The sequence below is a fragment of the Anastrepha ludens genome, chromosome 3 (assembly GCF_028408465.1).
Source record: "Anastrepha ludens isolate Willacy chromosome 3, idAnaLude1.1, whole genome shotgun sequence".
Lineage (NCBI taxonomy): Eukaryota > Metazoa > Arthropoda > Insecta > Diptera > Tephritidae > Anastrepha > Anastrepha ludens.
The window spans coordinates 97,047,345-97,169,240 of record NC_071499.1 but is presented as its reverse complement, the minus strand read 5'-3'; the positions used below and the strand labels follow the sequence as shown (position 1 = coordinate 97,169,240).

The 121,896-nt window shown below is 36.9% G+C and overlaps 2 protein-coding genes across 7 annotated transcripts; one reads left to right on the top strand and one right to left on the bottom strand.

Moving 5' to 3' along the window:
• Positions 1–1,378: 1,378 nt before the first annotated feature.
• On the bottom strand, positions 1,379–119,590 carry LOC128858523 (cAMP-specific 3',5'-cyclic phosphodiesterase). Of its 6 annotated transcripts, none has more exons than XM_054094885.1 (12): positions 118,078–119,585; positions 76,216–76,392; positions 54,409–54,447; positions 21,047–21,151; positions 18,384–18,567; positions 17,470–17,563; positions 8,900–9,216; positions 8,546–8,810; positions 7,600–7,714; positions 3,931–4,093; positions 3,191–3,559; positions 1,379–2,927 (listed from the first exon to the last, which is right to left on the bottom strand). In XM_054094885.1, the coding sequence occupies exons 1-12, from the start codon at positions 119,325–119,327 to the stop codon at positions 2,775–2,777; spliced, it is 3,231 nt and encodes a 1,076-aa protein (XP_053950860.1). In that variant the 5' UTR covers positions 119,328–119,585; the 3' UTR covers positions 1,379–2,774. The 6 variants fall into 6 exon arrangements, 5 of the variants coding, with proteins under 5 accessions (XP_053950860.1, XP_053950861.1, XP_053950862.1 ...); XM_054094886.1 differs by having other exon boundaries at positions 18,384–18,561; XR_008454022.1 differs by having other exon boundaries at positions 2,837–2,927; positions 3,129–3,559; positions 118,078–119,590.
• On the top strand, positions 110,027–111,900 carry LOC128858524 (katanin p60 ATPase-containing subunit A-like 2). Its single transcript, XM_054094890.1, has 2 exons — positions 110,027–111,543; positions 111,663–111,900. Exon 1 carries the CDS (start codon positions 110,125–110,127, stop codon positions 111,541–111,543), a length of 1,419 nt encoding a protein of 472 aa, XP_053950865.1. The 5' UTR covers positions 110,027–110,124; the 3' UTR covers positions 111,663–111,900.
• Positions 119,591–121,896: the final 2,306 nt, after the last annotated feature.

Sequence of the window (121,896 nt, the reverse complement as noted above, 5' to 3'; positions counted from 1 at the left end):
GGCAGAAATACACTCGGAGGTTTGCCATTGCCTGCCGAGGGGCGACCGCTATTAGAAAAATGTTTTTATTAATTTTGCTTTCACCGAGATTCGAACCAACTACCTCTCAGTGAATTCCGAATGGTAATCACGCACCAACCCATTCGGCTACGGCGGCCGCAGTTGTACACATTTGAAAGATTTTGTAATGGAGTAAATTGAACAAAACCAAATGGAATCATCTTCGGAAGGTTAGTAAAATACGAGAAATCTTTAGTACATATCAATACCTCGACACAAAATTTTTAGCTGCAGCAATACGTAGATAAATTTTTTGCAATTTTTTTTATAAAATTTGAGTTTTCAAACTGTATAGTAATACAACGCCGTCATATGCTGCTTTGAAACCTATTAAAGGTTACTCAAAAAAGTAATGGTTACTGAATAAAACAAGATTCAGCTGCTACCACTTGCTACCTTGCAACCCCGAAAACATATAAATTTACATGCATCTTGATTATGTTCTAGAATATACGCTATTTCACGTGAGGGGGTGGCCAATAGGGGTGGAAGGGGGTGGATTTTCAAAATTTTAAGATCAAATTCGTAATCAGCGACCCTGAAAACATAAATTAATATGCATCTTGATTATGTTCTAGAATATACGCTATTTCACGTGAGGGGGTGGCCAATAGGGGTGGAAGGGGGTGGATTTTCAAAATTTTAAGATCAAATTCGTAATCAGCGACCCTGAAAACATAAATTAACATGCATCTTGATTATGTTCTAGAATATACGCTATTTCACGTGAGGGGGTGGCCAATAGGGGTGGAAGGGGGTGGATTTTCAAAATTTTAAGATCAAATTCGTAATCAGCGACCCCGACAACCCCCGAGTAAGAAATTTTGGATCAATTACTTAATTTTTTGAGTTTTGGCCAGCTTTTCGGGAATCGGCCGCACTGTGCGATGCTACATTCCCGCCGATTGAGAAGCCCCGCTGCGACCTTCCTGGAAGAATTGAGTGTACATCCGCCATTTTAAATGATTAAAATAAAAAATAAAAAAAATTATTATCTTAATGTATAAATAAACTGTATACCAATTTTGAAAAAAATATATTGCCTTCTTCATTTTAAATATCTGGTATCTGTCCCCTTACTATAACTATAAGTTTCTATACATACCTATTTTAGTTCCAAAATTTTTAGAAAGTTAAAAAATTCCATTTCCCCATAAAATCGCAGCTTGTTCTGAATTCTAAATTCTTTTGCTACTTCCGGTTAATCCTGAAAGCTTGAGATTTTATTATCTTTGCCCCTATAGTCATTACATATGTTTTGTTTGATTGCTATTTTTTAAAGAGTATAGAGTATTTTTTATGGATTTTTTTCAGTATTTTATATTTCTTGATTTTTCTTCAATTTTTTAATTCACACTTTCTATTTTCAATGTTTCAATAATTAGTATTAGTTGTACAAAAATAAATATATTTTACATTACATCAACTTAGTAGTAGCATTTCAATGTACACAAAAATTCATAAATTAAATAAACAAAACAAGTTCTAAAATGCACATTGCAAGCTAAAAATTGTTGTTCAAATTTATTTCATAAAACTATCCTTGAATTTTTCCTACTATTTCGGATGTAATCCTTCGCAGCAATGCATTCATTCAAATTTTTTGAGCAGCATAATTAAAATTTATTTAAAACTTGTTCTTTGTTTAAATTTATCGCTTAGTAGGTAATGTTATTTTGGCTTGCGTCAACTCATTTTAAAATAGTCAGCAGTTTTTTGTAGTCAAGTAAGTTTTTGAAACTTCAGCCATTTTTCAATATTTGTGTAAATAAATAATGCTATGCGTTTAATGGTTATTATTTTTTATGAATTGTTTTGCGCGTATTTCATGGACTTGGAATTCGCTATTGGCTATTGACGCTTTCAGCCGCCACTGCATAACTATTTTCCATTTCTAGCATGAAAAAATTAGAAGATTTCAATTACAACCTTGCGTTTCGTCTTATTTTTTTAATATTCTTGCTTTTGTTTAATTCATTTTAATGGCTTTCGATTTTTACGAAAAAGTTGCTGCCATTTTGTCTAGTTTGCTGTTCTGAAATGGTTCTAATTGTAAATGAATGAAATAAAGTTGATGTAGCAGATTTTCAATTTAAAAAATTACTGCCTCTGCTTTTATTTGTTTTAGTTTTGTATGTATGCGTGCACGCGTGCGTGTGTTAGTTTCATTTTTTGTTTAACATTTGTGCTGAGTTTCTTTGGATATATATGTATATGTGTGTGTGTGTGAACGTGTGTTTAGTTATCTTCTCACTTTGTGTTTAATTTTTTCTAACCGCTATTGGCAATTTTGAGTTTTAAAGTAACATTATCAATTTCTTCATGTTATTTGACTTTAATTGCATGCCTTTGCTTTTAGTTTTCTTCTTCATCTCCTTTGTCTTGGTTATGCTACTATGAAATTTCCATATGTATATATTTTATGTTTTTTTTTCATCCATTATGACTTCCTTATATATCTTGTCCATCATCCTTTAACTCTTTTCTTTTGTGTTTTTTATTTTTTTTTTTGTTTTGCTTCATGTGTTTTAATTGTGTTTTTTTTTGTTGCAAAAAATTGCAGTTTTGTAAATTGAAAGTTTTGTGTTTTTTTTGTATTTTTTGGCATTTTTGTTGTTGTTTATTTCACTAGCTGCTTGCAGTTGTTTCTAACGTATTAGCAAAAAATTTTGCGCCTTTTCGGTGATTTTCTTACATAATCCTGCTACTCTCCGTCACATTCCACTGTGATGACTTTGATTTTCATTCCCCGACGGTTTATTCTCACTCGTCGCCGTCGTCGCGGTTGCCTCCGTTTTGCTATGCTCATTCTCCTCACACTCTTCCAGTTCGGCTAAATTCTCTTGATCGGACTCTTCAAGTGTTACCTGAATTAAATATTTATTTAGAAGTTATTAGAGTTTATTGCTTTTGGTACGATTTTCAACAAATAAAAGAAGAAAAAATTTTATAAACAAAAATTATAACATGAAATATGTTTTAACAAAGTTCTACTACTTTTTCATATTTTATATATAATATATTTTTTTTTACTTATACATAACATGTAAACAATGTGAGAAACGCACTACTGTTCTGTCTGCTGCCAATGCATTAGTATTTTTTGTTTTTGGTATTCTCAGCAACTCACTTGAAATCGAATCTTTTCGTCGGAGGGTTGATCGTCGGCCGCCGATGGGGGTGGTGATGGTGGTATCATGCTCTGATAATAGTCTCTATTCTCTTCAAGCGTATCAAGTATTTCCTGTGCGTCTGGATGTACCAGATCGGCCCATGTCTCCCATAGTGGATGCACAATATAATCGATAAATCCGACCTGCGATTTTTCGATTGTTGCATTATGACGATCGCACATGGGACTAATGTCCATGCCCGATTCACGTTCTTTATCGCCCTGCAAAAAGAACTCTTCCATGAGTAGGCTAACCCAGCGTTTGTACAATGGCAACGGTTTGGTTGGATTACTCAAATCGGCACAATGCACCAGATTCTCGAGCACCTGTGGAGAAAATTTATTTAATTAAAATTATTATTAAATTAATTTTTTAAATCAAAGTAAGATAATATTTATAAAAATAAGTAAGGGATATTTATAACGCTTCTGAAATTGTTGTTAATTTTTTGATTAGATATTAAAATGATTCGTTTATGTAAGCTGCATTAGGATATATTCTAGCTAGGAAAAATGGCTTAATATTATTCCAAAAATTATTGCAATGGAGTTAAAGGTATTCGAACTGATTTAGAAAATGACGAAATATATTTAACGGCTTAGACTATTTTCAGAGTTTATAAGTTTTGCTTTATCTTCTATTTAAAATAAATAAATTTTACATAGAATTACACAAACATTTTGGGTTTCTTGCTTACCTGTATGCGATCGGTGTAGTTGTCCAGCAATAGCACACCGGAACCGGCAACCTTTTTAGTCTCTACCATAGTCTTTAAATCGGCCAACAGACTCATGTGCTTAGACATGTCCGTTGATAGAACAATATCGATAACCATCTTCCTTAATGTTTGGCGTTGTTTCCTTTAAAAGAAAAAACAATTAATTAAACATAAAAGGTTTAGAAGATTTTAAATTTAAAACCCTTGAGTAATTTTAATGTAAGAGTATACTCGTATGTAGACTAGTAGTTTTATATTTAAGGAGAGACTTGGTGTCTACCAAACCTCAATCACAATAACTTTCTGCAATACTTCCTAAAACCAGCACTGTTCTCTAAATGTTGAGTCTGAAAGTAATTTCTTGTTAGTTATATGAACTGCGGTATTAAGGCCACCCCAGTGGCGTGTGGTCCTATTGCACAAGCTTATCCAGAATTCTTGACCAATGTAGAAAGCTTTTATCTTTAGGGGGAAACATTAAGGGAATGGAACTTTATAAAATACATATCCTGCTATAATTAGCAAAAGGCAGTGATGCTGAGGAAGGTAATGTGCATCATAGGCAAAAAATACGAGTATAATCGGGAACTCCCTTAGTCTTGAAAGAAAAGATGTTTGCAATATTGCAAAATATGCAAAGTAAGCTGTGAATTGTAGTATGCCAAATGCGACTGTCTGCCAGTTGTTTGTTGGTATTATTTTATTGTAATAGACAAGATAATCTCTCTATTGTTCTTTGCTCCTATTGATCGCATTCATTCGATTTGGTGATCTGAAGCAAAATTCGTACGAGGAGAGCCGAAGAAAGATTTCAACCAATTGAAATATTCGCCTTGTAACCCTTATGAAATGAGAAATACAGCAGCGCTCAGTTATTAACAGTAACCCTTTTAACAACCTTTTATGATTGTTCTCACTAAGAAATACGTAACGCTGCATTGTAAAAATTCTCCACAGTCAGTAAGGAGTATAAGTAAAAAATAAAAATAAATCTCCTTCCCTTAAATGCATGTAACCCCACATCGCCATCTGCGATGATCTCTCACTTGACATGCAGAACAATTATCGCAGATATATCTCTTATGTTTACATTTCACGTTTCATTTTCGTGAAAAGCAAAAATAGGCCGGCTTCTTTTTAAAATTTCACTTTTGATGTTCTAATGCTGTGACCTGCTGCGACGCCTTCCGCATAAAAATGCAAAAAAACTGCATTTGGTGGCATTATATTAATTGGTGTTTTCTTAATTTAACACTCGGCACTTAGTTTAAATCTCACAAATCCAAATATTGCCAAGCCAATCACTAAATTTTCACAAACAATTAATTTCTAATCCTTTTGTTTGTTTTGTTCATTTGTTTTGTATTGCCAAGGGATCTGACGACAGTCGGTCATTCCCTTGGTAGCCGGTTCTACGAATGGCTCGGGTTTTTCCCGACCAAGGGCTGCCGCCCCAGTAAACTAGCCCTGTCTAGTGAACAGTTTATCATCCCACCTTTTACTTCACAGGTGCAACTCCTAGCAGCAATCTTGCTCCACTGGTATTGAATCCAACCCTGGGATAAAGGTATTCTATTGCTGCGTATGCCATAAACGGCTCCACCTGAACTCCACCTCGGTTAGGTGCAACAAGTGCAACGGGGAGAGCCACTTTAAGACCTGTTGACATAGGGAGTGGTCCACAGTGTGGACACGTGTTGCTCCCGCCAGCAGCTGTCTGATGACTCAACGGCTACTACCCCCCTGAAAGGCCGGCACTTCCAACCGCCACCACATCCCATTCCTCCACGGAAAGGAGCCTATCGGAGCAAAACAACTCCTCAAACTCACCCCATCCTCTTCCCTCCAGCTCCAACCCCAGTGCGGGGACAAACCAGCAGCTCTTGGTCCCCCGCACAGTATGTTCTGTTTGTCAGACCAGAATACATCGGAACCTGGCATCAGTCAAATGCAATTTTTCCAATGGCTGGTCCCACTTTCGGAGATGTTCCGGCCTGTGCACCACCCATGAGTGGACAACTGACTACGTTGCCCCCTGCTGCAGAGCTCTGCACCCTCAACCGCCCCCCCGTGGCGCGGCCGCTCACCACCGTCATGCCGCAACAACAACAGCGGAATGCACAGCAGGCCCAACGTAGGCAACCACACGCGTCCCTCACTCCCTGTGTTACAACAGCCTTACCCAGAAGCTTTAAGCTTCTACAATACAAAGCAAACGGACTTGCGAGTAAGGTCGACGAGATAGTAGACTTTATGAGCCAACACAGTATTCTAATAGCTGCGGTCCAAGAAAGCAAGCTGCACGCTAGGTCCTCTCTGATCACCAGGGATGGCTATAATGCGCACAGACATGATCGCGAGCGAGACAATGGTTATGGCCTAGCGTTCATAGTCCACCACACTGTGCAGTATCGTCTCATTGATGAAGGCATCTCCTGGTAGCGGTCGACTTGAAGAAGGCTTTCGATACAATCAGCCATTCCACACTACTAGATGATATTTATTAGTCGACACTCCCGCCAGGGCTGAAGAGGGGGTCCGCCAACTATCTGAGCGGTGGCCACTCATCAGTGATTTTTCGTGACTAAACATCTAGCAACGTGTACCGCAGGGTGGTGCCCTTTCACCCTTGCTGTTCAGCTTCTACATCTCGGGACTCCCCCAGCCACCAGAGGGAGTCTCCCTGGTCTCATACGCTGACGACTGCACGATATTAGCGTCGGGCAATGATATCGATGGCCTGTGCTCCAAACTGATCAACTACCTCACCGACCTTTCTCGCTTTTTCACTGCAAGGAATATTCAGCTTTTCCTCACTAAATCCACGGCGATCCTCTGTATCACCTGGACAAAGGAGGTCAAGCCACAACACAAGGTAAAGGTCGTATAACCTTAGCCCGATTGCTCTCTTTCTTTGTCCACACAACCGCTGTTGCCACTAAAGTCCAAAATCGCAACAAAGTCCTCAAATCGCTTGCCGGCACCACTTGGGGCAAAGACAAAGAATTGTTGCTATCGACATTTAGCCAGTGACACGCAGTGGATAAAGCTCCAGACTTGCCAAAACACTGTCATTCGGTCAGCGACGGGTTGCCTCCTAATGTCCCCTCTTCAACACCTCCACAATGAGATCTGTGCTCCCTGTAATCGTGCATAATAAACTGTTCAGAAAGCAGTTCCTGTTAGAGTGCTATCGCAGGTTTCACCCTTGCAGACACCTGCTTGAGCCAGAGCCGCCTCCCAGGCACGTCAGGAGACACCTACTAAGCAACGCCGACGAGATCCAGGACAAAACTAACAGACATTTACTGACATCCATCATAAAAAGGGCATAAACGGTTATGTGCTATCTCACTTAAGTCCCAGTTTTAGAATAATTTATCAGTAGTCGCCATTGGGAATAATCTGAAGCTAAAGCTCATTGTCCTCTATTCTGCTTATACTTAGTATACTATTCTATCTACTTTCATAAATTTAGTAAAAAAGTTCAGTAGCTTTAATAGATTATACTCAGGTCTTTGGCAATACAATCCATGGAGGAATACAATCCATGTATAGTATAAGTATGTTCCGAGTATGACGGAGTGATACTTAAAAATGTTATGGAATCAATTTTCTAAAATTTCATTTCGTTGAAATAATACTTACTTTTGCATATTACAGAATATATCACATCCTTGATTTTGTAATAATTTAAAGGCAACTGCTAAATGATGATTTTCCAAAACAGATTCGTCATTATACATTAAGGCTAATTCGGAACCTAAAGGGAACAAAAGGTTAAAATTATTTCGAACGAATTAAAAAAAAACAAGAATATGAAAATAAAGTAGAGCTATGCTTTTAACAAATACTTTTCGAATTTTTTTGAGTAACTGTTATAGGTTAAATTGGCTGATTAACAGCGATATATATAAAAATTGGTCTCTGGTGTTGCCGAATGACTATTTGGAAGCGTAGGACATACCGGACGCCAAGTCATACCCGTGAGCGTTGCACTAGTACGAAAGTTCTTGGAAATGAAAGCGCAGAACTATGCTAACGGAATGGGTTTCGTTTGTTAGAAGAGGTGGATGATGGCAGCCGCTGGAGATTTACCGCGCCTGTTACAACAACCACAACATATTTTAGAGCCACACCAATTTGAAAACTTGTACTTTTCCTTCCTTGCGAAGAGTGCTAAGAGGTGTTATTTGTCCAGTTGTAGATTTTCTTTAGTACCTACTCGAGTATTTCGCTGATCGGGTTCAGTCAACTTGCTGAAATCATGATGGCCAGGCCATCTGTAGATGCATCCAACCTCGAGAGATGATCTTCTCGTTTGTAGTAAAAGTCGAAGAAAGAACAGTATGTCTGGCCCTGTTGTCTTTCTTCAGATTGTTAACATATCGCAAGAGGTGACTATGAACCCTATGATAATCATGTAATCAAGCCCCTTCAAAGGGACAAAAGGGACTTTGCATAGGAAATGCGGATTGAATGCCTCAAAGGCTTTAAGAAGAATATCCAATTGAATTGAATGGCTTAAAAATGTAGTATATTTTCAGAAGCGTAGGATATATTGACAAAAAGGACTTAATAGATTTTAACTCACTTGAATTAACTAAAAATTGATTTGTTAAACCAGGATGATCAACATCGTGTATACATGCAGCAAACAATGCTCCACCAACTTCCAATGATGTAAATACGCCCTCCAGCGCTGGTGTATTGAGCAGTACATTTGTACTTTGTGTAACATCGGCCGCGTGTAGTGAATTATGAAACGGATTGTCTTTAACATAATGATCCTCCAGAGTAGTCATAAAATTAATAAAAGTTTTCGGTGGTATCATAAGACTGGTCAGTAGTTCTCTACTCTGTTAGGGCAATAAAATAAAGAAATACATGAACAGTGTGATTATTTAGTGAAAATTATTCAATAGTAAGAATTGCAGTTGATTTATACCTGAAATATGGTATATGCCACACAAGTGAGCGGACGATTGGCACTTAGATCGCCAAGTTTGAAAATGTCAATGCCCCACGTATCGACATCGGCGAGCAGCGTGCCAAGCGCATTCTCGTGAACTGTTTCCACACCGAATGTGGGTAGACGTTCGCCGGTGAAAGAGTTCGTGTGGGATAGTGGACGTTTTACACCGGATATCTGTGACATGGGGGGACCACGAGGGGAGCGGCAACGCTGATGCTGGGACAACATGCCATGTTGTTCCGTATTGTCTTCGCCGCGCATCGATGGCAAGTCCAATTCTTGTTGTTTGTCTACAAGGAAAAGGAACCGAAATAAATAAGTATATCTTTTAAAGAGATTTAGTACAAAATTTGTTATTAAAGTGTAATGCTTATTTAGATATTTTTTAGTATGTAGTTTTATATCCCATAAAATTTTGGTACGATAAAGTGCCGGTCTTGATTTTTGCAAGTTTTTTTGCTTCTGCTGGCAGTCCTGCGCATTTTCTCCATATGTTTGAAAATTTCTTATACGGACTAAAATGCATAACACTGTAAATAAAAAAATGATCACGAACTACTTTAAACTGGTACAATATTATACCAAAATTCATAGCGGATTAATATTAGACATTTTTGAAAAAATCTGTTGAAGTTTTCCAATTTTTTTAGAAAGCTTGCAACTTTAAAGTCTGATAAAGCCGATAGCCCTGGTAGCTAGAGCTTTTATATTAGATTAATCTAATATATAATTTTAATTATATGTTAATAAATAATAATAATAATAATAATAAAGTCTGATAAACTATATTTTCATATAAGAATAAAACAGGGAATAAATAAATTGTCAGATCTTTGCAATATGCCGCACTGCTTTATGGCGAACACTGGGTTACATATTTAGACAATTTATGCTTGATAAATGAATTATTAATACGTAAAAATACAAGGCATTTAGTTTCTTGGTACATCGGAGAAGCTGCCGAATGAATTTGAAATCATTTTGTTATTGTACAAACAAACTAAATCAAAGAGATCGAAGACTAAAATCTATTAATAGAATTTATGAAACTGGCCAATGAAAAAAATTATGTATCGAAAACTTTGAACAATTATTTTCTAAGCCATATACATTTCGAACAAGCTACAATATTCTCATCGAATGTGCTTGAAAGTCATCTTTAGTGGTTTATTAATTAATTACTCGAACAGCCTCTTGTTGAACCACAGTTTTCTACATACCACAAGCTATACCTTCGTCATACGGCATAACCTTGGTCTTCTTCTTCTTAATTGGCGCGATAACCGCTTACACGATTTTGTCCGAGTTTAACAAAGCGCGCCAGTCGTTTCGCTCGTGCTAACTGGCGCCAATTGGACATATCAAGTGAAGCCAAGTCCTTCTCCACCTGATCTTTTCATTTCTGCTACCACCAGTTGGCCGTATCGACTACTTTTAGAACCGGAGCGTATGTATCCATTCGGGCGACATGACCCACCCAACGTAACCGCTGGATCTTTATTCGCTGCGCTATGTCTATGCCGTCGTTGCTAACGTGCAAAGGACCAAAACTCTTGCGCAGAATCTTTCTCTCAAACACTCCAAGCGTCGCCTCATCAAATGTTGTCATCGTCCACGCTTCTGCGCTATACGTTAGGGCGGACATGATGAGAGTCTTGTATAGTGTTAGTTTTGTTCGTCGAGAGAGGACTTTACTATTCAGTTGCCTACTTAGTCCAAAGTAGCATTTGTTGGCAAGAGAGATTCTACGTTGGATTTCAAGGCTGACATGCTGGTTCCTAAGTATACGAAGTCTTTTACAACCTCGAAATCATAGCTGTCAATAGAGACGTGGGTGCCGATACGCGAGCACACCGACTGTTTGTTTGATGACAGGAGGTACTTCGTTTTGCCCTCGTTCCCCACCAAACCCATTCGCTTTGCCTCTTTATCCAGTTTGGAGAAGGCAGAACTAACAGCGCGGTTGTTAAGGCCGATGATGTCAATATCATTTTCATACGCCAGCAATTGTACGCTCTTATAAAAAATTGTGCCTGACCGATTAAGTTCTGCGGCTCGTACGATCATCTCTAACATCAGGTTAAAGAAGTCACATGACAGCGAGTCACCCTGTCTGAAACCTTGTTTGGTATCAAACGGCTCGGAGAGGTCCATTCCAATTCTGACGGCGCTGCTGGTATTCAGCAACGTCATCTTGCATAACTGTATTATTTTTGCGGGGATATCAAATTCAGACATCGCGGCATACAGGAAACTCCTTTTCATACTCTCAAATGCAGCTTTGGAGTCGATAAAAAGATGGTGCGTGTCGATTCTCCTTTCATGGGGCTTTTCCAAGATTTGGCGTATTGTGAATATTTCGTCGATGGTAGACTTTCCAGGTTTAAAGCCTTACTGATAAGGTCCAATCAGTTGGTTGACGGTTGGGGTATCGGGATCTTCACATTCTCTGTGACATGCGCAGCTGCCACTATTTAATAGGTTCGAGAAGTGTTTCCTTCATAATTTAAGAATGCTCGGGCACCAGATCTCCGTCTTTGTTCTTACAGGAAAACGCCCCTGTCTTAAAACCTTCTGTAAGCCGCCGAACTTTCTGGTAGAATTTTCGGGCGTTGTTCCTATTGGCCAGCATCTCAAGTTCTTCGCACTCACGTATTTCGGCCTCTCGCTTCTTCTATCTATCTTCACTCTCGGTAGCGATCTCACATGGCTCGCGTTACGCCCGATCGCAGTGTGGCTCTATAGGCAGCATCAGCGGCGATACGTAAAGAACGAGGAATGTTGCCTCATTGCTGTTGTTGTTGTCGAAAAACTCCAAAATATTCTACCAAACCAATTTCTATGAAGAAAAACCTTTCAAAGTAGTATTGACATCTGATTGTCAATTTTGCAGGTAATGCGCTATACGTAAACGGGTAGATTAATTTCGTGGATTTATTGCTAATTACTACTTAGTACATATGTGAATGTACTTTAAGAGAGTATGCGCTAATTATCGTGGTATTTCACTGCTTAGCACGGCTTACAAAGTTCTTACAAATGTTTTCTGTGGATGGATAAGCGAGTATGCCGAAAGCATTATTAAGGACTACCAATGCGGGTTCCGTAGAGGAATCCATTGCTTTGTTTTTGGCCAAATGTTTCAAAAACATCACGAATATGGGCTAGATGTTCATTGCCTCTTCGTTGATTTCAAACAAGTCTTCGACAGTGCTAAATGAAATTGTATTCACAATGAATTGCTTAGCTTTGGAATATCAGCCAAACTTATAAGGCTCGTTATCGCAACGCTCGCACACACTACAGCAAAAGTGATCATCCAAAGAAAGCTCACAAAGTCATTCTCTATTGAACCAGGTGTGAAACCAGGTGATGGATGCCCTGTCCACTGTTATATTCAATTTGTTGCTGCACTTCGTCATAAAGGAAGTCAACAAAGGTGGTACGTTATTATTTAAAACAACCCAAATATATGCTTACGCTGATAGCATCGTTATTCGCTCGAGGAATACGCACGATTTAAATGAAACGTTCTTAAAATTATTTAACAAAATTGCAAACGATGTTGGCATTTTTGTGAAGGTGAGCAAAACCAAATATTTGCTGAAATCAAGGCGGCTTACGCAGGTACAAAATCCTCTTGCATGAAGAAAGGAGGGTTGCTTTTGAAGCAGTGCATCATTTTTAATATCTGGGAGTTATGTCCTTTCTCCTTAATTTCACGATACAGAATAAGAATTTGAGATTGTGTGCGGAAGTGTTCGCACACCGCTATAGAAGTTAGAATTATGTAATAAGCTTTTGTTGTAGCTAAGGTTACAGTTCTATTCCAGCTCTACATCTGATCAAATTCTCGTGTTTATACTCGTAGCTTATTTATACAAAGCCTCATTGCCGAGCGCGCGCCTGAATGTTGCTGACTTTACGGGTAGTTTTGCTGTTTGGTTTGTGCATCAAGTGTTGATTTGCATGTTCACGTGTATCAACTTGTACTTTATTTAAATTTTAAATTAAAAATTACTCATAGCGCGCAGAAAATTTATCTTGCAGGAAAAAAAAATTACAAAAAGCAACAAAAAATCAAAGAAAAGACTATAAAATTGGATCCCGTGAAAGAATTAAGTGAGATTTTATTACACTTTTATTGCCACATCTACTTTTGCTCACTTATTCCTTACAATATTTGACTAATGCCGCTAGCAACGGCAGTCAGTTTGTTAGTGGCAGTCAATTTCTCAGAGCTTTTGTTGTATTTGTGGTAAAGGGTGGGTTCTGGACCCTGCCACTTGTTATCTTGATAGTGACAATTGTTTCGCACCAAGTGAGTCACGAAATTTTGAAAATTTTGTGTTAAGCATAGTACTAAGGTCGCGTTTCATGTAAATTGGCTGTTAAAATCCATATAAATTGCATTGCCGTGAAATATGCATGAAATTTCATATCTATCTCGCGGCAAAGTAGTACTGAGTTTACGCCGTGAAGGCCCCGCGCAACATGCCAGCTACATTTTTTCACATCAATTTAAAGCACAAATGTCATTTAAAATTGAGCGAAAATTGACAGTTTGCTTGCGAGTGAAGTGCCTAAATTTGAATACTCCGAAGACATGGCATTTAAAAGCGAAAAAGCTTCGCAAAAAGTGTAAGAAAAAGTCTTTATATTTTTGTGTGTGTCAATATATATATGCGTTAATTTCTTTAAAAGCTCTTTTCCTACCAACACTTGACAACTGCTTCTGGGGCGATGATCATAAATTTGTTCGCTTACATTTCTTGAATTCTCTTTGTGATACGAGTATTTCTTCTCATTTGACAATCAACATATCACGGCAAATAAAATGAATGTTTCTGGCGAAATTTTACGGCGGTAAAGTTCGTACTAGCCTTAAGGTGAATGGTGTGTTGCCGAAACAGTGCGAATTTCATCAAGAACTTTCATTTGGGATAATGAATAGAGATTTTGGTATGTTAATTAATGACAAAAACTATCTTCGTTTTCGCAAAATTCATTTAACCGAGAATATTGCTTCTTATTTGTTTACAGGGTTCGCATAATTCAAAAATTTAAAGTAAGTAACCATCCGTTTCTGTAAGGTTTTTCAAAAGAAACACTTTGATATTTGGGCTGGGAAAAGTCACGAGTTGTTGTATAGAATCCAATGCATCTCGCGCTTGGTACTGTATGCTGTTGTTAGACGTTTAGTTGAGCTCCTACTATTTGTATTATGCATCTTGATTTTGTTTTTCAAATGGAGGGAACTGCAGTTCCATGCTGCCTCAGAACGGCAGATGGTTTTTCATGAGAAGTTTTTTCATAGCTGAAATACACACGCAGCATAGCCATTGCCCTCCGAGGGGTGATCGCTATTAGAGAAAATATGTTCTATGAATTGTTGTTGCATGCCTATAATGGGTTTCGAGTCAGGGCCCTGACGCATCGCAGTCACCCACAAACGGTGGCCATCGGTGAGAACGTGGCATTATTGACCGTTTTACGCCACATTTGCTTTGCGCTGTTGCTAAAGTAGAATCCCAAGCCTTCAGAAATATTCAGCCACATATATCTTTATAGCATTTTTTGGAATAAAAGAAATAGCTAATGACCCATCCTTTATTTGAGATTAATGTTTCCATTCGTATGTAAATGCGGAAAATGAATTGCATCGTAATTGGCAGATGCATTAGTGATCACTCTGGTGGGTATTTGAGTGGATGTATGATTGCATGCTGTCGACATTTGGTTTCTGCCCGCAAATACGAAACTTTACGTCAATATATACATATTATATGTTATTTTTAAATGCGTCTCTGTTAGAGTATAGCATGGAGCTGCTTCGAAAATATTTACTTGTTTTCGATCACGCTTCTTTCTGCATATGTGGAACGAAAATACACAGTTGCATAGTAAAAAGTTTAGTAGTTCGATTCCCCAAGAAGCAAATATTGTGATAAAAATTAATATACCTATAACTAAGGTACTGCCTTCGAACACTTTTAGGCAAACTCTTTTCAGCCTTTTCAACTCTATATGTAATAATGTTTTTTATACATATGTGCGTATGTATGTATATATATATATAATTGGCGCTTACACCCTCTATTGGGTGCTTGGCCGAGCTCCTCCTAAGGCAGTCACGTGTACAAAGGGATGTCAAACACTGCGAACTAGAAGACCATTCAGATTAAAGGTTAAGAGACTATGGGTCGAGCTCCCAATGAACAAATGAATATTATGATTTCATGGTGAATAACTAGGGCAGTATTCATAACAGTATAGCATTTGCTAGTTGTAACTTCCAGCTCTAGCCGAAGTTTAAAGTTGTTCGGTTTGCGTTTCAAAGTTTTTGTAAGTTTTTGTCCCGAAAGTGACTTTTTAGTGATGCCATGAAAATGTCGGTCCTAGAATTTGAGAAGGTTTATTGTCCCGGCCTAGTTTGGAAGACAAATCCCCCCTGACGGCGGGGCTAATACTGACACTCAGTACAGAACAACGAAAGCCAGATCATCCTTCGCTATGCTTAAGAGCATATGGTACTCTAAGCAGCTAACCACCAGAACAAAGCTATGGATTTTCCATTCGAATGTGAAGGAAAGATTTGACTGCTAAATGTTTATCTAACACGAAAATCAAAATATGAATTTCTCAACGCAACAACTGTTGCCAACAAGAATGATAGAAACAAGATTACGCCCATCAGAGAGTGCGTGACGTCACTTTTGCCAAGTTGTGCAGTGTTGCCAACCATTTACTCTTCACAATAAATTTAGTGCTTTTTATACCCAAAATGCGAAAATTTTTAAGTTTGGTGTTTGTTTCGTTTTGTTTTTAATTTAAAGCTACCGAAACTGTAAGTTAAAAAAAACTGAATTATTAAACAAAAGAATGTTGAAAAGGTCTCTCCGAGAAGATTTTAGTGCTAATGCAAATTTGTTGATTCTTATAAAGTTTGATATTTTGAAAGTGCAAATTTAATTTTTTGCTCCTTTTAAGTTAATGCAAGAATATTAAATGTTCTTCTCTCAACTCTCCTTAACATTGAAAACCTTTTTACACATTTTAAAAAGCGTTTGAATTTACTGAATGCGAATTAAAACCATAGAGGTGTAATCGTTTCGTCCGGTCTTCAATCCTTAGTAGGACATGGGGCATCAAGAGGTGTATTCACAGTAAAAATAAGCAACAAAATACCAGAAGATACTGAAGAAACCATAACGACATTTTTACAAAAAGACTACCTTATTCTGTTACATAAGCTGAAATATGGCAAATAAGTCGTTCGTTAATGAACCTCTTGTGCGATCTGCGCGATTGTGTAACAATTATTGTAACACCATTAACTTTAATGATAAAATTGTAAAATTTAAGCTTGACTTGTTTGCCATATTAAATTAAGTGAATTAGTCTGTAAGAACATTTTCTGGGAAAGAGCTGTCATTTTAAAAACAATATACAAATTAAAAAAACACCAGTTGGATGAACCTGTACAGTTTTACATTAGCCTTCTGGAATGCTGGCGAGCACGGATTTTCTATATTCCGCCCGAATTCGCAGAAAACGCCTGGATCTTGCACCACCATAATGCGCCGGCATAGACTTCAACCATTTTGCAAGACATTCCAACGTTACTGGAACTACTCTATCGCCCCGGTGTGGTACCTTCTGAATTTTACTTATTCTTAAAGATTGGAGGGTATTTATAATGGTAATGTACAGAACAGGAGGTCAAGTTAGTTACGACATTGAACAGATTAACTTTGAATGATTACCAGGGTGCTTTTTATAGTGGGATCAACGTTGTAATCATTGTGCAGAGTTGGAGAGATACTACTGTGAAGGTCGATAATTCTCGAAACTTAATTTGTTCTTGTTTTATTGCAAAATTCCCTGAACTTCTTTACCACACCTCGTATAACCGTACCCATATATAGGGTTTTTCAGTAAGAGCGCTTCAACTTTTGAACTTTTTTGAATAAAACACAAACGGTTTGACTTTTTTAACTAATTTTTTTTTATTATCGAGTTTGAACATATACATTTAAGTATGAAATTCGATTTCTTTTGCATGACCACCGCGTGCACGTTTTACGAAGTCCAATCGTTGAACCCAATTTTCGACCACTCTTTTGCATAAATCGGCCGAAATTCCAGCAATTTCGCGTTCAATATTAGCTCTGAGCTCACAAATCGTCGCCGGCTTGTTACTGTAGACCAATGACTTCACATAACCCCAAAACGGGACGGCTTGTTAAATGGACCGTAAAACGGCCGTAATGCTCTTAAAGTAGCAGCAACAGAACGATTATTTTCATAAAAAATTTGCACGATTTGCAATCGTTGCTCAAGTGTGTAGCGTTCCATGATGAAATGTATACTAATGAAGTTTACAAATGACAAGCGAAAAATAAAAAATATTGCGTCGCTCGCCCTCCCTATCGGAAAAAAGTTGAAGCGCACCTATTGAATAACCGTATATATGCAAATATACGTCCTGGACAATAATTAATAATTTGATATATGAAAAGTGGTGCATTTTAGTTACTTACCCAAAAATGTGGAACAAATATATTCTGATATTTGATTGCCAGATCTGCTCGACTCGCTGAAGTGTGATAATTCTTTATTGAGCATACGTTTGAACTGCGGGAAGAAACAAATTGGAATTCAAGGAATGATCAGTTGAGAAGGAAAATAATAGGTACTTATTACAACTAAAACTTCTTTAAACATTTCTCAGAAAATCTAAATAAATTTAAATTCATTTTCAAAAATTGAGAAAACAGATTAATTCTTTGTTTTCCAAAATTTTTTAAGATTATTCAACTGGGTAAAAAATTGGATGTATAAAATTTGGTAAATATGTTTCTTTTATGAGACAGGGAGAGTTACAAAAGGGAAAAATTTGAGCATAAGAATTTGTTTTCGAAAATTTTGGTATAAAGGTTTTTATATCATCAAAAACTCGATTATTACGTATAAAAGAAAATGTTTGTTATGTTATTTCTGTTTATCTCTTGTTTACTTTTTGAAGAGTAAAAAGTAAATTTTTATCACTATTTAATGATTCCTTTTTACCTGTCTGGCTACCACTTTTGCTATCGAAAACAACTAGAAATCATATAAGTGCTCATAAAATCGCTTATGTTATTTCAGATCGCAAATGCATAGTTGGTTCATTTTGGTAGTCCATTTAAGCGAGTTCTTTTCTTTGTGAAACCTATTAAAATCAAAGATATACCAGTTTTTAAGGGATTTTGAAGTAGATAGGAAACGATTGATGTGGTTTCTGGTGCCACAAAAAATGTTAATTTCAAATAAGTTTCTCTATTGAAAACTAGTTGTTTTTATTATTTTATTAATTTTATTGAAATAGTTGTACTGTACACACTACATATTTTTGAGAAGTATGTATGTAATGCCTAAACTAGCCAAATACAAAACAAGAAATTAATAAACTTACCTTAAGTGATGCCATGTCCGATACACTGCGATGTGTCTGTATAGTTTCCAGCTGATCCAAACACCAGTCCAACTCCTCAATTGTGTCTGTGGCCAAGCGATTATAGGATTCATCTCCTTGAACCAATTGAACGCCGGCTGTGGCACCACGTCCCACGCTGGAAGATTGTGTTGGGCGCCTGGATCTTTTCGTATTAATTATTTGTTCCAAAGACAAGGTATACACACACATACGCACACACACAAATTAAAGTACGAGCATACAAATTTACGCGTGGAAAAGGTGTGAATTAAATAAACGAACGGCCAAAGCAAGCACAAAATGTAGCATTAAGGTTGCAAAGTTAACGGCAGCAACAACAATAAAAACAGTATTCATGTAAAGAGTAGCAAATGGGCAGCAATCATAAATAGGACAGGAAATTCCGAAAAATATGAAGAAAGTTGGTTGAATTTAAGAAGTGATGGTTAATTTAAAGGAATAATTAGTTGCAAAAATAGTTAAGTTATTAATTAGGCAAATGAAATACAATCATTTTTATTGAAAGTTGACAATTCACAACAAAATGTTGACAGTTCATTTCGCGTTTATTGTTGTTGTGGCAGTTTGAAAAAAAAATTTAGTTGAAATTATTTTTACATATTTTTGTTACCAATTTTTTTGTTTGGTTGTTTTATGTTTTTGGAAACAAATTTTCGCAATTTGATATTTGCAAAAGAATCAAAGAAAAAATTTAAATAATTTGATAAATGTTTCCAGAATTGTGTGTACATATTAGATGGCAATACATATTTTGTTCACATCAAAATGCGGGAAGGATCAAAAAGGAAGAGAAAGAGAAAAAGACAGAGAGAACAAATATATCAAAAAATAAAGTAAACTTTTGTTTATAAAAAATCTTGGTGTACAACATTAATATCTGAATATGGAGTTTATTATACTTTATATATATATATGTAAAAGAGGTGGATATTATATTAGGTACGAGTATTTAAAGTGTTTTACCCAAATGGAATACACAATTACAATACTAGATTGAAAGATCATTGATTAAAAGTGGGATACAATCAAAAAAAGTATCATTTCTAAAATATTTGCAGTGGGGATACATATAATATTTAATTGTAATACATAATTAGAGTTGTGGGACGCAACCGAGTATGATGTGTTGACAGTGAAGCAAACGGATTTGAATTGATGCGTTAATAAAAACTGTAAGTTTATACTAAGTGTATTTTACTACTGTGGACAAAAAATAAGATGAATTTGGTTGTAAAATGAAAAATCTTTATTTATTCTTGTAAATCAATTTCATCCCCTTCAAAATAATCTCCTCTCGATGAAATACACTTATGCCAACGATTTTTCCTATCCCTGAAACATGCCAAATAGTCCATTTCCGGTATAGCCATTAGCACCTTCTTCGATTCAGCTTTTATCTCCTCAATCGATTCGAAACGCGTTCCCCGGAGTGGTCTCTTGAGTTTTGGGAATAGCCAGAAGTCACACGGAGCCAAATCAGGCGAATACGGTGGTTGCGAAACGATATGCGTCGAATTCATAGTGCACCACACCACGAAAATCGAAAAAAACTGTCATCATGACCTTTATTTTTGAACGACTTTGACGTGCTCTTTTCGGTCTGGCCTCGCCTTTAGCACGATATTCGCTTGATTGGTCGGCTGTTTCAGGGTCGTAAGCATAAATCCAAGTCTCATCTCCCGTAATGATGCATTTGAGCTCGTCCTGATAGTCTGAAAGCATTGTTTCATACACATCAACGCGACGACTTTTTTCCAAGAAATCGTAAGCATAAATCCAAGTCTCATCACCCGTAATGATGCAGTTAAGCTTGTCCTGATAGTCTGAAAGCATTGTTTCACACACATCTCGACCCTCTTTGAAGTCTTTGTACTACTTATAAACATTTTTCTGCAACATGATCGAATCACCAAATACCTTCTGCAACATGCTAAACGTTTCCGCAGCCGAAATTTCATTCCGCAAACAAAATTTGATGGCACTTCTCTGCTCAATCAAATCAGACATTGTAAAAATCGAAAAATGCACTCTTGGTCGTTTGGTAAACAAAAGGGTAAATATATTACTGATAATGACATTCACATAAAAGTTGTCCCAGATGTTATTAACAGTGCTGCCAACTCATGAAAAAAATAACTAGAGCGAAATTTTAATCCCGCGAAGTTTGACAAATAAATTCGCCTTACTTTTTGCCCACAGTAGTAAAATCAATTTAGATTATTTATTTTTAATGCAGCAGAACGATTATTATCTTCACAAAATAAATTACTGCAACGTTGAAATGATTTGCAATACTTTGATTTATCATTCTTCTCTATGTTTTGCTCCACTGTCATATATTATTCTCTCTTCCTTAGTGAAATCCTACTTAGTCAAGGATTCTTGGTACAACTATGGAGTTCTAAACAAATTAAAATTATTATACATTCTAACTCTGTTTAATTGAGAGAGAAGCCAAATTGTGTATTAGCAAACTTGGGAAACACATGAGGGGTTAGTAAAAACACTTTATAATATTTAACAGTTTAGAAAATGTTAAACATTTATGCACTCAAATAAAGTAGCAAATGGGGAAAATACTAGTTTATGTGTTGTATGTTTTTAGGCTCACGATTACTTACTTATTAGATGCTTGCACATTTGTCAGACTTAAAAGGTTATTGCGCACTGAACGCAAGCTGGCCAAAATTTGGGCAAATGGTGTGACAATTAGATCTTCGCCATGGCTGTAAATAATAGAAGGGGGAAATTTGTAGGTGAAAAAATAGTTAGAGAACATTTTGCTACATTAAGTGCTTAATACATACATATAAAAGAGATGAAATAAAAAACACTGATTTGCGAGTAATTATGATACGTACACTAATTTGTATTGCTCTTCATATTCACACGTAATAGCTTTAATGATGTGCATAATCTTATATACGAGTATTTGTATTTAAGCGTAGATTAAAGGCAAACGCAAAATACTACTACTATAATATCGTATTCAAGTGCTAAACTTTGGCAACTACAAATTAAATGCATTAAAAATAAAAATCTATTAACACTTTTTTACATATAATAACCATTACACATTTTTATTGTATTGTTTTTTAACATATTGTTTCCATATTTTGTTGTTAATTCATGCGCTTTGATATTGTTTTACTAATATAAGGAAATATATTTTGTTATGGTATATATTTTTTTGCGTATTACCCAAATGACAAGTTTTTATTTGAGAAAATTATTTAACAAATTTTATATCAAAGACTCAATTTTCAAAATAAAAAGGCTCTTCGTTGACACTCTTATAATACGTTCACATAGGTATAAGTAGATGATCTACTTTTTCGTGCTTAACTCCCAATCCGTAATTAAAAAGCGAAATTTCCCATACAAAATTTCTCTCTCAAAATCTGAGATTATAAAATAATCCTATATAAGAACCATACTTTTTGACATACTACCCTGTAATTTCTGTGTAATAGATTATTATTATTAGGCGTGTAAAGAAAAACGTCAAAGTAAAAACGAAATAAAATGGAAAAAATCATCCCAGCAGCATGCATTTTAGGCAGTTAAGTTACATCGTTACGGTCTGGACTGATTAGAAGAGCGTAAGAATACGTGTGAAATGAGCGGGCTCAATTCTATTGTCAAGTCCCCTTGGCTACGTAAATTTGCTTCAACAGCCTTACTTCGGAAGACCAAATTTTGTAACCTATTATCTTTTACTCGAGTACTTCTATTATCTGTACGAAAGGGGATCAACATAAAGAGTTTCTAAGCCAAACTTTTTGCATATATACATACCTTCTCACATTTGTATAAAATTTGTATACAAACGTTGGATGATGTCAAGAATGTTCCGGTTTTGGCACGCTTATTGAAGAAAAATATGCCATTATTTGAGCTGACGAAGAGTGCTCATCATTTTTTTTTGGTTCCAGTATTACAGTAAGATGATATGATATTATTGCATCTTGAAGATATTATGTTGATATGAATTATTTAATCTCAACAAAATATTAGCAACAGTCTCTATAAAAAAAATATTAAAAAATATATTGTTGTATCCGCAAGCGTACTAGGCCTATTGGAAAGTTCGTCTGATAGAAATTTTGGAAAATAATACAATTTTGTATTAATTCTATATGTAACTAAGGAGGCAATGGCAAACCTCCGAGTGTATTTCTGCCATGAAAAAGCTCCTCATAAAAAATATCTGCCGTTCGGAATCGGCTTAAAGCTGTAGTCCCCTCCATTTGTGGAACAACATGAAGACGCACACCACAAATATGAGGAGGAGCTCGACCCAACACCCAAAAGGGTCTACGCGCCAATTATAAAGGGTTTTTCAATAAGAGCGGGTAGATGTTGAAATGGAATAAAATGGCGTTTGCTGTGTGGCACGTAGCGCCGTCCTGCTGGAACCACATGTCGTCTAGGTCCATATGGTTCAATATGGGCCATAAGAAGTTGGAAGGGCCACCACGTCTACCGAAAAAAGGGCGCAATGCGCGCAACGTTTGCGTTAATGAACACTCATTTTGATAATAAAGTTTTATCATTTGAACGTGCTGTTCAATCGTGTAACTTGCCATGATGATTTGGCATAAACAACTGAATAATAAACAAAAGATTTGACAGATGTCACCAAAACAAAATGGCTGCCACAGGGCGCCAAAATCGACCCGCGCCAATGAAAAACAGAACGATTATTTTCATAAAAAATTTGCACGATTTGCAATCGTTGCTCAAGTGTGTAACGTTCCATGATGAAATGTATACTAATGAAGTTTACAAATGACAAGCGAAAAATAAAAAATATTGCCCCGTTCGCCCTCCCTATCGGAAAAAAGTTGAAGCGCACCTATTGAAGCCGCCTATATATATATATAACTAAGGAGTATCCCACCAAAACATAATACAATATTAGGTGAAGCAAAAAGTTCTCAACGTTTTTTCGCCTTACTTCGCGATGAAATTCGAGCAGCTATAATTAACCGTATGCGAATAGTTCTAAGCTGTAAGTGCTCACATGTCTATATGACTCCACGCTTCAATGATTTTATGCATATATATTGGAACATACAGAGTTCCAAAATGAAGATAAAAAAAGCTAAATGTGAAACATTCTTCAGAACCGCTATAACCTATGAATCGTTGGAGCAGGCAACCAAGAAAATGTGTACTGTTTGCGGACTCAATTGAATACCGGATGCTAAAGCAAAGCGGAGGTTGTAACAATTCCTCTCACAATTGCTTTCATCAAAACCCGGTGCCGATTTTGCGATTTTTTTGAAACCTTACTAAGGCAAAAGTTCAGAAATTTTTCTTCACCTAATACAATATTTCCCCTTGGGTAATTTTTTATTCCTGTTTTAACATTATCCTCAAGTTGAACTGCTGCTATTCAAAAAAGTATGTATATCTAATGTTTGTTAAAAATACTGATATTTTCATTTAATTACTTTTATCTGATCTCTTCTTGTTATTCTAAAAAATTGTTTTAGGAAGATCAATTTTAAAATAATACAAATAATGTTGAAATACTAACTTGTGTTTAAATTTTTCTCAGCTATTTTCTTTCCCTCTTTTTTAAAACTTCCCACACGCTTACACATGCATACCTAAATCATTTGCAAGAAAAAAATAAAGAATTAACTGTTTCGATAAAATTGAAATTTCATATATTCCTTTTGAAATGAAAAAAATAAATATCTATTTCTATTTTCAAAGTTTCTTCTTTTTGACAAATAAACAATCAAAATGCGACACAATTTTCTATAATTTATACTCATTCTCAATTACACTCGTCCATTTTCCAATTCCTAGCAACACTTACACAAATGTGAGTGTTTTTAGTCTCTTAGAGATTTCCTCTACCACGTGTGTTATCGAACACGCATAACATATGTTAGGGTGGGCCACTTTTGCTTAAGAAAATTGTTTCTTCAGTGGTACTCATATATGACTGTTTATAAAGATTTGAAATAGATTTGATTGCTGCAGAATGCTAAGAAAACATAAGTAAATACGTTGAAACCCGTTATTTCGTTCATAAAGTTATTTCCAACTTCAACAGCATCGGATGGATTCTTTGAATCCATTTATTTATTTGACCAAAGTATGCTATACTATATATAAATATTTTAAGAAGAGTATTGGCACATAGTACTCTACATGCAACTGAATGCTATCTACTAATGCTACTCGCCACATATCTCATCGGTCCACCACTGTACGACTATTAGACTTTTGATCGCCCATCTGCCGCTAATAAAGTCGTTGTTCCCATTTCGATTAGTGCCCTATTAAGAGTGTGCCTTATGCCACTGGCAATCGCTAATTAAGGAATATACTATACATGGTTTTTCTTATATAACGTCTGTAATCCTATGTATGTAAAATAATGTGCCACTAAAAGCACACTTTTTATCCAGCGTAAGTATTTGTTGGTCTGAATGAGGTATTGCTTGCCGATAATATCCACTTCTATAACCTTCTTCTTTTTATCAATTTCTTTCATATTATATTATTAGATTTGACGGCTGCTTGTGTATGACTCGGTTCGATGATACAATGCTAGGTTCGATAACACAATGCTAGCTATGGCAACTTTTTCAAAACCAAAATGGTGAAAATCAGAATTCTTAAAAGGATGCCCCTAATATATAATAGTTACACACATTTAAATGTATTTCTGTAAGTATTATTTAATATTATGATCATGTTTTTGTTTTTAACTTTTGACTTTCAGGATTTTTTGGTGTATATTATTTTAGCACTTTTAGTACGTGTCCACAATCATGGCAACACCGACACCACAAAATCATATACACATGCTCGTACGAGTGTGTGGTTTCGTTCACTCATCCACTTAGCCTTTGCCAATTATTTTTTGATTTGCTGCCCCAAACTTATAATATTTACCACAGTAAATTTTTTTTATTTTTCAGAAGTTTATTGTTAAATCTCTTTGTGTTCTATAAATTTTTGAGTTATTGCTTTTAGTATTGTTTTAGTATTGCTTACTTAATGACGCCTGACTATTTCTAAGGCGAGTTGGCAAAGATAGAAAAAGAGTAAAACATGTATTTTTGGGCGCTTTTATGCATTTAAAGATTTCCCGAATTATTAGTTCTACAGGGTCATTAACGGCACAATATGTGATTTTTTCATTTGCGCTACTCATTACAATGCGCGTAGCAGATGTAAAAAAAAAAAAAAATCAATAAAGAACGAAGTGATCTTGCTGATTGACTTTTTGTTAAATTGAAGAGTAAAAATGTGAAAATTGAAAATTTAATTTCTTTTCTCTGACAGCGCGAGGAATGCTCAGATCTCAGCGCTGAGTGATTTATACTGACGCGCCTATTTCTACAGTTCAGTCATTGTTTTTATTTGCTTTATCTTTTACAGAAAACATTGTTGAATGGCTTGTTTGAACGCGGAAGTTTAATATTTTACCGGAATATTTCACAATGTACTTTTTTGAATACCCATAAAATATATTTCTTACAAGATCATCATCTTTAGTCGTCATCTAAAGTCAATTTAATTGCAGCCACTGTCACTGCTAATACCACTGCGGTCAATTACCCAGCTTCTCACACGAAGACGTGATTTCTCCGTCGCAGTTCAATGTTGCGGTGACAACGAAATGAGCATGACTCAATATCTTAGTATTAACATACATATACAATTTATATTTGGCATAAGGACATTCAAGCAACTCTATGTGATCAATAGAAGGGTCGTTGAGATTTGTTCTAACCATGTGTCATCCAAAAAATCCCATCCACGTAGGATCACAAGAAATTGTGAATCACTATAGAGTTACGTGGCACATGGGCTGAAAAGTCCCGGAGCTAACAAAGAAAACACGTTTTTTTTGTTCAAAATTCAACATTTTGTAAGGTTTGCGCACAGCCTCTAGTTGCTGGAAGCCAAATCTGTTTCTTGGCCAATAGTGAGCAATCGCGGAACCTACTGTGAACAGAGCTTTCCTATAGTCAAATGATCATGCAATATAAAGCCAACACATTCTTTTGGCATCTTTATGATGTCAGTTAAATCACAGAACTTTACTTTTCGATCATTCAAAACGATTTCGTGGATTTTTTTTGATGTTTTCGGTGCTACCGACTCATTTGGATGTCCAACACGTTGTGCATCATCAGTGGACCACGTTTGAAGTAAGCAAACCATAATTTTATCGTTGCTTCTGATGCAGCGGAGTCCTTATAACACTTTTAAAGCCATTGCTTCGCTTGGATGGTATTTTTTTTCCAACAAGAAGCAGTGTAAAATTAATAAACACGAAATTCTTTTGTATCCATTGTTTTGAAAATAACAAAAGTAGACTTAAAGTTAGTAGGATTTAAGGTTTTAAGGTTAGTACTGACCGAAAGAGAGGTGAGTGCAATAAAACTAGTGCCATCTACTCGTATATGTTAGGCTCGGGACTTTTCAGTCCATGTGTTATACTTCACTACTTGTTGACCCTTGCTTTTTTCTACAAAGTGTATGTGAAAAACGGAAAACAAATTTTCGAAAAAGTTCAACACTGACTAACTTCGAAATAAACTTGTGCCTTAATTTTTATTTGTATTTTTTTTTGTAATTTAATCAAAGCCTGACATAAGACTTAATTTCAATCGTTTATAATCTTTCCAGCCCGGAATGGATATGTATGTACTATAATACATATCTAAAATAAATATGAATATCAAATCTGAACTATAAATAAAAGTCTATTTTTTGTTTTTCAGATTCCGAAGATTGGTCGGAAAATGAAGGCTCTGCGTAGACCCGTCCCTGTATACTAAGTATAGGTATATACATGAAAATAGATTTGCATATTTTCGCATTAGCCCTCGCAACGACCCTGTCCATTTCATATAAAAATATGTTCACCAATATACATACTTGTTTCATGACAACATACATACATATCCATAGAAATTTGCTCCTTATATTTGTTTCGGTTTTCGTATGTACAAGCGTTCGATTGAATTCGCCAAATTCATTAAATAAAAAGTACATAACTTAATCAAAAATTTTGTTTATCGCATGACGTCATAAGTTGGCGCATCTTTCCTTACTCATCTACGCCAAAGCCAGCCGCTCCCGCTCGCATGAGGCTGTCGGTCACATTTTCTTTCAAAACTAAACATTTTTTCTATCAATTTTATCCGACGTATGGATATATGTACATATGTATGTATGCAGGATCTATTTTTAGCTAAATGTCCCCAAGCATCAGTGAAGAAAAATCGTGTAGCGACCACAAGCAAAATTGTTTAGTATAAGTATACACATGCATGTGTGCCTATAATTTAGATAGGACTTTAGCATTCATACACATTTTTGAGTGCTTACTATATTCCATATATTTTTTATTTTATTTTAAAATTCTCATTATTTTTTTCACGGGCTTATTCAATTCGGTTTAAGTGCCGTCACACAGGCTTATTTGGAGGTGTGACCGTGCTTTATGTTCACATGCGTTATTCTTTGCTGCCAGCGCATCTATGATACATACCTATGCTCTTTTTTTCTGGCACTTATGTTTGACATCACAATCATGCGCTGTACTGTAAATCAGTTGGTTTACTTATTGCATGTTTTAAATATTTGGTTCTTCCACCTAAGTTGTGCTGATGAAATTATTTTAGAACAATTGAAATTTATTAAGGACAGATTAAGTTTGTTATACTCGTACACCTATGAGTATGAGAATATTGGGCATATAAAGGGTGGTTAAATTTCAAGGGCCGATGTTGAATGTGAACCACACCTACACGTCAACGACACCGTTGGACTTCTTTCTTTGGGGTTATTTGAAAGAAAAGGTGTACGTCGATAAGCCAGCAACAATTCAAGAGCTAAAGGATGAGAAAATTCGGCACATTAACGGCATTGAGGTTCTACAATTATGCCTCAGCGTCATCGAAAATTTGGACCATCGGATGGAGGTGTGCCGCCGAGGCCGCGGCAGCCATTTGGCCAACATTTTATTCCATTCGTAATTGGTCCATACCAATATTATCATAATAAAGAAAAATGATAACAACTTTCTAAAAAAAATTGTATTTTATTCAAAATCAACACCGGCCTTTGAAACTAAACCACCCTTATAATATATGACACAATGAAATAAAATTTTATGGATGCAAAATTTACAAAATCATTACTGTTTCTGTACCGGAATCATAAGTTTATGCCACTTCGTTTCCATTAGCCCTTTTGCGCTCATCCATCGTTTCCGAAATAGTTCTTAGGCTATCAACACTTGCCTTTCTCTAAAAAAACAGCTAACTGAGAGCCGAAAGCTTCGCTATAGCTAATAATAATAATAATAATAATAATAATAATAATAATAATAATAATAATTAGCGTTTACACCTCTTTGATGGGTGTTTGGCCGAGCTCCTCCTCCTATTTGTGGTGTGCGTCTTAATGTACGAACGGATGGACCTACAGTTTCAAACCGACTCCGAACGTTCAAACCGACTAAATTGCCTGCCGAAGTGCGACCGATATTAGAAAAAAGTGTTTGTTAATTTTGCTCTTTCACCGAAATTCGAACCTATTCGGGTTCGTCGGTCGCTAATGTTTATCTTATTGATGTATCGATAGCTTTATTTATCTTTAAACCAAGGCACATTGAACAGGTAGTAACAATAGAGCAGCTGATCTGATTTAATTGTCAAATTGTGTTTAATTGTTAAATCCTTGTTTATAGATTTTGTCGTTTTAGAGAACACAAGAAAAAACTAAATACTCTGCTCTTGTTGTTTTTGCTCTACTGCTCCTCCCTGTTCAATATACCTTTCTTTAGGTAACAATTTGCGTGAGGAACTGGCTGGAAATCGAGTATTGCTTAGACGGATTACTTGACACTTATTGTAAGATGGAAGTTTCTTGTTTCTCTCAATGCTGATATAGTAGTACTTAAACATAGTTGCTAAGTGGGTCGTTGAATGCGGCCTATCTATGAATCCTCTCAAGTCGGAGCTTGTCTTATTTAGTTGTTGTTGTTGTAGCAGCATAAACATTCCCCATACTCACATACGGGGAATGCTGCTGGAGTGACAGTCCTTGGCCGGATATAAATCCGGGTCGTTTCGGTAACGTAGAACCGACTGTCTTATTTAGTCGAATAGGTTAGTGCGTGACTGCCATTCCAAAGTGCACAGGTTCGAATCTCCGGGAGGGAAAAACCAAATGATAGAAAAAGTTTTTTCCAATAGAAGTCGCCTCTCGGCAGGCAATGGCAAACCTCCGAGTGCATTTGTGCCATGAAAAAGCTCCTAATAAAAACTCATCCGCCATTCGGAGTTGGCTTAAAACAAATAGGAGGAAGAGCTCAGCCAAACACCTAACAGAAGTATAAGGGCCAATTATATGTATATATATATATATACAAGTTATTTATACAAGTTTTATAATTGCAGCACTATCATTTAATTTTTCCCTCCCGGAGATTCGCACTTTGGAATGGTAGTCACGCATATATATATATACGTGGTGCTATTACTAGGATATATGCAATCAATTATTTCAAGGTACATATTTCTAGAATACAATCTATTCTTCCCTTTCTTTGGTTTCAACTGTATATACATATAGCAAAATTTGATGTAATTAAACTATTTTTAACAACACATACAATTTGTATTAGTTTTCACATGAACTTATGTAGGTATAATTTAACTTTCAATTATTCCTTTTTTCTTTTCTACATCTTTTGTTGGTGTTTTTGTTGTTTACCTGCGTGATTTTATTGAAAACATATTGTTGGGATCGTTGACTATAGCCAAAGCCAAGTCATCTTGCAGCACAGTCGGAATCATATTGAAGAAGGAGTGCACTCGCGGCAGCGACTGCGAGCTGGCTGAATTTTTTTTCAACATTTTGTTTTCTTATTAAATTATGACTCTTCAAATTTAAAGTAAATTATTTGTAATAATTTGGTTAAGTTATTTTAATTGTCTCTAATTTAGATATATATTGGATCTATGTTTAATTGAATATTGCTTTTTTGTAATAATATTTAATTTTTTGCTTAGTTTGGTTTGCTCTTCCTTTTATTTATTATGTTTTGGTAAACTTTTTATGTGTTTTGTTTTTTGATGTTATTTCACTGCCATCCAATGCGCAATTTTTCCTTACAAGGGAAACTACAGGAATTCGATGTGAGGTCATGACTTTGACTTTTCCTTACACAATACTTGGACATTTTTTGATACACTGCTTTTTATTTTATTGACTTTATTTTCTAACTTCTTTGTAATATTTTTTAAATATTTCTTCTTTGAAATTTTTTATGGTTATAAATTATTTTTCAAAGCTAGACATTTCTGGTTTATTTAATTTTTGAATTTTAATTTTTTAATCGATTCTAAGGTACTTTGGCGTATGCTTAATATTTAAAGTTGAGGTAATCACAGTGTAGTGGTGTGTACTTAGTAGTACCTAGTCCATATTAGTATTAGTCAGTCCACATTCGGTTACGCCAACCCCAGCATTTCTGTTCCGAATTACTTTTGCGCTATTTTTCTAGTGAAAGTTTATGAAGTTGATGAAATTTATTAACTGAATTTTAGGGGTAGTGTTCGTAGTGGAAGAAAGTGTCATAAAAAGACTTGCCAACATTTTTTTTAAGTAAACTTGAATTTTTACTTTAATCGCTTTTTAATATTGTATAATTCTAGGAGTAACCAAGTTTGTAACTTTTTTTCTTGCTTTGATATTCGTCTTGCAAAGCAGAGAAATTTGTTGTTGTTGTTCTTTTGTATCGTAAATAAGATTTCAGTTTTCGAGACGTCGATTTACCAAATTCAACAGCTTTATTAGTTAATTTCTTATGCTTTATTGTAAATTTAGTCTTGCTTATTATCACCAACGTTTTCCTTGTGAATCTATCTTGCCGCAGTGAAAGTTTACTGATTGTTCCCACCGGGTTTGTCCACTAGTCACATCATTGAATGAAATTAAAAAATTCAATATTCTTGCAGATTTTTAACAGGTTATTAATGGCTTTGAATCATTCACTACCTCCAATTTCGAACTGTATTTCGGGCGCGATTGACTTGCTTTTCCGGCGCTTTATAAATATTCCCACACTATATTATAATATTGAATCCTTTTTTTCAACTTTATGATGCGAAAACTTTTAAACAAACAAAAAAATCAATTTTAGTGAATCTTTTTCTTTTAGTATTTTCATTAATAAATATATTTGTTCACAGCTGGAGCTCGGACGCTTCCATTACTCTTTTACCACAGCTCAAAAAAAATCACAGCGTTTTAATGCGTTTTCAATTTTTCTTCTTTCCTATATATAATTTTAATGGGATTGTTAATTTCGCGTTTTGAATATTCCCGCGGCCATGCGGCCTCAATCTGGTTGTCTGTGTTGTCCGCGCGCTCACAAAATCGCACAGCGTCTCAACGTTTTTCCCACAAAAATGAAACTGCGCGTTGTGAAAGTTCTTCTACTGCGATCTACAAATAAGCGCAAGCACAGACGAACGTTCATACTATACATATGCGGCGTGCGTTTTTGTTGGCTATCAGCGGTCAGCAGCAACATCAGTGGCATACCTCTCTGATCGCTTCAATCTCAGACTTGATATTGTTATGCCCCATACATGTATTATCATTATCATCATCTTCATGACTCACATCAGACTACACATCCTTATTAGACTAATCATCCATATCTTAATATTCTACGATGACATTAGCATCAAGCTCATAATGAACACCTCTCCCTATTTTTTGCCTGACGTTGACAGAGAGCCATTAAATGGTGGCAGCGAAAAGAGAAACAATTGCACTACGAGTAAATCTCAATTAAAAGTTTACGAAACAGATTTTTATTTGGAGATTTGTGCCGTGACGCTACTCAATTTGCTTACAGAGCCTTCAGTTGATCAATTTCTTTGTTTTAGCTTTTATCGTTTTTCTGTAGTATTTCTAGTATGGAAATTTATTTTATTTTTCTCTCCCTCAAATATACTGACCAGACGGATTTGACTCTGTCCACGGCTGTGCCAAATGTTTAGTATTTTTGTGGCTGTTCATACAGCGCTTTTTTCGTACACGCTTTGAGTTTTACCGTTGTTGGTTTTGGCGTGCGCACAACAAATTCGCTGAGATTCTTACACTTACCTACCATAATATTAACAGGGTCCGGCACTCGAAGCATAACCAACTAAAAAGGCCATAAATTTAACTAGGAAAATTATTTTTATTCAATTCAAAGTAAAAAACGTAAATTTACTTTTGCTCGATTTGCCTTGACTATGGCCTTGAGACGGTCCAGAAACGAGTCGCAACCGGCTCGAATGTGACTTGCAGTATTTTGGGCCATTCGCAGAGAATGACGTTTTTCGGCGCCTCGAGACTGGCTCAAAGAAAAAAATCTATCGGATTCGCGTCGGAAACTATGTGTGACGGTGCCGAGTCCTGTTGAAACGGCCATGGTCTGCTACCGAAATGTTTGTCTGCCCACGGCTTCAAAGCAACCTTCAGAATATTTTCCCGATAATATTTCGCATTTACCTTGACGCCAAGCTCCATGAAAACGATTGGAGAGCACCCATCTGCGCTTATAGAGGCCCAAATCATTACCTGTGGCAGGTCGCCAATTGATGACTCAAATGAACACTCGGCCAAATAAACCCTATCGTTTTTGGAGTTAACGAATTGCTCAATTTGAAAATTTGTCTGGCCAGAAAACACACTGTACGGAAATTGACCGCTTTCGGCCAAGCGAAGCAACTCCTTCGCTCTCTCAAGGCTGATTTGTTGCTGCTTTAGTGTGAGATCATGCGCCTCTTGAAACTTGTAAGGCTTGACTTTGAGATCATTTTTCAGTATGCGGCGGATGCTAAGGTCAGATATTTTGAGTTCTTCCGCCATTTGATTGGCACTTCGTCGGGGATTTCGCCCAAGTCGCTTCTTTACTTTTTTAACCATTTCACTTGACGTTGCAGTCTTTTGATGGCCACCTTCATGACGTTTCGCGATGCTACCAGTATCATTGTAACAAGTAATGGTGCGATAAACCAAAAACCTTATTTATTTTAAGGTACTCGAGCTCACGATCAATCGCTGGTTGTGATTTTCCAACCAAATATAATGAAATCACACTATTACATTTGGAATTCATTACTGATTTTCTGTTTACTCTCGGCAAAATGCTTCTACTCGTTTGTAAACAATACTCTGGACAGCCAGTTAGCCAACTAACAGACAGCTGATGTACAAGCATCATCATCATCCATCAGCTCCGCGAGCGGTCTGAAATTGGTTACACTTCGACCTGTACAAAAAAATTAATATTTGTTTTGGTTGTTTTCTAATAAAAATATGTTCTTCGTTTTGTCACAGAGATTACAGATATATTTGAATCTATTTCATATTCTTTTTATGGATGTGTTTGTATGTTTATTAATTTATAAATTTTTTCTTGTATTTTATTTGTGAATTAAAATAGATATTTCAAATGAGTTCAAGAGCACATAATTACTCACACACAATATTTCTCAGAAACAAAAATAATAATATAAAATATTAACACAATTTTTCTTATGTAAAATAGTTTTGGTGATGAGTAAGAAATTTTTGTTAGCTAAGCACGTTTAAAATTCTTAGTCAATTGAATCGTAAGTTGAATACAAAAATTCATGTGGAAATGCCATAAGAAAATATTTTAAGACTTTATTTAATGTGCTCAACATGTTTCTTTTCCTCTTTTTCCTTCAACCTTTCCTTTTAAAAATAAAAATTATTTCCAGACAAGTGCAGGAAATGCAGAGAGGATGCTGAGGAAACTTAAGAACGCCTTCTGTGCGTTTGATGGTCTGGAGGACGTCTCAAAAGCGGATCTCTCAGCTCTGCTTGGATTCGCCAAACGCGTTGACATCCTACATGATGTGTACTTTCAGTTTTAATAGAGGTCGGTCTATATCTGGTATTGCTAGGAACCAAAAGATCTATGTGTGGCTTAATGCCAACCAGGCTAACCTAACCTAGTCTGACCTAAGAACAATAAATACCATATGGAATAAAATTTCTCATTTTTCTTGTGTTAACGTTCTTCTCATCTAAGGGAATTAAATGAATTTGTTTTTGTTAGTTAAGTTGTCTTGCTATTTCCGATTCGCAATGGTATTAATTTCATACATTTTATATGATTGTGAGCTTTGTTAAATGCTGCGTATGAGATTATTTTATACAATATTTTCTTTAATGTAACCGATCAATAATATTCGGGTAACAGCTTACTTTTAATTTTAAATACGAATAATAAAACATTTCTTACAGTTCGTTGATTGATATTATATATATATATAATTGGCGCGTCGCCTCTCGGCAGACAATGGCAAACTTTCGAATGTATTTCTGCCATGAAAAAGCTCCTCATAAAAATGTCTGCCGTTCGGAGTCGGCTTAAAACTGTAGGTCCTTCCATTTGCGGATCAACATCAAGACGCACACCACAAATAGGAGGAGGAGCTCGGCCAAACACCCAAAACGGCTGTACGCGCAAATTATATATACATTTACAATTTATTAAAACTATTTTTTGAATACAATATCAATCAAGTGGCCACCTTTATTAGCCATCACAAACTGTTAACTTTTTTCTGCGATTATCATCACCTTGTCAAGCATATCGGGTTTTATAGCGTCGATTTCGGATGCTTCGTGGTCGAAATGGTACTGAATTGACGTATCGAAAACATGTACGAGGTGTGTTCAGAAAGTATCGCGAATTTTGTTTTTTCAAAAATTATTTATTTATTCATTAATATCTACTTTGTCCCCTTCAAAGTAATCCCCATGAAACAAAGTAATCCCCCTGCACTTGTGCCAACGGTTTTTCCAATCTTCGAAGCACTAAAAAATCATTTTTTTTATCTTGTTCAGCTTCTCCTTAGGCATCGAAAAAATGACGGCATCGTCTTTATGTTCTCAATCGTAGCGTAGCGTCGACCTTTCATGGGCCTCTTCAGTTTCGGGAACAAGAAAAAGTTACTGGGTGCCAGATCTGGGGAATACGTTGGCTGTGGCATTATTAGTGTGTTGTTTTTGACCAAAAAGTCGCGCACAAGTGACGATGTGTGAGCAGGGGCGTTATCGTGATGCAAGAACCAATTTTTGTTCTTCCACAAATCCGGGCGTTTCTAACTTTCGCGCAAATTACGCATAACTTGCAGGTAATATTCCTTATTGACCGTTTGCCCCTGCAATCGAAGAAAACGGTAATTTCCCGCGCTTTTTTCGGTCTTGGTTCGTGTGGCAGCTTCCATTGAGATGATTGAACTTTGGCTTCCACATCATAACCATAAACCCATGATTCGTCACCAGTTATGACCCAGAGTCGAACATCTTATTAGGAATGCGTATGCGATGCTGCTTTTGGTTGAAATTGAGCAGTTTTGGTACGAATTTTGCGGCGACCCGTCTCATGACCAAATCATTGAAAAAATCGAATGGCACGAGCCAATCGATATGTCTAGATCCTCCGCAACTTCTCGAACGGTGATTCAACGAATGGCCAATACCATTTTCTTCTCCTGAAGTCCTCGGACGTCCGGTACGCTTTTCGTCGTTCACATCTTCCCGGACTTCTGAGAACATTTTATACCACCGATAAACGTTGTTTTGGTCCAAAGTAGCTTCTCCGTATGACACAGTCAACATTCGAAATGCATCCGCGCGCTTAATTTCGTTTTTCACACAAAATTTGATACCGGTTCTTTGATTCATCTTTTTGAATAGGTAAAAATCGAAGACGAGCCGAAACACGTGCAAGCAAAGCAGCTGTCAACATTTAATTGAACATTCAAAATGGCCAAACTCGTCGGCATGAGTACCACAACATATCGCCATAAAAAAATCGAAATTCGAAATACGTAACCTGCGAAAATTCAAAATTCGCGATACTTTTTGTACACACCTCGTATGTTGAAGTCGATCAGTTGGTAAATGATAAAGTTATTCAGCGTTTACATACCGACATAAAATATGGCAGACCCTGTATTCTGCAATATTGATATCGATAAATATTTCTAAAAATTAATCAGCTAAACATTAACGACATTTGATTCTAACTTGCCATACAGCGCTCTTAACAATAAATTTATTGCAATATTCAAGCCACCATTGACGCCGTACGGCCAGATTTATTTAAGAAAGTACTAAAAAATTGGAATGTGCGAATAGACCAAATAATAAATGCCATGAAGTAATCTACCAGATTATAATAAAAAAAATCTTTTCGACAATTCTTCTGTTTTGTATTATTAGTTTAAGTTCCCAAGCTCTTAAAAAACACCTGCTACCATGGCATATATGTAATAATAACATGTTTGTTTGTATATGTAATATTCATAAATTCCTTCAACACATTAAATACACGAAAAATTCGTATTAATTTAAAAATAACTTTTTGTGCCTCTCATAAGCGCACATCTTTCTTAAACACACTGCGACATGTACTTATGTGTATATTTGTAGGTATATACGGAATAGTTCTATAGTTTTTCCGTAAAATTAACATGCATTACCAGCTTAGTTATTGCTCGGCGATTTAACTAAGGTGTAGTTAAATTTATGAATTTCTGATTTAGTTGAGATAATTAAAAAATATTATAAAATTGACAGGGTTTTTTGTTAGCACCGGGTTCACTCATTAAGAAGATCAGTTGAATGGAAATGTCAGTGTTCTTATTAGTGGTAAATTTTTGAGGGAGGTAAAAAAGGTTAAGTGAAATTTGTTGAAATTTCTGGTCATTATGCCAAGCAAGTATAAGAAGTCCATCCATTTGATGCCGTTGCGTCTCGTACTTACATATATATTTACAATTGTTGGCATAAAATTAATTGAATTTTGTCACTTGCCATCATCACAAGTAAACCAAAATACGTAAAACTACGTATATATGTAGTACACACACTTTTTAGAATTAAAATACAAATCAAACGTTCAAAAATTAACTTGCATACGTGCACTCATCTAAGTAGAGCAAATCACTTTGTCATTGGTGTGCAAAACCAGCAGCAGCGCTGCCACTGATGAACAGCGATAATTCTTTTAATTGCTCGTACATGCAGCTGTTTAATTAATTTTTAAACATTCTATGATTACACGTATTAGGGATGCTCTCGTTTGTGTATCACTGTTATACTTTTAAACATTCAAAATAGTTCCCCAATTGGTGGTGTATCCTGAGATTAATCATTATATGAGTTGGTCTTGGAGCTCTCTAGTTTACATAGTTAGATATCATTATATATACAGGGTGAACGATATGAAGTGTTACCAACTTCACACTGCTTGTATTTGTAAAAAAGCTTATAACATCAACGTCAAAATTGTTCTAATGACAGTTCAATATATTGTTTATAAGCCATCAAAAGCATTTGCGTCTCAGTTTTGTTGAATTTTTTTTTTTCTGTGATGGAATTCAAACGTAATAGTGTAATTGCGTTATATTTGGCTGGAAAATCGCAACACAACCAATAGTTTGTGTATATATATATAATTGGCGCGTACACTCTTTTTGGGTGTTTGGCCGAGCTCCTCCTCCTATTTTGGGTGTGCGGCTTGATGTTGTTACACAAATGGAGGGACCTACAGTTTCAAGCCGACTCCGAGCGGCAAATATTTTTATGAGGAGCTTTTTTCGTGGCAGAAATACACTCGGAGGTTTGCCATTGCCTGCCGATGGGCAACCGACCGCCAGTAGAAAAATGTTTTTCTTAATTTTGGTGTTTCACCGAGACTCGAACCTACGTTCTCTCTGTGAGTTCCGAATGGTAACCACGCACCAACCCATTCGGCTATGGCGGCCGCCACTAGAATTGGCCATGGGAAAAATACGGATTTTTTAAGGCCAGACCACAAATTGACATTGCAAATGAATTGGGATTCACGGTAGCAGAAGGGTTTCTATCGTAAACTTTCAGTTTAAAATGATTGGCTGAATAACATTTCCGGTGATCGATTTAATGACCACATAACCATGTGCCGTTTCATAATCTAGTAGGTTTGGATTAAGAAGCAGAAATATCGGCGAAAATTGTGTGGTGGCATTCCTGGTATACCAGTTGAATTCAAAATTTATTTCTATTCAGGTCTAAAAGTATCCTATCTTTCAAGTTGAGACCGACAATACATACATACGAAATTTCATCGAAATCGGTTTTGTGGTTTCAGAAATTTGCGAACAAAAGTTTCGTTTTAAAATAAATCAAATCCAACAATGGGGCCATCTATCAGGCCCAAGAATTCATTAGGCATGGAGTTTGGATACGGACTATAAAAAAAATTTACAGTATACGCGCATTTAAGTAGATATGCAATTTATACTTGTACATATCTGCATATTTTTTTTGAAATGTTATTTCGACTTCCCTGAAATAAAAAGTAATTTCTTGGAAAGATATTTGTCTGCTCACACGCATTAGTACCATTACATATGTATGTACATACATATGCAGGGAGAAATGCCCTGTGGACCGAAAGGGATTCAATTCACTTTACAGGAGTATATTTTTAATGCACTATTGTTGCACTACAGTGCAACTATTTGCCACTGATATTACTTTTATATGGCGAGGGCGCCGAAAAAGTCAGTTTGTATTCAGCTGAATATATGAGTAATTCGGATATTTTTAAGTTGGCTTGCTATATACGGTACTGCTATAAAAATTTCTGTGATGGTTGATATTGTTTTCTTTTCATATACTTGCACAGGGCGATTATATCAGAATGATAGGAAAAGATATTTAAAAAAAAAACAATATAATAAAACAATCATATTTGATCCCGACATTACTATGAACCCACATTTACATTCCATCATCGAAATGAATAAGACTATTCCAGCAATAGTGTGTGGAATGTTGGCCTTGAGCTAGTCCAAAGTGGTTGTCTTATTAGGGTAGATTTAGAACTTAGACATAGTTCCAGAGAAAATAATCGACAGGTCTTCAATTGTATGATCGCGCCCAGTCGCCAATTTCTTATGCAAAACTTCAATCGTTGCATCACTTATATGGTATGTATGTACATGTAATATGTAAAGTCGCCTGGTTGGAACCATAGCTCGGATATAGCGACGTTCTTGCGTTCTGATCACATAAGGTCGTTTAACATCGATTCGAAATTTTGATGATACTGTTTGTTAATTTTCACACGTTCGGAAACACTGAAACGATGCATAGGATGACAAATCTTACTGAACATTTTTACAGCTTGGTGCCATTGATCAATTTGACAGCTGTTGAAAGATAACAATATGAAGCACAAACATGTAATTAAATTTTATTTACGAAACACAATTTATGTTTTTTGGCTTTAAAATATTTTTTCTTTGTCCGCTTAAATTTAACAAAAACCGTATTTACCAAATGCCGAAGTACAGTTTCATACCCTTGGCGCCATGGTAACGGGTGATTTTTTAGCTATTGGGTAAGACTCCGTCAGAAAATATGAGATTTGCAAGTGGTCTTTCGATTTCTTTGAAACTTTGGGAAATATTGGTTCTAGGTAAATCCTTTTTTTGTGTTCCTGTATGAAGTGACTGGAGCAGACTTCTGCAGGTCTGTGCGCGTTTTTCTACTCCCGCGCTGCGTAACCGCGAACTTCACGGTGCGCGCTTCCACTAAAATCGCAATATCTCGAGAACTATTATAGACACCATACAATTTTTTCTTTCAAAATAAAGGTTAAATCATAAGGAATCGTTACGTGTATAACAGAAAATCTAAAAAACTGGCCAAATCAACTAAAAATTGATTGAAAAAATTTTTTTGACTTTTTTTTGGTCAAAATTTCGAAAATTTTTTTTGTGGGCTATGTTAAAGCTCATGTCAAGCCTGCTTCAATTAACGCATTGGAAGACAACATTAAAGCATTTATATGTGAGATACCGGCCGAAATATTGGGAAAAGTATGCCAAAATTGGACTAAGCGGATGGACCATTTGAAGCGCAGTCGCGGTCAACATTTGCATGAAATAATCTTCAAACATTCAATTATATGGACTGTACTAACGATTTAAATTAAAATTTCATGCATTTTTCTGAATTTCACGTGTGTTTTTTTGAACAACTTTCCTATACCTCTTAAAAAATCACCCTTTAGTATATGAGTTAGTTAAACACACCACGAGTTGTTTGTCTGGATAAGCCGCTGTTATTTAGTCGCATTTTCGTTTTCCTATTTAAATGCTCAATAGTTAAGCCATTCAAATGTGTATGCAAATCAGAGATACTTATGTATGTACATATGTATGTACTTACATATCACTCGCCTCAATCATTTATCAGACTCTATGCTCTTCTCATGCGTCTTCCTCTTGCATTGCTTTAATGCGGGCACACTGGCTTGCACTTCCGCACTGCTGACGCGCGTCATATTGGCTGAGTGAAGCGCGTGATTTGTGCACATCTAATTAAAATCGTGAACACTTATGCCTTAAATATTTGTGTTGTTGTTGACGTACATACTACGTGTTCATGCTGCAGACCTCATTAAGATTTTAATAAAATTCACTAATGCTTAGTAAAAGAAAACATGTTACATGCTTGCGGGCGGCGGTTTCTTGGCATGTGGCATGAGTAATTTAAATTTATATTTCTAATTTAGAACATACAAATGTCAATGACATATTAACTGTACGTATATTTATGGGTATACATATGTACAGTGTTTCATAGCTTATTTCATGTGGACGCATTACTAAAACTTGGAATTCAGTATTTTGAAAACTAATACATATGTATGTATGTATGTACTTATACATTGAGAAAATTTAAACGCTGAACTGTTGCTACGAAATTGTATGATAGTTTAAAAAATGATTGCATTTTATTTAACTATTATTTAATAGAATGAAAATCAAAAACGAAGACGAATTTAAAATTTTGTGTCACAACTTATTTCATTTCATTTCTTTAAAAACAAGTTAAATTAGTGAAATAAAAAATATTCAGTACTTTGTGTGGTACGCTTCTTTTTAGTAACAGTTTTAAGCATTCATGGCATAGATTTCACTAGCTTTTTCCATAATAACCTCAACAAAAGCTATATTTTCGACGCCGGCTGCGATATACACACTCATACCATTACACTACCACCACCATTACACTCGCCTTTACGCTGCTTTTATGAAGCTCGGTATTGGGTTTCTACCACACGTATGCAAGTCATCCATCTGAGCCGAAAATATTGAATTTCGACTCGTTAGTGAAAAATATCGACATTCAGAAATTTAAATCCCTCATTTATAGCTTCTCGAAGGCAACTCGGCTCAGGTGTTTTTCGTTGCTTAGGACTTCTTTCGTGCCATGCTTAGTTGGGAGCCGACCGCTTTTCTTTTATTTAGCGCACAATTAAACGTTCTTTTTTTCCACTTCATCTTTGTTTAGGAATTTCTCCTTGTTATTACAACAATTTTCGAAAATTTGCTTCAACAAAATTATTAAAAAAGTGATATATAGTACATATATAGAAATATGTATGAAAAATATTAACAATAAAATTTGTGTTTAACTGCTACAAAACATGTGTAAGAGCATATCGCGTTTCCGCTGAGCTGTAAGTACTATATTTTAAATATTAATATTTAAGCGGACTTTAAAGCAGGCAGTCTCTGCAGCATGCGATTTTTGCCACTCTTATGCCATGAATTCATTATTTTCGTCTTCTTCTATTCCCCTTGACTATAACCTGTACGTCGCATATTTCCCGGTTTTCGTCGTATAAGGTCACAACGGGTGCACCCTGCTATAAAGCGCAAAATGTGCATTAACTGCAATTACCTTGATTTGTACCCGATTTTTATCAACGACGCGTTCAATGATACTTTGCACCCGTGGCATTGAGCAATTTAACTATTTCGGCTGCATTTTCCACTTTCGAATTTTTAAATCACCAATTTTCGCTATTCAATCGTAGAAGGAGGGCCCGTTTTATTAATGTAAATTTTTATACCAATCACTTGACCATCAGAAACACACTAAAAATTGCATATTGCAATAAATGAACGCTAGTTACAAAAATTGGAAAATGAAAATACCGTTAACCAAGAGACTAGCTCTCGTCACAATGAGAATAAATATGAAATAAGCTGGGCACACTCATGCATGCATGTCCAGCAGCTTATATGTGTGCGTGTCAGGTGCATGACGCCTGCCCGCAAACGTTCATGCAAAAAATGTCATGCGCCATTTGAACTGAGTGTCCGTAGCGTGCGCACGTAAATCTGTCGTCTTCGGAAGATGATTTGTTGTTGCTTGTAACTGCAGCAGTTTTACTTGAATTTCTTCTGCACACCTATTCATCTCGAATGTCAGCACAAACTGAGACACTACTGCATGTCATGATTCATGTCAAAATTCTAAAATATTTGATTTTCATTATGCAAAAGCCGACAACAAGTATGTATGTGTGGCACGAAGCAAGTACGTGTGTCACCCGACACGCACACATATAAGCTGCTGGATATGCATGCATGAGCGTGCCCCGAAGCTATTAAGCTAACTATAAACAGGGCACAATTCCCAGCGATTTGTGCCTAGTCCGTAGTACACACACTGTACACAAATCCGTGAAACATCACTTCGTTGCGATCGTCGTACTGTTAACATGCGAAAAAAAGCGGATGACGCGATTGCTCTTGCAGATATTTACATGTGCATTAAGAAAAAAAAAACGAAAAAACATGTTTTAAATAATTCACTTTTTATTTGCCATAATGACAATTCATTTTTGAAATACTATAAATTCTTTTAAAATTTTTGTATTAATGCCTACCATTTTTCCTCTTACTCTTACTTCGACGATGGTCAGTAAAAAAATGAGAAAATCCACAAGCTGCGCACATTAGCAACAAATTCCAGGTAAATGAAAAATTTCAATTACTCCAGGCTTGGGCGATGGATTTTCTCGGAACTGCAACAAATCGCTGGCAATTGTGCTTTGTTTAAGGCCAGCTTTAGTGAGAGCGGGACTGTGTTTGACTAAATATATATTTACTAAACTAAACTATGAATAAGTTCGTGCGGTTTTACAACAGATGGCGTAACTTGATTATTATTCCATCGATCCACATTTCCAAACATTCATTGGAGAGCTACTGTCGTAAGGCACAAACGTCAGTATAAGTTTTTTATTTGAAGCGTAAACAACAATATTTTTACCACACTTGAAAATGTCGAATTTCGTGCCAAATAATGTGTTTTTGCGGGGAATTCTTCTTCATTATTTTAATATGAAGAAAAAAGCAGCCGAAAGTCATCGTATCTTGGTGGAAGTTTATGGTGAGCATGCTCTATCTGAGCGAACGTGCCAGAAGTGGTTTGCACGCTTTAAAAGTGGTGATTTTGGCTTGGAAGACGAAGAACGCGAGGGTGCGCCGCCAAAGTTCATGGATACCGAATTGGAGGAATTGCTCGATCAAGATCCGGCTCAAACGCAAGAAGAGGTTGCAAAAACTTTGGGAGTTGATCAATCAACCATTTCCAAACGTTTAGAAGCCATGGGAATGATCCGAAAGGTAGGCCATTGGGTGCCGTATGAATTGAAGCCAAGAGACGTTGAACGCCGTTTTATGGCATGCGAACAACTGCTTCAACGGCACAAAAGAAAGGGTTTTTTGCATCGAATTGTGACTGGCGATGAAAAGTGGGTCCATTACGACAATCCAAAACGTCGGGCAACGTATGGATACCCTGGCCATGCTTCAACATCGACGTCGGCGCAGAATATTCATGGCCTGAAGGTTATGCTGTGTATCTGGTGGGACCAGCTGGGTGTTGTGTATTATGAGCTACTGAAACCGAATGAAACGATTACGGGGGATGTCTACCGACGACAATTGATGCGTTTGAGCCGAGCACTGCGAGAAAAACGGCCGCAATACGCCGATAGACACGACAAAGTTATTTTGCAACATGACAATGCTCGGCCACATGTTGCACAAGTGGTCAAAACATACTTAGAAACGCTCAAATGGGATGTCCTACCCCACCCGCCGTATAGTCCAGACCTTGCGCCATCCGATTACTATCTCTTCCGATCGATGCAACATGGCCTGGCTGACCAGCACTTCCGTAATTACGATGAAGTCAAAAAATGGATCGATTCGTGGATTGCGGCAAAACCGACCGAATTTTTCACAAAGGGAATCCGTGAATTGCCAGAAAGATGGGAAAAAGTAGTAGTAAGCGATGGACAATATTTTGAATATTAAATTTGTAACCATTTTACGTCAATAAAGTTTCAAATTTCGAAAAAAAAACCGCACGAACTTATTCATAGTCCTATACATTAAATCTTTTTTAGTTGGGACAGTTTTTCACGTTATAAAAATCTAGATTCTTAAGTAAGAACTTTATATTTTTTACGAGCGTGTAATGGGAGAAAATGGCAAGGCAGAGCCTGTGCTCTTCGCTAGCTTAATAAAAAATAGTTTAAAAAAACTAAAAAACACGCTTTTATTGCTAATCGAACTAAAAATTAGAAAATAAATTTTAATGATAAAGAGACCTATAATGAAGTAATAGCAAATCGAACGATCAGTCATAGTCAACTACCTCAGAACAGAATTATAACAAAAATTAAGATACAAATAGAGTAATTCAAATTCGAGTTAATAAAAAGATAGTTGTTTTTTAAATATTAGTTCAATATTAGTCGATTTTATCTTTAATAATCCAGTTAATAAAATATCCTCAGTAATGTTTAAACCAAGCTTGACAGTTGAGAATGGCTAAAAAAGTTTTGAACTTACGACTTTTCATTCAGGGATTCCTAATTCGCATCACTAACAAAATATTTTGTATGGAAACTATTCTGTAAATTATGTTAGACACATTTATGGCTTTTTAGCTATCCATGCATCTAGGACTACTTTCCCGGTAACCCTTAATGCATATGTATGTACATACATATGTATTTATATGTACATATCTACATGCATTCATATTCATACACACATATATAGATACATACACCTATATCCATTTTTTAAGGTCTGTGGAGCGTAAATGTACATCACTCGAATTGTAGAAAACAGAAAAAACAATTAGAGACAATAATATGATTATATATATTATAGAATGTTTTCGTAAAATACCATACATGCAAAAAATTAAGTTAACATTTCAATTTCCAAAATAGAAGTATACGGAATGTATCGAGTTTTCCAATAGGGCAAACAATTTTATATTTAAGTAAAACGCAGAGTAATTGATATATCTGGCATCCACTTGTATGCTACACGATAGTTTTCCGAATGGAGTTCAGAATTCAGAATAGAATTTAAAATTACTGATATAATACCAGCACCGCAAGCCCGGTCTATTCGTTGGATCCAATGCTCTACTAGCTTGAAGTTTGGGAATTTAAAGTTTGATATTTGTCCCGAACTTTTTAAATGAGTTTTGAGAACTTCAAATTAACAAAATACTCAAACGTTTCTAGTTAATTCTATCTTGTAAAGGTGTGGGCCAAGGTCATTATGCCAATAAGCGCATTTAACTTCATCAGGCCTAAGCAATAAGCATACCTTAAACGAATAGCTTCAAGATTTTCAACTAATCGAAGTGCTTGTAGTTGAGATCCTCAATCATTTACAAGCAAACTTACATTTTACCTATACGAACACCTAATTTACGTTGGGTTTATAGAGAAGAAGGAGACCGTCTTTCCGGAGTTAAGAATGCGATTACCGACGCCTGTATTTTGTTATTAATACGCTGTTAAGCTTTTTTCGATTTCGTAGTGTTCGCCGTAATGTTGCGCCACAATTGGAGAGACCACAAGTTTTATGCCGAGTGGCAATGGATTTTTACGAAAAGCTTTTTCATAGTAGAAACGTAATCGGCCTGCTATTGCTATTTATAGCTTATATTACGAGAATAAACCATTTTGCATTATGAACATTTTATTCTTAGTATTTTCTGTATATGTATATGTATGTACATACACATATGTATTGCATATACATACATAATATATGTATGTATGGAGATGTCGCAAAACATTCACAAATAACACCGTAAACCGTAAATTTGTTTTTATAAATAGCAAAGTCCCGTTTAAGTAATATGGCAAAGGGGACTAAAGAATAGCACATGCTTTCACTGTTTTCATAGTTTGGATCGAAATTTTGATCGAGTGGATGGGACGAAATTTATTTTCTATGGCGAAACGGCCAATTTGGTTCATCCTAAAAAAATTGAGGCGTTATTTTTAAAATGGTGTACGACAGATATAATTCCTGCCCCTCCGCTTCACCATAACGACTACAAATATACGCTGTTTTTTTTTTTCTTTTTCGGTTTTTTTGTGGTGTTGTACAGTGCAATTATAAACATTCTTAAAAATTTCTATGGCTCAAATAAGTCGTAAATTTGCAAAACTAAAATTTAATAAATGTGTGTAAGTAGTCACGGCCGTGTAGTGTGGCCGCGTATTTATTTGAGAATATACACATATGCATTTACCAGTACTTAAATAAAAAGCTATTAAAGAACGTCAAAAACATAATAAACAACAATGAAAGTAAACAGCTAAATATCAAACTACTACAACGAAGAAAATATATGTATGTATGTGCAAGTGTTCAGTGCGAATAGTGTTTATAAATTGACGAAAATAAAGCGAACAAATTGCTGCAACTCATTTGGCTAAAAACCAAAAATTAAAAAAAAATATTAAAATTGTAATTTCAATACCAGGTTAAATAGCTTGGTGAAAATTTGAATGCGAAGCTAAAATATTTATAACATCTAAATAGTAGGTACATATGTACATACATACATATGTAGGTATTTATGTACCACCTAGTGAACGAAGCGAAGCGGGCTGGTGAGACCGTTCTTGACTGGGAGAGGGAAATAGTGACCGCATTGAAGAGCATGGATAACTAATGGTAGAAATAGCATGAACAATTTTGATAAGCAGCAAGCAAATAAAGCAGATTTCAAACGCCAGTCTCATTTAAGGGGGTGTGGCACTCATCGACTAAGTATACATACACATGTAAATGCGAAATGCCAAAATTCTAAATCAAAGGTGAATTTGGAAAATCAAAAGGTTAAAGAAATCTGAGTTCTGGTAATTTCGTAATTGTAATATATTGCTTAAATATTTCAGTTCTTGTTTGCATTTAACTTAACTGCAACTTAACGAAAACAAAAAATCAGCTGTAAAAGAGAAAAAATCTGGATGCATATCCATACATACATATGTACATACATATGTGTATATGTACATATACGCGCGTGGGTTGAGTGCATGCAATACAAAGTATAAGAGGCTTGTTCTGTTGCCTACGAGAAAATATCCATTGCTGCTGTTGACTTAGATGAAAAAATGATATGGTGGAGGTCGGTGCTGTTGCGAGTTTTTTTGCATTTCAAATTAATGTTTCGTGGACGAACAAACAAAAAAAAGCTTTAAAAAATGTGTGCCAGCGGCGTGTTAAAATAGCCAAAAAAGCGGGACAAAATAAAGATAAATATATATAATGCCTAGCACTTTTATTAACGAAAATAAAAATTTCAAAAATAATTCAAATGCGACGAACTTTTAAATTTAGCCGAATTTTAAAAATACGTGAATCACTCGAAAAATTCTTCCGGAAGTAGCAAAACAAATTGGATTGTACACTAATGCTTTACTAAGGAATTTTTGCACAATAATAAAGGGTAAACAATAGACCTGTCAACCTATTAAATCTTTTCGGCGAAAAGAGGATTTCTTGGCTCTTACTGCAAATTTTTAGAAAACAGAGGATATTATATAGTCCATAGAATCGACGAAGTTGAAGGTTTTTTACGGGAAAATACTTTTCCTCTCACATTACTCATTGTATATGCATACATACGAGGTGTGTTCAAAAAGTTGATCGAATTTTGTGTTTTTTCAAAAATTATTTATTTATTCATTAATATCTATTTCGCCCCCTTCAACGTAATCCCCATGAGATATTATGCACTTGTGCCAACGTTTTTTTCAATCTTCGAAGCACTTCAAAAAATCATTTTTTTATCTTGTTCACCTCCTCCTTCGATGCCGTCTTTATCTTCTCAATCGTAGCGTAGCGTCATCCTTTCATGGGCATCTTCAGTTTCGGGAACAAGAAAAAGTCGCAGGGGGCCAGAACTGGGGAATACGTTGGCTGTGGCATAATTAGTGTGTTGTTTTTGGCCAAAAGGCGCGCACAAGCGACGATGTGTGAGCAGGGGTGTTATCGTGATGCAAAAGCCAATTTTTGTTCTTTCACAAATCCAGGCGTTTCTGATGGATTGCTTCGCGCAAATTGCGCATAACTTGCAGGTAATATTTCTTGGTTTCTGGTTCGTGCGGCAGCTTCCATTGAGATGATTGAGCTTTGGCTTCCACGTCATAACCATAAACCCATCGCCAGTTATGACCCTCTGGAGCAAATTTGGGTCGCTCGGGAGTCGAACATCTCATTAGGAATGTTCATGCGATGTTGCTTTTGGTCGAAATTGAGCAGTTGGTACGAATTTTGCAGCGACCCGTCTAACGCCCAAATCATTGAAAAAATCGAATGGCACGAGCCAATCGATATGTCTAGGTCCTCCGCTACTTCTCGAACGCTGATTCGACGATTGGCCAATACCATTTTCTTCTTCTGAAGTGCTCGGGAGTCCGATACGCTTTTCGTCGTTCACATCTTCCCGGCCTTCTGAGAACATTTTGTACCATCCGCGCACTTCATTTTGTTTTTCACACAAAATTTGATACCGGTTCATTGATCCATTTTTTTGAATGGGTAAAAATCGAAGACGAGCCGAAACACGTGCAAGCAAAGCAGCTGCGAACAATTAACTGAACATTTAAAATGGCCGAACTCGTCGGCAAGAGTGGGAGACATGAATACCCACATATCGCCACAAAAAAATCGAAATTCGAATTCAAAATTCGCGATACTTTTTCAACACACCTCGTACATATGTAAATATATGAGATGAATTAGGAAAAGTGGGAAGAGATATTAGATTCAACACTTTTCTTGCCAATACAAAATATGAACACGGCACATGAGTAGGCACGGAACGGATGAACGGATGTCATTTGAGCTCGGTCTCAGCGGCTGTATACTTATTGTATTGTATGTATTCCAAACATAAGGAGCTTTCCAACATAAGAGAATCAATGCTCATCAGAACTCCATTACATTTGTCCCAATATATTTTTACAATTGACTTCGCGAACTAATGAAAAATCAACTCAAAAATATTATTTTGTATGCACGGTTTGTTTCGCCCAAGTATACCGCATCATGACAACGGTTGACACTTTTGACCGACTTTTCAATTAGAAATGGCGTTTTAACTATTTTCAAGGAGAACTGAGCCTTCACGTTTGATTTGATTGATTAGAGAAACGTCGTTCCATATTTAATATACATATGTATATACATACAGTGAAGGACTTAAGTCTACATACAGCAGCATACTTTCTTAATTCTCACAGGTATGCAATAATTGGAAAACCTGTTGATATAGTTTTTTCGGAATTCATATTTATTCAAAAATTTACAAAAATGAAATTATTTCACTTGCTTTATAACAAAAAAATTAACAAAATAACAAAAAAGCGGTATGACAAAAGTCTACATCATAATCCACAAATCGAACGGTGTAAAGGTGTAAAGTACCGTTATTCGTACATTTCAGTTGAGAAGTCGTCGTTGCTATTACATACATACATATTATACAGTATAAAATTGGCGCGTATACCCTTTCTGGGTGTTTGGCCGAGCTTCTCTTCCTTTTCATGGCAGAAATTCACTCAGAGGGCGACCGCTGTTAGAAAAAACTTCATTCACGGAGATTCTAATCTGCGCACTTTCCAATCGTAGTCAACCATCAACCCATTCGTCTATGGCCGCCGCCGTATTCATATAAATTCGTTTATTTCAAGAGAAATCGACCAAAGTCCGAAAAGTGGCGCTCCGAATTGGTCAAACATATCTTCGAGACATCGGGAAAAAGTGTTGATCCAAGAACTACAAAGAGTTCTTAATAATAGAGGATATTTCACCACGACACCACGTAAAAATAATCTGATTTCAGAAAAACTGTCGTCTTGGGCTTGAGTTACACGGGCACATATTGACAAGGGAATGGATTTCAGGTCTAACGTTTATTTACTAACGAATCGCAGTTCAATATATTAGGAAGAAATGACCGGATGATAGCGTAGTGGCTTGTCGAGCTATAGTTGCATCTGGCGTTGGAAATATTACCTTTATTGAAGGTACTGTGGACTGATATAAATATAAAAACGTGTTGGAACAATAATTGTAGCCATATGTATATAGAATGCTTGTGTATCGGGCAAGGATGGGTTTTTCAAAGAATGGCTCTTATATTACGCACCCAGACAACCGAATACAGACAATAAATACCGCAGAGTCCTGATTTAAATCTGATAGAACATGCTTGGGAGCTTTTAGAGAGAAAAATTCGTCGAAGTATAGTAACTCACGCAAAATCGATAAAGAAAGATTTGATGGAGGCATGGAACCAAATAACGCAGTAAGAGCTTACCCAACTAGTTGGATTAATGCCACGACGCCTTTAAGCAGTGATTGATAATGGTGGTGGGTCAACTAAATACTAAAAGCGTTCAAAAAACCTAGTTTTAAGCTGAATAAATTTGTTTTTTTAAGCTAATTGAATTGTATAGTATGTAGACCTTTGTCATTCCGTTGTTTTGTTAATTTTTTTTTATAAAACAAGTAAAATAATTTTTTTTTGTACTTATAAATTTATGGTTAGAGTAAAGTCGGGCAATATGGAATACCTATTCCGTTTTACCTTGTAACTCAGGAAATGTACACCCTAGAATTTATAATAAAAAAATTGGGATACAAAATTTGAAAAAAGACAAAAAGTGGTGGTTTGAAAAATGTGCGGGTAATTTGGTATAGATGGTTCGGTTAAAATGGTACACTATACCAAATTACCAACCCTACCCTTCCTTTAAGAAACAAGCTTTATCGGTATTAATAAACCTAAAAAGTAATGTAAAAGCAATGTTATATTCGAAAACATTTATTAGAAACATAAGATAAAATTAACAGTAAAGCCTTCTCTTCAGGCTAACATAAAAAACTTTCTCTAAAAGAAGAATTCATATGTATGTTTTAAGTTAAACACAAACTTTCAATGAGTGAAAAAAACAATAACTTTATATACAGGATTGACAAAGAAATATGGCTCTTCTTTTCGGTATGCATATGTCGTGAGCCCAGATTAGTTCGCACTGCAAACATGAAGTCCATGTATGAGCCACTGCATCGGCTTCCCAGCTTTTATTACAAAAATTACGTAAGCTGTCTTTTGTAGGAGGAACGTCCGAAAATCGCCGTTTCCATCCGATTCTTCAAAAACTATACTTTGATCAGAATCTGTAGTTGACTCCTGTCGTTGTTTTTTACGAGAACTGGTTTTTTTAATCTCGATTGGTTTTGATTTTCGCTTTGTTACTTTTTCTATGCTACATTGTAGTTCTGCTTTACACAGAGATGTGGTCAAAACTGCAGGTTTAGCCTTCTTTTGCCACGGAGGCATTCACTGCTGACAGCAAACTCTGAGAACTATTCATAGTCTTGGGCTAAAACGGATTCTGTTTGCAAGTCCTCTATTTCACCTGCTATAAAATCAGCTTCTGAAAAAATGTGTTTGTCCAGGGGAAAAATTCCAGTGCTCTTAAACCCATTGATAGCTATTTGACCAGTTGGAACTCGTAAGTATGCCTTCGTAAACAGTCCGACCAAATCATAAAGACTTACTTTGCGGCCTTGCTCTCGGACAAAACGTCTTATTTCATAACTATAATAGACTTTTAGGGGTCCCATGAAAGTTTTGTCTAGCGGTTGTAATTTGTGAGTAGAGTGTGACGGCAAGGATAATAATAAGGTCAATGTTTCGAGTATGGGAATAATGCCCATCCAAAATGAGTAAAATGGTTCTTCTTTTCTCGGTTTTGTGCTTGAACCAAGCAGTGAAAATCGGTATTTGCGCCCACCCAGAGAGATGGCACGACGATTTTGCTCCAGGTGGTGCATCCTTCATAAGGAGGGGATGATTTTTTTTTCTTGGGAAAATAAAATATGGCGGAACAAAAGATCCACCAGAACTCATGCATGCTATAACAGTAATGAGTGACCCGCGTTCTGCGGAAGTCATGGCCCCTATCTGTCCTTTTCCTTTCTGCGCAATAACTTTTGGTTGTCGAGACTGCACTACAGACAAACCCGTTTTGTCGACGCTCCAAATGCGCGTGGCTGAAAAATTGTGTTTCACATATTCATTTTCCAATAAATTAAAAAAGAATTGCACGTTTTCTCTTCAGAATACTTTTGCCCTATCAAAAGAAGTGTAAGTGCCAGAAGTGAAGAAGTGCCAGTTGGTGTCTTCAAGCTTAGTGTTTCGCTATGACGCCAACAAAACCCATTGAGTCAGTCTTTTCCTTCACATTTTGCCAAAGCATTAAATTTATTTGGTATGCCATTTTTTATAGCCATTTGAAAGGCTAGGAACGCTAATCCAATCTCGTGAGCCCACAAAATTGAGACTCCATCTCCAAAGAGTATTTAACCAATTCTTATTCGATTTCTTGGGAGAAAACTGGCTTCCTACCAAGCTTTGTTAAAAGTAACTCCTCAGCCGGTGTCTCGCTTCTAGCCATGCGCTGCAGTGTGGTGTGCGGGACTCAAATGATTTTGAGGCCAGCAAAATACCCATTTCTTCGTTTTTCACAGCTGCAATGGCCTTGCGCATGCTTTCCACATCCCATTGCCTTCGTACTCCTTTTTTATTCATTATTCCTGTGAAATTCCACCAAAAAAATAAAAATACTTAACTTTGGAGCATATGGGAGGATAATATGGTACACTATACCATACTAACCGGACGCAAGTACACCATATTAGACTCTTTTTCCATTTCTGATTTTTTTACATTTTTTTTTAATAAAAACCTTGTAAAGTTTATAGCTCATCGTCTGAAATAATTAAATGAGATGTATATTATGCAATTGGAAGATAACTACATATGTTTCTGCGACTCTTGTTTTAGCGTATAAAACCGTTTCTGCTACACCGTCTTCATAAGTCGACCTTACGCAACCACGTGTTTTGAGCAATTGAAAGAAAACTACACAACTGTCAAAGCTGAAATTTTTTTTCATTCTCTTTCTTAATTTAATAGCTGATTCGGTAGGCGGCGTTGCCACAGTGCAAATAGTTTATGAGAAAAGCAGGTTGTACCATATTAGCCGCCTATCCCATGATACCCGACTATTCTTTAAATATGAATTCCGAAAAAAACTACATCAACAGGCTTTTCAATTATGGGAAATAAGAAAATATGCTGCTGTATGTAGACTTAAGTCGTTCACTGTATATATATGTATATATTGTATAATAGCACCTGTTTTGGACGTTTGGCGGAGCTCCTCCTCCTATTAGCGGCGTTCGTCCTGATGTTCCACCTTACTAAGCTACTTTATCGGTAATTTAAAAAAAGCGAAAGTCGAACATATTTTACCAAAGAATTGGCTAAGCCTGGTTTAAAAGCTGTACACTTAATGCATAGTCCGAAAAAATATATACGAGTGCATACATATATAAACTTAAAAGCGCAACATTCAGGTGAAACAAGTATAAAAAAATAAATGGAATTTAAATGCACTTTTTGAAATAATAATTTTGCTTACTTTGTACAGCTGCCTGGCTTCTAGTGCTCAAAAAAACAATAAAATGTTTGCTAAATATTACAAAGAAAGTATCTAGGCACTTATAAATGCTTTAAAATGCATACGAGCGTTTAAATACAAAGCTTTAAAATATTTTATGTTTTTATTTACTTAATTAAGTATTTCTGTTTTTGGATTTGTTTGTATACGTACGATCGGTCAATCAGGATAGAGGCCTCCTGTTCTTTAAACCTGTAAAAGGTTACAATAACAATAAACGATTGTTTTAAATAGATCTTTTGTTTTGAAGTTTTTTTTTTTTGTGAAAACTAAAAATTCATGTTAAAAGTAATTTATTTGCGCCTGCATAAATAGTTTTGCATTTTGGTTTTTGCTGATCGTGATGATATCGGTGGTTGTGGCGATGCTTGTAAATATTGCCTACGTATGTACATACAAAATAAGCTATAGTTGTGGTGCTATGCAAACTATTTTCTGCTGTACTTCGAAAAACATAAATTTAACAAAGAAAAAAAATATATATAATACATAATAGAAGCAGCGATGACTTTATGCTTTTGCGAACGTATTTTACTTCGTGCCAACTCAAATCAAAATGAGACTGAAAGTTTGTAAATTCAATTCTTTGTAAAGTGTTTCCAATTTTGTTTTTAGTGGTACTGGAAAGCGAGTAATGTCAATAAATTTACATAAAACAAATTTCAAAATAGAAAAACAATGAAACAAATTTAATTATGCGCTGAATGTGAGAAAAGTTAGTGAATATGTATGACTCTTTTCAATTGTGAAAAATGTTAAAAATGTCTATGGTGAAAATTCAATGAGTCAAAATAAGAAATTGTGCAGAGAGCTCTGAATGTAATTTACTTGACATGTGATAGAAATAAGCCAAGAATGATAAAAGGAAGATTGCGCCCATCAGAGCGTACGTGACGTCACGTTTGCTGAGTTGTGCATTATTGCCAACCATTTGCTCTTCGCAATAAATTTAGTGCTTTTTTATACCGAAATTGCGAAAATTTTGAAGTTTCGTGTTTGTCTCTTTTTTTTAATTTAAAGCTACCGAAACTTTAGGTTAAAAAACAAACTATATTATTAAACAAAAAAAGGTTAAAAAAGGTCACTCTGAGAAGATTTTAGTGCTAATGAAAATTTTTTTACTCTTATAAAATTTGATAATTTGAAAGTGCAAATTTAATTTTTGGCTCCATTTAAGGTTATGCAAAAATATTAAATGCCCCTCTCTCTACTCTTCTTAAGATTGAAAACCTTTGTACACATTTTAAAAGCCTTTGAATTTATTGAATGCGAATTAAAACCATAGAGGTGTAATCGTTTCTTCCGGTCATCAATCCTTAGTGAGACATAGGACAGTAAGAGTTATATTCATTGTAAAAATAAACAACAAAATACCAGAAAATACTAAAGAAACCATACTGACATTTTTACAAAAAGAGTTCCTTATCTAGTTACATAACTTCAAACATAGCAAACAAGTCTTTCCCTTAACAAAAGAGTCTCGCTTAAAAAAAACTCATAAATTAAATTATACATAAGCATAACACATTTATTTAAGAAAACGCACATTTTAAAGACAATTTGTCATGCATACAAAGTTATTTAAGTGATTCAATAAAAATTTGTTGGGTTATTTTCTTTGAATGGGCATTTTAGTGCGTTTTTATATCCAAAGCTAGGCAACACTGCCGTAGCGAGAGAGAGATTTGACTGCCGAAAGCAGAAGAACACCAACAACACCTGCAATCACGGGCAATGCCACCAGATGTTAATAAAAAGTAAAGCTAAATAAAACTGAGTGAATTATTTAAATAATTATTAAAAAAAATATATTTTACAAAATTATAAACATTACATTTTAATTAGAACAGCTATAAAAATGTCATGAAGAAAGAACTAAAACTCCGAGACAAAAAATAATAAAAATAACAAAAAAAAAAAATGCAAAATCAAGTTACGGAAATGGTAATCTGGCCATACTGGAGCTAAAATCACGTAACTAGTTGTCAAATTCGCTGAGCGCAAAGTAACGGGACCACGATAGGCGACATCTCATTATTCTTTCCATCATGGAAATAAGCGATATTTAATAGAAAATCAGAAGTGAGTTGATGCTACAGAAATTAAGACGTGTGAGCGTGTTTTTTAATAGTTATAAAATTAAGATTATAAATTTAAATAAAAGAGGCGAATTTTGTTTAATCGACAGACAACACAGTTGTATGACATTAATTATTAGGTGCGCAACTAAGTTCGCCCGCTGTTTGTCAATAGATGCCGCTAGTCGATTCTAACATAACCTAAACGTCATAAACCAAGCTCAGCAATATGGTAAACAAATTGCTTCGACACATTAGTGATTTTGTTTTTGTATCATATACTTTTGGTTTTGTGATTTTGGGCCGAATAATCGTCATTTGCGGGAAGTGTTGATTTTCCTCTTTCATTCCAAAAAAAAAAAAAACGCGGCTGAAGTGCATCGAGAGCTACAAAAAGTTTATGGAGATGCTGCTTTAAGTGAAATATCGTAGCGAGATTGGTTCCGTCGCTTCAAAGACGGTGATTTTAATGCTGACGGCAGTCCGCGTGAAGGAAAGCCAAAAACCTTCACAGACGCTGAATTGGAAGCATTGCTTAATGAGGATCCGTGTCAAACGGAAGAAGAGCTTGCTTCAGTATTAGGAATTACCCGCCAATCCCAATGATTAAGAAACAGGGGACTTGGGTTCCTTATGAGCTAAAACCAAGGGATGTTTGATTGTCGTTTTTTTGCCTGTGAGCAACTGCTCCAGCGGCAAAAAAGGAAGGGGGTTCTTCATCACATCGTGACGGGTGATGAAAAATGGATTCATTACAGCAATCCAAAGAAAAGAAAGTCATGGGGACTGCCCGGTCATGCTTCTTCAGCCGGTAGATACTAAACGAATGAGTTGATTGTTTTTTAGGTTCTATACGGCGGCCGCTGTAGCCGAATGGAATGGTGCGTGATTACCATTCGGAATTCACAGAGAGGTCGTTGGTTCGAATCTCGATGAAAGCAAAATTAATAAAAACATTTTTCTAATAGCGGTCGCCACTCGGCAGGCAATGGCAAACCTCCGAGTGTATTTCTGCCATGAAAAAGCTCCTCATAAAAATATCTGCCGTTCGGAGTCGGCTTGAAACTGTAGGTCCCTCCATTTGTGGAACAACATCAAGACGCACACCACAAATAGGAGGAAGAGCTCGGCCAAAAACCTAACAGAAGTGTACGCGCCAATTATTTTTTTTTTAATTTTTGTATAAAGATATTTTTTAAGGCTTTGACAAAGTACCTAAATTAGTGATGGAGCTACGATATCACGTCCTTGACATAGTTTTTTACAATGGATTATATCATATTTGTTTAACAGATGTTCTGTTGGTACAATAGATGGGATAACTGCTGAGCAATTCGCTGCCTTCCCTGAGACTCTTCAAGGTAATATATTAGTGCCATTGCTTTTCGTTATATTTGTGAATAGTTTTAGTTCTGTCTACTTACTTTTACTAATTTTAAAATTTCTGCGATAGAAATTATTAACGAGATAAAAGGTCTTGGTATTATTTTTATATTTTTCTTTTAATATGTGTAAACGGTGACCACATTGGAGGTACTTTCTCCAATAGAACCCCTCTTCATCGAACACGCATGCTTACTGTTAAACTAAATAAATACATAACTTTTTTTTCAGTATTATCGACATTTTATCATGGAAAGACTTGCGCCTCAACAACGTTTAAAAATCATACAATTGTATTACGTGAAAAGTGTTCATCGCGCGCTCAGGCCTACTTCTGGTGTACAGCCAGGTGTACAGCCTACTTCTGGTGTACAGCCAGGAGGAACCTTTTTTAGCTTAATAGTTGTGTTAATAAGCAAAATTGCCATATTTTGCCTGAAGAGTAACCCAAACCCATTACAATCATTGAAAACAACCGTTTGCTGCAACCTATGGGCTGGAGGAATCATCGGCCCATATTTCCGAACGCTATCGCGCCATGATAAACGACTTTTTGATGTCTCAAATTGAAGCTCGTATTCCTTACAACTTGGTTCCAACAAGACGGCGCTACTTGCTATGCAGCCCGTGAAACAATGGATTTACTGCGTCATCACTTCGGTGATCAATTTATATCTCGTGTGATATCCACCTTTGGATTTGTATTTGTTTCAATACGAACGAATTGATGACATGGCCACAAAGATCGTGTGATTGAACTTTGGTAGAACTTTTCTCAGAAAATTAAACTCTTGTTTAGCACAAAATGGCTTTTTTAAAGAGTAAAATTTGGAAATTTTTGGAAAAAATTTGTTTTTTTTTGATTTTCTTCATTTATTTAATCTTTCCTGTATAAGAAAATAGCAATAAGTTATTAAAATTTATGTGCTAGAGTGCTATGTTTCCTTACCAGTGCTAAGAAACTAATTATTTGATTAATGAGATATATATGTAAATGTGATGGAAGTGAATGAGTGGAGCTAGAAAGGACGGGTTTCCACTATCCGTTTCTTCGTAGCTGGGAGCCGGAAAGGCCTAACTTCCAGCTTTCCTTAAGGCTTCCGTTATTCCTCATGCTGGTTGTGCAATTTTTTCCCCCGGGTGAAATAAAGGGTTTTCCAAGAAGAGGTGTTATTTTGATATTCAAAGAAAAACACTATTTTTTAATATAAATGATCGGATGTTTATTTCATTATAAAGAGGAAGGTACGCCGTTAATAGTCGAAACTAACATCAGGCAAATGAGCACCACGACCACGCTTACAGGACAATATCCTTTTCATGAAATTTTCCATAACGGAATTGCAAAGTGGCTGCCCTATAGCCTCACGAATCCCATCTTTGAGGTCTTGAATCGACCCTGGGCTGTTGGCATAGACCTTCTCTTCCACGTGGCCCCAAAGAAAAAAGTCACAAGGTGTTAAATCACTTCCAGAGATAAACCGGAAACTTTCCCGTATAGATCAATGGTTTCGTTGCTTGTGTGGCATGTAGCGCCGTCTTGTTGAAAATAAACGTTGTACAGATCAATACCATCCAATTTCGGCCATAAAAAATCATTAATCATCTCTCGATAGCGATAGATAACACCTGCTATTGGAAACCCCTTTAGATGGGATACGGGGAGCAGCAATTTTTCAAAGCTGGGAGCCGAAAAGCCCTAGTTCCCAGTCTCCGTTAAAGCTTCCCTTGTCTCTCACGATGATTGTGGAGAACGCGAAACAAACCTCAAAGATTGTTCAAGAATGTAAGAAGAAGCTTAATTCTGTCGCAAGACAAAACAGGAATGAAATTGCCGATGAATTGACCAGCCGTGGATCAGCGGTTTCCCCACAAGGGCCAGAGCCAGTAATCGGAATCCGTTCCGCAGGAATCATGAATTGGATCAGCGATTATGTAGGCAATCTACACAAAGAGCGATGGTCCGGTCTAGAACGGTGCAGAACTGCAATGTGTTTTGTGACAAGCCCGAACAGAAAACTGTGAAACTTTCTATTAAAACTTAGAAGGAAAGAAAGAAAGGTTGATGGTCGGTATCATTACAGGACACAACCCATGGGGTTAGCATATGGCCACCATTGGAATAATTGAGGACCCAATGTGCCTATCGAGCTAGGAGGAGGCGGATAAAACTGAGCACTTTCTCTGTGAGTGCCCTGCCTTTGTTAGAGCACGGCTACGAGTTTTAGGTTTCGATGTCATGAGAATGAGTAATATTCGGTCACTAAAACTGGAGGATATTTACAGATTTGCCAAAGAATCTGCAAAATTCTCACAGCTTTTGTTTTTCTACTCACCGAATACTCCCTTGCATTATTTTTAATTAACGTCACATTTATTATTCATGTTGCCAGCGTGCGTTTGTCTTTACGTATACGCGCACCTGAGGCCGACTGAATTCGCATCTGATCTCGAATAATTAATTTCATATTTTTCCCATTGTTCAATTTGTCTGTCCGTTCGTTCATATAATAGAAGTACTTTTTTTAATGCGGCTTATATTTTGTCACACAATTTTATTTAATTTTTATTATAGTTTATGGTTTGCAGTGTATAGTAATATACTTTTACGTACGCACACAGAGCCATCGACATTGATTGTGTTGACGCTCGAGTGAGAGCATGAGTGTTTGTGTGCGGTTCTTTTCTTCATTCTTGTTGTTACATCTGTATTCATTAGGTATTAATTAACCCATTCTTTTACAATACGATTGAGTGTTGCGTTATTATGAAAATGTATACATACATACTACAATCATACATATATATTTACACACATATATATGTACATACAATGGAAAACTTGGTTGAATCTATTTGGCTTTTAAAATCTGTGTGCTCTTCTCGTTCATTATTTTCTCAATGAAATATACCTATAATACTCGTATTATATGCCATTACAAAATACCACTTTGTTTTTAGTAAAGCAAGGTTCTATGCACCAGAGTCCACGAGGTGGAAACTTTTTGGAATTAGTTTGTTGCACACGGTTCAAATCGGCTCGCAATACTGACTTCGGTTAAATATTCTCTGGGTGCAAAAAATATTCGTTCGTGGTTGAGCTAAACTGAGAAGCCGAGCCTTTGAGACTACTGTAAAGAGTTACTACGACTTATTCGGGGGAAAACTTAATAGGGTATGAATCATCTGTCCAGCAGTGAGAGGGACTGAAAGCGGGCAATTGTCTAAGGGCGAACGGGTTTCGGATAAGGCATCCCATTTGTTTTTGTCTTGTTCGTTAATGACATCTTAATGTTGACATCACCACCTGCGACAGATGCGATGCGACTGACGGGGAAATGTAAAAAAACCTTGCTGCCATTTAGCGGAGCAGAAGATAGTTGTTACATTGTAGTGGGAAAGCGCTTTCGCCGTCAGGCATTGCCGTTCGCGACATTACACTATAAGTTGGAAGCTCCTCAAAAGTGGTTAAAATATAAACTCATTGAGGGGTGTCTGAGATCGTTGATTACGAAATTGCAACAGAGGAACGTTTCTTCAATATATCCAATTATATGAGCGTTTAAAGTATGTAACTAAACGAGTGTAGCATAATGGCTTGCAGCATCAGGTTTTAATAAGAGCGAAGTCGATCCGCACACATCTTCGCCAGTACTCGTCACCCATGCAAACATAGCCTGTAAATTTTGCGAAGAATACTCCTCTACGCTTCTGCACCGTATAAAATGGGGATTTTTTTAAAGATGTAGCAGATTACTTTCACTACATTACATGCATATATTTATCAAGTCGAAAGAATCCTTGAGAAAAATAATGTATTTTTTCTGCAAATACATAGCTTCGGCAATGAAAATAGAAAAATAACAAGACTACATAATTTTCAAATTTGATCTTTTTAAATTTCCGAAAGAGACCGAAACCTTGTTTTTTTATTATAGAACAAATTTATAATTTCAATGCCTTTAATCAGTTTTAGGCAAAGAGGGCTTTCAAAAAGGCAAACGTTTAGACGTACATACATATGTACGCCTTTACATACCTATTCCAGTTTGTCAAAACAAACGCATTAAAATGACCATGTAGGGCAAGTGGAGCTACATCACACTATTTTTGCTGAATGACGAACTAAAGATTTTATACCCAAACACAAATGTCTAGCAATATTTTTAGTCTGTGCGCGCCGTTTTTTGTATTTTAAAAAGCCTAGACCTTACTCTCATTTTCACAGTGTCAATATCTGAGAAGCCAAAGTTTTGATCGGGTACTCTTTCGCTGCATGAGAACTATCGATTTCGATAACTATGGGTTGATAGCTGGGAATGGCAAACTGTGTGGACATTTCTGTTTAATAAGGTTTGGGAACATTTACAAATTGTGAAAATGTACTCCAAAAAAAGTAAAAACAAAAAATCTGCTCGCGAAGTTCATAGAGTATATCGGCCCTTATTTCTTTTGAAATGAGGTAGGTGTTGCCGTTACGGTGAATGAAAAGCGCTATCGAGCCATGTTAACTGAATTTTTGTTTTCAAAAATTAATCAGTTAAACATCGACGACATTTGGTTTCAACTTGCTATACAACGCTTCTAACAATCAATTTATTGCAGTGTTCAACCCACCATCGTCCAGATTTATTGGAAAAAGTAGTCCAATGAACCACGTACCTCATAGCCACGGCGGACATACATACGCCGGATATCATGAAATTATCTATCAGATTATAATAACCAAAACTCATTCGAACAACATTTCAGTTTCGTATATTCATTTTAAGGGGTTATATACCTTGTGTTTTTCAAAAAAATCAAAATAAATTTTATTTCTTTATCGTAAAGTACAATCCCTTGAGAACATTTTCCAAAAATTTCATAGAGATCTGAGCAATAGATCGAAAGTTACAGCGTTTTAAATTGTGCGTCGTCACGTCCTGAGCGTACGGCCTCATGCGGCGCTTGAAACTTTAAACGCGATTATCTCAAAAACGTGTTTTTCCAAAAATGCTTTTGCGGTGGACGCGATTGCAAAAAAAGTATTCAACCGATTTTTATAATTTTTTTTTTAAATTGTTCGTAATTGATGTCGCCTCTTAGTGAACGATCAACTTTTTATGTATAAATTTTTATTTTGCAGATATGAATTTTTTAATGCCAATTTTAGGACTGTAGAAGTGGAGTTTTTTAAAAACATGTTCCTATTTTCACAAAAATCAAAATATTTAATATATTGATCGTTCACTAAGAAGATATAACCCTATACTAATGAAATCTTTTCGATTTTTTGATTTCAGTTGACTTGGTGGACTTGAATCGCGTCCACCGCAAGCCTCTTCCAAAAAAAGGGTCTTGGGGGAAAACGCCATAACTCCGCCATTTTTAAATATTTTTACACAAACAAAGCCTTTTTTTTCTTTAAACATTGTAATATCCAATAATAAAAACTTTTATACAATAAAATTATTGCTACATATCTTTAAAAAAAACCCAACTTTCGCTAATTTCACCGGATCACAAGGTATATAACCCCTTAAGTAAGTTAAAAAACACGCGGAAGCACAATTAACATTTTTACGGTGCTTTCATCTAGTTTGCCAATCGTGTTTAAACTAATCTTCTAATGCTTCTTCTTCTTTGATATTAATTTTCTATTGAAGTTGATATCCAGCTTTGCTCCCATCTTTTTGGCGGTCTTTTAGGACGTCGTCTTCCCACTGGAATTCCGCCACGTGCAATGTTAATTAAACGGTTGTTGGAGTCTCAGCTAAACCCCTTGTTAAATTCCATACAAATGTCATAACCCAAATTCATTTTAAACCCATCTTTCACAGCGTGTTTGTGTTGGGTTTGCAAGAATTTTAATATTGTATTAAATGGCGGCTATCTAATTTGAGAGACACGAGTTTGTAGTTTTTTTTTTAGTATTGGGGAAAAGTAGAGAGCTTGAAATCGTTTTGAAGATATTACGGCTTCAACTGTTAAATGGCCAAATGTCTTTCCTTCGAAGAGGGACTGAAATTATGCGAATATTTTCCTCCCACTATGGATGTATTGATATATTTCTTTGATATTTGTTGAACTGTCCAAATATTTTACGGATTATGGACAATCGTCGATGTGAGTTTTGGTTTCTGGATGTAAGCGCAGATAAACATGGGCGTAAGAAAAGCACGGCTAGTAAACTCCATGTTAATTAATTTCCATATTCCAACGCTTCTTCCAATTTTTTTTCAGCTTCCTATGCGAATTCCCTTCATCGCCTAAATAGCCTCTAAACGTTTTTCGCAGAATCATAACTTGAGCTGATGGGAATAGCAAAACGTCACACTCGACCACACGCAGCTCAGGGAGTGGTATTAAAATTATGTTAGGTAAAATAGCCGCGTGTGCGAGTCGGTACTTTGCTTCTTCTTGTGACAAATATTTTCCCTCATACGCTTAAGTACGCTCAAATAATACTTTTCATTTGTTATATGAGTGTATTACAGTCGACAAACCTTAATTTTAGATTGACTTAGTTTTGTTTTTGGGGTTGATGCAGTTTATGGTTTGATGCTTCCTTACAATGCGTTCGATAGAATTCTGGCTCGAGCAAAGTATTTTTCGAGCGACGGCATTTTAAGTCTGTGTTTGTAAAAGAAACCCGTCGGGTGCTTCTAAGTAACTTCAAAGACTTGTGGCGGCGAACGAAGAACTTTTGTGTAATATTATAGAAAAATAATGTAATTTTGTTAGATATACAAACTCTCAAGAAGGATAACTGATTTTCAATTTGATGGTAGTGTGGTAGTAACAAACGATGTAAAAAAGGACACAGAAGGCAAGTGGGCTACTGTGGCGATGAAAATATAAGTACCAATCTATATTCGTATACGAATTTATTTCCATATTTATGTAGGTACATATGTGTTGAGCAAAATGAGTGTGTGTTTGTGCTCTAAAAGCGGGTGTTTATTTTTACTAACACTAGCAGAATACTTGTCGCAAATCTGCTTAAAAAACGCTTGAGTATGCATCCACGGCTATGTAGATGAGCATACGAAAATGCATGCATATATGTACAGAGACTAGAAACGTTTTGATGAGAAGTTGGCGTGTGTGTGGCTTGGCACTCACGAATGTGCCAAATACCAATAACAACACCGAAATGAGGTTAAAAATGGTGTCAAATGTCGCTGCATCAATTGTCAAGTCGAGAGCGTTTGAAGGAGCATACATACAGACATGCACGTATGCATATGTGCACATAAATGTATGTGAGGGGAAAAGGGGTCTGAACTCAGGCCAATATTCTGAAGCAGGTGTTGGCCGATGAAAAGGCTTTTGTGGGTACCATTAAAGCGTGGCGCCCAGTTTATAGCGTTAGCACTTCTGGCAAACGCAAACACAATTACAAACACAGAATCACAAATGATGGCGCTGGTATTCTGTTCCTAGCAGTCACGAACATGTGAGATTGGCGTTGACGTTTAGGTTGAGGTCATTTGGCTTGCCACTGTGTCGTTAACATTTGCCATCGTTCTAGACTCGATTCAGAATAATATGCAGCAACAAAAAGGAGAAGTAGCAAGCGTAGAAGAGGGGGAAATTAAGGATATATCATATGTATGAGTATGCGTCTGTGAAAGCTTATCTATCATTGCCAAGAAATCTTTAGTGAGCGACGCATATAAGAAAACAATGTACACACTCTTTCTGGTCATTCACTTACACATTCTTAGAAATATACAATTATGTTTTTATTAAATGAAAATGATTGCGCGCCAAAATCGTACAAAGAGATCACATAAGAATGCAAAATCCATAAAGCCCACAATGGATTCTAATTGCCCTACAAAGTATAGTCAGGAGAAACATTTAACTGTAAAGATGTAGGAATATACTAGTACAAGTTCACGCTACTTATGCTGAAAGTTTATCCACTACACGCATTTCCGTTGCTCGATATTTTCGCGGACGCTATGTCTGCAATAAACCGTGTGAACGGCAACAAGCGAAATTCCGCGAATATTATCACGCTGCATAACAGGTGAATGAGAGAATGCATGGGCTAAGTTAGCTTTAAGAAATTTTGTAAAGAGCAATTCAAATTTGAGAGTTGTGAAATAAAGACGGAGCTTGCTCCATAAAAAAATATTTGTTTTAAATAAATTACTGTAGTAATCATTAATTTACATAATACTAGCTGCTGTAAATATACATCTGTGTACAATTAAGCAAATATGTATGTAGGCTGTTGAAAGAATCTTCATAAGTAAAGAAGCTCGATGTGTGAGTATTAAGGGGGGTGAACTTTAATTGAACAATATGATTGAATTATAAGAAACGCTTCCGAAAGGAAATAATAACGATAAAATTAAGTGGACCACAAAATGCAAGATTCCTCTTGATCTGAGAGAAATTGCTATGTAGAGTGGCAACCACCATAATCTAACTTGGACTAACCTATTTACGTATACCTATAGAAAAATCATACCTCTGCTAAATCTTTACATGCAAAGAGAGACCATGTCGAGTCTGTGGGCAAAAAGTAAGGTGAATTTATTTATATTCAAACTTCGCGGGACTAAAATTTCGCTCTAGTTATTTTTTTCATGAGTTGGCAGCACTGTTAATAACATCTGGGCCAACTTTCATGTGAATGTCAATATCAGTAATATATTTACGTTTGTGTTTACCAAACCACCAAGAGTTCATTTTTCGATTTTTACAATGTCTGATTTGATTGAGCAGAGAAGTGCCATCAAATTTTGTTTGCGGAATGAAATTTCGGCTGCGGAAACGTTTAGCATGTTGCAGAAGGCATTTGGTGATTCGGAGCGCTCCGGACGACCATTGACGTCAACAGATGACCAACACGTCAATAAAGTGAAGGAGTTAGTGCTCAAAAATCGTCGATTGACTTTTAAAGACCTTATTGATATGATCGGAATATCAGAAGGATCTGTGAAAACCATTTTGAAAGACCATTTGGGCCTACGAAAAGTCAAATCTCGTTTGGTACCGAAAACTCTCAAATTCTTTGAAAAAAGTCGTCGTGTTGATGTGTGTGAAACAATGCTTTCAGACTATCAGAACAAGCTCAAATGCATTATTACGGGAGATGAGACTTGGATTTATGCTTACGACCCTGAAACAACCGACCAATCAAGCGAATATCGTGCTAAGGGCGAGGCCAGACCGAAAAGAGCACGTCAAAGTCGTTCAAAAATAAAGTTCATGATGACAGTTTTTTTCGATTTTCTTGGTGTGGTGCACTATGAATTCCTTCCACCTGGCCAAACTGTTAATAAGGAATATTATTTGAGCGTTATGCGTCGTTTACGTGAAGCAATTCGTCTAAAAAGACCAGAATTATGGGCCAAGAACTCTTGGTTTTTGCATCACGAGAATGCACCGTCTCACACTGCACTCGTTCTTCGTGACCATTTCGCCAACAATTCCACGCATATCGTTCCGCAACCACCGTATTCGCCTGATTTGGCTCCGTGTGACTTCTGGCTATTCCCAAAACTCAAGAGACCACTCCGGGGAACGCGTTTCGAGTCGATTGAGGAGATAAAAGCTGAATCGAAGAAGGTGCTGATGGCTATACCGGAAATGGACTATTTGGCATGTTTCGTGGATTGGAAAAATCGTTGGCATAAGTGTATTTCATCGAGAGGAGATTATTTTGAAGGGGATGAAATTGATTTACAAGAATAAATAAAGATTTTTCATTTTACAACCAAATTCACCTTACTTTTTGCCCACATGGTAATTTGAAAAATTGTATTTATGGCACACATTAGTTCAAATTGAGAATTCATGTTGCGGAGCCACACTTATAATACGTTCACATATAAGTAGATCTATTTTATCGTGCTTAACTCCCAATCCGTAATTAAAAAGCGAGATTTCCAATACAAAATTTTCCTCCCAAAATCTGGGATTACAAAATAATCCTAGGAAATAACCATACTTTTTGACTTACAACCCTGGGTCTTCTGTGTAGTAGATAATTATTTTTACGCGTGTGAAGAAAAACTTCAAAGTAAAAACTAAATAAAATGGATGCCGGCAAAAAGAAAAAAAATCAGGTTTGTAGACATAATTCTAATAAAATGTGTATTGAGTATTATTAACTATGCATTCATATAACAGAAAAAAGCTTATGTCCATAAAGGTGTGTCTTCTTATTACTCATTATAAAATGTAATATCGAATTTCGAATGCGTATTGCTGCTATAATTTTTTGAAACTTCAGTAAACGTCGTTTACGGATTTAATCCAATTGTAGTAAGTAAATGATATTAGCAGCCAATTGCGCAATTAAATTAGCTATTCCTTCTCCTTGTCTTTTCTTCATATCGTTAATAATAATTAAACAAACCAAAAACACCGAAATATTCCTCCAATGTAATTTCTATGAAGAAAAACCTTTCACAACAGTATTGAATGAATGATTTGGATATCAATGAATACGCAAAATGTTATATCACCAGGAATGGCGATAAAGTTAAGATTCTAATCTGTTGCTGGGGCGAGGGCACCATGGTCAAGCGAAAAGCAATAAAGACCGGTTGATGGAACCCTCAAAGATATTTGACAAGATCATCAAATCATGTGTAGTGTTGCGATAGTTTTGTGTGACATATCTTAGTTTGGGGAAAATAAATCCATTATTTTCTCGGTAGATGGCTGCGATCAAATAATTCAAAGTTTATGGTCGTTGTCAAGGTGCCATTTAACCCTAAAAAATTTGTTTGTTCTTTTAAGTTGTGAGTTACAGGGTGTTAACAACTGAAGTCAACAAAGAGATAAATCAGTACATTTTACTTATTGTGCTGATACTGTAACAGGTAATTACATGAAAACTTGGGGCGAAATTGACCGGCATACTAGTAGCCATAGCATCGCCCAGCAGCTAAAGATCGACCAAAAAACAGTTTTAAACCATTTGCGCAAAAATTATACGCAAAAATAATAGATTTAAATTTGCCCAAAAGTTATACCACGGCGAACAAGGCTCGTATAAGATATGAGCATTACTTTTGTTGTTTTTAGTTTACTGCTCCTGCCTGTTCAATGTGCCTTGGGGAGTGGATATAATTTGCCTTCAAAGATTTGTGAAGATTGTTTGCACGCGATAATCTCCAAAACTATTTTTTTTTTTCTTTTTTGTCGGGACAACTAGCAAGTGCAGCACTCAGACATTAATTGAGTCCATTGTACTACACTTGGATTCCCTTTTAATTTTCTTTAAATCTACCCGATCTCCGAAGAAATCTGAGTAGATCATGTGGTGCCAAGGAGCCAAGATGGTCGCTTCTTAACACATCAGTGCCAAAGACCTCAAACCTGATTCAAGCGAAGGCGGGGCAGACACACAGGAAGTGGTCCGCCGTCTCATCCTCCTCTTCACAAACTGGGCAGAGTACACTGTCTGAGATGCCCAACATTTCCATGTGCTTTGCCCACAGAAAGTGGCCCGTCATCAGTCCAACCGGCCGCCTGCACTCCCCTCTGCTTAATGACAGAAGGGTTTGCACAGTCGATCGGACATGACAGGTGACATCAGTTTTGTCCATCTGCAGCCTCTCTCAACCTGTCAAGATCGCTTGTGGGTGGTAGTTACCCATTAGCTAACCGTGGCTGTGATGGGCGAAGAAGGGAGTGGAAAAACGGGCTCTGAGGCCAACTTCTTTGGCCCGTTTTTCCACTCCCATCTTAGCTAAGGAGTCAGAGGTCTCGTTACCCGCGATACCCACGTGTCCCGGGAACCATGTTAGCATCAGGCTATTATGTCTACCGACATAGTTCAGCCTGGATTTACAGGACTTCACTACCCCTGATGTGGTAGGAGGGCTGTCTAAGGCCATAAGCGCAGCTTGGCTGTCGCTGCAGACATATATAGATCTGCCTCTCCATCGTTTTTCCACAACAAAGTTCATCGCTTCTTGAACTGCATACACCTCCGCTTAAAATACAGATACATGCATTCCAAGAGCAAAGTGCAGTTTTGTCCCTCTGGATTCCACGTAGACCTCAGAGCCGGAGCCATGCTCGGTCCTGGAGCCATCCGTAAAAATGCGAAAACAGTGTTTGCCGGGCTCATTTTCTAAGTCTCCCCACAACTGAGCCTATGGTAGCACTACGCTGTATATCTTTTCAAGTACGACTCTTGATGGCATGGAGTCAAGGGGCATGTAGAGAATCGTTGGATCGATGTCCATGCCTTCTCTGTGCTCCAATGCCGGACAAGGGCCGCACCAGTTCCCACTGTGTTTCAGTCTGCAGATGGCTTTCAAGGCCTCTCCTTGGATGAAAGCATCAAGTGGTGGTAAACCAATTAGAGCATCTAGTGCCGGGCCTGAAGTAATCGGAAAAGCTTCGGTGCAACAGATGGTCACAGTGCGTTGTAGTCTCGATAAGGTCCTCCTGACTCTCACTAGAGAGAGTCTACTCATCCAGACCACTGATGCATAGGTGATAATGGGTCTTATCATAGCCGTGTAGATCCATAGGACCTTGCTAGGAGAGAGACCCCACGTTTTCTCAAAGACACCTTTGCACTGCCAGAAAGCTGTCAGTGCTTTGGATGCCTTTGTTTCAATGTGTGATTTCCATAGGAGCTTACTATCGAGGATTACTCCAAGATATTTAATTTCCTTGGATAGCTGGATTGTGACTCCTTTTAGCTTTGGCAGAACAAGTCCATCAAGCTTCCTCCTTCTGGTAAAGAGGACAATACCAGTCTTGGCGAGATTTGCCGATAGCCCATTCGCACAGCACCAAGTGTCAATCCGATCCAGAGTTTTCTGCACTTTCCTGCAGATGTTCATAAGCGAAGGGACTGTTACCAAACAAGCAACATCGTCCGCATATGCTTGTGCGTAGACTCCCGAATCGTTTAAGGTGGTGAGTAGAGGATCGATTACCATGCACCAGAGCAATGGAGACAGCACACCGCCTTGGGGGGAGCCTCTATTAACCCCAGATGACACCAGCAGATCTTCCTCTGCTCGCACCGAAACTATTCTTTGGGCCAGCATCGAACGAATCCAATTTACTAGCACCCGGTCTACGCCGTGCCTACTAGCAGAGTTACACATACTTTCAAAAGTGGCATTATCAAACGCCCCTTCTATGTCTAAAAAGATGCCCACAGCGTAGTCCCTCCTGTCGATGGCCAGCTCTACTCTAGCAACAAGGTTTTGCAGTGCCGACTCGCAGGATTTTCCACTCCTCCACTCTTCCAAAACTATTCGATTCATTTTCTTGGTAAATTAAAATCAATTCACAAAAAGAAAAAAGCGTAATTTTGCTTTCTACTCAGCCTCAGTTTCGGTTCTCTTCCGTTTTGATATGTACCATGTGTTAAAAATAATTTTAAAACAGCAATAAACAATTTTAACCAACGCACATTGGATATGACTTGTATAAAATATAAATTTACATACATATGAATGTATGGAGGTATAAGCATACACATATGTATGCAAGTAATATACATATATATGTTTTGCCACTCGAATAATGCACTTAGTGTTTGCATGCTTCCGATTCACTTTAAATCAGTTTAATTTGCAAGTGGATTGTAATGTGGTCTCCTAAGATCTCTTGTAAACCTGCCAGACTTTATGTTGCAACTGCATATTTGCATTTAACATTAACTTACGGATACATTATTTACACACGTTTGGACATTTGGCCTTACAAACAAGTACTCGTGAGATATGAACTCTACAAAACCGCACTACCATTTGTTTAATCGGTTTCGTACTTGTATGTGTGTTTTATTGATTGCAATTTGCAAATTTCAAATATAAGCATAAACATACATAGTCATGTACGAGTTTAAGTATGTGCCAGCTCACTATGTGAATATGTTACAATAAATATGGGAAGAGTGCGTTACTAATAACTATTCCTTTATATTTTCAGACCTAATATAATATAGAAATCGACCGAAAACTTAGATAGATCAAGAAGCCAAATATAGTTTCAAGGGGTGATGAATTTATATAAACGCATTAGAAATTTGGAAGAAAATTGTCACTGATTTTTTGGAAACTTTTAAATCTGCTTTCCGGAAAAGAATACGGTGGCGTTACTTTTAGTTATTCGACGGATAATTATTCGAAGGACTTCATAAATAAAAAGTAGCAACGGCAAAGATGCCTTGTTTCCGGCTGTTTATCGTTACGAAGCCCTATCAACTTATTTTAAAATCCTTTCAATGTTCTTAAAAAAATAATTGTAAAACACTAAAAAAATTAAGTCCAAATTATAATGAAACAAATAAAGACATTTAGTTGTAAGAAATAAAAACAAAACTATAAGTTGATTTCGATCCGGCGCTTGTTTTCAACAAATTTTTCTACAATTCTTTCCACAGTGGGAAATTGCGTCTACATATAAAGATATGCTGCCTCCTTTGATCGCTCATGCGACATCAAACTTCTTAAATACACTCTCTCTCATTTGATTAGTGTTAATTAGGGCTAAGTATTCTCAATTTGCTTTTAGGTAAAATTTTTTTCCACAGTCGTCAAAAGAATTGTTTCTGCCAATAATTTAATTATATTCTAAGAAAAGTGATTGTCTAAAAAATTCTCTTCTATCGATGGTAATTGAAAATTAAAAGCTACTTTGCCTGCCATTAGTTGCTTTGTTGTATTTTGTATTTGTGTATGACAACAAATATTTAATTATTTATTCACAAAATGTAGATCGCAAGTTGAAACTTAGTGTCAACAGGCATATTTGCCTTGGTATTTTTGGCCTCAAGCTTAACTTTTGGCAGGATAACATTGTGAGATAAAATATTTATGTATTTTGTATGTATGTATATGTATCTGTGTAATATTTCTTTAATGTATTATAGCTCAACTCTGTTTTGCGTTTAGATATATTGATATAAGTTTGGTTTCTTAAGGCATCCTATAACTTTGTTAATACTTTCTAAAGAAGGATTTATGATTGGCATAGTGATTTAAGATAGTTTAAAGGTTCTTGAAATTGTAGTCTATTCTCTTAAATTTTTTCTTTCAATCTCCCAAGTTTTTATTGGAAGATAATGGCAAGTTCTGATTTTTATTTAACATATTTAGTTTTCAATTTCAATTATTTTTGACGTGATAACGTCTTATAATTCGATTTAGCCGGCTGCACGCACGAAAAAATGTGTCGTTATCTTGCTCAATCGTCGTTATCTTGCTCATTCGCCGTTATCTTGCTCATGTGTCGTTACCTTGCTTGAACTGCAATCGACAGCGCGGAACGAACGACAAAGAGCACAATCGGCCCCCGCGTTCGGCAACGTTCGACATCTGGCTCTGTCCTACTTGAGTGAGCATATATATGTATGTATATGCGCATTTGTATATAAATTCACATACTTGTATTTGCATATGCCTTCTTCCTGTGTGCATCTCTGTTGAGAATAGGACGATGATAGAAAAAGTAGGAAATGAAAGGGAGTGTTTCGAGTGTAAAGTGTCTTGAAAAAGGCAAATCGATGATGTTGCCTCTTAGTGTTGTTGACTTATTAACGTCTGATGCACAATCGAAATTGAACATATTTTTCATGAATTTGATAAATGTTTCGTAATTTTTGACGTTTGTGTAAATGTGTTGACCTATTCCATTGCGATTCCATTTCCCTCTATATCCATACAAAATATCTATCAAACTAATAAAATTAAAATTTTGTTTTCGAAAATTGCAACCATTACATCGGTATTTTCTTATGACGTTGTCACGTTAAACTATCGTCAGTAAACCGACTTTACAGACAACCTCCTTTTTACAAAAGTATAGCTCATACTACAAAAAAAAAACACCTCTAAAACAAGTTTCGAACTTTGTACAAAAGTATTATAAAAATTTGGTGAATTTTCATCAAAATTTCCTACTTTTACGCTGATTTTAACAATTTTTCCTGTTGACGGGTAGGGTATTTTCCCTTCATATAAAAAAAAATTCCGAGCACTCTTTATATGGTTTTTGTGGTGGTATGAACTATGATTTTATAAATAAAAAAATTAAATAAAAAAGAAATAAATAAATAGTCAGATTTTATCAATGTATGGTGTACACTTCCTCTTGACGCTCACTGTATGAATGTATATATATGCAGTGTATCTTTTCGGTCAGAAATTTGTTTTTGTCTCTTCATATTCTAATTTTTTTCATTATTAATGTTTAATTACATTTGAACTTCCTCAATTCTCCTTCCAAATCAATATGAAATGTTTTGTAATTTAGTAAAGTATTCTCGTCAAGATTCGAGGTATTATTGGAAAAAAGTTTTTGAAAATCAAGAAGTACATCATTATATTTTAAATATCTATTTTTTAGATTGCGAATAAAGAAATTCAAGAATGGTATACCATATACATTAGGGCGGGTCGATTTGTGGGGAGGCAAAAAAATCGCCCATTGCTCTGTGAAAATCATATTCTAGGGATTAAAAGAAGAAACTTTGCCGAAGGAACTACACCTCTGAAACGAATTCTGATGTCCCCCAATTTGGGTCGAACTTTTAGTGTCTTTTGTGGAGAGGCAAAAAAATCGCCCATTGCTCTGTGAAAATCATATTCTAGGGATCAAAATAAGAAACTTTGCCGAAGGAACTACACCTCTAAAACGAATTCTAATGTCCCCCAATTTTGGTCGAACTTTTAGTGTCTTTTGTGGGGAGGCAAAAAAATCGCCCATTGCTCTGTGAAAGTCATATTCTAGGGATCAAAATAAGAAACTTTGTCGAAGGAACCATACCTCTAAAACGAGTTCTGATGTCCCCCAATTTGGATCGAACTTTTTAGTTTCTTTTCTCATGTAAAGGCCAAAAATGATGATATTTTGAAATGATTGTATGGGGAATCCCCCAGGGTAGTTCTAGTGGGTGTGCCACTGGTATGGGTGGATCGGCCGTCCAAAGTTAGTGGGGGTCGGTCATACATTTGGACTCGATTGGAGCACTCTAAATAGGTCAAAGTGGGATTTTTCGTTCGACCCAAATTGGGGGACATCAGAATTCGTTTTAGAGGTATGGTTCCTTCGGCAAAGTTTCATATTTTGATCCCTAGAATACGATTTTCACAGAGCAATGAGCCATTTTTAAATCGACCCGCCCTAATATACATACAATGTGAAACAATGATGAGATTGAATGCCCACTGTTCAGCAATCGCGAGCTTGGTTTGTTTTAGTAAAGCCATTTATTTCCACTTCCTTCCCAGAATTATTGATAATAAATATAAATTAAATTTAACTTTGGCATTAATGTGCGGGTCTGGCCGCTAGGCCCTTGAGGTTCCTCCAGCCTAGATCCCTTTTCTATTCTCCACTACATCAACAGAACTGGATGGCTGTAGATTGGTTTTCTTCTTTTAAGTTTTGTAATTTTTCTCGGGTAGTGGTCTACATTATGGTATCAAAACGGGGCTCTAGTGCTACTTAAGAATACTGCATAATGTACATGCTTTCGTCGGCTGTATTTCAGATTTTTTAGAGTATAATTTTTGACCAATAATAGTATTTTTTAATTTTTATCGGGCTTAGTATATGTGTTTGAACTCCGTGCTTCGAGAGTAACTCTTACGCTGAGCAATCAAAACTGTATTTCTGGGTTTTATTCACCAAATCGCAAAGATTTGGGAAACGGACCACTAGTCGTAGCGATGTAGATGAAAAATCATATAATAATAAACTAAAATAATTAAATAAAAGAAAATCAGAGCAATAAAAAATGGCACAGAAATGAAATCCATCTGAAATTGCAAAAGCAGTGAAGCTACAATATAAAAGGGATGGGAAATGCAGAAATTGAGAAGTTAGTGCAAGCCAAAAATCACAAAAGAGAAAGTAGGAAAAGTACAGTAGCAGTAAAATGCAGTAATGAATTTCACAGTAATGGTATATATACACATAAATGATGTAGTTTCATTCTAAGAAAAACAAAACAGAAATATGCGATGGGACGACTGCTGCCACCAGAGGTATGCTTAACGGTATTTCATAAGCTGCTTAAAGATAATGGAAATTGTAATAGCAAAGTAATGAACAATTTTAATTGTAAATAAATATCCAGGTATAAAAAGGTAGGTGATGGGATTGGAAAACCGCTTAACAATAAAAAAAATTATGGTAATTAACAAAAATATTTTAACTCAAATTTAATACAAATTACAACTAAATAAACATGGAATTATAATTACAAATGCACTTAAGTATGTATGTATATACACCTAATATGTAAATAAAGATTTGATATAAAAATTATGCAGTTGTAATAACATTATACGAGTACGAGATTAAAGTAATTAAAAATAATGAGCCAAGTATTTTTTAGTTATCGTCATGTGTATGTAGGCTTGGAATTGTGAAAGTGTTTAAAGTGAGGTAAAATAAATATAATTGCATTTCTTTAAAGAATTTAAAAATAAAATGATTTGAATGTTATTGTTATTTTTGTAATGACAAGTGTGCATGTAAAGAGCAAAAATAAATCTTTTCTTACCTTTCGCTTGCTATGCTTGAGTTTCTAGACATCGACTTCGGGGACATTTCAAAGTCCGAATCCGAACGATATAAGAACGATTCGCGACGTTGTGGAAGATTTTGTAGTACCAAACCAGCACTTGGTGAGCCGCCTTCAAGCGGAGATCTAGCGCCTTGGCCATTTTCTACATCGAAGCTGTACAGGGCGAAAGCAAATAAAGGAGCTAAATTAATATGGTATAGATGAGAAAGTCTGAACAAATTTATTTATAGAGTTGCATTTAAGAAAGAAATAATAAAGACATTAAATATCAACCAACACTACAACATTTTAATTACGCCTTTTTTGTGCATTCATTTTAATTTCGAAGATACCATATATATGTATAATTGCCGCTTACTCCCTTTTTGGGCGTTTGGCCGCGCTCTTCCACCCTATTTGTGGTGCGCGTCTGGATGTTGTTCCACAAATAGAGGGACCTACAGTTTCAAGCCGATTCCGAACTGCAATATTTTTATGAGGAGCTTTTTCAAGGCAGAAATACACTCGGAGGTTTGCAATTGCCTGTCGAGGGGCGACCGCTACTACAAAAAACATATTCTTCATTTTGGCGTTTCACCGAGATTCCAACCAACGAACTCTGAATTCCGAATTATAGTCACGCAGCAATCCGTTTGGCTACGGCGGCCGCCTACCAAACACACAAAAAAAATATACAGGATCTTTACCAATAAATTTACTATTGTACGAAATTAGTATAAAGCGAAAAAATATAGCAAATTGTAAATTATCTTTTTAATGCACTTATCCTTTTTTGAACAAATGCATTAGAACAATACAATAATCTTCATTTTTTTCATCACTTGTTTCTGAAGAAAAAACGGAAAAAAAAAATAAACACAAGTTCACTAGTTTTCAAAGTGCCACAGCACGTTAAATATGGACACGCGTATGTTGCTATTGCGCCCTGATGGGTGTCCTTGCGACTCATAAAAGCTACCACCAACGCCTCGCTATCGTATGTTGTATGTATTTTTTTGCCTGGATTCTTTTAAAAATAGACTTGAGCTCCAGCGACAAGTACTTTATCAATGCGTTCAATATTGCCGCATTGTTGCAAGTTGAAGTGCTAATTTTGAGCCAGCTGGTGGTTTTAACCAGTGGGGCATAGCAATATTTTGCATTTAGTGCATTAGTCTATTATAATTGGTTGATTACTACCAATTCTATGCTTACTTCACTTTAACGTTGGCTTGGAGACTTTAGCTCTTCGTTGTGGTAATGGAAAACAAAAAAAGCAAAAAATATTTGCAATTGACTTCTTGATACTGCTGATACCTCAATCAGAAATGTCTTAATAAACATACTAAGAACAATAAAAGTTATATCGGTCCCTGGTTACGTTGGGGGGATATTATGATAATATTGGTATGGTTCAATTACGTATGGAACAAAATATCGGCCAGATGGCCGCCGCGGCCACGGCGGCACACCTCCATCCGATGGTCCAAATTTCCTTTAGCTCTTGAATTGTTGCTGGCTTATCGACGTATACCTTTTCTTTCAAATAACCCCAAAGAAAGAAGTCCAACGGTGATTTTTTAGCTATTAGGTGTGAAGCCTTTCAAAATACAGCTGTTGCAAGAATTGAAGGCGAACGACCTACCGCAACGCAGAATTTTTGGTGAATGGGCTCTTGGAAAGTTGGCCGAAGATCCACTTTTTTATCGAAAAATTGTGTTTAGCGACGAAGCTCATTTTTGTATCAATGGGTACGTAAATAAGCAGAATTGTCGGTTCTGGAGTGAAAATCAGCCAGAAGAATTGCAAGAGCTACCAATGTATCCAGAAAAGGTCACAGTTTGGTGCGGTTTATGGGCTAGAGGTATCTTTGGACCGTACTTCTTCAAAGATGCTGCGAATCGTAACGTAACTGTGAATGGTGAGCGCTACCGTGAAATGATATCCAACTTTTTTTTGCCCAAAATGCAAGAGCTTGACTTGCATGACATGTGGTTTCAGCAAGACGGTGCCACATGCCACACAGCACGCGTAATAATGGATTTGTTGAGAGGCGAGTTCGGTGAACATTTTATTTCACGTCCGGGACCTGTCAATTGACCACCCAGATCGTGCAATATAACGCCTTTAGATTAGTTTTTGTGGGGCTATGTTAAAGCTCATGTCTATTCAGACAACCCTGCTTCAATTAACGCATTGGAAGGCAACATTAAAGCATTTATATGTGAGATACCGGCCGCAACATTGGAAAGAGTATGCCAAAATTGGACTAAGCGGATGGACCATTTGAAGCGCAGTCGCGGTCAACATTTGCATGAAATAATCTTCAAACGTTAAATTATATGGACTGTACTAACGATTTAAATAAAAATTTCGTGCATTTTTCTGAATTTCACGTGTTTTTTTGAAAAACTTTCCTATAGCAAAATCACCTTTTATATATGGGAAAACTTACCAGCTTTTCAAACTCTAGAAGAAGCTAAAAAAAAGATTAAAATGGTGGTAAGCAAAATCAGTTTTGGTCTGCATTTTACAGAAGTTCATCTCTCGCGTCAACTCGCATTCACATTTTTAAAAACCAGCCGAAAGAAAACTACGACGGTAGCCCGGAAAAAACTGTCGCACTTACAAATACATAACCATTGTCCATATAAGTAAATTGTGTGCTAGTGAAGGTAAAGAGTGAGCAGAAAGAATAAATGTATTACTTTACGGAGAATTGAGGTGCATAACCTCGTTTCAAAGCAAATTTTCTGCTTTGATTGTGCACTAACAGCTCATTTCAGAGCAACTGCTAAAGCACCGCTAGAAGTTGTATAATCAGTATAATTGCTGCTACAGGGTATTTTGTTCTTAGTGTTGCTGGTGGATGCTTCGGTTGCTGGTCGTGCCGCAAAATTGTGCAATTCATGCATTCATCCAGGATAATCATTTAATTTTTGTAAGAAGTTATGCGCACTTTCAATTGGTGATTGGAACGTGGCAGAAAAGTGCAAATAAGGAGATTAGGAAAACGTTCGTACGTATTTGTATGTGTAAATATTTTTATGCATCTGCGTGCATGTATACGAAGTAATCATGGGCGTTGCCTTCGAATTTAAGTTCATGGATAATGCCGGCAGTTTTTATTGCATTTCGATTTACAGACGCTTGCCATCGAGGCAGGTGCACGTGTGTGAGTAAATTACATTAAAAAACGTACGCTTTTATGAGATGAATAAATACACCGTCTATAGTGGGCAGGCATGTGTTAGATGATTTTATATGCTTTTACTCCTGTTTAACGACTATGTTTAAGTTTGCGAACTGTAAGAATTTTAGTTAAAGGGTGTACAATTTTCTAAATAATATTTAATTGAATCAGCAAAATATGCATACATATGTATATTTGTTTTGCTGAAGAGGTATAAGTGGAAACACAGGCATCCAAGGAAAAAAGATTAAATTTTTTAATAAATATTTGCAAAGTAATAGCAGTATGTGGGCCAGATTATTTATTCTAGGAACTGTTTCTAAACCATCTTAATTTTATACTCTTAAACGGCAAACCCATTTTGGTCAGCGCCTCCATTCGCCATATGAAGTTCACTATCTCTAATCCTCCCTCACATGTCTATCACTGATGTGTTGTGGTGGGTCCAATTTGTATTAAAACAACTTATGGTGCTTGCTTAAGTTGGGTACAGACGGAAAACAAATCCAAAGAATCGGTCGAAATTTCAACGTGTGCGTGTGACTGCGCCGGCAAGCCGATCGAAAATTAACAAAAATTTTTGTCAACTTGCAATCGGTTGTGTGTGTGTTTTCTCTTGTTTTCCTCCCTACTTTCCATCCACAAATAAATACCATACACATTTTTTTGCGCGTTCCATGTTTATGGTGCACACACTGACCAAGGTATCGTAGTCCCTTACCGCAGCCCGTAAAGAACACAAAATTGAGCAAAACTTAGCCCGTAAAAAACAACTGCGTTCTTTTAGTTACATATTTACAGAATAAATCGGTTTGTGTGTGTTTGTGTTTGTTGTATCGACACAATGTTCCCATTGATATTTTTGCATACACACTTGGAAAGGATCTGCCAAACATTACATTTGTTTGGAAGCACTTAACATTTGTTGCTTCAACTTGCTTTGTGTTCTTGTTCTTTTCAATGGTGGGTTGGTCCGTGACTACCATTCAGAAGTGCGCAGGATCGAATCTCCGTGCATGAAATAATGAAATGATAGAAAAGTTCTTTCTCACAGCGGTTGCCCCTCGGCAGGCAATAGAAAACATCCGAGTGCATTTCGATCATGAAAAGGCTCCTCATAAAAAATCACTCCGTTTCGGAGTTGGCTTAAATAACACCCATAAGTGATGTAAACGCAAAAAAAAAACCGATAAAAGCAACCATTTACATATTTTACAATAGTACAAATCGGTTATATTTTTCATTAGTTACAGTTTTTTTTGTTTTTTGCATATTTAGCAGTTGTTCGTTTCGTTTTATTCGGGGTGAATCCATACGAGGTGATGGGAGAAGTTTATTTGCAATTTGTTGGTTTGGATGTCAAAATTTCAATCAAAATGTAAACAAACAACATCAATAAAGAAAACATCGCAAAAAAACAACAAGTGTTCTTTGGTTCTATCAAGCAGTTAGACGTTTAACCGAAATTTCAGAAGTACTTTCCATTCACAATAAGCTCTTTTTTATACTCGTAGTCTTTAGAAGACTTATCACGTCGCAGATAGTCATGCGCTTTCAACTCACATCGATTTTATCAACACAAATATGATATTTTGAGCTGTCCACGTAATTCGCTGATTTTCCCTGAGTTTGGTTTAGGACGGTGGTGACAGGGCCAATAGCGCTTTTCATCGCCAAATGTAGGCTTGAGAATAAATACGAGGGGTGCCTTTTATATGTCGGGATTTGGCAACCCTGGTGCTGCAATCTGGCAACTGACAGCTGTATCGCAAAGTTTGACATTTTTTGGCTTTTACGTACTCAGAACGTTTTGAAATACCAGCGCTATTTGTGTCGTTCAAAAAAATTTGTTCACGTTGGATCCCACACAATTTGTCAATCGCTCAAAAAAAGGCTCGTGTCGATTGGTCGAAGGAAATGTTCAAAAAAATACGATCGCGGGATGAATCATGGATTTACGCGTATGAGCCCGAAAGTAAACAGCAGTCGACTGTATGGGTGTTTCAAGCACTTCCAAGCAAATGGTCGCCTGTTTTTTCGGAAAAACTGGACATGTCGCAACCGTACCACTAGAACAACGCAGAACAGTAAATTGTGAGTGGTACACAACCATTTGTTCGCCAGTTGTCTTCCAAGAAATTAGGAAAACCAATCGCCAAAGACGGATCACTCTTCACCAGGACAATGCGAGCTCTCACCCATCGGCTCAAACAACTGCATTTTTGAGCACCCAAAACATCGAATTAATGGGTCATCCGCCGTATAGTCCTGACTTGGCACCGAATGACTTCTTTTTATTCCCGTACGTAAAAAACAACTGAGAGGTCAACGTTTTTCGACACCTGAAGAAGCGGTTGCGGCATTCAGAATGCATGTTTTGGAGGTACCTCATTCAGAGTGGCAAAAGTGCTTCGACAATTGGTTCAAACGCATGCAAAAGTGTATAGATCTTCGTGAAGAATATTTTGAAAACCAATAAAGTGATTTTCGATGATTAAAAATTGTTTTTGTTCTCTAATCCCGTCATATAAAAGGCACCCCTTGTAATAGTCCCATGGCGCAAGCCAAATCTGGATGAATATGACGAATGACGCAATGATTCAATGAAAGAAGTTGCTTTTGGTCAAAAATTCACGTTTGCCAAATGAGAAACTGTGAAAATGTACAGTTGTCTCAAGAATTTCCAAATCTAATTTTGAACTATTCCGGTTTTTTATCGGCACTGGCTGATTAAAATTTCTTAAGTCAATCGTAAATTCAAGAGAGTTAAACATTTTTTATTTCTAAAGGCGACGTTGTCATTATATAGACTTGATACGCGTGATTGTTGCTATATTTTTGCTATTTTTAAGCAATAAGTAGCTTTCATTGGAAGGTGATAACAAAATTTATGTTTAAGAAGCCCAAAACACATTGATGTAAATAAAGCAAAACTACTGGGTTTAGTGTTGGTCAATCTTAGGTCTGATTTTAGATTTTCAAAGATTCTCATTCAAGGCAGAGGAGGCTTTCCTTTTCCACTGCTACCACCAGTTAGTACTTTCAGAGCCGGAACGTTTGTATCCATTTAGACGACATGATCCAGTCAACGAAACCGCTGGAACTTTATACAGCCCATCGTTCTAACATGCAAAGGTTCAAAAATCTTTCCCTCAAATACTCCAAGGGAAGCCTCATCGGGTATTGTCATCGTCCAAGCTTCTGCGCCATACGTTAAGACGAGAATGATGAGAGCCATATAACAGGTTAATCTTGTTCGTCGAGAGAGGAATTTACTACTCAGTTGACTACTTAGTCCAAAGTAGCACTTGTTAGCAAGAGAGTTTGGATTTCAAGGCTGACGTTGGTATCGGTGTTAATGCTGGTTTATAGATAAACGAAGTCTCCTACAACCTCGAAATTATAACTGTCAATAGTGACGTGGGTGCCGATACGCGAGTGCGCCGGCTGTTTGTTTAATGACAGGAAGTACTTCGGTTTGTCCTCGTTCAACACCAGACCCATTGAATTTGAAAAGGTCGAGCCAAGGAGCACCAGGAGATTTGGTGGCTCCTAAAACACTCAGGCTAAAAAAGCCCATTGTATTTAAAGCTCTGGAAAGGGGGTAGATAGTCAAGGAGGGAGGGAGAAAAGTATCAGAGAAAGAGATAGGAAAGAATAGAGACAGAGATAGAGATAGTTAGTCCTGTGAGAATTTTCCAGATTCTTTGACAAATTTGTAAATATCCTCCAGTTTTAGAGAACGAATAATACTCATTCTCATGACATCGGAACCCAATACTCGTAGTCGCGCTCTAGCAAAGGCAGGACACTCACAGAGAAAGTGCTCAGTGCTATCCGCCTCCTCCAAGCACGACAGGCATACCGGGTCCTCGATGATTCCAATGGTGGTCATATGCTGACCCCATGGGTTGTGTCCTGTAATGATGCCGACCATCAACCGAATGTCTTTCCTTCTAAGTTTTAGTAGAAAGTTTGACAGTTTTCTGTTCGGGCTCGTCACAAAACACTTTGCAGTTCTGCAGCGTTCTAGACCGGACCATCGCTCTTTATGTAGATTGCCTACATAATCGTTGATCCAGTTCTTGATTCCTGCGGGACTGATTCCGATTATTGGCTCTGGCCCCTGTGGAGGCACCGCTGATCCACGGTTGGCCAATTCGTCGGCAATTTCGTTTCCTTGAACACCGGAGTGTCCTGGAACCCATATAAGTACAAGCCTGTTCTGTCTTGCGACAGAATTAAGCTTCTTCTTACATTCTTGAACAATCTTTGAGGTTTGCTTCGCGTTCTCCAGGGCCTTCAATGCAGCCTGACTGTCACTGAAGACTCCAATCTGTTTCCCGCTCCATCTCCTCTCGATTATCCATTCGGCTACTTTTAGGATGGCAAAAACTTCTGTTTGGAAGACAGTTGCCATTCGCCCCATAGCGTAGAGATACTTATTACTATCGTTTAAGTACCATCCGGCTCCAGACCCTATTTCAGTCTTGGACCCATCGGTAAAGAAAATATCCGTCAAACCTCCCTGCATGCCTCCTGGATTGCTCCATTGCTCACGCAATGGAAATCTGACATCAAATTTCCTTCCGAATGAAACTGTGGGTATCAGGTCATCTTTAGGTGCCAAAAACAGTGGATACTGCTCCGACAGCAACTTAAAGATTTCTCTGTGTCCCGAAGCTCGATCTTCGTGCCAGAAACCATATTTATGGAGTCTACACATAGCTTTTATTGCTTCCTGTTGTATCTTAAGATCCAGGGGGAGCAAATCAAGCATAGCATTTAGGGCATCTCCAGAGGTTGTACTCATGGCACCCGTGATGCATAAACATACACTTCTTTGCAGCGTGTATAGTTCCCGGATTGTGGACTTAACCATGCTCCGTCGCCACCAGACCACAGAAGCGTAAGTGATGATTGGTCTGATAAGTGCCGCGTATATCCATAGGACCACAGCAGGTTTCAGACCCCAAGTTTTGCCAAAGGCTCTACGGCATTGCTGAAAAATCTTCAATGCACGATTCACCTTCAGTGAAACGTGTGTCTCCCAAGTCAGCTTCTTATCCAAGATTACTCCTAGATATTTAACTTCGTTGGAAAGACCAAGTGTCACACCTTTCAGTGTTGGAAGACTGAGTCCATCCAATTTCCGTTTTCTCGTAAACAAGACTATAGTTGTTTTGTTCGGATTAACGGAAAGACCTTGTCTCATGCACCAATCATCGATTTTGTCAAGAATCCTCTGCACTTTCGTGCAAAGCCTCCTTAAGGATTTATCCGATGTTAGCGCACAGACGTCGTCCGCATATGCTTGGACGTGAAAGCCGAGTTCCTGCATCTCCACTAATAGGGAGTCTACGACGAAGCACCACAGCAGCGGAGAAAGAACACCCCCTTGGGGACATCCTTGCTTGGCCCTGACTGTGATTTGCTCGTCATCGCTCCCACCAGCGGTTAACAGCCTCTCAGAGAGCATGGAGTATATCCATTTTATAATGGCTTGATTAACTCCGTGTCGTTCGGCAGAAGAACATATCGAGTCGAAAGTGGCATTATCAAAAGCCCCCTCAATGTCCACGAACACGCCCATTGTGTATTCGTCAGCTTCCAGCCCAGCTTCAATCTTGCTAACAAGATCGTGTAAGGCTGATTCACATGATTTTCCACTCTGGTAAGCGTGTTGATTTCTACTAAGTGGACTTCTCGGCAATACCCCCACTCGAATATGTTTCTCCACCACTCGTTCCAGACTTTTCAACATGAACGATGTCAAACTGATTGGTCTGAAACTTTTTGCTAGGGAATAGTCATCTTTTCCTGGTTTCGGAATAAATACTACTCTTACGCGTCGCCATTGGGATGGTATATAACCAAATGCAAGACAGGCTGTGAAGATCCTTTTCAGGGCCTCAATCAGCCTGTCTCCTCCTTTTTTAAGCATTGCTGGATATATTCCGTCAGGTCCAGGGGACTTAAAGTTCTCAAAGGAAGATAAGGAAAACCTTATCGATTCCCTTGTCACTATCCGACTAGCAATATACCAGCTGTACCTAGAGGTTCCACCGTTGCCACCGTTGTTGTTCATGCCACTCTCAACTTCAGAGATAGTTCTACTACCCGGAAAGTGAGTTTCGAGTAGAGCATTAAACGTTTCCGATTTGGAAATGGTGTATGAACCATCAGGTTTTCGAATGGAATCCAGCCTTACTGAGCGGTCTAAATGAAGGACCTTACAAAGTCTCGCTGTTTCCCTCATTTCTTCGACGTTACTGCAGAAATTTCTATAGGATTCAAGTTTGGCTTGCCGTACTTTTTTCTTATATTCTCTCTGTGTAAGTCGATGATTGGCCCAGTCCTCTTCTGTTTTGGTCTTCAAGGCCTTATTAAGAAGTTTCCTGGACCGTACACGAAGCTTCGACAGTTCAGGGTTCCACCAAGGAACCGCTTTCCCCTGTCTGCTTTGCCTGAGTGGACACAGTTCCTCAAAGCAATTGATTAAAGTACCTTCTAATTTCTTAGTCGCATCTTCAATCATTTCTGCTGATTTGAGTTTTTTCAGGTTTGGTAATCGCTCTGTTACAAGCTCACCATACCTGTCCCAGTCCACATTTCGAGGATTCCTACCGGAAGGTATTGATATTGTGTCAATTCCCAGTCGGAATTCGATAAGACGATGATCAGAAAGAGAGTCCTCCTCCAAAACTCGCCATCGGTTGATTTGATTTCCAACTGACCTATTGGTAAGTGTTAAATCAATCACCTCTTGTCTCCTTCTGGTCACAAAAGTTGGTTTGTTACCAGTGTTTTGAATGACCAAATCGGATGACAGGATAAAATCCAGTAGCTTGAGACCTCTGGGGTTGCATTTGCTGCTTCCCCACACAATGTTCTGTGAATTTGCGTCACAGCCCACTATTAGCCCCAGATTATTGGATTCTGCGTACTTGACCACTTCTCTTAGCTCCCTCGAAGGAGGTGGCTGTAAAGAGTCGTAGGGTAGGTAGGCCGAAACTATAATAGCTTCGACACTGTTCCCACTTTTCAAGTACTTTATTTTTGCAGCAACGATATCTCCGGAGCATAGCTCTTTTAACATCGTGTGTTCGATCAACCTCGGCATGATAATACATGCTCGCGGTCTCACATTCCCTTCACAATGAAGTATTTGTCCCCACGACATAGCACTTAGACCACAGATACGCTTGTGACATACCCATGGTTCTTGTATAAGTATTATGTGTGGGTTTGTTTGTAGTTTTGCATGCCTACGGCACAAGAGAGCCGTAGACGCTTTGCTATGCTGCAGATTTATCTGTGTAAATATTACTTCAGTCATGAGACTGAGTATATTTACGCTTTGTCCTCCACCTTATCCTGGACGCGGAACTGGATCCGCCCCAGATGTAGGTGGGGACGGCACCCGTACTTCGACTTAAGAACCTTGAGGGACCCAAGATCGATACCCAGTACCAGATGGGAACCCGCCTCCGAAGTGGTAGCGGATTTCTGCCTGGTGCACGAGTATACTCTCCAGAGAGTCGTGTCAAGATCCTTATTCTGAACACGGATGCGTTTGAGGAGTTCCCGGAATCCAGACACTCGCTCGTACCAGCCTTTCTTTGCTACTCTCAACAAGAATAAACTTGCTGTTTTCGCAGGCTGGGATTTTTGCTATAACTTTTTCTAGCCATTCTCGGGAAAAAGCATTGGAACAGTGCACCTTTACGATGCCGTCCACCACGCTTTTCCCCTCGAAAGTCGGCGCGTCTTTCGACTCACCGATAGCTTTCCACAGATAGCTGTCAAGATAGTCTTGTTGCCCTTTGGACAGTAGACCAACTTGTTTGTCGGTATGTATCTCCACCGTCATTGCCTTTGCTGCCATTCTCGCGAATGATTCGCCAGACGTTGACGGAAGAGTGTCATTCGACATTTGAGGTCCCTTAGCCTCTGCCTTGTCAGGCAAAGGTTTGTCTGCCTTGGATGGGGTCGAGGATGCAGGCATTTCCGAATTGCGTTTTTCAACTTTCCTCTTCTTTGCCTTCCTCCTCTTCCCGGTCGTTGGCACAGACCCCGTTTCGTTTCCGGAAGAGCGCAGCGCTACAGAGGACACCAGACCCATACAGCACGGTTGTTAAGGCCGATGATATTGACATCATCGGCCTACGCCAACAATTCTATGCTCTTATAAAAATTGTTCCAGCACCAGGTTAAAGAAGTCTCACGGTAGAGACTAAACCTTGCCTGAAAGCTGGTTTGGTATCAAACGCCTTAGGGAGGTCCTTCCCAATTCCTACGGCGCTGCAGATATTGAGCAACGTCATTTTGCATAACATGCAAATTTTGCTAACAAATGAAATTCTTTACTGTTTGAAATTATAATAGTGACGTGGGAGCTAACATGTCTGTTTGTTTCATGATAGAAGATATTTTACCTTTCCTCGTCGACCATCAATGATTAGATTTAGGTCGATGGTGTTGAAAATCGGGATACGCCCTGCATTGAAATCTCTTATATACTTATTAGGTTAGGTTGTTCATCGTGATGCCTCGGAGTAGTTAAACTTATCACTGTCCCCTAAGACCAGTTCAAACTCAAAATTAATTATGTCAAGTTCTTGAGATCCTCAAGATCTTTAAATAAGTGTCAAGCGTATAATTCGTGGGCTAAATAGTTTTGGAAAAGGTTTGTATACTCCTCTTCTTCTTTACTTTTTGGCGATTTCTATAGAAGTCCTTTCAAGGCACGTCTAACCTTGAAGAGCAAAATCTACTAGAGCAATAATCAGTATGAATCGGTGTTGTTAGGCATATATCCGATCTACTGGGAGTAAGCAGAGGCTTCGTGCATTGAGCACTTATTGCTCCAACCTTCCCATAAAACTAGTACTCAACTGTGTATAGAGGAAAGGGTCTGCTCTCCGTTTATTCCCTGAATTTAATTGGGTCGTGAATTTAGAATTCACAGGGGTCTCAATTCGCAGTCAGTTTTCAATGAGTTTGTATGTATACATTATAATAATTAAGGGAATGTGTTGCTGGAAACAGCCTAGTCTACCATTTATACCGAAAGAATGGGTAACACATGTTATATCTACTTATAAGTCGACAACCTTGGACATTTCGAAACTAAGAGTGGTAGCGTATCGAACTTTGACCATAAAATACAGTAGATTCTGTTTTTATGCGGTTCTTTTTTATGCGATTTTGAAATAGTGCGGTTGTTTTTTAATTAAAAAATGCATGTCGACCTATCAGGAATCGTACATATAAACAAGATTCTAAGCCAGCTAAGCAAAAACTCATCACAGATAATATATAACAAAAATGCTAACCCTACAAGTAAAGAATCGCCTGCATCACCATCCAGATCAGACGTGTACATTTCCTCAAGTGACGGAAGTGATTTTACGCCAAATCCTAAACGAATGCGCAATATGCGGGTATTGTCTGATTCTATTTCTGACGATGTAAGTTTATTTTTCGATTCTGACGTTTCTTAAATAAAGATATAATTTTCAAAAATACAATTTTTTGTTTATGCGATTTTATTTAATTATTTCAGATTCATGCGGTCTATGGAACGTATCTATAGTTATAATATGGGACTAGTACCCTTTTTTATGCGATCTTATTGCATTATTTCAGATTTATGCGATTCTTAGCACTTTTGAAACGTATCTATAGTTTTACTATAGAACTGGTAGCTTTTTTTATGCTGTTTTTTTTTATGCTGTTTCTTGCGGAACGTATATACCGCATAAAAACAGAATCTACTGTGCATGCTTATATAATAATTGCTATACGTACTTAGTTTCATATTTCCCAAAAAACTATTTCTGACTGTAATTTTAGAATACTTCTAGACTCGACCTTTCTTAACCTTAGATCTCTAACCGACTGAATATAATTAATTTATTACGAACATTGCACTCTCAACTCCTCCTGATAATTGGATATGGAAACGATCAGCGCTCCCCTTTTTACTAATACTCATACAGATTTATATGCATAAATAAAAGTATATTTCTTATGAATGAAAGCAATATACGAGTACTAAGTGAGGTGAGCAAAAACAAAAAGGAATCAAGAGAGGATGGGTAAGAGTACAATAATCGTCATCAGTTAGCAGAGTGTACGCGTACTACGTGAATGCAAATGGAAATGTATGTACACATGTAGGTAGGCGTTAATAGACAATACTCGTGTATGTATGTACGCTAGAAATTCTAGTTTCAATTACCTTGCGTTGTTAAATAGCCACTTGTAGAACAAAAGCCCTGCAGGGAAATCTATTGGTTCGAATTGGTATTTTCTTAGTAAACTTATAAACCTAACTACATAATTTATACTTCTTCGTGTTTTTCTAAAAGATATTTCGATACTAACTCTAATGATAACAAATATCAAAACATATCACTTCATCTTTATACTCTTAAAATACAATAAAAACTCTATTAAAACTTATTTTCTATAGATAGATGATGAAAGATAGATAGATAGATAGATAGATAGATAGATAGATGAAAAAATAAAAGTGCAAAGTTCACCTCACTAGTTGGGTTATATTTTTCCCAATAATCTCTTTGCAGAATTTTACCGTGAAGTTTTTCCTTTCAGGAAGTTGCTGTCGATATGTTTGCGTGTGGTGTTACAATTTTATTTAAGTGAATACGCAGCACAATTAGATTGCGCTTGTTAGTCAATTATTGGCGTGTAACGTAGTAAATGATTTTATTGTGTGAATTAATATGAATAAGACGGCAATTTGTAGCTAATTGTATACATTTTCCGGACGTTTACTTATAGAAAAATACAAACATATTTATGCGATGATAAGAATACACTTCTTCGACACCTGCCATAAAATCTCTTAGCAAAATAGGGATTCATTAATTCTATGATCTATGCAAAATCATTGTTGATCAGCCAAGCTTCTAGGTTCGGTTTGCTTGGCTTGTCCATGTGCCTGTATTTCACATCCTAATACGACTATTAAATCAATACTTGATTGTACTATATTTGTGGAAAACTCGGTAAAAAATTTATTGTAAATGCTCGTAAGCCAATACCGACACAAGAATAATAGTAAAAAATATAGTAACATCTGCTCGAAAAATTGTAAATATGATTATGATCACACATATAAGTTAAAAGAAGGACTAAAAGCATATTCATTTCTAGTATCAATGGGATGGGCAATTAGACCCAAGCGTTTAGCAGATAAAAACTGAAAAACAAGTGTTTAGTTCGGAAGCGACACACCACATCCGTGCAACGATCAACAACCATACGAAAGGAAATTACGTGACCAATCGTATAAGCAGAATCGCAGTCAAACCAACGAATATACAAGCCATCGTAACGTCACAAGGACGTGGAACTCTTGCAAAAGTTAATAAAAACAACTAAAATATAACGACAGATCCGACTTTGTTTTTTATATATGAGTTCTAGTGAAAGTGATGGAGATGAAAAAATAGTGCGGAGGCATCTAAGATAATAGGGCCGAAAAATCAACGTGTTACTTCAAAGCTTTATTATAAACGACTCAACGACTAACTCTAAGTACATATTCAAAAGGAAAATAAGCAAATTCTAAGAAATGAAATATTAGGGTTGCCTTTGCAGTGCAGTTAGCTACTTTTTCAATATAAGAAACACTGTAAATATGTAAATGGTTGGTTTTCTAGCCCTTTTATAAACTTTTTATTGCAGATTCCTGAAGCGGCAAACAAATAAGATACCAAATAAGATATCCTTATTTAATTTCTCTCGAAATTGAAAATAAATAAATGACACATACATGTGCAATCTTGTAAATCGTATTTAAAATATTTTTAAAGTGAAATGGAATACAAAGGATTCTTTAAGGGGAAATAAAATTAATGCAATATTTTTAATAACATTTTTTTATTTATTTTTAGCCACTTGTTGCATTTATCACATAAAAATGTTTCATCAGTAGTAAATACTTAAATACTAAAGAATACAAAAGTAAATAAAACACAACTCAAAACAACTTATAAAATCAAAAATTCTCCACTGAATATTTAAACCTAAAATTCAAAACTGCAGTATTTAGTTATTTTCCCAAGTTGTCGCGTAAGGCTTCTAATTGTAGTCCTTGTGGGTCATATACTCCACCACGACATCTTTTTGGGTGGGGTTGAGTTTATTAAAATTCTTCCTATAATAAATTTACTACAAAAACCATATGTAATTATATATTTTTACAATTTACTAACATCTTTGGTTAAATTCGATTGTTTACGGGCGGCTGTCGGTGTTCAAACGAGTACGTTCAGCACTCGTTCACATACCTACAGTGAGTCAAAAAAGTTTAAGTACACTTAAGTTTTGTTCAAAAATATACTAAAATAATTTTTATTTTTAAATATAAACTTAAACTTTTGGCATGTAGTGTAAAAAGAGAATATTGTTAACTTAGTTTCACTCCTTTCACCTCTCTCACTGTTGTGAGTTGAAGAATAATTGTCGTAAAAGAGAGAGAGAGAGCTAAAACAGCCAAAAAAAGTTTACGTACGTTGTTATTTTTTCGTTGTTTCTTTTTCCAAAACTTACGGTTTTTCTCCGTTATTTCTTATTATCGCTCAAATGATCATAGTTGATAGTATTTTGATGCAAATGGTATGTATAACTATTAATAGTTTTGTGTTTATGGTGACAGTTAACGTATATGATGGGTCGCGGGTGTGAAATATCAGTCGATTTGCGTGAAGTGATTATAAAATTATATTTAGAAAAAAAAACTTTGCGTGAAATCGGCAAAATTATCGGTAAATCACATTCCAGCGTGCAAGGAGTAATTAATTCATATATAAACTCTGGAAATATTCGGCCAAAGCCGCGATCCGGCCGGCCAAAAAAACTCTCACTGAGAGACGAGCGCCGAATCTTAGATTCAATAAGGTCTAATCCCAGAAAATCAGCTGTGGAAATACAGGAAGAGGTACAGCAAACCGTTGGAATAAGCGTCCACCCACAAACTGTTTGAAATGTACTCCATGAGGCTGGGTACAATGGTCGAACACCGCGTAAAAAGCCCTTTATATCTAAAGTAAATAAAAAAAAGAGGATTACCTTCGCTAAAGACTATTTGAACAAACCCGAATCATTTTGCGGCAACGTAATTTTTAGTGATGAGTCTAAATATAATTTGTTTGGTCCAGATGGAGCCGTAAAAGTTTGGAAAAAACCAAATGAGCAGATGGAAGTGAAAAATTTGGTACCCACAATAAAACACGGTGGCGGTAACATTATGGTTTGGGGCTATATGGCAGAAGTTGGTGTTGGAAAGCTTGTGTTTGTTGACAATGTAATGGATAAGCACCTCTACCTAAAAATCCTGAGAGAAAATCTTGAGACGAGTGCGACACAAGTGGGGTTTGAAAAAAATGGGTTCTTGTTTCAACAAGACAATGACCCGAAACACACGTCATATTTGGTCAGAGAGTGGCTTCTATATAACTGCAAGCAACTACATACACCACCGCAGTCCCCGGATCTAAATTCTATCGAGCACATCTGGGATCTGCTCGAAAAACGAATACGTAAACACAAAATTACTTCGAAGGAATCCCTAAAGAAGGCTTTATCGACTGAGTGGATGAAAATACCCCAAAATGATACTGGAAACTTAGTAAAGAGCTTGCGGCGGCGCTTACAAGCAGTTATCGATGCCGGGGGAGGGCCAACGAAATACTAACAACACTTGACCTATAAGAATTTTCAAATGTTTTTAAAATTTTCGGTTAAGTGTACGAAAACTTATTTGACGTGCGCTCAGGACTTTTTTTCATTTTTGTATAGCTATTTCTATGTTTTAAGTTCGTAACCCATGAAAAGGCTTATTTTGTGTTCTTTAACCTTTAAATATATCTATTTTGAAGAATAAATTTTATTTTTAGATTGTAAGATGGAGTTTTTATTGATAATTTTCTAAAATTTCAGGTGTACTTAAACTTTTTTGGCTCCCTGTATGTCATTATTCTGACGAGTGGTACGTTCGCTTGTGTGATGAATAGACCCCAGTTTTCCTCATTACTAAATTCGGCCGCCGTAGTCGAATGGGTTGGTGCGTGACTATCATTGGGAATTCAGAGAGAACGTATGTTCGAATCTCGGTAAAACACCAAAATGAAGAAAAAGTTTGTTCTAATAGCGGCGACCGCTTGGCAATGGCAAAGAGTGAATTTCTGCCATGAAAAACCTCCTCATAAAAGATATCTGCCGTTCGGAGTCCGCTTGAAACTGTAGGTCCCTGCATTTGTGGAACAACATCATGACGCACCCAGTTATATGTATTTATATATATATATTCTTATTATTACAATTTTATGGTATTTATAAATGTAATAACAAAGCAATAACAAGCTACTACGGTTGTTGGTAAAAAATTGTTTAGTCATATATGAAAGCAAAGTGAACATAGAGGCCCCTTAATTTATTGATATACTTATGAATGTGTTTTAATACCGTCAACTAATTATAGGTATAGCTAAATGCTTCCAGCTGTGTTATACAATATACGCCCATGAAGCTTTGTTTGCATTTTGGGCTAGTCAGAATAGTCTTTAGGAGCAAGTGCTCCCTCTTTTTACCAGTGAGCAATTTTTCCCCAAATATATGTAAATAATATAGGCAACCTATTTCACGCCAGGTTGCGCTAAAAAAGTTTGATTTTAGTTAAATTCCATTACTTTATCTTTGAACTCCATATCTATAAAAATTATAAATGTACATACATACTTTCTAGTTAAGAAGGGATAACGCCAAGTGTTATTGTGAGTCTGGCCCACGGCTGATCTTACAAAACTTACCTGTAAATAAATAAGAAAATAACGAAATTTTTATTAGTAAGAGACATGAGTATACATATAAGCATAACTAATAATAAGTTGGGCAACTATATTTGAAACAAACTTTTATTGTTATATTTCGACTTAAATTAATTTATTAATTTTTATTTATATCAAATTAAATTTAATTGAAAAAATATTTGTAACATGATACGAATTGGCATAAATATAATACATATATGTATTAATTTTAAAATTACTCCAAAATAACCCCCCACAAATTTTAACTTCATTCCCATTTTTTACTTAATTATACATACAGGGTTTGATTGAAAAGTAATGAGCCTTATTTTTTTTCAGCAGTTTTATTAAACCTTTTGGCTTATACAACTAATATTCTTCAAAAAGTGTCCCTTGAGCACCAATACACCGCTGGTAGCGGTCCTTCCACTGCAGGAAATATTTTTGAAACTCATTCGCCGGAATCGCGTTAAATTCGGCTGTCACAATTTTTTGGATCGCCTTGATGGAGTCGAAACGCCTCCCCTACAGCTTTCTTTTCAGGCGCGGGAACAAGAAGAAATCCGGGGGGACAGGTCTGGGCTGTAGGGAGGGTGGGGAAGCACCGGAACCCACATCTTGGCCAATGCAGAGGTGCAGAAGAAGGCGGTGTGCGCCGGCGCATTGTCATGATGAAGGCTCCAATTGTTGATGAGGTCGTTCCGAACCCGAGCGACGCGGTTTTTCAGCCGAAGGAGCACTTCTTTGTAAAATGCCGCGTTTACAGTGCTTCCTGGAGGTACAAACTCCTTATGGGCGATGCCTCGAGGGTCGAAAAAGATGATCAGCATGATTTTGACCTTGGATTTCGACATGCGCGCCTTGTTGGGTCGTGGCTACTGGCTCGTGTGCCAAACCGCACTCTCCCTCTTGCCCTCAGGATCGTACTCAAAGCGCCAGGTTTCATCTCCTGTGATACAACTGTCTAAATTATTATCCTGTTCGTCACTTTCCAATACCTCACGACGCAAATGCTTTTGTTCATCAGTCAAAACCTTTGGAAGCAATTTGGCACACACTTTGCGCATTTCAAGTTTTCCGGTCACGATTTCCCGCACATTGTAATAAATTAAATTTAGCACGACGGTCAATGTTCAAAAATTCACGAACCCGGTTCACATCTTCGTCTTTTTGCGTCGTCGAAGGCCTTCCAGATCGCTGTTCGTCTTCGATTTCCTCCCGGCCTTCCTTGAACAACTTGTGCCACCGTTTTACCTGGGCATTGGACAGAGATTGGTCTCCGTAAGCCTCCTTGAGTAGCCCAATGGTTTCGGTACTCATTTTGTTTAGCTTTACGCAAAATTTGATCGAGTAACGTTGCTCCAACGATCGCTGCATTTTCGCCACTGCAAAATCCTAACACACTTTTAAAATAGCTTTCACGCGCGGAGCGATGTTGACTGCAACGCTGTTGCCAGAGAGCTGGGACCGATTTCTAGTGGTAGGGGAAGGTCCAAATTTTCCCCCACCAGCCGATTCGGTTGATCGCTTGGCAGACGCTTCGCGCGGGAAGGCTCATTACTTTCCAATCAAACCCTGTATGGACAGAAAGGAATTTCTAAGCATTTATCTATTTCTTGCTCAATTTCTTACTCAATTTAAGTCTGCACATCAACCAGAAATTTCTGGTGTTCTGCACCTGAGTAAAAATGGCATGCACTTAAAAACATAATTAATAAAATAAATCGGTTTGAAATGATTTTCACAGACACAAGAAGAATCTACCAATTGAACATCGTAGATGTGTTTCGAAAGAAGTCTTCTAACTTCACAACAGGGCGCCTTGAAATGACGCACCACTTTATATTTAAATACTATATTGTGATAAAACGAAAACACACCAAATGCGATTGTATATGTACATTAACTAAACTTTGGAAACTTTTTCTTGATTTCGCGCTTGAAGTCTCAAATAAAGAAATTATAAGAGATTTTACAACAAAAAAAAAAAAATCTGCAATTAATGTTCAAATAATTTCTTTGTGAGCATCTGCAAAAAATGTCTTAAAGTGATTGAAAAATAATATCTATATTCAACTCAACGCTTCAAAAGTGAAATGAACTTGCTTTGGATAGGATAATTGCCAACGCAAGCCAAAAAGCAATGGTATATATTTTTTACGTGATTCATGAAAATAAAAAGGATGATAAAGGAAATCAAATAGTGAATGAAATAAAAAAAAAATTAAAAAAAACGCAGCCGTTTTGATACAGCCCTTTTCAGACACTTTTGGCCTTTCACAACTGTGAGCTTTCATATGTGTTTACATGAGCGTACATGCACATAGTGATTTATGTAATACATAAAAAAAATGCGACTACGAAGAAGAGGCAAGAGAACGGTACATGAGAGAATGAGTAATGTACACAAATATTTTTGCATTTTTGCAGTTCACTGCATGCCGGCCACCTCAACTCAACTCGCTTAGAAGTTACCTATTTTTTATTCAATCATATGTGCATACATACATATGTACATATGTATGTGCACACGTACATAGTGTTGCATATTCATGTCCAAAGACCTGCTTTTGCAACGTAATGATTTTGCCGATTTCTTTATTCGTTCAGCCAGTTTTTTTTTTGTTGCGTGGTTGCCTGGCTTTCGCTGCTTTACTCCTGGGTTGTTGGCCTGTTCACCCATGTTTGCATGTTTGTAAGCTGTTTGCTCATGATGTTGTTGTACTCTAACTGTCACAAGGACACTGACAGCGTCGGCAGCCCTGCGATGGGCCGTTGCCAGCCAATTGTTTTTTGCTATTACATTCTTTTCTGCTGAGTATTGTCGCCATTGAGTCGGCTGAATTCGTCAACAATACTGCGTTTTGCCTTCGCATGAGCCAAAAATATGTCAGAATATTTGTTGTCACTTCTAAATCATAACTAGATTTGTTTTTCAAAAATTCTGTTATTTTTTAATAATTTTTATGGGCGACATGTTTTGATGGTAGACGTAAAGCATTTTTTTAAATGGGTAGAAAATTAGAGATTGCAAAAGGGTTGTAATAATTGTTTGTTGGTATGCAATAGATACTTTTAGGTGAGTAAATAAAAGTTTTTGTAAAAGTCATTAAAAATGAAATTCACAAAAAATTTAAAACTTCTTCTAATTATAGCACCTAATAATACTAAGAATAATAAGAAAATAAAATAAAATCAGAGACCACTACCTAATAACTGTTATTTGATTTTTTTGTGACCGGAAAAGTTGGCAAGTACTTCGCCCACCAATTTGAATCTTTTCTTAGTCAAATAAAGTCGCAAAGCAGCAAATTTTCTTTTAAAGGGGACCTATGTAGCCAAAGCCGCATGGACAATATGAGCCAATTTTCGTTAAAATAGAAAAGTACATATTTTTAGAATCGAATATCAATAGTTCGTCTCCTATGTTCAACCTTCCAAGTTGGAAACTGTCAGAGATTTCTTATCTTCGTCATCTTCTGAGGATGAAACCTCTCCAAGTTCCCTAATTGATCGCTTGATAGCGTAGAGGCACCCAAATAGAAAATTTACTTTCCTTTGAAAATAAGAGCAAAAACCATCAATATCACTTTTCATAGAAGTCGGTCGGGTAGTAATATCACTGGTCGTATCCACTTCGGAGAGAGACACAGATTGTAAAAAAATTATAGACTCAGACAGCGATTGTGGAATAACCAATTGAAATTCACAGAGGTTGAAATATTCGCGAATAACTCATTTCAACGCACCAAATGAAAGCCTCGTAAGAAAATTAGCTCTAGATAAATTCAACGATAAAAGTATTTTTCTAATAACAGCTTTTACGGCAACTTGTATACCCTTGTCAACAAAAGTGTCACATACTTCGTTGCTGCCTTGATTTTTTAAAGTGATATGTTTTTGTAACATTAAAGTTTCCAAAAAACTATTGTATTTTGAAGAACTTATGTATGTAGGTAAAACTTAGGAAGATAAATGAAAACTAGCTAGACAACGCTCACCCTTACTTTTCTTATGGGGTAGAAAATGCTGCACTTTTGCTCGGTTTGAATGCTGGATTATGAGAAAAGAACAGGCAGCTATATGAGTATGCTGAGAAAAGAACAGACATTTACAGCCGAGGTAAAGGGCATTATTATATAAGAGAAAATAAAACGCTTTTAGTGTATTTGTCTGACTATATAAGTAGTATATCTGTGACGTCAAATATTATAGACTCTTTGGTATTATGGGGCTACTATACATTCGAAATTTTGGCGGATAAACTTTATCTTTATACTCACATGCTACTAAATCAACACTAGTTAATGTAGAAAAAAATTAGGCATGTCTGTAAAAAATATGTAAGTATATCTCTAGTATTAGTGGTAAAGTCAATGGGGACCTACTTGACTGTTGTGGACATTTTGTGAAAATTTTAATGAGTTTAGCTCACTGTTAGTGATAAGATCCGCTGGGACCCATTACGATTATTCGACTTTTGCAAGTACCTGTATGAAATATTACTTGAACTTAAAAAAAAAATATGTCACGTAATAATACACTGAAGCATGCATTTGAAAATTGTATTTTTTTGGAAAAACTCAAATAAAATTTTATGTTTTTGAAAAGTTTAATTGAACTCCTAATTTTAATAAAACCGAAGGAGATACGTCATTTGAAAGGTAGGAAAACAAAATATAAATTTGAAGCTAGCAGGCTGCTACAAAAAATATTTACTTTAATTAGCAGAGGATATATTTTGATTTGCTTAAATTTTTATTTAGAGTTAATTCAATCTATTATTATAAATTTATGCAACTTACAGTGGTGGAAAAAAATAGACTCTTAGCCTTGAAATGCATTTGATCGTTCATATCCCCAATATTGTTGCACAATTGTTTAATAATTTTGTACACGTTTCTTCGTTCAAATCTAGTGCTCTCAACAACAACAAAAATATTAACCTTTCCATTAAAAAATAAGAGAAAACACGACTCTTGCTCATAGAGTACCTAAACAGGCTGGCAAAAAAATAGACTTTTTTTCATTTTATTTCAAATTTTTTTCAAATAACAGCTATTTCACTAAAAAAAGGATACAAAACTTTAAATACGCATTAATAATTAATGGTTGAACCTCGATTTTGGACTACAGCAACGCACCTTCGGGGCATCGAGTCCACGAGCCGCTCACACTGTTCCTTTGGAATTGTTTGCCAAATCTGTAACACTTTTCTCTATAGATCCATTTTATTCGTAGCTTTTGGCATTTTAGAGAGCTCTCGCTTCACAATTCCCCTAAATTTTCAATTGGGTTGAGATCTGGGCTCTGCGAGGGCCATTCCAGTACCCGAATACCTTCATTACGCAGCCAAGTTTTTGTTACAGTTGCAGAGTGCTTCGGATCATTGTCTTGTTGAAAGCGCCAAATTATCGGCATCTCCTCTGAAGCTTAAGGCATCATAACATTTTGTAAAATATCCAAGTATTTTGCCGAATCCATTATACCATCGATTCGGTACAATGGCCCAACACCATAGTATGAGAAGCAGCCCCATACCATTATACTTCCGCCTCCGTGTTTCACCGTTTTTTTGTATACCGTGCTGTCAGTTCTTTGCCTGGAGGTCTGTGGACATAAGTGCGACCATCGCTGCTAAAAAGATTCATTTTGCTTTCATTAGACCATAGTATATTTCTCCAATTTTTGCTAGGCTCATTTAAATGCTCTTTGGCAAAAGACATTCTCTTTTGGATATTGTTTTTACTTAAAAGTGGAACATTTTTCGCTATGCGCCCGGGTAAATTTGCTAATTCCAAACGATAACGAACGGTTCGCGAACTGATAGGCAGGTTCAAAGTGTTTTTAATTGCATTGGATGTGGCAAAGGGCTGCGACTTCGATATTCGGATCATAGCGCGGTCTTCTAGTATGGTCGTCTTCCGTGGTCTTCCCCGTTTTTCGTCCGTTCTATTTTTGCTTTTAAGCGCATTTCTCACTAAATGATCGGATCTTTTAAATCTCGGCAATATATTTGATGGTATAACCTTTTTTCCGAAGATTTTCTATGATTTTTTTTTCACTTTCGGTACAATGAACGCGGCGACCCATTTTACAAACTTTCAATTCAAAAGCACGTTAGTGAATAATTCGTCCCCTTAGTATTAAAATAGCTAAAATAGCCTATACATTTTTTGATGTTTTGAGAAAATGAATTTCAAACTTTTTGTCGAAAGTAGCTCTCACTCAAATCTCGTTATGTCTGTAAATATTTATTATTTTTTGACTGACGTTTTGACCCACTTTGTGGAACTAGAGTTTGACAAAATTTTGACCACATATAAAATCGATGACGGAGAATCCAAAAATTCAATAAAAAAATAATAGCCTATGATCACATAGGCTATTGTTATACTAAGGGGACGAATTATTCATGACGACAATACATTACTGGACTAGCCGATTTCTTTGATTTGAAAAATTTTAAGTGGAAATTAACGGAGCTTTTCCCATTTAAACTGTTATGAGTCTATTTTATTTGCCAACCCATTTAGGTACTCTACGAGCATGGATGGTGTTTTCTCTTTTTTATGATGGGAAGGTAAATAATTTTGTTGTTGTTGAGAGCAGTATATTGAAACAAACAAACGTGTGCAAGATCGGTATTTAATATTGCAATAATATTTAAGATATGAACGATGAAATGCATATCAAAGGTAAGAGTCTATTTTTTTTCCACCACTGTATGAAGTGCGGAGTATTGCTAAATATTAAAGTTCTGTTTAACATTTTTTTTGCATTGTGTATTAAATATTCGGTTTTACTGCTGTTTGTAAACATTATTCAATGCTGGAAAATTAATTCCTGATTACTTCTGCCTTGAAATATATATTAACTATTATTATTTAGATGCTATGAAGAATGGATTTATTTCATATTAATGCACAACTCCTTTTTCTAAATTTCTGAATTTGATTACTTTATTTGTATCAGTTTGGCGGCGTGTGTCTAAAAGAGGATGCAAGGACATCTATTTCCGCCATTTTCGCCTTATTGAGTATTCTGCTAGCATAATCTCATCAGGTACTTATATTATATTGTGATAAACTTTGAGTTCCCACCCTATATTATTTGGCACGCAATATTTTGAAAGTAAAGTTTCGAAAATTTGGCAATTTTTTTATAAATTTTATAAATTTTTAGTAATTTTGGTCGCATTGCTGTTTTTTTTTGTTTTCTTGAGGTCGAAATATATGGCCGATGGGCAATCATCTTGCCGTAACAAGTTCGTATCTAATTGATCAAGAAGTGAGATCTCTTCTGTACTTAACATATTTTCGAAGCAGTAAAATAGTTTTTATGGTTTTATGCTCAAATATTGCTCGTTTCGTTATCACTTTTTCTAAACGAATTTTCGTGAATTTTTATTTGTTTTGCCTCCAATGAAGTGTGCTAGGAATTGCTGGGCTTGCGAACGGAATATGTTAAACTCGGTCCAAGAAGAAGTATTAAAAAACTTTAAACAAGTTCGCTTTTGATAATAAAAATCATTCAAGATTTCTCAATTAAATTATTTATTTTTGTCGTTGAGTACATTTAATTTTAGTTTGCTTCGTAATAGCCCAAAACGCGCAAAAATGTCATAACTGTTGGCCATATTGGTTGAACGTAAGCCATAGCCATCGCCATTGTCCAATTAATTAGCCACGTAGTTCCCAAAGCGCAAAATTGGCTAATTAGGCGACTATTTGCGCACTTTGTACAAATATGCTCAACACTGTTAAAGGGTTCAAGTTAGCGGCTCTTTGCCTGATTTCGTTCACTGCGAGAGCGGCAAAATCATATTGGGCGTGGGCCAATACTTATGCAAATGTAAATGTATAGCGCTCAACTTGGTGGCAACTATTGATTAGGTATGTTTGTTTTCGCAATTATAATCTATGTACCTATGTGCACATATATGTATCTACGTAATATGTGCATATTATATACTATGCGTTTATATATATATATATATTATATTTCTATATATATTATATATATATATTTGTATATATGTACATATATGTGCGCGTGCGTTTCAAAAGCAATGCAGTGCCAAGAATATTATTTTATACTACACATTTTTCTAGAACAACAACAAATGCACTGCCTACCACTAGATTTGTACTATTTTAGACGCATTAAATCCTTTAACATCAATTGACGCTAATTAGTTTTGTGGATTTCGCATTCTCGCTTCAGAATGAATGTAATTTTAATGGCCGTGCTGTTTGTTGAGGTCAATATTTTAAGCATACATTTGCTATTCATGAACATTTTCGGGATTGATGAGATGTGTTTGCTGTTAATTTCCGTTAGCTTTAGCATTCCCTTGAAGTTGTTGTTATTAGAAAAGTGTTTTTTTCATGTGCATGCACAACAATCTCGCAAAGGTATTTGTTATTTCATTTTCATCACTGTGATACATAATTAAATTTTGTCTGCAAATTAAAGCAAAAATTTAATTTATTTCATGAGTTTTGTTATGAATTATGGCCGAACAATTGTGGGTGGCGAAATGTGTTAATATTGAACATACATACTCTGGTATAAGTTGTAGTATTAGGTGCATATACATATCTGTAAAATAAGTGCTTAAGGCGCTCAAATTCCGAAAAATACAAGCACGAAATGCTGTAATTAGAATACTACTATATACTTCATCAGACAATGATTTTTCCATGGTAATATCCGAGTATTTGATGAAAAGGAATTATTTCTGATTATCTTTTTAATGCAGATTTCGATGAGATAAATAAAAATTAAGGAGATACTGCAATATACATGATAAATAATGTATATTGTTTGGAGGAAAAAGAAAACCTATATTTTCTCGGTGGATGGCTGTAGTGATCGGTATCTCGTAAATTTCACGCTAAAAAAATGGATGGTTCCATGTGTAGAAGTCCACGTAAGTGGGGAAAGTTACTGATCGCCATTCACTTGGGAGTGGCCAGGACGATTCTTCTACATATGGTTCAAGCAGCTCACAACGGCCGGGATTAGCCGGGTAGCTTCCGAACACCCGTTCGGGAGTGAGCTAACGTGAGAAGGCGAAGCATTCCAGGATAGCTGGTTGTGCGCTGGGTTTGGGACCCGCCACTTAAAAATCCCCCCCAATGAAAAGAATTGCAAAGCCTCGGATGAGAACTGCTTTACTGATGACGACCCCTGCAAACGAAATAAGGAATATGATTTGAGGGCATGCACCTGGAATGTCCGGTCCCTTAATGGGGAAGGTGCCTCTGCCCGGCTGGTTGATGTCCTCGTGAGAGTAAAGGCTGACATCACTGCCATCCAAGAGATGCGATGGACGGGGCAAGGTAAGAAAACCTTAGGACCTTGCGACGTCTACTACAGCTGCCATGTAAAGGAGCGCAAATTCGGTGTCGGATTTGTTGTGGGAGAGAGACTTCGTCGCCAAGTACTGTCGTTCACTCCGGTGGACGAGCGTCTCGCAATAATCGGCATCAAAGCGCGATTTTTTAACATCTCGCTAATTTGCGCCCATGCCCCGACGGAAGAGAAGGACGATGCGACCAAAGATTCCTTCTATGAGCGCTTGGAACGTTCCTATGAGCGCTGCCCCCGCCACGACATAAAAATCGTGCTTGGCGACTTCAACGCCAGGGTGGGCAAGGAGGGAATTTTTGGTCCCACAGTCGGAAAATTCAGCCTGCACAACGAAACATCCGGTAACGGACAGAGGCTGATCGACTTCGCCGGGGCCCGAAACATGGTAGTCTGCAGCACTAGATTCCAGCATAAAAAGATACACCAAGCTACCTGGCTGTCTCCTGATCGAAAAACGTGAAACCAGATCGATCATGTTGTGATAGATGGAAGACACGCTTCTAGTGTACTCGTATTAGATGTACGTACCATCCGAGGACCCAACATCGACTCGGATCATAACCTTGTTGCAGCCAAACTGCGCACACGCCTATGTGCAGCAAAAAACTTACATCTATCTACGTAAAGAATGTTCAACATCGAAAAGCTGCACTCACAACAGACTGCCAGAAGATTCGCCACTCGACTCTCACTCCTGCTCTCAGGGAGTACTGCCCAACAAACCGGCATGCACGAGCAATGGAGCAACATTTCTCGTACGTACCGCCGCCGAAAAAAAATCGAAGTCCGGCGAGCCCGAAAAAACAATTGGCACGACGAGGAATGTCTTGCTGCCGCAGAAATAAAGGATGCCGCCTATAGAGCCACACTGCGATCGGGCGCAACGCGAGCCATGTGGGATCGCTACCGAGAGGTAAAAAAGGAAGAGAGACGTATTATTCGAAAGTTGACACGTGAGACCGAAATACGTGAGTGCGAGGAGCTTGAGATGCTGGCCAATAGGAACAACGCCCGAAAAGTCTACCAGGAAGTTCGGCGGCTTACAGAAGGTTTTGAGACCGGGGCGTTTTCCTGTAAGAACAAAAACGGATATCTGGTGACTGACGTGCAGAGCAATCTTAAATAATGGAGGAACACTTCTCGAATCTGTTAAACAGTGACAACTGCGTATGTCACAGAGAATGTGATGATCACGATACCAAAATCGTTGAAAACGGAATTGTCGCTCCGCTACCCGACAATGACGAGGTGAGAATAGCAATAATACGGCTAAAGAACAACAAAGCCGCGGGTGCCGACGGACTGTCGGCTGAGCTATTCAAACAAGGCGGCGAGGAGCTGGTAAGGTGCATGCATCAGCTTCTATGCAAAATATGGTCGGATTAAAGCATGCCTGCAGATACCAAACGAGGTTTCAGACAGGGTGACTCGCTGTCGTGTGACTTCTTTAACCTGATGTTGGAGAGGATCGTACGAGCCGCAGAACTTAATGGCTAAGGCACAATATTTTATAAGAGCGTACAATTGTTGGCATATGCTGGTGATATCGATATCATCGGTCTTAACAACCGCACTGTTAGTTCTGCCTTCTCCAAACCGGATAAAGAGGCAAAGCGAATGGGTCTGGTGGTGAACGAGGACAAAACGAAGTACCTCCTGTCATCAAAGAAACAGTCGTCGCATTCGTGTATCGGCACCCACGTCACTGTTGACAGTTAGGATTTCGAGGTTGTAAAAGACTTCGTTTATTAAAATTGAAATCCAATGTAGAATCTCTCTTGCCAACAAGTGCTACTTTGGAGTAAGTAGGCAACTGAGCAGTAAAGTCCTCTTTCGACGAACAAAACTAACACTCTACAAGGCTCTCATCATGCCCGTCCTAACGTATGGCGCAGAAGCTTGGATGATGACAACATCCGATGAAGCGACGCTTGAAGTGTTTGAGAGAAAGATTCTGCGTAAGATTTTTGGATCTTTGCACGTTGGCAACGGCGAATATCGCAGGCGATGGAACGATGAGCTGTATGAGCTTTAGGACGACATAGGCATAGCGCAGCGAATAAAGATACAGCGGCTACGTTGGCTGGGTCATGTCGTCCGAATGGAAACAAACGCTCCGGCTTTGAAAGTATTCGATGCGGTACCAGCTGGTGGTAGCAGAGGAAGAGGAAGGCCTCCTCTGCGTTGGAAAGATCAGAAGGAGAAGGACTTGGCTTCACTTGGTGTGTCCAGTTGGCGCCAGTTAGCACGAGAAAGAAACGGCTGGCGCGCTTTGCTCATCTCGGCCAAAATCGCGTAAGCGGCTATCGCGCCAATTAAGAAGAAGAAGGAGTTCGGCATGTTACTGGTCGATATATCCTCCAGGATACATAAAAAAACAGTTTTAAACCATTTGCGCAAACATTTTACGCAAAATAATAGATTTAGATAAGAGGGAAACATAATCCAAGGCACTCAAAACCTTTGCTCAGAGAGTGGCTGAACAAGATTTTAGATTATTCAGCACTGGTTCGAGCACTTTGATAAATTTGTTGTTGTTTCCTCCCAAATAGAGCCAAATTTGAGCTAATGTAGAATTGACAAAACGAAAGTAGCTTTTGCTTTTGGAATGATTTTGTTTTGCTACCGTTGCTGTCGTTGTACGCTTAATATTGTATTTCAGAGCTAATTATTTTTTACTTTAAAAATTCTCTTAAAGTTTCTTATTTTAGTTTTATATATATTGTAATTGGTGCGTACACCCTTTCTGGGTGTTTGGCCGAGCTCCTCCTCGTATTTGTGGTGTGCGTCTCCACAAATGGAGGGACCTACAGTTTCAAGCCGACTCCGAACGGCAGATATTTTTATGAGGAGCTTTTTCATGGCAGAAATACACTCGGAGGTTTGCCATTGCCTGCCGAGGGGCGACCGCTATTAGAAAAATGTTTTTCTCAATTTTGGTGTCTTCACCGAGATTTGAACCGACGTTCTCTCTGTGAATTCCGAATGCTAGTCGCGCACAAACCCATTCGGCTACGTTTCAGTAAAATAGCAATCTCTTTATGCGTCCTTCTGTTTTGTGGGCAATTAAAATGAACATTTAATGAGAAATCAGTAAAAAAAATAAAATTGTATGAAAAAAAAAACTGAAAACATTCACATATGCCAATAAAATTGATGAGCAGCAGCTGTTCAATGCGCGCACTTAAAATGATGCCGAGTCTGCTGATTGGACCACTTAATTAGTTTTAATGTAATTTTTCTGTTTATGCATTTATTACATTTTATATTTTTCACTTTAATTCCCTATTTGCAAACTAATGCTTTTATTAAACTTAGTAATTATCGACGTGTGTGTACATTTAATGGTAAAAGCCGCAAAATGCTTTGGAAAATATTAATATAATTCACTTTTTTCTATAAAAAGAAGTAAATTTCTAATAGCTTGTAAATGGTTCTATGAATTGCAGTTCCATCCTCACTTTGTTTATTGCTACCCACAAAACATTGTGAAAAAATTAATCACATCCTTTTGGTGCCATAAAACATCAATAGCGAGTCAATAATGTAGTGTAAGCCACATTTGCTGGAAGCATTGACGTACCCACAAATATATTCACGCTCATAAAAACTAGCACTCAATATGGGTGACCCAGCGAGAAAAAGGCAAGCTCAACTAAAATTATGCGGTGGATTTTGGGTTATGAATATTTCTGTATAAAATATGTTAGTATGCAGACGAAAGCGGTTGACGGTTTAAAATTTTATATTTATTCAGTTACCATAGGCAGAGCTTTACGATAAGAATTTCATGTTAATTGATTTTATTGGCAACTAATTTTTTTTTGATTATAATTATGGTAACTGTCAATCAAATTAACTATTAAATAGAATTACAGTAATCTTATTTCAAGGAAAATTCAAATTACAATTATAGTTAACGTATTTTTATTTTATGAGCGCAAGACCGGTTTCATAATAAAGCAACAAATTAAATTAGTGCTATTAATTATTTGCCGATATTTCGACCTCAATTAGAAGTAATCTGTAGGAACTTTTGGCTGTGCTGAGTCAACGAATGCAAACTAAATATTTGGAGGCATTTAAAACAGTTTAAATCCAATTATAGCCACCGTTACATTAAAGCCTTCGATTACAATAATTTCAGAATTGAAATTTTCTTAATTACAATTTTTTTAGTAACCCTAAACAAAATAATTCCTTAAATGTGAAGATGAATAAAATATTTCGAAAAATTTCACCACCATTTTCCTCTAATGGTTGAAATTGTTAAAATTCGACTCTTTTGTCCTTGTTAATTGTATAAGTATCTGTAATATGGAAATATTAAAGTTTTCTAACTTTTGCAGTCATAATCATTTGGTATCCCAGTTCTGATTATAGGGACCGATTCTCAACGAATCGTGCGTAATATTGAAAGGATGAGTGAGTTTTTGTTATGCGTTCGTGTACGTCAGAATATGATATACAGAATATTCTATTAAAAACCTACTACAAAGGCGAATTGTGAATTTCAGAACATACAACTTTCCTCAGAGAGTCTCTTTCTTACTTGCCTACATCCTCGAAAAGTTAGTGCCCCAGAGATTTAAGGTGTGTTTTATCGGGTCCGCCTGCTGTTCGCATTCTCGCAACAACTCGTAAATTTTTTTGGAAATCTCAGTAAGTTCATACAAATTTCATACTTTTTAAGACGTTTTGTGGTACTTTACATTAAGAGGCACAATTGCTATAAATCGACCTCTTGCTTTTGATCTCAGCTTGCTCCTACAAAACGAATGAATCATATATGTTCACCGGTTTGTCTTTAAGTTAATGCTAAGTAGAGGCCAGAGTCGATCTTCCATATCTCATATTGAGAGCTTCTTTGTTCAAGCTTCTTTAAGTACATTTATCCACCACCTCTACAAGTGGAGTAGATGGGATGCATGGCCATATGTGCCATTTTCCCTTTTGGTGCGTAAAGAATTTACAAACTTACAAACATACTTTATCGATATTTTATTATATTTACATATGTATTGATGCAATTCATTTCATGTGGATTCATTTCGGTGTTTCACTTTATTATTAAATATCTACCTTCGTTTGAGTTAGAATTTGAGGTTTCATTAATTTTGTTGAAACAAAGAATAAATGCAGCTAGCAGGAAATGCTTTAAATTTCTTTTTAATTAAATTCTGGTATTTTATTTTTTGTACATACGGAAAGCAAATACGAGTACCATTTGAATGTATTAGTTTGAGGGCAAGTTTTGTGAAAAAAACAAAAACAATACCTATACGAGTATTAGGAATTTCATAGCCGTGATTGCTTTGAATGAACCCGAAATAAAGAAATTATTTAAACGTTTGAAAAAATCAGCCTTAGAAGTAGGTCTGTGTGTTAACATAGAGAAAATGAAATACATTTATGCACTTTGCAAGGAAAACAAGATTCGATGCGCATATTGAAATACACGGAAAGTACATAGGGACAGTTGACAAGGTTAAATACTTAGGCCTATACTTATATAAATAACAGTAATAGTACTGACATAACTGTAGCAATAATCGCGCAAGTAAACGCGACAAATAAAGCTTTCTACGCTCACTTAAAGCTATTCGAATCTCGATTACTATCAAGAGCTAAAAAGGTGAAAAGATTAAAGTCCTTCGGGGGCAGAAAGTCGATTGTATCACTGCCTTTGGTGTTTTTTCTTATTCCGACGAGAACTTCGCGAAGATTATACCCATTCTATCTCAAGTATTCAAAATGCATTTTCTGTCCAATGCACCTATTGCTCGGCCTCTTCGTGAATTTAATTAGATCTTTATTTGCTTTGCATTAGATTTTAAAATTACTAAAAATAAAATTTGATAATTTTAAAAATGATGGGATGGGTTTCTTTTAATACAAAATTTGCGATGTGCACACTTAGGTGTATGAAGGCAAAATTAGATAATTTCCTAAAATGCAAATTTTTTGGAAAACAAACTCAATGTACTTACACTTATTTCTATTTATTAGGACATAATAGAAATGGCGTTGCACATATGGTATATGTATATATGTTATGTACATATGCAATACCGACGGGCGTTCATACCAAATTTCGCCCCAATTTTCGATGTTCGTGCTGATGTTTTTCCGAGAAATAGCTGGAGTATATTTACTAATTTCATTGTCGAAATGCACCCTTCGAGAGGCGACCGCTATTTGAAAACACTTTTTCTGTATCTACGAGTATAGGCTCTAATGCCCGTCATGCATAATTGCACTCGGCTACCAAAGCCATTTGTTTATTCACATTACCTTGGTGATATGTATTAACTTTTTTCTAAGCTGACTCATATTTGTTTTGCTGTTATGAGCGAGTTTCCACAGTATACTCTGAGCAAACAAATAAAATTGACGAAATTTCACACAATTCGCACAAAGTAAAATAGAAAATATCTAAAAAGTTTTCCAACATTCTCAGTAAATTTAAATTTATTTGTCACTAACAAAATGTCACGAGAGGATGATATACGCAATGCTGCTGCACGACGCCGAAACATATTATTTCTCACGGAACGTTTTCTTGCTGATTACGGTTTCCACCAGACCTCTGAGTCTTTGAAAAACGAAGCGCGGTTGCCAACCGACACATATGAACTTTGTGATAACATCGATTTGGATTCTATTTATTTGGAATATGCTAGTTATTATCATTTAAAATTTGGCAAGTATCCAAAGATTGTCCGAAAGCTCAAACCAAATGTGAATACGGAGCTAGATATGAAGCGTAAACCCAAATCGAAATGTCGTCTGACGGCAGCAACAACAAATGCAGCGCAAACCGAGATGCCACCAGCTGAATCTCTAACAATCCCCGGAGATTTAGAATTGATCGTAACGAAAGTGGAGATGGTAAAAGCAGGAGTTGAAGGCGCAGAGGCAGGTGGCATTATAATTCCCGTCGCAGCTACGAATGGGGAGAATAATCGTAATGAAACGCTTACACGTCTGCGGGAGATCGAGCATCTCACTATCGCTGATGGCTTGCTAAGCCAACAGGATTGGCAGAACTTAGCCGACCTCGTGAAGACAACGATAATGCGCGATGTGCTAAAACTCAGCTGGGCGGATATGTGCGGCAATGCGAGTGCGGTGGATATTGTTAAGGAGGCGGTGGTAACACCACTCAAGTATCCACAGCTATTTGCAAATGGCTTGCGCCCATGGAAATCTGTGCTATTGCATGGACCACCTGGTAGTGGCAAAACAATGCTAGCAAAAATACTCTACGCCGAAACGCGTGAACAGGTAACGTTCTTTAATGTGACAAGTAGCATTGTGGTGTCGAAGTGGCGTGGTGAGTCGGAGAAAATAATGCGAATACTCTTCCACATGGCAGTTAAGTATTCGCCTTCAATCATATTTTTCGATGAGATCGAAGGTTTGACTTCGAGTCGGGATCGACCTAGCGATCATGAGTCCTCGAAGCGCTTTAAGAACGAACTTTTGCAATTGTTGGATGGCATGGAACAACAAATGGGTGGCGTTTTTGTACTAGCCAGTAGCAATTTGCCTTGGGATATCGATGATGCTTTCCTAAGACGATTTGAGAAAAAACTTTTAGTGCAGTTACCGAATCCCGTGGAGCGTGCAATACTCATCGGCAAGCAACTACCCATTTTACTGACAGTATCAAAGGAGCAAATGGAGTTATTGGTGCGCATCTCAGAGCAATTCACAGGCGATGAAATTCGCTTAGCATGCAAGGAGATATCCATGCAAATGGTTAGACGTGTAACGCGTGCGGACAAGCATACTACGAAAACAGAGCAAGAAGTACCATTGCAGCAGGCATTCGAGCAAATTAAACCATTGAGTGTGAAATTGATGAAACGTCATCAAATATGGCAGGAAGAACATAGCTCGTAGGTGAGTGGAGCTGGTGTGCTGAAAAGTTGGAAATAAATTTTCCGTATTATTTGTGGCGCATAGTACTCCAAAAAATTTAACCTTCTAATCCAAATTTTCGATTTATTTACTTTTTTAAGCGTAATCTCAAATATAATTTCATCAGAAGAATAACATAATAAAGCTGTTTTTGTTTAAATCTCATGTGCAAATCAATGACAAGTTAATCGAGGTTGAATGTAAATGAGAAGTCACTGGGATCACGGCGTAAAGGAGTTTCGATTTTTATCTATGCATAAATTTCTAGTTGCAACAAATATTGCAGAGTACCATAGTAGAACGGCCACGAATAAAATATTTGGAAAATATTCTTGTCAATATGCTTAGTTTGTTTATTTGTATAACCCGATTTTGGGTGTAAGGATAATATTTGGATACATATTAACTCTCCTGTTCCTTGAAATATGGGCCCCTATTATGAGTTGCATTCGATCTTCGATATTCGTTCGTTGTCGAAGATCGAAAATCGAATGTCAATTTGGTATTATGAGCGGTGCATGCCTGTCGAAATTTTCGTTGTATACCGAATTTAGAGTCGAATGCAATTTTGCTTTCGATTGTGTAGCGTATTGTGGGAAAACTTGTTAAAATGTAAGTTGTTTGCGATTATTTATTGTTTTATAGTAACCAAATAATAAATATATACTAATTTTGTTAATATTATGCAGGAATATGTTAATATATGTTAATATTTTGGGAGGAATTTACAACGGAGCTGGGACCACCAGTTAGAATGGCAGCAAAATGGATTAAGGTTAATAATGGTTTTTTTTTTTGTGATGTTTATAGAAATACATTTTTATTTTCCCTTGGCAGGCAAGGGCTGAAATACGTAGAGGAACTGAAATACATATTTTTTTCGAATGACGAATAATTGAATAAAGAAAATTTATAACAAAAATAAAACAGAAACTGTGGCGTTAAGGTTTCTATTTAATACTTTTTAGATTTTTCTATAATATTCTAAGAATTTCATTTCTTATGTTTTGTGCTTCTCCGTTATTTGGCTCCACTTCAATATTTTCAGCATCATCGTTGAGGGTCTCATCGGATAACTCTTCATCCGGAAGTTGAACATTATAAAACAAGCAAATGTTGTGCAAAGCTGCACACACATTAATAATTTGTGTTGCTTTTTTTGGAGAATAGTGAAGAGCTCTTGGCTCGGGTGCACTTCTGCAACTGGTTTTCTGTACTGGACAGTAGGTTCATAAACGCCTCTTTATATAATCTAAAGTTCTTTAAAAAACTGTAAGGAAATTTCTGTAATATTAAGTACGTCAACACATTTTGAAAATACTAAACTTACTCAGTGGAAGCCATTTCTAGGGGGTTGGATGCGCCCCTCAGCTGTTTTCTACTTCTAGCTAGTTCCACTAATCTTTCATCGACCGATGAATCATCGAAACCTAACTCCGTTGTACTTATTTTCACAAAAAATGCTTTTTTTTTCTTTTAAAAATGTTGTTAGCAAAGAATTTCAACACAATCGGTTTTTCTTTTATTTTAATTTGCTGTATCAGCTGAGAAAAAATTATCTATTGTAAATGCGTCGAACGATCGAAATTCACAATAGTCCTATTCTTCAACGAATGAGCACCATAATACCAAATGAAAATTCGTTCGATCAGCACTTTCGACTATAGTCGAAGATCGAATGTTGCTCATAATAAGGGCCATGGACTTTTCTTTGTGTGTTTTAATTAATTTTAAATAATTTAATTTTGTTATGCTGAATTTGATATCCAGCGTCACTCTGATTCTTTTAAGCCACTTTTATGGTGTATCGCTGCGGAGAGTAGGAAACTAAATATTAGTCCAACAAGGACATTTGTAAAGTAATGTAAACAGCGATACTTGATAGTATAAAAAACGGATACTGAAAATTTCTTTCATGCCGGTCGTTCACAACAACAGTTTGACAATTGTATATGGACATTTCACAAGGACCTAATTTGGTGTTAATTTGACATTTGTCATTTACTAAGCAATTATTTTATTGTTATTGTTTTTAATTGTAAGATTACTTTTGATAGTTATATTACTAGTAAATAAATAAATATGAATTTTTTATAATGCAGTTTAGAAAAATCTGAAACATGGTTTCTGTTTACTAAGGCTGTTGAGGCAAAGTTTTCAAAGATAAGCAGTGGATCCATAACGCCTAAGTTTTTCTGGAACGCAAACTGATGTGGACTTAAGAGGTTATTTTGCTGGGCAAAGCATATAAGACGAAGAGCAATGATCTTCTCCAAAACTTTCGAGATGCAAGGTAACAGGGATGCCTGGAATTGGAAATCAGGGAGTTTGGTTTCGGAATCGGGATTATTGCAGCAATTTTCCATGATTGTGGAAATGTTCCTTGTTCTAATATCGAATTGTACAAATTAACAATGCGCGATTTTAAGGCAAATGGCAAGTTTTTCAAGATATTGTACGTTATTCTATCAGAACCTGGTGTTTTACCTGACAACGAAGAAAGAGTTAAGTTAAATTCTTCTAAAGTTATGCAGGATTCTAAACAAAGAGCTTCGTAGGAGGGTGAGGAATTGTGATAACATTTTGGTACCATACTTGACTTTTTACAGCTAAAATCCGGATGAAAGTTTGAACTACTATATGTGAATAGTTTGGCCAAGTTATTGCAAATTTGTCGGCAATTTCCTCGGGGGAATATATTGGGCCTTCGGGCGAGTGTATAAAACGTATGCGGTTACGCTGACAGGAAGAAGTAAGATATTTTATATCTGACCAGATATCTTTTGGGTTAGAGGAGGGTGTTATGCTGGCAGTAAGAGTTTCTAGAGCTTGTGTTTTCGATGTTTTTAATTCGCGCCTGAAGCATTCGTTGGCTTTTTTGTATTTTACAAGATTCTCGTCAGACCTAGTTCGCTTGTACTCCGCCCAAAAAGATTGTTTAGTTTTCCTCAGGATGGAGAGCAAATTTGACGAATATGGAAGTTTCGCAGAGAACTTTTTGGTGCAAGTCTGTGGGATAGAAATACTCGCTGCTGAACATATGAGGGACTTGATAGTAAAAGCTTCTTTCTTGACATTAGCTGATTCAGGTTTTTTACTTGATAGGTGTGTTATGTTAGAACAGAGAGTTTCCCAATCAGCTCAGTCTGTTATAAATTTAGGTTAAGGTTTAACTCTGTAAACTTGTGGCTTGGAGAGAGATGTAGAGTAGAATGGGGTAAGATAGGTCATGTTTTTTTGGAGAGCTCTTGCTACGGTGTTTTTGCATTGATTTTGAAAAATAAGCAAGATTTTGAAAGGTTATTTATCTGCTAACATTTTGGTTATACTGACTTATGTTTGGCTAAATATTTTTTGGAAGCTGCATTCAATAAGACAAAGGTACTTTTTTTCGATATTTTCAAAATCGGGGGGCACGATAGGTCACTATGTGTGAGAGGAAAAGAACAATGTACATGGCTTGGAAATTAACGTTTTAACTTTTATTTATAGAGTATGAACACTGCACATGTTATAAAAGTTAGGAATTTTTCTTTAATTCATCACGCGAGCACGTAATGTTTCGAACGGAATTTTAAATTGTTTAGAGGCTGATCGAACACTAGCGCCATCTCGGACTGCCGCGATTGCGTTTTTTACATCCTCTTCATTTCGTTTCGGCGTTTTTCGCACATAATTACGCACCATTTTGCTGCAAAAACAATTAAAATTTATTTTATTCAATTAAAAGTAGTGACCTATAATGCCCCCAGACGGCTGACCTGTAGTGCCCCCAAGCACATGTTTTATGTTAGTGTCGATATTTTTTTTTAAAACAAAAATATCAAAAAACTAACACATTATTCGTGTTCAGCATTATTTTCTACGTAAAATAAAACTCACCTGACAAATATTTACATACATTAAATGCACTGCACCGTAGAATAAAAAAATGCTATGTCGGAGAAAAGCTCACAAAAAACTAAACGATGCCAGAACTAGGATAACTAATCAATGGTGACGGCCGAAATGACAGTCGCGAACGTTGTTCCCCACCACGTATTCAATTCACATAAGACGAGTGACCTCTGCAAAAACAGTGCGGCGAAAACCCCACCTACCTATTGTGTCCCCATACCTATCTTACCCCATTCTACTCTAATAATAGGGTCGTGATCACTATTGTGTAGATCACTCAACGTTTTGGATTCTAGTTTTGGGGCTGTCGAGGAAGAGGAAATATAAATATCTGGATGCGAAAAGCTCGTATGTGTCGAAAAATGTGTAGGGAAACCATGGTTAAGAATAACTATATTAAATTTTTTGCAAGGATGACATCCTCGATTATTTGACCTCTATTATTTGTTGTAGGTGACCCCCAAAGAGGACTCCACCAATTAAAGTCACCCAGAAGGATGATAGGATCCAAAAAGAGATTTATTAAATTTAGGATTTCTGTACTACTAAATGGTTGCTCAGGTGGAATGTAACATGTAATAATTGTAATTTTAAAACCTATATCTATATACTTCTACAACAACAGACTGAATATTAGAAGCTATTGGGATAAATTTATGGCTGAGGGATTTTTTTACAAACATAGCCACATCTTGTTAGCATGTTTTGTTGTTGGGGTTATTCCTAAAGTAACTAAGGTATTTGTTTGGAGCGTGCGCTGTTTTACTATGTGGAATGTGTGTTTCTTGTAGGCAAACTATTTCAGGAGAGTACTCATGTAAAACTAAATCAAGGTCAACATAGTTGTTGAGAATACCATTAATATTATATTCCATTGTACTATCTTCATTTTTTAAACCTCCATAATAGAGTTTGTTTCAGAGATAGTAGCTTGAGAAGAGTCAGGATTAAGAGCGAAATTTGAAGAGTTTGTTGGAGGAGAAGAAAGAAAAGAGGTGAATTCGTATGGAATAGAAATCATTTGGGCGAGAAAGTCATCGATTACCATTCCTTGTTGTGATTGGTTATCATCTGAATTCATTTTAAGTGAGTTGTTGCCTGAAACGATAGTGCTTGGGCTATTTGTTAATATTTTGTTGTTTGTTGAGGGAGTATTTGAATTATTTGTTGGATTTTCGTTATTCTTATTGTTAATTTGATTTGATTTTGAGAAATTAGTTTGGTTTGAAATAAGGTTTTGTTGTTGGTTGGTTGCGGATTGCTTTATTATATTGGAGAAAGGAGTCGAATTCTCATTGAATTGAGGTGGAATTTGTTGTTTGTGTAGAGCTATGGCTTCGCGCATAGTACATTTTTTATCAGTTTTAATTGAGATTATTTGCTTCATTTGGATGAATTTTGGGCAATCTCTGCTTGAGGATGAGTGAGCACCCGAGCAGTTAGCCCAAAAAGTGCGGGAACATGACAAATCGCCGTGAGGGGAAGTGAGCAATTTACACATACAGGCGTTTTTATGCATCGTCTGAGTGTATGGCCAAGTAGTTGACAACTCTTGCACCGCATGGGATTAGGATAGAACTGTCTTACTTTTGTTGTATACCATGACACTTCAATTTTTTTTGGCAAGTGGTGGAGATCAAAGGTTAATTGAATAGAGGAACTCCAGAAGGTGCGGATTTGCCGTAAACGAATTTAAGAAACTTGTACACAGAAGTAACTCATTGATCCTTCAAATTGTCAACTATTTCACTTTCAGAAACGTTATTTAAACACGGTGGAAATGTAATGCCTTTAGTAGAGTTGAGGGTCTTACGAAGTTCAAACTTAACTGGGCAGATGCGAAGAAGGGCATGTGTTTGCTATATTCATATTTTTAACAAACAGAAGTAAATTTCCGTCTCTTAGCTCTGAAATGTTTATAATGTCGGTACTAACGTTTGTAAGTGCCTTGCCAGCAAAGCAAGAAAATTTGCTAAAGGGTTTGGATGTAGTATGAAGTGCGCTTGCAATTAAGTATTTGGGGTTTTCTTTAATCACTGCCGACAGTGCTGGAAACAACTCCTTAGTAATTGTTTGTGCTTTCTTTCTTTTCCGTTGAGGGCTTGCCGAAAGCAAGGCAAACCGGTTATCCCCGAAAGGTGGAGGCATTATTTCTTACCGAAGTCCGCAAGGTGACACGGAAGAGACGAATAATTAGAAAATAAAAAATAAAAACACTGCGTTGAACTCAGATTATAATCACTAGACTGCGAGAAAAAAAAATCACAACCGAACGCCAAGAGTGCTAGTCGATATCTGAAGTGTTTACATGCATCATTACGCTCGTACGTGTATGTATGTATGTAACAGTATATATATAATCAAAATAAATTGTATTCTGAGTGACTTCAACAATTTAATCGCAATCTTGGTGCACTGAAACCGTCTTTTACTGTTAAGTTGAAGTGCGTGAGTCATTTTATACAACTTTCACTTCTTTCGTAAAATAGAGGACTATTGTAATAGACAAATATAAAAGTTAAATATAGTTGGGTCTTGAAATCCAAATCAGTATTTGTGGGCTTAGTATTAAAATAACGAGACCCATTTAAATTAAAAATTAAAATTTTGTGGTACTACCTGCCGGTGGTGCGACGTCGCGCGCCGGCGATCGTCATTCGTGATACGTAACGACGTATGCGGCCACTCGAGCGTCGCTGTCCCGACGCTGATCGTATACTATACTCGGTAGCCGTTGAACTTCGACGATCGATTGGTATCACGTCAGAGCACATTGAAGACGATAAGATCGAAGCGGTAGATCGCCGCTTACCGCCTGTAAAGGTACCACCACCACTGGACGAAGTCGTAGTAGCCGAGGAATCAGAGCGAGAGAAAAGCGATGATCGTTTACTGCGCGTACCCGGTGGGCCAACAGCATCCTGTATGTTGCTATAGAACTCCTCTGTTTCACGATCATATGAATCTGGATCATGATCATCATCCACCGCCTCTTCAGCATCCTCATAGTGAGCATCAGTAGTAGTGCCCTCGTCGTCAGTGCCTAGCGTATCAGTGGCAACAGTTGCGGCGCGTTGCGGTGGAAAACGTCGTCGGTGTAGTTGACCGTTCGTATTAATGACACCACTGACACTTATAGTACTATCGCCCCCATCAACATAACTCTCTAGCGCTACGTCAGTTCGCGTCTTGGCGCTATTATAAAACTCACTGCTGGCAGTTTCGTAATCGGTGGAGTTTGCTGTGCGCTCACTGTGACCGCTGCTGAACGAGCGATAATGCGACGCAGAACTGTGACTATCCGGTGAGGTGGGACGCGAATAAGTGCTTAGCGTTTGTTGATGTTGCAACAATTGTGTTTGTCGCTGTCGTTGGTGGGGATGCTGCTGAGTATTCGGTTTATGTTGGGAACTGCGTATCTTCTGTGGTGTTTCGTTTTCGTTATCATCACTTTCACCGCCCCCAACACTACCACTGAAAGTAACTTCATGATATTTTATTGATTTTGAGGATTTTCGACGCATTTGCTGCACCGAAGAACGTCGCGGAGTTTTATCTAATTCATCAAAAGCTGCTACCGTTTTTGCGTCATCATAGGTGTTGCTGCTGAGTGCGATGCCGTGTTGCTCACTCGCCACTGCGCTGCCGTTTGTGAGCGTTGTTAATGGCGGTTTTGCACTGTATTCGTTGGGTGCTGTTGTAACAATCTTTGTTGGTGATGGGTGGGATTGTGTTTGGCCTGTTGTTGTTTGTGGGGCGGATAGTGGCTGTGGTAGACTTGATGGTGGGAGTGTTATTGGACGTGGCCGTCGTCTCCGCCAAGGGAACGCACGTATAAATGCAAAGAAGATGAAAAGTGTGGCAATCATAGCCGTTGGAGCATTTCGTTAACACCGTCTTGATTATATTATTCGCTTTGTTGGTTTTTAATTTTAATTAGAGTGTATTTTCTTGTGCAATTATAAATGAGAATTTAAATTAACACCTTTAAAATTTCGCACGTTTTTTAAGTAAATGAGTAAGTTCTTTTCACTGCATATAGTAAATTTGTTATCATGATTACTCGTTGAGACGTTTTCACGAGTGAATTTCATAACCGGTACTATTTTTTAATACAGGATAGCAAGCCACGCGAATTTAGATATCGTTGTAGTATTTCTAGACTATAACCATATATATAATATATATTAGGGCGTGTCGATTTAAAAATCGCTCATTGCTCTGTGAGAATCGTATTCTAGGGATCAAAATAAGAAACTTTGCCGAAGGAACCATACCTCTAAAACGAATTCTGATGTCCCCCAATTTGGGTCGAACGAAAAATCCCACTTTGACCCATTTAGAGTGCTTCAATCGAGTCCAAATGTATGACCGACCCCCACTAACTTTGGACGGCCGATCCACCCATGCCAGTGGCACACCCCCTGGAACTCCCCTGGGGGGTTCCCCATACAATCATTTCAAAATATCACCATTTTTGGTCTTTACATGAGAAAAGAAACTAAAAAGTTCGACCCAAATTGGGGGACATCAGAATTCGTTTTAGAGGTATGGTTCCTTCGGCAAAGTTTCTTATTTTGATCCATAGAATATGATTTTCACAGAGCAATGGGCGATTTTTTTGCCTCGCCACAAAAGACACTAAAAGTTCGACCCAAATTGGGGGACATCAGAATTCGTTTTGGAGGCATGGTTCCTTGGGCAAAGTTTCTTATTTTGATCCCTAGAATATGATTTTCACAGAGCAATTGGCGATTTTTTTGCCTCCCCACAAATCGACCCTTCCTAATACATATATATATAAAATATAATTATATAATAGGCGCGTACGCCCTATTTTGGGTGTTTGGCCGAGCTCCTCCTCCTGTGCGTCGTGATGTTGTTCCACAAATGGAAGGACCTACAATTTCAAGCCGACTCCGAAAGGCAGATATTTTATTATGAGGAGATTTTTCATGCCAGATATACACTCGGAGGTTTGCCATTGTCTGCCGAGGGGTGACCGCTATTAGAAAAAACTTTTTCTTCGTTTTGATCTTTCACCGAAGGTTAATATAGTATTAAAATACATTTCTAGAGAAGAATAACTCTTACGACTAATAAGCTGCCAACTAATTAGATGCCGTGCCTTCAAATTTTCCTTAATAGCTCATTAGCTGCGAGTAACCAGAGAAGTGGCGATAGAACGCCACCTTGTGGCGTACCGTCACATGCTAGTTTAGTGCGAATTATTCTACAACCTAAAAGGTTTTTTAACTATGAATAAACAGCGGGTTCAAAACACAAAATTTAAGACAAATTCTTTGTTCGATATGTTTATCCATAGTGAAAATCGCAGAGCACACCTGCGGTTGACTGATATAATTAAATGCCAAAAACAAGCTAATTGACGGATCATGCTGTTACTCTGCGAAACTATATAGGACAGTTGTACCAACATTTGAGCAAAAAAATGTAACATGTAATGCGCGCTTTTTAAATGAATTGTTCCCGATATTTTTTTGACAGAATGTATATTTTTCAATTTCTTCTTAAATGTAAAAACATAAATCTACCCCAGTCGCCTCCCACATTACATTAATCCTTCTTCACTTTGCGGGCGTAATCCTTCTTCACTTTGCGGGCGTATGAACTTTATTTCCTACTTAAGGACACTATTTTTAGACTAAACGCACTGAGGTAGTTTATATGCTAATAAAAATACCAGCGAACTCAGCGGCGAGAAAATAGTAAACAGAAAATTTACAAACAATAAGCGAGTACAAGTGAAATAAAGACGAATATAAAGAATAAATGCAAATTATATGTACGAGTATGTATAAGCCTGTATATGCAAATGGCGCATATATAATATTTTCTGATTTGTGGTGAGCGCCTAATAGTGTCAGATGTAACGTGGCCATAAGATGTATGCTGTCTCCGAATGGTCGACGGTATTTATAAGAACCCTTTTCATGACAGAGAAGCACTTGAAAAACTTGCAGCTGAGGGCTAACGGTTAATAGAAAACAGTTCTTTCTTTCACAGTGATGTGTTATGTTGACTGTGGGTATCTAGTTTAGAACCAATCGAATGGTAAACACGCACAAACCCACTCAACTACCGCGACCGTTCAATGAGAGTACAACGATCGTCTCATCATAGGCTGACATGATAACACTAGCTGCTCCAGACTGCAATTAGCGCTGAAACTAAGCAGAAAATTCATTTGACGAACCCACCTTGGGCTGGACGGAAAGGAAGCTCTCAAATGAGGTGAAAATTATCTAGGCGTAACACTGGCCAAGAAACTGAACTGGAATTTTCATCTCACGACAAACACAAATAATACCATAAATGCTTTTTATGCCAGTCAAAAGCTTCTGGATAAAATATCACCCAAATTGATATACTGGTCATTTAATGCAGTGATAAAAGCTAAACAAATAGGCTCCGGTA

What these genes read in the sequence shown, in the direction of transcription:
- LOC128858523 (XM_054094885.1), bottom strand. Translation starts at nt 119,327, where the DNA reads ATGATTGCCACACTTTTCATCTTCTTTGCATTTATACGTGCGTTCCCT. An exon ending in CGGACATGGCATCACTTAAG is followed by an intron (nt 17,564 to 18,383) that starts GTAAGTTTATTA and finishes TTCTTCCCGCAG; the next exon opens with TTCAAACGTATGCTCAATAA. An exon ending in ATATTCTGTAATATGCAAAA is followed by an intron (nt 4,094 to 7,599) that starts GTAAGTATTATT and finishes TTTCTTTTAAAG; the next exon opens with GAAACAACGCCAAACATTAA.
- LOC128858524 (XM_054094890.1), top strand. Translation starts at nt 110,125, where the DNA reads ATGTCACGAGAGGATGATATACGCAATGCTGCTGCACGACGCCGAAAC.